At 46.8% G+C, this 125,717-nt stretch overlaps 2 protein-coding genes and 1 long non-coding RNA gene across 6 annotated transcripts; 2 read left to right on the top strand and 1 right to left on the bottom strand.

Moving 5' to 3' along the window:
• Positions 1–12,200: 12,200 nt before the first annotated feature.
• On the bottom strand, positions 12,201–120,783 carry ITPKB (inositol-trisphosphate 3-kinase B). 3 transcript variants are annotated; one of them, XM_077168565.1, is made up of 8 exons: positions 120,491–120,783; positions 116,980–119,134; positions 26,450–26,549; positions 24,923–25,136; positions 19,814–20,018; positions 18,151–18,252; positions 17,309–17,380; positions 12,201–15,348 (listed from the first exon to the last, which is right to left on the bottom strand). In XM_077168565.1, exons 2-8 carry the CDS (start codon positions 118,918–118,920, stop codon positions 15,130–15,132), a joined length of 2,853 nt encoding a protein of 950 aa, XP_077024680.1. In that variant the 5' UTR covers positions 118,921–119,134; positions 120,491–120,783; the 3' UTR covers positions 12,201–15,129. The 3 variants fall into 3 exon arrangements, with proteins under 3 accessions (XP_077024680.1, XP_077024681.1, XP_077024682.1); XM_077168566.1 differs by lacking the exon at positions 120,491–120,783 and adding an exon at positions 119,464–119,870; XM_077168567.1 differs by lacking the exon at positions 120,491–120,783 and adding an exon at positions 119,293–119,444.
• On the top strand, positions 28,743–29,640 carry LOC143690853 (pyridoxal phosphate phosphatase PHOSPHO2-like). Its single transcript, XM_077168568.1, is given in 2 exon segments — positions 28,743–29,368; positions 29,371–29,640. Coding segments are annotated over 2 exon segments (774 nt in total). The 5' UTR covers positions 28,743–28,864.
• Positions 56,691–64,046, top strand: LOC143690854 (uncharacterized). 2 transcript variants are annotated; one of them, XR_013179227.1, is made up of 3 exons: positions 56,691–56,845; positions 56,986–57,061; positions 63,794–64,046. It is a non-coding gene; the product is annotated as an uncharacterized LOC143690854 (long non-coding RNA). The 2 variants fall into 2 exon arrangements; XR_013179228.1 differs by having other exon boundaries at positions 56,836–56,898.
• Positions 120,784–125,717: the final 4,934 nt, after the last annotated feature.

Here is a 125,717-nt window from a genome sequence, read left to right as displayed (position 1 = left end):
AAGGCAGGAGAGAAAGCTGGCAGATGATGCTGTGTTCACCATGTGCCCTTCTAGATGAGAGAGAATCCCTAACCGTGTTTGCCATGTGCCTTTTCACTTGAGAGAGAGATCCTGAACTTCACTGGCCTTCTTGAATCAAGGTATCTTTCCCTGGATGCCTTAGATTGGACATTTCTATAGACTTGTTTTAACTGGGACATTTTCTCAGCCTTAGAACTGTAAACTAGCAACTGATTAAATTTCTCCTTTTAAAAAGCCATTCTGTTTCTAGTATATTGCATTCCGGCAGCTAGCAAACTAGAACAGTGGGTGAGTCACACCCCAGGCAGAGCCTTCCCTGGCCTTCGGGGAGGTATCCTTGGGCAAGAGTGGAGTGTGAGCTGATTCGTGAGGACCAGAGAAGACATAAGACTGAGGCTGGATATCAGTACCTAGCTCTAGCGCTCTTCTACCTGAGCCCTGGTGAAAATTGAACAGATGCTCAGAGGTTATGTTCTGAAGACTTGGCCAATGTTCTACAATCCTGGCCCTTCAGCCAGTGTCCTGGTATCCAGTCCAGCTGAGTTCCCCACTAAAGCAAGGCCAGGGGCCAAGTCGCTTCACAGAGAGAGCCAGGCTTCTCAGATGTGAAACTCCCCCCAAGCAGCGCCAGCTCCTCTGATATTTTTATTTCCCTCATGTGAACCATAGCCCTGTTCCAAGCAGTCAAGTATATGGAAAAGGTGGAATTTATTGGTATGAAGCACACCTCCGTACCAATCCTCTCCCCCCACTTCCCACCTTCTACCAAAAAGGGAAAATATTTTATGTGAAGGATCCTCTCTGTACCTAATATAGAAAACGCTTGTTTCCATTGGCTTCCTGCCTGCCTGAAGTGTGGGCCACTTAGCCATGCAAAGAAGCACAGGCCAATGGGTCCAGAGGCTCCAAGAATTTCACTTGGACCTGAAAGAAGCTGGACAGAAAAAAAGCAAATATTTGGAAGAAAGTGAACAGCCAAGCCTCAGAGTGATGAGCCCAGGTGGCCTGACAAGGATTTCCAAAATGCCTTGAAATTTCAATGAAAGCATCTCACTTGCAGGCTTTGTCCTCTATTGTGAAACCCAACAGGCATGGTTCAATGTGGGCATTTGGCACCCCAGAGTCCTGGGGCTCCAGATCACCCGGGGAGTCTGGAAACACGTAAGTGCGCCCACACTGTGGGCGGGGGCAGTGGTTTAAGGAAGGAAGTTACCGCAGCTCTGTCTGCAGAAGCTTTTCCCAGGATCTGGAGCCTGGGGACTGACTTGGCTGGCTAAGGGGGGTTACCTGCCCTGGGCAGCGGAATCAGAGTCAAGACCAGATCCTCTCCCCACCGGCAGCAGCCTGGTTCCACCTCGTGGAGAGAGCAAAACCATCCAACTCAAAACTCCCCTCTGCAGAGAGGCTTCCAGCGCCCACTGCCCACCCACCTGCCGCCCGTCCATCCGCCTCAGTACCCAGGCAGCCTGTCTGATTTTGCAGATTTCATGCAATAAACTTGAGCCTTTAAATGCATCCTTTTCATATAATAGCAATACATGTTCATCAAGTTTTGGAAAATATTAAGAAGTAGTTAAAATAAAACTTGATTGAAGACATCATGTTTAGTGAAATAAGCCAGACACAAAAGGACAAATATTATATGAACTTACTAATATAAAATCTTTAGAATAAGCAAACTCATAGAATCGGAATCTAGAATATAGGTTACCAGGGACTAAGTGGGGGGGGGGGTGTGTGGAATAGGGAGATAAGGCTCAAAATGTACAGAGTTTCTATTGGGAACAATGAAAAATCTTGGTAATGGAGGGTGGTGATAGTACAACATTGTGGATGTAATTAGCAGCTATGAATTATGTATTTGAGTGTGGTTAAGAGGGGGAAGTTTTAGGTTGTATATATGTTATTAGGATAAAATTTTTTTAAAAATCCGCGGAACTGCACAACACAAACAGAGAACCCTAAGTTAAATCATGGACTATAGTTAATAGTACAATTATAAAAATGTGCTGTCATCAATTGCAATCAATGTTTCACAGCAATGCAAGGTATTAATAGTAATAGGGTGGTGTATGGGAATCCTATAATTCATGCATGATTGTTTTGTAACCCACAACTTCTCTAACAACAACAAAAATGTCAGTCCATGACATATCGGAAAAAAATTAAAATAAAAATAAAAGCTTGATCCTAAATGTCAAGCAGCTCTTCTGTGGAACCACAAAATCTCAGAATCGGAAAAGATCTTGAAAGGTCATTGTGCCCAGCCCGCTCTCTTTTCTGTGAGTCTCCTGTACAGATTCCCAGTCAAATGAACATGAAGTTTCCATGTAAAGGCCTCCAGTTTCAAGGGATTCACTACCGTATTCCTTTGTTGGGACAGAAATCGTTGCTAGAGACATATTGAGTCACAACCACTTCCCTATAACTTCCACAAATCGGTCCTCATCATTCTCTCTAGAACCAAAGAATAGGAAGAGAGGTGGGAATTGCAAGAAGTCTGCTCCCTCTTCCACCAGGCCCCCAGGCTCCCCAATATCCAAAGGTGCCCCTCCTGCCTTACATCCCCTTCTCTTCCTCGGAGTAAACACCCCTGATCCTTTTAGCTGTTACCCATGTGACCTGGCCTCCAGACTCCAGACGGGGCCCTGTTCTGGCCCTCTGGGTCATCCCCGTGTGCGTGTGCGTGTGCGTGTGCGTGTGCACGTGACGCCTCCCACAGCACGCCCACGTGCCCCACCACATGCAGGTCTTCCTGATTCAGAAAGAACCAGGGTCCCCGCATGTCTGCCCTCGCAGTGGTCCCATCACTGCCCAACACGGACCTAGAAACATCCATGAGATAAACAAGTGCTCAGCACATACCTCAGCATGAGTAATTACAACTCAAGTTCAAACGAAACCAGACACAGGCCTGAGAGCCCAGCTCCTCGCCCACCTCCATTCCAACCAACCCCAGAAAGATGGAAGTGGACGGGGGGGCCTGAGCCAACCCACACACTAAAATCCTAGACCTTTCTGTCCCTGCCACTGCCTGCTCTGCCTCTCTGTTCTTCCTTGAATGGGCCAGGGGCGGGGGGGGGGGGTGGGAATAGGCAAAGGGTAGAGATGAGGGGACATGAGAGACTGTCAGTCTGTGGCCTTAAAGCGCATGATAATTCACCCAAGAAAGGCAGGAGAGGACACTTGCCAAGTGCTAGTGAAGGGAACCCAGGGAGTGAGGGGCGAGAAGGAAGATGGGAGAAACAAGTTTAAGATGAGGAAAAGATCCTAGAGAATTCACTGACCATGATTTTTCAGTGAAAATAGGGGGAAAAATGGAATACAGTGGAAGAAAAAGATCCCATCCCTTCCTTCCTAAACTGATTAGCCTGAGAGTCAAATCAAATATTGCTTCCTTCTGTCCCTGAGGGTGTCACTGGCGAGTCATGAAACACAGCGGGAAAGCATAGGATCCACTCTGCTACTGACCACTGGGCAAGCTGGATAAGCTTATGCAAGTTTCTTAACTTCTTTGAGCCTTGGTATATGAGTCAGCGTTCAACCAGAGAAACAGAACCAGTTCGAGATATATGTGAAGAGATTTATTACAAGGAACTGGCTTATAGGAACATTGGCAAGTCGTCTTGAATCGTGGGCAGGTCATCAGGATGGACAGGCTGGAGCCTCCTTGCACAGGCTGAGGCTGCGCTGCACGGGTGAAAGTCCTTCTGTTTCAGGGACACCTCCCTTCTCCACTCAAGGCCTTGCAACTGATTGCATGAGGCCCACCCAGATTCCCTGGGAGAATCCCCGTTAAGGTAGAGTCAGCTGACCAGGGACCTCGAGCACACCTACAAAATGCGTGCTGACCCCGGTCACTCTTCACATGGCCTAGCGTGTGCCTGCTTACTGTCCGCCCTGTCGGTTCTTTGAAAGCTAACTCCAAGTCTTAGATCTGGGTTCACATCCTGGCTCTGGTACGTGCTAGCGGTGTGATCTTGGTCAGATGATGTAAACTTTCTGAACATCAGTTTCCTCGTAGATTAGAAAGGAGGTGGTCATGCTGCCCCTGCTGGCAGCCGCTTGCTGTGAGGCTTAAACGAGGCATGTGCAGGGCTCACCGCCACAGCCGGAAGAGGGGATCAGGCAATCGGGTGATCACCGTGCCTGAGGGTGGGTTCCCTCACCATTACCATGCTCCTGGTGACCGGATCAAGCCAAACATGTAGCCAGGCCAGCCGTGGCCTTGAAATCCAGGGCATTCCCGGAGGAAGGACAGGCGTGGAGGCTGGCTGAGCTCCGGGCTGTGATTCAGCTTTACCCCTGGCCCACTGCCCTCAATGCCTTGTAGTACCCACGACCGTCCAGCAGGGGTCCTCCCGGCCAGGCCCCCCCCCCCCATTCCAGCAGGTTCTGTGGGCGACTGTGCCGATTTCACTCCAGCAGGTGTTTGCAGAAAGCCTGACTAAAATTGGGCATTGTTTCCACTGAAATAAAACAGGGCTGCTGTCGACTGCAGATTGTCTCAGTGAGATACCGTTTGTCCGTAATTTGTAGAAACTGTTTTGTTTTTAAAATAACCCAAACGTGTTGCCGCATCGACAACCACGGAAATTCGCATTGCACTTTTCTCCCCAAAACTGCTTTATTCATTCACAAGTCTGTAAAGCTACACGCGGGAAGGTGGAGTTGGAGAAGAGTCCACCATGTCAGCTAGTGGCTAGTGATGGAGACACCTATTCAGGGAAAAACCTTTGGCTTTCTTTTATTATATCAACTAATGATTTTCTTGATTTAAAAAAAAAAATTAAGTTCAAGCCGTCACAGCTTGCTAAAGTATGTAATCCCTTTTGTCATTCCTCTTTTTTTCCATTCCCTTCCTCACTTCTCTGTTGAGTTTATCATCTCAGCCCTGTGTTTGGTGTAAAAAGCCCCCGGAGCATTGTCACAGCCATCACAGTAAAAAAGCTGAGAAAGATGACAAGCACGTTGTTTTTCGGTGTTTGCCAGAACTAGGAAGCATTTTCTGTTTTTATGGAAGGGGCGTGGCCTGCCCGTGAGCTGGCAAGGAAGGCGGGCTCTGTGGGCCGGGAGCAAAGGCCCACCTGAGCACCTGCGTCATGGAACGCTGGGAGACAGGGGCTGGGGCGTTGCAGGTACGTGGGCGGCACTTCCCAGGGCCATCACACAGAGCCCAGAACAAATGGTCACACTTAGGGGGCTCCTGATCCAGGATCCTCCCTCCCCAACTCCCCCAGGCCCACCAGGGATCAGGGCCTGAGCTCTGCAGCTCCACGGTGCAGCCCCAGGACGGGGCCTGCTGGGGACCCCACTCTCAGGGCCGGGCTAAGCCCCCAGTGTTATACTCTTCCAGCCTTGAAATCCAGGGCATTCCCGGAGGAAGGACAGGCGTGGAGGCTGGCTGAGCTCCGGGCTGTGATTCAGCTTTACCCCTGGCCCACTGCCCTCAATGCCTTGTAGTACCCGCGACCGTCCAGCAGGGGTCCTCCCGGCCAGGCCCCCCCCCCCCCCCATTCCAGCAGGTTCTGTGGGCGACTGTGCCGATTTCACTCCAGCAGGTGGAAGAGTGGAAATACTCTTCCAGCCAAAGTCAGGACTCGTGGCTTACCAACAGGTGGAATATTAGATCACAGGCAGCCCCAGAAATCCTGTCAGGAGGCAACTGCGGGGACAAACCTGCTGTGTGGGAGATTCCCTGGGCTGCTTAGGAATTGGGGAAACAGAGTCATGGAAAAGTCTTGAGCTTTTGTTCAAAGGCTAGGTCTGCTGCCTACCAGCTGTGCGATCTCAGATGAGCTACCCCCTCTGTGCCTCTGTTTTCTTAGCTATAAATGGGGTTAAATTCATCTTACAGAGTTTTTATAAAGATTACATTACTGAGCCTTAAATCCACCTTGTATGGTGCCTGGCACCTCGTAATTAACAAACAGCCATTGCCATTATTCTAAGGCAGGGGTTGGCAAATGCTTACCATAAAGACCAGAAAGTGAGTATTTTAAGTTTTGTGGACCACTATTCAAGTCTGTTGTGACAGCTCAGAACCAACTATAGATAATGTGTAAAGGAATGAGGATGGCAGTTTCCAATAGAACTTTATTTATTTATAAAACAGGTGAGCTGTAGTCTCCAGGTAATGGGGCCCCAGGTGACTCCTATTCAGAAGTCTAGGTGATTAGGGAGTGGAAGAGAGGAGGGCGGAGGCCAAGCAGGTCTCCAGCGTACCTAGAGGTGCCGGTGCACTGAGGGAGGAGAGGAAGGGGGCGCTGGCCCACCACGTCTTGGAAAGGGTTATTCTCAGCCGGGGATTCCAAACACTCCCCTGGACATTTTTTCTGGGGAGAGGGTTCAGAGCTTTTTCTAAACTATCTAAGGGTCTGTGACACCCCCGAAGCCCCCAACCCCCCAAAAAGGTGAAAAACTACTATGTTAAGCCAAGCTGCTCCCCAGACTTCAGTGAAGCTGACACCCCCTCCGGCAATCTCGGGGCCCTCATGGAGGCGGTGAGGAGCGGCCACGAGGCTTAGCAGGCCCGCGGCTGCTCAGAAGCAAGTTTGGGTCTGCCGGGCCCTTTCCCTGAAGGCCCCCACCTAATCGCTGTTTCTCAGATGGTGCTTCCCCGAGTGTATTTCCTAGCCGACAGCATCTTCATGACCAAGACAGCCAAGTCTTCCCAAGCCAACTGTGGAGCTCCTTTTCAGCTTCTCTCCCCTCTCCAGACCCAGCAGTACCGGGGGACCTGCCTCGGTCACGAGTATACGGGGAGGCAGAGCAGAGGCTGGGCTGGAGAGCCAGGGGCTAGATGGGGCGCTGCCCTGCCAGTGGGTACCAGAAAGGTCCTGATCCTCATCAGATCCTGTGCAACCCCCCCTCCCCGCCCCCCGCCAAACTGCTGCTTGGCTGGCTTTGGAGCAGAGCAGCACGAGCTTGTACTGTCGTCATAGCCATGAAGGCAGATGGCCAGGGCTGCCCCCACCGCCCATGAGGAGCTGTGAGCACAGGCACCAGGATACCTGGGTGCCGGCCGAGAGGCTGCCGAGGCCCTCGGGAGGTAACACCTCGTGGTTAGGTTAGAGACAGGGTGTGGAGGGCACTGCCACACCTTCTCCCCTTGCCTTTCCCCAGGAAGACGTCCCAAGGCAGCAGCTCACAGGGCCGCTCCGGCTGCTTTTGCTGCCAAACAGTGTCCAGGTTGGTATTGTCTCCCCTTATGTCAGCTCCTCTCCTCCCTTCTCCACTTCCTTCCATTGTCCCCATCCCTGCTTCCCTGGGATTCCTCTCTCATTGGTGTTAACTCATAAGCTTTTACTCTAGGTTCCATTTTCTAGTGTACCCTTTAGGTGTTGGAACCTTAAGTGCCCTTCTTAGCTGGAAGCAGTCAAACTACTAACCATGCTGGGCTTCCCAGCATGTAGACAGGTGGTCATCCTGGAAAGCAGAACCTCAGTGTTGGATTATGAAGCTGGGTTGTCTACAGGTTTGAAGGCAATAAGGGACTCTTTGCTGGTGGAAGGAAGGTGGTTGTGCCAGTTTGAATCTGTGGTGGACCCCAGAAAAGCCATGTCCTTTAATCCTCATTCAACATTGCTGGGTGGGAGCATTTTGATTGTTCCCATGGAGATGTGACCCACCCAATTGTGGGTGGTAACTTTTGATTAGATGATTCCCATGGAGGTGTGTCTCCACCCACTGAAGGTGGAGTTGCTTACCGGAATCCTTTAAAAGAGAAAACACTTTGGAGAAAGTTCCTTTTTGGTAGAGCCACGAGAAAGCCAGCAGACACTGCCATGTTTGTCATGTGCCCTTCCAGCTGAGAGAGAAATATTGAACGTCGTTGACCTTCTTGAACCAAGGTATCTTTCCCTGGATGGATGCCTTTGATTGTACATTTCTACAGACTTGTTTTAACTGGGACATTTTCTCAGCCTTAGAACTGTAAATTAGCAACTCATTAAATTCCCCTCTTTAAAAGCCATTCCATTTCTGGTATATTGCATTCTAGCAGCTAGCAAACTAGAACAGTGGTCAAGTCACAATTACGGGGCGTCTACCTGTGGTACCCTGTGCAGGTGGGAGGGGAGGCATTGGGACATAAGGTCCAAGGCACCTGGTCTATATGGGGGAAGTGACAATGACAAGGATGGCCACAGGGTGCTTTTGACAGTACTGGAAGCCTTGCAAAAAGCAGGCAGCAGGTTCGGGGCAGCTGACAGGCCAACCTAAGTCATGCTGTGAAAGCCGTATCTGAGGCCCTCAGAAGGTTGGCGTCCTCTTCCCCCAGTGTATAGCTACTCTAGCCAGCAGTTGCAGGCCCTGGGGATTGAGTTCAAGGAATACTTGCCACAGACAGAAGGGTCTGCAATTGGGCCCTGTGACCAGCAGGAGTCTTCTGGTGTCTGCTGACAGTGCAACCAAAGACCTGAAATGGTCCTCTGCTTCAGTCAGGGCTTACAGAGCCCATCTCGCAGCGAGCCCCATGGATCCAAAGAGCCTCCTGTGGTTATTCCCAGGTTCACAGGTAGACAAATGGAATGCTGCAGTTGACAGAGCTCTCATGGCCTTTCCTTGACTGTAGGAGTAAAGACACTCCCGAGGGAACTGTAAGTACATGATCCGTAGCTACAGGGCCAGCCCAGCCCCTAAGGGGTCTGGAGAGCCAGCATCGAGGCAGAGAGGGTCCAGGTCAGGATCTTCTGAGGTTGTGAAGCCACACTGGAGGGACATAGGCCTTGTCGTGGTCTCCCACCACAGCAGGTGGACTGGGCTTGTCAGCAGTGGGGCTTCCTGAGTTCCCTTTGGTTTCCATGCTAACCGAACTTTGTCTTCAACTGGCAGAAAGCTCCAAGATCTGAGACAGCAGGACAACTGCTCCCCACCCAGGGGGCAACATGCCTGGGCAGATATAAGTGGCTGGTGAAGAACTTCAATGTGATTGTAGGAGCTGCACATGAGTCTGAGATGCTCATAGACTCAGGGTGACTGCAGAGGGAAGGACTTCTGTTTGCAAAAGGGAGTGTCATCCGTTCGTTCATTCAGAAAGTATTTAAGCAGCGCCTATACAGACCAGTCACTGGTAATTCTGAATTTAGTGTAAGAGCAGAATGGTGGCTGAACGGGTGCAGACAAGCTCACTGGAGGAGAGAAACTGAGAGGCTAAGGAATCCACCGACATCATGAGCTGTTCTTCTCTGACCCAAAGCAGGGGGGTCTGTGCATCCCAGACACTGTGGTCATGTTGGGCAGAGGCACCCCTACCCACTGCAGCAGCAGCAGACAAGCATTTACTAAACTCCTATTGCATCTCTGGTGCTGCCAGACACTGATGAAACAGCAGTGAGCAGGGGCTACGTGGTAATGGAGGAGACAGACCAGAAACCCCACATATTGGTTCTGAACACCGATAAGCCACCCCTAAAAGATAAAACAGGGCCAGTGACTGAGGTTAGCTTGCTATAGCTGGGGAGTCTTTCCACGGGGGCAACGTTTGAGCCAAGTCACAAAGGATGGCCATCTGTGCTTGGGTTCTCCAGAAAGCAAAGCCTGAGGCAGAAGCTTATGCCCGACACCTTTATTCGTGTGGCCCCAGGGAGCAAGGATGAGGGACAAGATGAGAAAGAGGCAGGGGAGGAGGACGCACCCGCACAAGTGAGCTTAGCAAGGTGGCCACCACGAAATGCTTAATCTCACAGGACCATTCTCCAGGAAGCGGATCAGACTGCAGCCATCAGCAGGGTGTGGTAGAGAAGGAAGAAAAATCTTTCCCCCTGTTCTTGTCTCGCATCAGTGAAAGGTTCATGCTATGTTGGGGGTAGGGGCGGGTATCAAATCCCCTACACTTCACGGTTACACGGACACTGGCCTCCAGGCCAACAGCGAAGCTTCAAAACAGGAAACAACGTGGGTGTCAAGTAGGCCCCGAGTGAGGGGCTGTCTGTGCGTGTGCACAGAGGTTGGGTGGGACCCTTGTGTTACGTGTACCTGGCCGGCAAACGGGCCAGCTGAGCCCTGTTCTAGGTTCCTTAGTTTTGACACTAAAAGAATTTAGAGACAAGAGGATCAGTAGGAATAAGTGGTAAAGTTTATTAGGAAAAAAAAAAGAGTGTAATGGAGAAATCAAGATATAAGGGATGATTTTAATAACTGAACCATTATATAGATATTCCTTTTTGTTTTCTGGTACATTGGAGTAGACGGAGGGAAATACTGAAATCTCTAAATTGTAATCCAGGTGCCTTGATCTCTGATAGTGATTGTATAGCCCTTATCATCTGCCCATGATTGTAAAAACCTTGTGACTAACCTTTATTTGTACCCAGTTATCCAGTTTTTCAACTTTAGAGTCTTGTGATCACTAAAGACAGCCCCTATTTTTATTAATGAAGGGTCCTGGGTCAGCTCAGAACTAGTCCAAAGTTATCTTGAAAATCCAGACTGGTTCTAACCAAAGTGGGCCCACCTGACGTGTGCAGTAGCTTAGACTTGAACCTACGAGTCACCTGTACCCCATTACACTAAGCAGGTCACCAATCTGTGCATCCTCAATTAATCAGATCACCTCTAATCACATCATCTGGGGCCACTGTGCTCATTATCCCAATCCCTGCCCATCTTTTCTCTAACAAAACTATCAGAATTACTGCAGTTTGGGGAGACAGGTTTTGGGCCACTAGGCCATCTGCTTTCCCTACTACATGCCTAGTAATAAATTCTTTCTCTCTTTGAAACCCCAGTGTCTCAAGAATTGGTTATTAAGCATGTCGGGCAAAAGTATCCACAGCCTTTGCCCAGGACCAAGAGTACACCTTAAAGAGGTCAATGCAGACGTGCCCGACGGAGGGACACCCACTGGATGGAATGGGTTAGTTTGTTCTATAGGAAAGTTTTACGGGTGGCAGGTTTCCATAGTAGCCTTTGAATACTAGGTGTCTTCTTTGTTCTTTGTTCTAGGAGGAGATAGCTAGCAGAATTCATGGCTTGCTGTCACATACCTAAAATTTGTCTTTGGGCAGATGGTTTACAATCTTTAAGGAACTCTATGCTTCCTATTATTAACCAGGAATTTGTTTTGGGCCCAGAATTTTACAAGCTTTTGTGGTTTGGGAAGGTTTCAGGGCTTTAGGAAAATTTTTGTCTCAGGAAGTTTGCAGCTGAAGTTTGCAGTTTGCATTAGTTCCTTTGGAGCTAGATAAGAAACAAGGGACTTGCAGTTGTCTGTTAACTCTTTCAGAGCTAAATAGGAAATCAGGGACTTACAGTTGTCCTATTTCTTCCTGCTTCACTCGCAGAGGTCACTCACTGTAGTGCTGACAGAATAAGATACAAAGGCAGAGACGCTCGTTTGCATGTTTATCTCATAACCTGGGGAGAACATTCCAGGCAGAAGAGAAAAGAGGTTGCAAAGGCCCCGTGGCTTTTCATTTCCTGTACTTTTGCCCTGTGTTCAAAAACAGCAAGGATGCATTCCCCCCCCCCCCCCCCCCCCCCCACACACACAAATTCTAAGTTCTGCAAATGAAGCCTCCAGCTCTGCATTGCCTAGAGGGAGGCAGATGGTAGGTAATAGTGAAGACTTGCTGTGTGGCAGAGGCTTCTTTCTGCTTTTCAGGGGTTGCATGCCGGCAGCCCCACCAAAAAGCCATCTATGCATTTAATGCTCTCGGGACAGCTGCTCTGAGCCAAGCACCACACTTAGAAATTGGGGCATAGGGCAAAGAGAAAACCAGCTTTGCCGCCCCGAAGAAACAGAATTTTCCTTGAAACCGGGCAAATTCTGGATTCAAGTCCCTGCCCACTTATTACCCAGGTCAGGCTGCTTGAAATTTCTAAGCCTTGGTGTGCAGATGGAGACTAGGAAGCCTTGTTCAGAGTTGATACAGGGATAAAATGAGAACACAGATGTCAAGCACTAGGGCACAGAGGTGGGCTCACTCTGCAAATGGTTACAAGTGAGGTCTCCCAGCCTCCCTTGTTAGCTGTTCTGCGGCTCTGGGGTTTTTAAAGGTTTTGTGAAGACTGTAGAAAATACTAGATTTAAAGTCTTTATAATTTAACTTGTAGATAATTATAATAAATCTTGTAGATTTAACAATTACCCATCTAATCCCCATTTTCTGGGCTCATCACAGCCCCAAGGCCATCACCCTCACCCCAGCCATCAGATCTCACTGCAGAGGGGGGGCTCCGTGGTTTCCAAAGGCCTTTATTCAGGAGGGTACAGAGCATTTACAGTCTGTCTGGCAGGCACTGTGCATGGGGTTATGTAACAGTTCAGTTTTTCTCTAAGGTCCGCGGGGGAAAAGGGTGCAGAGGGAAAGGAGAGCCTCACGGGGTAGTCCTTTCCTCCAGAAAACGGCACCGATGAGGGATAAACAGCTTGCTCTTCCCCAAAGCCTGGAGCCAGGGGCCTGGATTATATGCCATGAGGACTAGACAAATTCAGAGAAACTCAGAAGCTAAATACAGCTAAAGAAGGAAGCAGTCTGTCTTGGGTGGGTGGGTGGGGGAGCGGAGCAGGTGTTTCTTCCAAGCTCTTTCCACCAGGTAGGGAAAGGAAGTTCAGAAGGAAGGCAAAGCTTTAAAGGAAAAACAAAATCCAGCCTTTCAGTCTTAGTGTTTTGTGCAATTTTTAAAAACCAACAAAATAAATATAACGTTAAAACATCTTACATGACAGTAAGGCGCCTGGGAAAAGCAGTTGAGGAAACCTGCAAACTACGCTAAGCAGTGCAAAGTACTGGGGCCCAGCGAGGGTAGGGCAGGGGGCATGGCCCACGCTGGCCCATGCACAGCTCGTGCCTATCTCCTGGTGCCTGCAGAGCCAGGACCAAGGACCCTGCTGGACCAGAGCTGGGCAGGCACAGTCTTCCAGGTTGCCACTGTAGGGGTTCCGCAAATCCCACTGCAGGGTCCGTCCACCCCACTGTGACGGGGGAGGGGGGGAGGGCAGCTGGCAGGGGAAGGAGGGAAGGGGTCAGAGACAGAGTAGGTGTGAAAGGGGAGGAGAACGAGCATGGGAAATGTGAAAAAAGAAAACACAAAAAACCCTAAATAATAAAATAACCCTAAAATGATGCCATTTTATACCACTTTTTGCATAATATGACCCAAGAAGAAGCCCCCAAGGGCCTCCTTTAATCAACTAATTATTTACATATAGCACATTGCAAACAACTGATGCCTGCTTAAAGTGCTTGGAAAGTTTGTTCTTCTAAGTAAGCTGAGATGGTCCCCTATAATTTTTGTTCATATCCCCTAATGTGCTTTAGCAAACTTTCTCACAGGTGCACTGAAGGTGGCCTCTGGCCAGCCTGTAGGTGGAGAACAATTGCAGGTGGTTGAAGCACAGCCCTCCAGAGTCAGCTCCTTCTAGCCCACGAGTGACCAGAGCTCTGGAGACCCTGAGCTGGCTTGTGAGATCGGGAGCCCTCAGCTCTCCTTCCTTCAGGATCACATGCCCTCACGAGGTCTCTGCCCAGCAGGGGCCGGGTGTGACCTTCAGTGAGGCAGCCCACACAGGACCTCACCACTATTTTGGACAAGAATCAGGAAGTTTAAAAAGTGATTTCCTTTTTTTTGAAGAACTGTACTTCTATATCCTCATGGGGGCCACCCTCCACCCCCACTAACTGTCACTCACCTGATGTGAAAGGGGAAACATATCTGTCACGCACGTGAGCAAGTACAAGTCGATAGCTGCCTCCTGACCCTGGGGTGGCAGGGAGGGCGGTGGCCCTGGGGGTCCTCACCAACCCCCCTCGGCCCCATGACACACCCCGGTGCACGCCAACGCCGTCACATCCCTCCAGCAGCTCCCTAGTGGGCAGTGGCCAGGCCGGCCCCCAGCAGTGCACCTCAGGCCCTGCACCCCTGCATGGCTCACAGCCAAGGGCCCAGGGGCATGCCTTGAGGGGAATATTTTTTCTTCAACAATCATACAAATTTTATATTGTTCTTAATAATAAAGACTTACTTGCTTTGCAATTACAATAAGGTCTAGCATTACCTGGTTTCCCACAAATCTTCAAGCAAAAGAGACTGTAGGAAAAGGTGCTGGGACACCCTGCCGGCACCTACACTACAATCGGTCCACATGGGCCTAAGCCCTTCAGGCCCCAAGACTTACTCCAGGGAAAATGATGCGAGAAAGCCAGAGCCCTGCTTCCTCACAGCCCTGTGCTGGTCTGGCGTCCTCGCTGTAACTCTGGGGATTCAGGACCCAAGAGAGGGTGTGCTGGCAGGGCCAAGAGACAAGCACCAAAAGAAGGGAGGGAGGTTAAGTGAAGGGGTGAGAGAAGAGTGCCCTCCCCTGGCCAGGAAAGCTCGGGTTTGCAGAGGGGTCCTCGGAATCCATGGACAATATTCCAGGTGGAAAAACGGCTCCTGCCGGCCCCCTTCTGGGAAGGCCCCAGCGAGAGAGCACAGCCAAGCCAGCCTCGGTCTCTCCTGGTCCCTAGACCTGCACCTAGCCTGAGGCTGCCAGCCTGGGATGGGGGTGGGGTCCCTGCTTTAGAGCCCAAGAGAGGTCAAGCCATCTTTGGGAGCCCCTGGGCTGCTATGCAGAGGGCACTTGATTCCTCATCCATATGTGGTTCCCCCAGTGTCTTCTGCCCCGACTACCAGGTGACAGGAGGCCGCTGCAGCACTGGGACTCTCGGAGCCTCTGGCCAGGCACAAACAGGGCTGAGCTTCGGCAGGGCGCACTCCCGGCGCCAGCCACCAGGCGGCAGCAGGCGCCCGCTGGTAGATCGCCCAGAGGCCGGGGTCCCCCGTGCTACGTGTCCCCTCCGCAGCCGGTATCCCTGTGGCCACCGAAGCCTACCCCAAGGCTCCTAACTAAACCCAGCTGACCTCTTGTACAGGGAGCCCCGCCTGGACACTGGGCATTTCTCTTCTGGTAGGTGACACTATTCACAAAGAGAAGTGGAAAGCCCATCCCCAAACCCTTAAGTTACAGGAAAATCACCAGGAAATCTCCTTTCTTCTCTTCTACAAAGTGTCTTATAGTGCATTTTGGGAGGGTCAGTTCCGGGGCTTGCACCCAGGTGGAAGTGGAGAAGAAACCGGGAGGGAAAGGAGAGGGTGGGGAGGCGTGGCGGGGGGGGGGTGCTCTCAGGCCAGTGGCCCCCCACCCCGCGACATCTCCGTCAGGATGTCGATGAGGTTGTTGAGCCCTGAGAGGTAGCCGTCCTCCCGGTTCCCCTCCTGCCAGGGGACGTCGTGCCGCAGGGTCTGGCCCTCGGGCAGGGGCGTGGTTTTCCCAAAGTCAATCATCCACACTTTGGCCTGCTCCTTCTTGTCGTGGATGAAGAGAAGTGAGCTGCCGATGACCTGGAAGGGAACATGGGGAGGCAGGGGATAAGCAGGAGCCCGGGGGGAGGAGCCGAGTCTGTGGGCTGGAGGAACCCGGCACCGCTTCTCACGCTTCTCACGCGGGAGCAGAGCAGCGGGAGAGTGACAGTGCGGGGGCGGGGGGTGGGGAGGTGGAGGACACGGGCCCTGAGGCCACCCCGCGTGGACAGCAGACCTCCCCACCTGCCTCCGGCCTGCACACCTGCCGCTATTTCCAGCCCACAGTAAATCCTGAGATCTCCCCTTCCCCTTCCCAGACCTTGACCTCTCCCAAGGTGAAAGGGAAGGTGCCCAGGAGATTCCAAACTCTGTGCCTGGGCAGAGGGGGGTGGGCATAGAAAAGGACCCCACAGAAACGCACACCCAGCACCAAGGGGGGGGGAGGGCCGCGGGCCCCGCCGCCCCAGCCCCAGCAGCATGGTCCCAGGCTGGTCTCTGCCCACAGCTTCCCGCAGACAGTGGGCATCAAAGAGTCTGCCCTTCCGGGCAGGTCAGAGAGCTTGCATGGAAGGCTCAGCTTTCCCCAACTGACCCTATCTGCCATACTGTCCTCCAGGTGACTGTGTGGGGCAGGGTGGTGCCTGGGGCGGGGGGCAGGGACACCCCCTGGAAACCCTGAGCCAGAGAAGGGGCTTCCTCTGCCCAGATGGAAATGAACAGAAAACCCAGGTGATCTGGTCTCTTTCTAGATCTGAAGTTTCCTAGTGATTCGCCAGAAAATGAATAGCAAAAAAAAATTTCAAGAAATAAAACAAAAGGTGCTGAAGAAGGGAGGGAGAGCTTGGGGAAAGCGCAGGTGGATCAGCGGTCATGAGGTTTCAGAGCCAACGTGAGGCACAGAGGTCCTGCTGAGCGTCCAGACTTGGCCCTGTCCTCCACAGAGGAAGGAGAGGGTTGGACTGACAGACGCTGCCCAGGGGCAGAGCAAGGCCCATGGCTGTGACCTGGGCACCTCCCAATCCTTCAGGCAGCACTGCCCAGGCTACCCCCCCAGGGTCAGTACGTGTGGTAGAGTAGGGTACATCCTGGCCCAGCCCACGGACAAGGTCAGCACAGAGTGTATCTCCCGGGGAAGGGTCCCATGGTGCCACCCTGCAGAGTTGCAGTGCAGGTAAGAAGGGCCCAGCCACCTCCCCACAGGGACACTCCCCCTGCCAGGTGCCCCAGATCACCTGCTGAACACACAGCCCTCTTGGTGGGCAGGGCTCAGGCTGAGACTCCCTATGAGACCCTGCAAGCTGACTGGGTAGGGGGCTGCCTCATGGAAGAGGGAGATGTCAGGGGGGAGCAGTAGAAGCTGCTTTACCCAGCCCCCCCCAGTGCAGCTGTGCCTGGGGGCAGGGGGCATGCCCGGGAGTCTCCAGCCGTGTGAGTGGGTACACATAAGCAGGGCAGTGCGGGCGCCTGGTGGTGAGGGGTGTGTGTGTGTTCATGTGTGTGCACTCATGCGTGTGCACATGTGCAGGGCCGGGGGCCCTGGAGTCCCTGGGCTCCCTCTAAGTCCCCTCCTGCTGCCCCTGCGAAGCAGGTGGGGAGTTCCAGACCTGCTCCGAGAGCATGATGGGGACCTGCCCAGCCCTCCTCAGTGTCTCATCTGAAGATCTCGGGGTGGTCACAGGGGTGCTCGGCTACTCCAGCACCTCAGAGAGCGTCTGCCCTCGACCCTTGGGGGGGTGTGGAACTGAAGTCCTGCCGCCACCAGCTGGAACGGACAAGGCTCAGGAGTTGGAAGGAGCAGAGGAGGAGGGAAGATGGGGACTACGGATCTCTTGGGCACGAAACCCCTTGTGGTCAGAGGTCCTGTGTGTGGCAAGGAGGTGATCCTGGATGATGCCCAGGTTGGGGTCATCCTAAAAATGCCCCTCGGCCTCCTGGGCCAAGAGGGTCGGGTGGCACTTCCCCTCCCCGGTGAGCCTGAGAGCAGGAACCCAACACCCACCTCGTGGCACCTGAAGAAGGGTGAAACCTCCAGGGTGGCCCGAATGTCCTTCAGCCGGTCACGGTAGGCAATCTGGGGCAGGGAGACGATCAGGGGTTACACATTTGCAGGAGGAGGGGAAGGGAATTTTAAGCCCCACGTAGCTCATTAGGGTTGGGGAGTGCCAGGAGGGGAGGCACCGGGGTCCCAGACCACGGATTCCTCAGCTGAGGTGCAGCCAGCCCAGGCCCAGGGAGGGCTCAGGCTGTGGGAGATGGGGGCGAGGCTGGGCTTCCAGGGCCAAGGGACACGTCCTGGTGGGGTGCGCACAGCCAGAAAGGAGTGGAGGGCAGAGGCCACGCCAGCCAGTGTCCAGGTCTGCTTGAAGAGAAGGCTGCTGGGGTCCTCCTCTCCCCTCCACAGCCCTGGAGCCCATTCACAAGGAGACTCTTGTCAGCGGGTTCCGGAGCCATGTCCCAGGCACACCCATGTCTCCCTCTGACTGTTGAGGGGTGCTGTGCCCGGGAGGCGGGGGGCACAACGCACACTAACTCAGCTGGGCAAGTAGGTGTTCTAGCCCCAGTGGCCGGAAGGCCTGAGCACCCACCCCAGCCTGCCCACAGCTGCAGCCACAGACAAGAACGTGCCCTTTGCCAGCAGTGCACACTGTCCAAGCCCAGTTCTTGTCGGCAGCATGAGCCGGGGCAGGCCTCGCCCTCACAGGTGGAGGCCAGGCGTGTGCACTGGACCTCCCAGTGTGCCCACCTGCAAAACGGGGACAAGAACCTCTACCCCCGTCTGAGGGACGTCCCCCTGTGAGGCCCCCAGGTCCCGGCCCCTTCCCGAGAGGCACCCTGACTCACCAGGATGTTCAGGTTTCCTCTAGTGAATTCTCTAAAGGCCTCGGTGACCTGCTCCCTTGTTTTGGTCTTCTTAAAATCCCGGTTCACGGAGCCGTCTTCTTTCTGAGCAGGAGAACGACACCCCGCCCCGGGATGGAGTCAGCAGGGAGCCACGGCAAGGATGGCACTCTCCCATCAATGGGCCTGGAGGTGTCCCCGGGCCGCCTGTGCTGGCACCGGGGCTGCACAGCAAGCAGGTCCACCTGAGCCCGTCCTAACCCCCATCCCGTCCTTCTCCCCTCTGACCCCGTCCTGACCCCCTCTGACCCCGTCCTGACCCCCCTCTGACCACGTCCTTCTCCCCTCTGACCCCGTCCTGACCCTCTCTGATCCCGTCCTGACTCCCCTCTGACCCTGTCCTTCTCCCCTCTGACCCCGTCCTGACCCCCTCTGACCCCGTCCTGACCCCCCTCTGACCACGTCCTTCTCCCCTCTGACCCCGTCCTGACCCTCTCTGATCCCGTCCTGACTCCCCTCTGACCCTGTCCTTCTCCCCTCTGACCCCGTCCTGACCCCCCTCTGACCACGTCCTTCTCCCCTGACCCCATCCTTCCTCCCTCTGACCCCATCCTTCTCCCCTCTGACCCCATCCTGACCCCCTCTGACCCCGTCCTGACTCCCCTCTGACCCTGTCCTTCTCCCCTCTGACCCCATCCTGACTCCCCTCTGACCCCATCCTTCTCCCCTCTGACCCCATCCTGACCCCCCTCTGACCACGTCCTTCTCCCCTCTGACCCCGTCCTGACCCCCCTCTGACCACGTCCTTCTCCCCTCTGACCCCATCCTGACCCCCTCTGACCCCATCCTTCTCCCCTCTGACCCCGTCCTTCTCCCCTCTGACCCCGTCCTTCCTCCCTCTGACCCCGTCCTTCTCCCCTCTGACCCCGTCCTTCTCCCCTCTGACCCCATCCTTCCTCCCTCTGACCCCGTCCTTCTCCCCTCTGACCCCGTCCTGACCCCACAAGCACTGCAGAAACGGCCACCTGCTCTCGGAAAGATGGCTGCCCAAGAGGGGCAAGGCCCATTCTCATAGCCCTGATCCTTGGGGTGAAGTGCAGCTCTCAGCCACCTTCTGCAAATTTGACAGGAGGGGCACCCTTAGGCCCTTCACAGGGGACTGAAGCGGAGAGAGAGGAGAACAAGGTTTCCTGGATATTGGGGGTGGCCTCAGATTGGCCGAGGGCCCCTACGTGCAGCCTCATCAGATGCATTTGGTGGCCCCGATAAGAGTCCAGAACCTGCCTGTCCAGGTAGAGCAAAGGACCACAACTCAAGAGGCCAAGGGCAGCCCACGTGTTTCCTGCTGGCTGCACCTCATGGCCGGTGTCCCTGGGAGCACAGTCTGGATGGCTGGGCAAGGCTAGAAGCCCCCTGCTACAGAGACCAGCATCCACCTCCACCTCTGTCTGGCAGACAGGCCAGGAACAAATTTCTCCACCTGCCTGTCCTCACGGCTGGCTGCCCAGACCCTGGGCATGCAGGGGGGAAGGTGACAACCTCTTAAGGGTCCTGTGAGAGACCAGGAGCCCTGGGGTGGATTCAGGTGAAGCCAAGGCCCCCATTTGCCCACTCACCTGGGAGCCGGGCAGCCTGGCAGCCTCAGGCCGTACCTTGCCAGTCTCACCTTGATGCCTTCGATCCTGAACCCGAGGGTGGCCGTGGAGCTGATGGTCTCTCTCCACTGCATGTAGCGTGGCTTGGTCACGGCCCGCTGGGCGTTCTCCTCCTCTGTGGGGGCCTCGGGGTCCACCTCGATCATCTTCTGGTACATGTCCTTCCGGAGGCTGGGCTTCCTGCGGGCCTTGGTGAGCTCCTCCTCCAGGTAGGTCCTGTGAGGGCAGCCAGGTGGGGTGAGGCCAGGCCACGGTCCCCGGCAGCCCCTGGCCCTGCCTGCGGACGGAGGCACCCAGCAGGCGGGAGCTGCACCCAAAGCCTGGGGTCAGCTCAGTGGCAGAGCTGTAGCTCCAAAGGCAAGCCGGGGCTGGTGCCTGGCTCTTGAGGTGAGGACCAGATGGAGGCAACTTCATGCCAAGTCCCCTGGAGAGGGCAGGTAAGGCCTGTGGAGCACCTGGCATCCAGGAAGCCCTCTCAGGGGCCAGCAGAGTAAGGAAGAAGGAGGCAGGGAAGCTTAGTGGCTTGCCTTGCAGAGTGGAAACCACCCTGCCCCTCACTACGGCTGCAGGTGGGGGCCGGGGAGGGGGCCGAGGGCAGGGTCAGCTCGGGTCCAGCTGTACCTCTCCTGCTGACTGGGACCCTTCTATAAAGCAAGGGCTCCTAGGCCAGCTCCTGTGCTGCTCAGAGAACTCACTCTGCCCTCCCCTTCCCACGCATCACCCTGGTTCTCCAGCAGCTCGAAGGACCAGCGGGGCCTGCTCTTAAATTTTCTGGCTCTTTCTAAAGAGGGGGAAGTATGAGCACGAAAGTCAGGCCAGAGTGACCTGTGAAGGGGACCACAGGGCCGGATAATGGGATAAAATGCCTTAGTGACCCCTTGGGGTCTGCTCTCTTCCGAAATGTGCCTGGCACCCCTCACCCCACTGGCCTACTGATAGCCAAGTCCCTTGACCAGAGACCTGAGAAAATATGTGCAAATGAGCTGCCTCACTGCCCGGCCCTCCACAGGGGCAGACTGGGCCTGACAGCTGAGCTGGGTTACAGCAGAGGTAGCAGGAGCAGGGAGCAGGGACCAGTACAGGCCATGAGCAGGAACTGGTGGTCCACTGCAGAACGGGCCCAGGCTGCCGGGCCCAGCCCCTACCCCAGCACACGTGCTCGGGCCACACCAAGCCGCCCACAGGGCTGCCTCCCTTACCACCATCTCAAAACTTGGAGGTGGGGTGCATCTCCCCTACAACAAATAGTATGAACCCCACCACACCCCCAAAGCCTACCTCCCCCTCTTCCCTGCTTGCATTTTAAACCCTGCTTCTCCCCCAACAAATAGGCTCCAACACGACCATGTCTCTTCACCGAACAGAGATCAGTAGTGCCAGCTGCAGTTAGAGGGAAGTTTTCTCCCCACAGCGCCTGCCTGGGTGGGAGCTGCCCACACGCAGCTGCTGCTGGCAAAAGGTCCTTCCTCCTCCATCCTGCCCCCATGCCCTCTCCCCACGTCTGCTCCCCGCACCTTGCTCCACCACATCCCACCACACCTTCTTCAGATTGCTGAAAAACTGCAGAACAGATTGGACAAAAATCCCGTGACACAGAAGAGATAGGTTTTCAAGAGGGTACAAGGGTATTTCAGTGGTACAATTCTCGCCTGCCATGTGGGAGACCTGGGTTTGATTCCCAGTGCATGCCCTTGCCAAAAAAAAGACAAAGAAGCAAAAATTCAACAAATGGTACTGCAATAAAGGGATACTCACATGGAAAAATAATGAAATGTGACCCCGCCACACAACATACAAAAGAAAGAGACAGGTTTTCAGAAACCACTGTATCAATTGATATTTGAACTGAAAGAAATGGGAAGGAAAAAAAACACCTGGGTGTGGACTTGGGCGTAGTCTTTTAGAACCTTCTAAGAGGTAATGAAGACTTCCAGGTGTGAGTCCATCAGCCCGTGGTTTGTGTCTGCACGTACAGACACACACACACACACACACAAACACACACCCCCCACATCCACACAAATACACATGCATGCACACACGTGCACACCCACCACTGATGTGCACAGACACGGAGCTACAGCCAGGAGTGAGGAGAAGTGCGAAGCGGACCGAGGCTGTAAGCAGGCGTCTCTGTGGCTGGCTGTGTGGATGGTGTGTATGCATGTGTGTGGATGGGCAGCAGATGAAGCGGCAGCCAGGAGGGGGAAGGGCGGTAATCCCGAATAGTACTGAGACCTACTGAGTGTTTCCTCAAAGAGGAAGTGGACCTTGACGTCAGGTCCCTTTTTACGTGGGCTTTCTCCAAAAAGGGCCCTGCAGCTCAGAACTGCGCAGAGTTGCACACCCAAGAAAGAAAAGGGGGTGGGAGAGGTGACCACACGAGGAGCCATCAGCAGTTGTGTGGAGCTCGGGGATCCCCCAAGACAGGGAGTGGTGCCGACAGAGAGCCCCTATGCTGCCCTGGCCTGTACCAGAGGGAAGGACAAACCTCCAGTGCCTGCAGAGGGAGCAGAGACCACTCATCCCAACGAGGTAAAATGGAAGAGTGACTCAAGGAAGTGCCCCTTCTAGGGAGGAGCAGAGAGGTGCTGGGAGTCCAGGCCCGCGCCGTTATCCTCCCTCCAGCCATGGCCTGGATGCCAAGAAGACACTTTCTGACTCTTGGTGACCAACAGCAGAACACAGACTTACGGGATCAAATCTAAGAAAGCTCGCCAGAGCAGTCTCCAGTCTCTCCATTTGGAAAAATAAGTATATGGAAAAGGGGTTACAAGAAGCCCTTTGTTTAAGAGGCTACAGGCACCTGCATCACTGCTTGGTTTGCTGACCTGCCTGTGTGCCACTTCTCTGTGCCCTGGGGCCCCGGCATGGTGTTCCTGGCAGCCCTGGCTCCGGCTCCAGCCTCTCTGCTCTGGCAAGGATGGGGCCACACTACAGGGCGTGACCAAGAGTAGCATCACCATGAAATGCTGGTCGTGGGAAAGGCTCTGTGCAAAGCACTGTGGGTCGATGCACTTGAGAGGACACCACAATCCACAGCCCAAATATAACCGACCACAAAACACCTAATAACACACCAGAGAATCAGGGTTCCCCAGAAAACTTGGGAAATGCTGGCTGGTGCCAAGGGCCTGGCTTTGCAGGGGGCAGGCCTGGTGCAAATCTGGAGTGGCCTGTGGACAGGCTATATGGCCAGCATGAAGTGTTTAACCTCTGAGGGTCAGTCCTACTGCTCAAACTGGAGCACCACCCACCTCACAGGGGGCCATGAGGATGAAATGTGGTAAGACACTAGGACCACAGGAGGAGTGGGCTCTTCTTGTTTAGTTGGTATCTTCTGAGCTCCCAAAATAGGATTCAGGAGGCAGGGGAGGTGGGAGTGGGTAGGAGGAGATCCTAGTTCCAGGGAAACCTCTGTCTTCTTCACCAGGCACATCCCTCTCACTCCACAGCCCTCTGCCTGTTCCTTTCCCAGGCTTCTACACACAATGGTTTCAGTCTCACAGGTCACTCCAGGTGCTTTCCTGAGAGCCCTGGGTGCAGTGAGAGAGAAGCTGGTGGGCAGATGGGCTGGGGGCAGCTCCTGGTGGGCAGGTTTACTGCCCATGGCACCTCCTGCAAGGCCCAGCAAATGGGCAAGGACACCAGGCAGTGTGGCCCAGGGCCTGGCCTGCAGTGTGCAGGCTGCTGATTTTCAAGAAATCATTGCTCATGAATTCTTAACACAGAGCTGTACTTCTCTAGTCGTGTCTGAGTGAACACCAACTGGAATATTTTCCGTTTGTTTCTGCTACAACCTGAACTCCCTTCCCCTGCAGGCAGGCTGAGTCCTGTGGTGTTTGGGGTGGAAAGAAGAGCCAGGCTGCCCCTTGCAGGAGCACATCTTTTGTGCTAGAAATGAGGCTCTTGGGAGGAGCTGGGGCTTGATGGATGCTGGAGGGTGTTCTGTCTCCTCCTGGCCCCACCCCAGCTCCCTATGAGCTGAGATCCAAGGGCCTTGGGGGGTGGGAGGAAGGCAGCTAGGGACAGTGCAAGTGCTGAGGCTTGGGCCCTCCATCCCCTCCACCCCTGTGACGGGGGCACCACCAAGGGAACAGCAACTGGTCACCCTGTAGGGTCTGGCTCTAGGGCAGAAATTCCAGGGGGAGCACAGAGGAAAGGCAAACTGGCTAGGCTTTCACCCCTTCTTCCCCAGTCTCTGTGTTCTCATGCTTCAGCTCTGCTTTCCCATGCCTGGCCTCAAAGGGAGCCCTGCAAGGCAGGAGTGGAGAGGCTGAGCACCTGGGCAGTCCAGCGGGGCACGTGTGATCTGGGCCAGGGTCTCTGAGGTGAGAAGAGCACCCTCCATGGCCATAAGGGATAAGAAAATGCTGCAGCCAGAACATGCGCCGTTCCCTCCCAAAGTAGCTCATCCCTCTGCTCTCTGCCCCTGCCTCCTCCCACCCACTCTTCTTTCTCCTCTCCATTCTCAGGTCCCATCCAGGTTTATCAATCTGGGTGTAGTCAGGAACCTGGAGTCAGGAACCTGGAGGAGGGGATGCATTCCTACACACAGACCCAAGGCCCCTGGAGCTCCCTGCTGCTAGGCTGGGTCATGCTCAGGCCCAAATCTGGGAGTGTATGCAGGAAGAGACTCTCAACTCATTCTCAGAGCAGGCACATGCGTTTTCTGGCAAACCAAAATGTTCTCCGAGCCAGCTCTCTCTTCCCACTCACTGGGCATGGGGATCTGCCCAGTCTCCCTTGGCAGCTCACGTAAAGGAGTCACCATCTTGCTTCCTTCCTCCCTGACTCTTCCTTCAAGCCATGCCTCCTGACCACCAATGGGCAGCCTGCTCAGCCCCTCTCCCTGGGGAGGCCCAGCCTCACACCAGGGACCCCCTTTCTGCCCCATCAGCCACTGGCTCTAGCCCCTCCACTCCAGTGCACCTGACAGGGGAAGAGGCCATCGTGGGGTAAAGCCGGGGCCCTGACCCTATGCGCACAGCGTAAGCTGTCTGGGTAGAGGGTCCCTAGTTGGTCCTTGACACAAGAAACCTCAGAAGCAGCCCAGAAAGCCCCAACCTCCCAGCCACAAAGGCCGTCCTGGGTGTCCGGCGCACGGGCAGCCAGCTCACCTGACGCCCATCTTGCAGTCCATCACGCAAGGCGAGTCAAAATCGGCCAGCAAGTCGTCCATCTGGTTGTAGCGCTCTCCATCCTTCACCACGTCTCCATGGTAGGCAGGCACGAAGGGCTTCAGCACATCGGCCATCAGCCGGTCCAGGCAGCGCTGCTCCGACTCACAGTGCTTCTTCAGGATCCTGCCATTGGCGGCGGCCTTGAAGCTCCCTGCAGAGCAAGGAGGGGGGAGGGCCCTGGTGTCCAGGCTGCACCAGCAGAGGTGCCCTCCCTGCTCTGACCCGTTGGCCACTGCACCTCTCTGGGGATGCTGGCGTGCTTGTGAAGCTCAGGGCTCCAGGTGTGCCAAATCCCCGCTGAAAACATGACACTTAGAAAGGAGAGGCAGCTCAACACTAAAGGTGGTGCAACCCTGGGCTAGTCTCCATGCTTCCCCCTCCCAGACTCCTCATCTGAAGACAGGGTAGCACCCCGGCTCCCTGCTGGAGCGTTCTCAGGGTACAATGAGAAAATCTGCATGCTTGCACGTGGAAGATCTATGAACTCTTCTTATTGTATCTATTACACCCCCAACCCCCATCATCGATCCTTCTTCTTGGGCAGTGAAAGCGTCTCTCAGTCCCACTTGAGGAGAAGCTGGGAGAAGACAGGATTCCATGCCAGGATGGGGAGAATGAAAGGGCTGAGGAGTGGGGATCCAAGGCCTTTCTGAGCCACAACCTCAAGTAAGTATTTACCAGGGTCTCCACCCCACTGTGCCCATATGGTTAGTAATACAAAAGAAATGTCAGACTTCATGCTGGAAAGAACCAGCAGGCTAAGGAAGTTACAAAGGCCAAGACCACAGGCGGCCACAGAAATGCTCCCGAAGGACAACACATGCCAGAGACCCCCACAAGTAGACTCAGTGCTGGGGCTTTGGCTCCAGATATCCTTCCTCTTGGGTCACTGACAGAGACCACACCACTCACCCAGCCCACCAGACTCCTCCCATCCCAGCACTTGCACGCTGTCTTGCAGTTGTACAGTGACCTGCCTGCATATCCTACCAGCCACAGGCTACTCTGGGGCAGAGATTACATCTCGACTGATATAACCCCAGGACCATGGCCATGTCCCAGACGCTCACATAGATGAGGTGGCTTTGCCTCCTTGTCCAGAGCGACAAGTGGTGGGCAAGCTATAAAAGCTGTTGGGTTCAACTGTTCTATTGAGTAAAATTGGCAGAAATTGAAAAAGACTGAAAGAGAGAGACAGTGACAGAAGGAGGGTGGGAAGTGTATGTTTTAGGGGGAGGCTGTGGCAAGGACTTTGGAGATGCCAGGTATGTTCCACTCATTTCAAGACAGTGTTTAAGTCCCATCTTGCAAATATGGCTGCAACTTCAGACTACAAAGTACCTCAGGAGACAATCTGTTCGGGATCCTTTTCCCCTCAGGAAAGGCCTACCCCTCTCACATTTACTAGGCTTTGACAGCGAGCTGGGCCCTCCTGCTGAGGAGGTCCAGGAGAGCTGTGTCTACCTGCATGTCCTGCCAGCTGGATCCAGGGGTACTTCTTCTTGAAGGACATGACAAAGGGAGACCAGTGCACCATGTTCTTTATTTTCCTCCATGATTTGCTCTAGAAAAAAGCAAACAAGAAGCCTCACATTAGAAAGAGAACCACTACTTTCTGGTTCAGACAAATCAAAAGTAACGTGACTCATGGCCTGTTGTCACAAATTGAAAGAACCCTGCCCCTGCCCCAGGAGTTCCTGATGGGCAGAAGCAACCTCTTACCCGTCATCTATGTGACACAAAGTCAGGTGGCTTTACCATCACGCAAACAGGCTGAGCAGAATGCCCAGAGGCAAGGAGACCTTCGGGCTGAGGGGAGTAGGAGATGGGGAGGGCCGAGGGCTCACAACCCAGGCTGACACACCCCACACCTCTTCTCCACCAGGGAGACAACTAAACCACACTCCTGCCCTAGTTTCCATGCCCTCTCTGAGCCTCAGTGTCCTCCTCTGTCTAGTGAGCGATGGACAGGTGGCTCATGGCACTCCTTGGACTGACAGACATTCTAGGACTCTGGAAAATGACCCAACAGCAATGGTCCTACAGAGGAAGACTGGAGAGGGCCAGTATCATCCGATGCCATGTAACATTTCTTATTTTATTTGTAGACACAGTGGTACCAGAGGTGCTTCCTGCCTGTGAGAAGTTTGAAGAGAGGCTCTAAAAAGAGTTCCCAGGAACAGCCTCCTTCCCATTATGTCAGTATACAGAGCAGGTGTGCAGGCCCACAGGTTGCTCTTTTTCTCTAGACTTCTCCTTCTCAGCATGTTTCTTAAGTTAAACAGCTAGAACCATTTGTGTATGTGATTACAGTCAACTCTTGTTATTCATGTTTATGTTCTATAAAGCTGTAATGAACACTGCATTACTAAATACTGAACTATTATTACTCCTAGGAGGAAAGCAGGGCTAGGCTCTAAGCCTCTGCTCATATTTTTGACAAATAATCAATACATAACCTCGTTTTATGTGTGTTTCTGTTTTATATATGTTGTTATTTAATATATGTTGTTGATTCACTGAATTCACGGCCAACAGCACTGGAATTCAAGCTTGAGCACAGCTTATTTTGCACATGGATTTTCTCCGTGTGGCACGTCATAGCATTTCTGCACTTAGGAACATCTGACAGCACTTGAGCACCACAGTTGGGATACATCCTCAACAGCGAAATCACAAACAAAAAGCACAAAAATGCACATACACACACACAATGACACGAAATCTATCTCCAAAAGGACAATTGTTTATAGCGTGAGGGCTGAAACAGGAAGGCAGAGTATCAACTTGCTGGACCTTAGCTGGGAATGTGCACTGGACTGGTTTGTTAATGCTACCAGAAATGCAATATACCAGAAATGGGTTGGCTTTATAAGGGGAATTTATTAAGTTACAAGTTTACAGTTCTAAGGCCATAAAAATGTCCACACTAAGGCATCCAGATAAAAATACCTTGAGGTCAAGCAAAGGCCAGTGACGTTTGGGGTTTCTCCATCAGCTTGGAAGGTACATGGCGATGTCTGCTAGCTTTCTCTCCTGGCTTCTTGTTTCATATGGCTTCCCCAAGACTTCTTCCTGCATCTCCAAACATCTCCGTATGCATCAGCTCTGAAGCCTTTTCCAAAATGGTTCCCTCTTAAAGGACTCCATTAAGGGACCCACCTTGAATGGGTGGGTCACATCTCCATGGAAACAACTTAATCAAAAAGATCCCACCCAACAATACTGAATCAGGATTAAAAGAAATGGCTTTGGGGAAGCTGAGACGGTCTTGGGAAGGGCTGGGGGTCACCGGCGGCCGCAGGGTCGAGGCCGGAGGGCTGGTCTGCCATACGGCTTCTGGTGCCCGGCGTAGGTCAGTGAGGCATCCCTGGGACCAGGCCGTCCCGATTTCCCAGCCCCCACCTGGAGCTTGCTTCACGCGGGCCGCCCTCAAGTTGGGGGCGGACCGGCAGGTGCATGAGAAAGCGAGGCCTGGGCTCAGTGTGTGCGCCCTACAGACCTCCTCGCGGGTGCAACGTGAAGGGCAGCGCCCAATCTTAACCATAGAAACCCCCTGATTAACTGACACAAAATCTGTTTTAAAATCCTTTGGATTCGGAAGCATGATCTGGGATATGTGGAGCTAAGTTCTTCAAAATAGGAATGTTAAAACGTAATGTTGTTTCCAGAATATTTGTGTTAGAGTCTTTAAGATATTTTAAATTATTTGGCAAATAAATGATACTTGAAAGCCCGGGGCTAGGCGGTGGTCAGAGACGCGAGACGGAGACAGGATACCGGCAGCGGGGAAAGGAAGACTTACTAGCAGAGGAACAGCAGGGAGAATTGACTCAAGAAATCAACTCTCTCTGGCCTTGATTCTGGTTTTTCTATCAGATGTCCCACCATAATGATGCTGGGCAACCCAAACCCACTTCTGGAACCATGAAAATATTGCTGGTTTTTGACTTCGATAGTACAATCATACATGACAATAGTGACACCTGGATTGTACAATGTGCTCCAGAGAAAAAGCTCCCTATTGAACTACGAGATTCTTATCAAAAAGGCTTTTGGACAGAATTTATGGGCAGAGTCTTTAAATACTTGGGAGAAGAAGATGTAAGAGAAGATGAAATGAAAAGACCAGTGGTAGCAATGCCTTTCACTCCAGGAATGCTGGAACTTTTAAACTTTATTAGAAAGGATAAGGACACATTTAACTGTATCATTATATCAGATTCAAATTCAGTCTTCATAGATTGGGTTTTGCAAGCCGCTAATATTCATGATTTGTTTGATAAAGTGTTTACAAATCCAGCCTCTTTTGATAACAAGGGTCATCTCACTGTGGAAAATTATCATGCTCATTCTTGCACTAGGTGCCCAAAGAATCTTTGCAAAAAAAAGCAGTTTTGGTAGAATTTGTAGATAAACAGTTACAACAAGGAGTAAATTATACACGAATTATTTATATAGGTGATGGTGGAAATGATTTCTGTCCAGTAACCTTTTTAAAGAGCAATGATGCTGTCATGCCACGGAAAGGATATACTTCGCAGAAAACTCTTTCCAGAATGTCTCCAAATCTTGATCCTGTGAAATCCTCTATTGTAGTTTGGGCTTCAGGTATTGAAATAATTTCTTATTTACAATTTCTAATAAAGAAGTAATATGCCAGCAAAAAAAAAAAAAAAAAAAAGAAATGGCTTTTCCGGGGTACACAACAGTTTGCAACCAGCACACGCATGTCATTCTGTGCATGTCTGAGAATGACTGCAAAAGGACTGTTAGTATTGATTTAGGGGTTGCAAATAGGTTTTAGTGACTAGATGAATTCTCAATTACAAATACAGAATATGCAAAATAATGAGGATTGACCATTTGTGTGTGTGTGTTTGGGGAGATGAGCAATTTGGGGAGAAAGGAGACCTAATGTTACTGAGCTCCTTCTCATTTTATTTTCATAAGAGGCATGCAAGCAGTTATTATTATTTCCATTTCATAGAGACTGGGCCTGAGAGGAATAAGGGAGATCGCTGGAATTTAAGCCTTCGTTTACATCACTATATTTTAAAATTCTCTTATTTTCCAGGAATAAACACTTCTCTGGAAAAATATCCCTGTTACCCTTAATAGGAACGGGTTGTAAAGACAAGGGTCCCAAAAGGCATCAGGTCCTACTGAAGGGTGGGACGAGAACCTGAACCAAGAAGTATTTCAAGCTATTGAGAAAGAGGATGGATCCCTGACCAGCAAAAGCACCGTGAGTAAAAACCACAAGCTTCTGAGCAGGGCAGGAGCTAGGAATTCTGCAGAAGAGGGAGATGGGGATGGTCCTGCCTTCAAAGGGGGAGCCCCAGAAGATGAGGCTGCTGGTGGTGACGATGGGGTTACTCGTCCCTTGTCCAAACCTGGGTAGCAATGCAAGAAGCACCGCTGGCAGTGAAGCCGACCCAACGGACGCAGTCCCAGGACTGATTTGGCTGGTAGGTTCCAAGGTTAAAAACACCTCCTGTTTTTTATTCTTTCGTCCCCTACAACTCAGCGTCTTTTTTTTTTTGGCATGGGCAGGCACTGGCATGGCAGGTGAAAACTCTGCCTGCTGAGCTAGTGTGGCCCGCCCTCAGCTGCTTTTTATCATCAAGTTTTCAAGCTGAAATCTGTTTGTTTAAGGTGAGGAATTCTTCCCTGCCTACCCCAGCCATTTTTATCCCTGACGCGCAAACCCCTCACCCTAATGCCAAGCCCAATTCTATCTTTAGGCGAGCACAGCCTCTGCAGGGCCACGTGACAAAAGGGCTGGGCCTTTATTGAAAAGGTTGTTTTTCTTAGATCCTTCTGATGGAGATCACCAGAGAAGGTTGATGAAGGCCGAGGTATTTCTTATCTAAGCACCCAGAAGGCTGCATAAACAATCCGGGCAGACAATGCATGAGGGCAACAATGGAAAAACGTAATTACATGAGATGAGCCAAGCAGTGATTTGTCCAGCTCATGCAGAAGCCATTAAGGCCACAAAAATGTCCAAACATTTGGACAAAGCGAATCACCTTCTACCAATCACGTCCTTGCAGTCAGAGCCCAGAGAGAGCCAATGCTCTCTTCTCTGGCACCAGGTCCTGCCTGGGAGCAGAGCAGATTTGGAGGGAAGACAAATCCCACCAGCACAGCCCTAGGCCCGTCTACACTGGATGCACAAAGAGGGATGCACCTTTAGCCTCATGCTCACATTGCCTTCTCGTAATGGAAATTAACTAACACCAAAGACCAGGATTTAGTTTCCTATTCAGCACTCTGATTTTGTGTGAGCCTCTTTGAACCTCAAGGTTCTCATCTGCAAAATCGCAAAGGCACTTATCTGTGCATACTTGCTTTTGAATTCTGTAACCAAGGACGACCCTTAATGCCTTTAGTGTGGATTTCAAGAACATTTTAAAATTCAGGAGATGCAGGGACATGAAGAAAAACTCCAGAAAGTGAGAATCCAGGGATGTTCTGAGGATCACAGGAAAATGCTGTGTCGACCCACAGCTCTCACATTACGAGGCCCTGAGTGAATGGATGACGCCCTCCTCTCATCTGGCGAGGGCCCAGGCGGTTCACAGAGCGTGCCAGGTTCTCTGGAGGGCCACGAAAGGAATCTCCTCTGTGGGCCCTGCCCAAGGTCTGAAGGGGGGCAAAGAGAAGGATTATAAATGCTTTCCACAGACGGGACCACATGTGGAGCACAAAAAAATGATTGTCACTGGGCTTCATTCAATGACAGACCGTTCATGGCGCATTGCCATGCCCCGTGCGCATGGTGTGCTGGGGATACGATGGATGGGTTTGCCCTCAAGGGGCTCAGAGCCCAGAGGATGGAGTGCTGGTCTAAAGAGTTGGAAAACTGTGGGGTTCGACGAGCTGTGCAACCTTGGACAAGTCACTGAGCTCTCTCTAAGCTGGCTCCATCATTTAGCCCTGAAATGGACCTAGGGAGAGGCCCAGGTGAGGCTCTTGGGAGGCGGGGTCTCTCGCTGGTCAGTGAGGGGTGATGCAAAGGTGGATGACCACTGGGAAGGACACACTTCACGAACGCCAAATGGCTGCACACAACAGAGGCAGTGTGGGGACAGACTGCGGGAGAGGAAGGAAAGACTTCCGCAGGCAGGGGCCAGAGCTCGGAGGCTGGATGTGCAGCAACTGGGAACAGATCTGCTGGGAATAGGACCTGGAAACAGCAGGAGATGAGGGTGAGCAGGCGAGGCTGGCTCCAAATGCCAGGCAGAAGAGCTGGACTTGGGGGACTGGTGTCGGGGAGCCGGCCGACCTGGGCTTAAGCCTGGGCTCAGCACCGTCCTCCTGAATGATCTCAAACAAGTTACTGACCATCCTTGGGGCCCCGGTTTCTATCTGTAAATGGGACTAATCCATAGATTCCCTTTCTTTCAAAGGATAAAGCTATTAGAAGACTGTGGGGCAAATGGGGTGGTCTGAAGTGTCTTTAGCCCTCTGTGCTCAAGGAGGGGGACACAGGTGCCTCTGAAGTTCCCCAGAGATGGGTTAGGCTGCTACTGTGTAGAGCCATGGATATGGTACTAAAGAATAAAGGCCAAGGGGTCATGAGCCAGGCCAGAACCACCCCACTGGGGACTGCAGCTCTTATACACTACAAGGACAGTGTTGGCAGTGGCCCTGGGCCCCAGGAAGTCAGGAGGGAATGATGCAGCTTGGGCCTGACAGAGGCATTTGAAGCTGTGAAATGTCTTATACCAGAACCTCTCTTCAGAAGTTAAAGATCAGAGGTCCCAGCAAGGAGGGGGAGGCTCCAGGGGTGGGGGTCCTCTGACAGTTCAGAGACCAATGAGCCTACTGGGACCCACGCCCCTCTCAGCGTCACTAAGTTCTGAATAACTGGGGCATTTTCTCAGCTTCAGCTTCTCTTTTCTCAGTCCTCCTCCAACAGGAAGCATTTCTTTAACGTGGAAATGGGCTTCCTCCAATGGCCGAAGGCATGGGAGGGCTCCCACCCCAAGGCTGCCTGGCTGCCTTGAACAGCACAAGGCAGTGGAATATTCCACTTGCAGAGAATGCCACGGCTCTGTACCAGGAGACTTTTTTACTCCCTGCTGGCAGCAACACGCAGGGGTTTTCCCCGTGATTTTAAAATAGCAGCACCCAGGCAGTGCCTCATGCCACTGCCAAGCATTAAAAAAAAGCACTTCCAAGTCCCAACCAGGGAAAGGAGGACTGCAGGGTGACAGTCCATGTGGAGGAGAGAAAATAAACTGTAGGGGATGACAAGAAATAAGTCTCTTACTTGGCCTGGGAGATGGACAAAGCCTCCTCTAGGTAGAAACTGCTTTCGAGGCAGTGGGGGACAGCAGGTTTTAGGCATAATGGCCTTCCTTCCAAGTTCCACACTGGAAGAAGTCACAGGCTGGTGAAATGGATTCCAGTCCTCTCCACCCCCAGCTCAGGTGGGGAAAAGAGCCAGAAAGAAAGGCAAGCTGACAGCTTGGAGGGAAACCATCCAGTGGAATTTATCACTTTCGACTCTAGCCTTCCAACTTTTCTCTCCCAGGGAAGACACTCAATCACTTTTCCTTCTGACATCAGACAGTCCCAGGTCTCCAACTTCTCAAGCTGAGCTTTGTAAAACACAAAGCAGCATTCAAATGCCTTGAATGCAGCAAAGGGCACCTGGTCCCTCCCTCCAGAGGCAGGGCTGGCTGCCAGGAGGATGGCAAAGGCAGCCGATTTGACTGAGCCTTCTGCTCCGTCGGCACCTCCCCATCGGGAGGGGCATCTGGACAGCCTCTGCTGACCCTTCCTGGTGGCCCCCCAAAGCTTCAAGAGATGCAGACAAGTCACCTTCCGCCTCTTTGGGCTGTGAACTTCAGGTTGACGAGCTGACTTTGGCAAGCTGACTTTGGCAAGCTCTTACCCTGACTTATTTATTCCCACAAAGAACTGGGGTGCTTTTCCTAGGTTGGCTGAGTATTACAATGCAGGAGGGAAGGCTCTCAGAAACTCCCTGCTGGCTGGCATTCTGCTTTTTTCCATCTCATTGGGAGATGGGAGTGCTCATTTCCCTAGATGTACAAAACATGTACACCAGCCCTCCAGCACAGGTCCTGCGGTACGGCATTTACAACAATTACTGTTTGCAGAGCTCTCCCTAGGGGACAGGCCCTGGACTGGGCACTTTACAGTATCATTTCTGATCTTCACAACAACTTTATGATAGGTAAAAGCATTTTTTCTATTTTCAGAGTTAGAAGCTGAGACTCAAAGAAGTTGTTACTTCCCCAAAGTCGTTCCATTCTATGCCCCTGCCAGTAGGTACCAGTTCACACTAGAAACCTCAAACCAATTCAGCAATTTCTGTGCTTATGATCAAACAACGCCACCCCCTGCCCCCATACTGAGTGCTCCTTCCAACCCTGAGACAGCTAAATGAGGTGATGGGAGTTAGAAGATTGGACAAGACAGACAGAAAAAGAAGATTCATTCAAGGCAGTTACCCTAGGCAGCTGGGCATTTTCTAACTGCTCCTTTAGTAGAGGAGTTCATAGCTTTGGGGGAAATGCTCCTTAGCTGACCACAAAAACCCTGCATATACCCCCCTCCAGCGTTGCTCAGTTGCCACTTTTAGCTTGGCTACATAATGACACAGGCTTTCCCTATATCAGATCAGATTATCTAAAAGCTTCTAGACTTGGTGGTTGGAATTCGCATTTGTGATGTTCTCAGGAGCATTTCAAGGGAAGGGAAAGCACCACAAAGCTAAATGCCTACCCAGCAGGTAAGGGCCATGGCACAGAGCTGGAAGTCATGTGGCTTTTATGTACGTTGTACCTTGATGCAATTTCAAAGCAACTGAAGACTAGGAGCTGTGAGGTCGTTCAGGTAACCCCTTTGGATTTAGGGGCTTGAGCAAGAATCAACTAGACAGATCTCTAAATCACTGCACCCCTGGTTTTTGCTTCACTCCCTTTCCTCCCTGAATGCTGGGCAGTGCCCTCTGCTGTTCCCTCTCCAGAGCACCTTGCTGATCCCACCCACTGCCCATTACAGTCCTGACCTTGAACAGCAAAGACTTTGCTCCGTAACAAGTGGGGATATACGTAAACTCCAGCTGTGCAGCGGAAGGGAGGAGCCCAATAATTCAGAGAAGGTTAGAAGGAAGGAACCAGAAAACAGCCTGGCGGGAAGCCAGGGGAGGGAGCAAAATATGTGGACCCTTAAAATTCAGAGCTGTCACTTGCATTGCTGAAGCTGCTAAGGGGCAGTTTCCTCCCCTTATTTGCTTGCACCTGACTTGACAGGAGCTAAAATATTAAGGGAACTGAAAAGAGATTTGTAGGGAGAGGGGGAAAAAACACATAAGAACAACAAAACCCCAACCATCTTCAGGTTGTCACAGGAAGTCACAGGAAAAGGGAGGTTTAGAACCAAGCACCAGCAGTGCTGTCCAGCCACAGAAAGCAAGCCCAGGTTCCACCTCACCATATAACCTGTGAGTAGAAAATCATCACCTTTGCTAAATTCAAGGTCATAGCATATTTCACTCCAACTTTTTCTCTTTCCCTGTTACCGAATTCAGGGTCTCACGAGCAGATCCAAGTCTTCTTCCAGATGCCAGAGCCCATCTGGGGCAAACTCCTTCTGCTGAATGAGCAGAGTTGCCCGGAGAAACCCTACCAAAGAATGCAGAGACTCTGAAAGCCTCTGTTTCTTCAATCCCAAATGTGGCCTTGTGCTAGGAGTTGCCAGGTGTCCTTGGAGAGCCCAGGGTAGAAACGATCTGCTGGCCAGCAGGCTGCTTGGACACGCGGCTGAGCCCAGCGGTAGTGGCCTCCCCAGGGTCTCTGCTTCTATGTGTTTATCAAGATCAAATCCCCAGCCTCTGGAAGATGCTAATGCCTCCTCGATAAATGCCATGCTCTGGCTGGGTCTCCCAGTCAGAAGTGCTGCAGGGAAATGTTGCCTTAAACAAATAAAATGACTAACTGGGATAAATTCAAAGTCAGCCCTTTGTCTTCGGTAAAGGAGGCAAAAAAGGGCAAGCCTGGGGGGCTGGTGGATGGGGGAGGCTGGGGGAGGGATGCCCAGGCTTCTGTCCACCCTACTTACAAAGAGCTTCGGCTACCATCAGGCTCCGTAAGATGTGCAGGGTCCCCTGTCCAGGAATTATTAAGAACGTGATGGTTGCAACAGCAGAGCACTAAAGCGAGTGTGGAGCTGCTGTACGAACCCCTGCGGCTGCACAGGTCTTGCTCCTAGGGAGCCAGCTGGGCTACTAGGGTGCAAAGCAGGCCTGTGGGGTTTTCTGGTCCAGATCCCCAAAAACTGCTCCAGTGCTGGGGGGTTGGGTGGGTCCCAGGCTGCAGACACCCGCAGCTCTCTCTGAGGGGCTCACAGCAGCAACACCCCACAAACACTTACAAAGGCCTGGCAGGAGGTCCAGGGTGGTCTCAGTTGTCAGCCCTCCTCACATTCACCCTCTGCGTGTTGTTTAGGATCCGGCCTTGCTCCCACGTGCCCTGTGGCCTCCTTCTCTGTGGTGCTGGTCCCTGGCTACATCACCCCCTCTCAGGTGGTCAGCAGGCACTCATCCAGCCCAGCCTCCTACACCAACCCTTTCCCACACATGAAACCATCTGCAGGTTTCTCAGCACGCATTCTCAGGCCTGAGATTTTGCAGGCAAACTTTTGGCTCCACCTTTCCCCACCCCATCCTCAGACCTGCCAAGGATGTAGGTTTCTGCCCTTAGGGATTTTTCCAAAGAATGGATACAGATTCACCAGGTCTTAGCTAAAGGACTCCTGTATGCATTTTAAAACTGATCTCAGTTGTCCCTTTCCTGGGACCTTCCCTCCCAGGAAGGACTGAGCTGCCCCTCGGGGGTGTTCCCAAAGCACCCTGGGCACACCTCCATCCCAGCTCTCATCTGTGTGTGTCGGTTTCTGGGTAGGCCTAGAAGCCTGGGCAGCTGGCTTACCAGGCATGCAGCAACCACCTCCCACCCCCCCATGGATCCCTAAGAGGCCACAAAAGCCAGCCTGTCCATCTGTCCATCTCGGAGGAGGGAGCCTAAACCCAACAGGCACACAGGGACGGCACTTGCCCATAGGGAACCCGGTCAAAGAGCCTCCTGCAGAAAGTTCAAGTTTCCAGGCAGGCACAGGCTCTGCTCCTTTTCTGATCGCCCCCGACATCAGTTTCCTGTCAGCGGCAGCAATGCCTGCACTATTTCAGAGAAGCAGGCCTCCTGAAGACAGCTACTTACAAACGGACGTTTACCCCAAGACAGCCAATCCTTCCTCCAGCTTCCCTCCTCACTGACTCTGCCAGGCGCTCAGGTGACTCAGTGCGCTGCGCGGCATGCTTCTGTCTCTCCCTCCAGATCCTGTCTGAAGCCCTCGCCTTCCAGGCTGGACGGTGTTGGATTTCACGTCCCCAAGGCAGCCCGACAAAGCAGAGTACAATATAGGTTTGGGAGCTGGAATGAAACCTTGCTCTGCCACCTCCCAGCTGTAACCACGGGCAAGCTTTTATATCTTCTAAAACCTAAATTTCCTCATCTGTAAACGGAGTGTGAGAGCTGCACACGTGCCCCACCCACCCCATGGGTGACAGAATCCGATGAGGTGATTGTACAAGGGCTCTGTAAATAATGAAGGGACAGGCCAACCTTAGATGTTCACTTTGTTTTTTACTTGTGTCTTTTTTTTTTTTAATTGGAATAATTTTCTTCTACAAGGCACAGCAGACCAGCAAGGATCCAACTGGGTACCTCCGGAGTATCAGGTCACTGCCTGGTGGCAACAAGAGGAGCAACTGGGTGACTAACTCCCCTCGGATGCCGGATGCCGGAGCAGCTCTGAGAAATTTGCAGGGCAGCCTCTGAGCTCACTCGCAGTCACTCAGTGCGAAGTGGCCTAACAATACCTGCTTTCTGGTTCAGAAGGTCAGTAAAACTGCAAAAAGGAGAAAGAATGCGTTCAGCGAGAGGCAGTCCATCCTCAGTTTTTTCAGAAAAATCCAACCATTTCCAAGTTCGGAAATGTTTCCCAAATAACCCATCCCACAAATCTGGACTTCTACTGGGCACAGCGGAAGAAGAGTATTTTGGGGGTAAATACTGAGATTGCTTGACAAATTTCATTTTGTTAAGGGAGCTTATGGAGTCTTCTTTAACCCTTTCCCACCCGACTTCTTGCCTCAACTTTCACCTTACTCCTCCAGTACTTCTTTTTATTTAAATAGTTTGATCACTTGGCTAACTTTTTTACTTTTAGACAACTATAAAGACAAAGTTTCCTTTTTATTTTTAGGACAAAAGAGACAGGGAGGGAAATCTTTACAAATATCAGAAAAGGGAAATGATCTCTGGACCCAGCGACCCTCCAGAATAACATTGCCAGACTAGCTCTTTGCCACACACGTGTTTGCATATGCATGTGCGTGTTTGGTGAGTAGTGAGGATAAACTGGCTTACCAGGGAAAAAGGTAAAGAAATTACATGTTAAATGCCTCACATATTGCTCATGCTAATATCTCATTTAAACCTCACCCAATACTGATACTGGGAGCCTCTGAAATACAGTTATTTCCATTTTGCAGATGATGAGACAATACAAAATGCTCCCGTGGTTAAGTAACTTGCCCAAGGTCACAGAGCTTCCTGGTTTGTACCATTTCACTCTAAGAATTTTATTTCAGCCAACAGGATTACTGGGTCCCCCTCACCTCTTCCTGTCCCAGGGCTATCTGCCTCTCTCCCTGATAAAAAAAAAAAAAAAATAGCCTCCCTTGAACAGTGGGTGCTTTGTCAGTAGAGTGACCTTTCGGATGGAGAAGGCCCGAATAAAGACCTGCCCTGCCCTCCCTCCGAGTCTGTTCCCAGAACATCCCCACCAACACTCACGCAGGGACGACACATTTAACAAAGCGCTAAAAGCGGACAAAGGACGCCCCTGCCCGGGGAAGGCTTGCTCTGCGTCAGCACTTTTGTTTTGCCATTGCAAAAGTCTCAGTGAATGCCACCGAGTTTTCCATGTTTAGAAAAATGCTTTTTTCCTCCCTCTTCTTCTTTTGGTCCTTCTGAAAAAGCAGTCAGTGTTTCCCTAGTGATCATTATTCCCTTTGCTGGGGAAAAGCCTGGTGCTTCTCCCAGGCTGCAGGCTGCAGGCAGTGGCCAACTTTGTTCATTGTACCCGCCCTGGCAGAGCCCCTCCCGTGACGTGATAGCACTGGGTACAAGCCCGGGCAGGTAGGGGTTCAACAGCTCCCTCCTGCAGCCCGAGTTAGAAACCTGGCTGGGGCCAGAGGTAAAGCCTGCCCTGACCTGGGAGGGGTGGAAGGAAAGCCTTTCAAAACCAAGATACCGAGGATCGGAAAAATTAAGCCCAAGGATTTGGCAGGGCAGGTAGCTCAGGCTAAAAATAAAAAGTTTGAATTTGAAGACTAACCACCTCCCCCCTTTTACAAACAAGAAAATTTCCCTAAAACCAAGTAGAAAAAAAAGAACTTTTTGAAAAAGACCCTGAGAGATTTTTTTTTTTAACTCCTAGCCATCCCCACCCCTCCAAGATGTGGAGAGGGTCAGCACACCTTTCACAGAGTTCACTGCCAGCCGGAGCCTTTTCTTATCTGTACTTTTAAGAACCTCAGTGTAGGGTGGGAACTGGGATGAGAGACCTGGGGTGGGTGAAGACCCTCCCTTGATATCAACAGCTGCTCTGGGGCAGGAAAGCCAGTGGCTGGGATGCTCTTGGCCACTGCAGCCTTGAGAGGCATATACTGGCTTTGCATTCTCGGGACACGGGCTGTGTGTTCCGCTTCCTAATCAGGCAGGCAGGGCTGCTGTGCTGGGATCTGGGAGAGCGCCAGCCTGCTCCGGCGGGGGGCCGTGGCTCCCTGTTTTAAGGTGTGTGCTCCTGATGCGAGTGTCCAAAGCCTTCCCCAGGCATGCCACCTCGGTTAACCTATTCCTCACAGCACATTCAGCAAAGGGCAGGAAAACCCTAAGTGGTTGTCCAACTGTGCCCTCCAGATTAGCTGCCTTCTTCCTGTGGGAATAAGAGATCCGGTTTCTGAGCCAAGGGCAGCCCACAGACTGGACATGGGGTCCTCCACCACGGCCACCCCATTCCACCCTGAGGTACTGCCAGCGGCCCGGCAGCCAACAGCAAGGCTGCAGGGGCAAATCCAGGGGGTTGCCTCCCAACACCCTCAGCCAGGGCCGCTGAGCACTCGTGCCCTCAGGACACAGCGTCACCCTAGATGCCTCTCCACCACGCTTCCCGCGACACACTCACAAACATACACTCTGATCCAGCAGTGCCAGCCATGTCCTTGTCCCATAACTGTCCTCGCCAGGTCTTGGCTATGCAGGTGCTCTGCCTGGAAGGCTCTCCCTCCTCGCTCCTGTTTATCCACATTCTATCTATCCCTCTAGGATCCGTGAGCCTGCCCCACCTCTTCCATAAAGCTTCTTAAACCACTGCAGCCTCATGCCCACCCCCAAATACTCCACAAAGCAGGACAGCTTGAGTGCTTCACGATTCCCGAGCACCACATTATGTCTTCCAGTGGAGTTCCTTGAGGATTGAGAATGTGTCCTACATTCCATTTGCCCCAGGCGCTGGACACACCGTAGGAGTATACCACTACCGGCTGTCTGACTGGTAAGACTTGACATACCCAGGACACAGGAAGTGCTCAGGTTCTGCCACATCACATCTGTTAGAAGATAAAACATGCCTAAACTAAGGCTCATGCTTCTTTATGCTCACCTGCTCCAGACTGGATTTTTCCAGAGAGCAGGAGGGTACACCTGCAGGACTTCCTGTTCAGTTTGCCTGGGTCTGGTCTCTCAAGGTTCCCAAATCCTCTCTGCACCTCACTGGTCCTGACAGCTAGCAGCCTGGCTGGCCCCAGCAGTCTTTTCCCATGGGCACATGAGGGCTTGGAGGACGACCTTTGGCTTGGGTTGGTTAGCCCTATTCACAGACTCTCCCACTCTAACTCCCAGATGTCTCTGCCAGCAGATACTGTGTGCAACCGGGACCCTAGGGGCAGTGGCACGCAATGTTCCTCCATTAGCGACTCTTTCTTTCAGAGCCACCCTCTGTCCGACTCCCCAACTTTGCACGGCCTCGCATCAAAGGGGCCCATTACAGGCCAAGCCAGACTTCTTCCTGGCTTCCCAAGGATCAGGTGTCCTTCACCCCTAAGGGAAATGCTCCTCACACCCCCCACCAGACAGCACTCAGCAAAGCACTACAGTTGTCACTGAGAAGTTAGGGTTTTAAGGATAATTATGATTACTGAATTATCAGAGATATTCCTCTTTAGTTTTAATAGATTGGAGTAGACAGAGGGAAATACCTGAACTCTTCAAACTGTCATCCAGCTGCCTCGATCTCTGATAATGGCTGAATAGCCTTTATCTCGTGCCCTAGTGATTTGTAAAAACTTTGTGACTAACCTTCACTTGTATGCATTTATGCAATTTTTCAACTTTAGAGTCTTGTAATCACTAAAGACAGCCCCTAATGTTTATTAATGAAGGGTCCTGGGTCAGCCCAGAACCAACTCATGCGAAGTTCAAAGTTATTTTGATAACAGAGACTGGACCTAACCAAAATGGGCTGCCTGACACACAAAGAAGCTTAGACTTCAGCCTACAAGTCACCTATACCTCATGATAATACTAAAAATCATGCCCATCATCTTATTAAGGCCGCCATTTTCTTACAATATTCTTTGACTAAGCATGTACTCAATCTGCGCACACCCAATAATCAGATCACCTCTAATCACATCATCTGGGGCCACTGTGCGCCTTATCCTATACCCTGCCCATCTTTTAAGGCTATAAAACTATCAGGAATGCTACAGTTTAGGGAGACAGATTTCATGCCGATAGGCCATCTGATCTCCTGCCTGGCACCTAGCAATCAATTTTTTCTCTCCTTGAAACCCCAGCGTCTCAGGAATTGGCCATTTGAGTGTATCGGGCAAAAGAATCCACTGCCTTTGTCCAGTAACAGTCTGGTCTGGAAGGTCCCCAGCTTGGCTTCTGCCTTCTCTTCCTCCCTTCTGGATTCCATCCTCTTAAGAACTAAAAATAATGGAGGGCTGGAGGAAAGAGATCGGAGAGGGGAAGCAGCAGGAAGCACAGGAAATGCTTTGGTGAAACAGAGAAGCGCCCATACTTCTCACCAGGAGTCTGCCTGGGCCCCGAAGGCCGCTGGAAGGAGCTAGGAGAGGGCCAACAATAGAAGGAAATGAGGCGTGGTCGAGGGCCTGGGGAGGAGCCAGTGGGAGGGCAGTGGGGGGAGACAGAGAGGCTTCAGCCTTCCTTCCCTCTGGGAAAGGGCACCCGGGCTCCACCCCTTTGGGCCAGGACCGTCCCTGTGACACAAATCAGGTCCCCTCCCTCCCTCTGCCACATCTACCTCTCCCCAGAGACTTTCTTTTTATTTTGGTAAAAATGCAAAAAACAGGCAGAGTTACAGAGGGTGGAAATTTACCGAGGGTTCTCACTGGTCATCAGACAATCGGCACTAAAGTTCTAAGACCACCAGGCTCCTCAGTGGCCCTTCCAGGCCAATTCCTCAGGGATGCCGTTGAGGATTTGGGCATCTGCACGTGGCGGGTGGTGGGTGTACAGGCACTCAATCCCTCCTGAGCTCAGGGAGACACACCGCGGGCGGGCAGTGGGGCAGAGCCAACGGCACTGGGGCTTTTCCAGTAATGACGATAAATGCTAATTTTACTGAGTGCTTACTGGTGTCAGACACAGTGCTGGATATCTTACATGTATAAATTTATTTAGTGTATATGAATACCTCAACCTATCGTGCAGGTACTCCAATTATGCCCACTTTACAGATGGGGACACCAAGGTACAAAAAGCTTAAGGAACTTGCCCAACGCTCTGTAGGCGGGAAGTGGCAAAGCCAAATTTTGAACCCCGACAGTCTGGCTCCAGAGTCCAAGCTCTTTATCACTCTGTGAGACTGCCTCATTTCTTGCCATTTGTGAAATATAACTTTATAGCCATATAACTCCTGGTATTTCTAGCTGGTGGTATCAGGCAAGTTATTAAACCTATCTGAACTTCTGTTTTCTCCTTATGTGCAAAATGAAGATACCCCCTAGCCGGCAGGATTGTTTTGAGGATTAAATTAAACCATCTAGGTGCTGTGCCTTCCACTTACCATCTGGGCTGTAAGCCCCCTGTCTAGGGGACGAACACATAGGAAGGGGCTCTGCATTGGCTCCAGGGATGTTAGCAGCAGGTAGGACCACCTCTTCCTCTATACCAACCACTGCTTTTGAATCCATCTTTCCTTTAGGAAAGTTCAGAGAGTGAAGGCCACAGCTGGCAGGAAGTAGGCTCCAATGCACAGTCCTGTTCCCTTCCATACAATTAACTCCAGAGGAGCTTGGGGCTTGCCTTAAACAGAGTCAGGGCAAACTCTGGAAAACTCCAGAATGCCCAGGAATCCCTTTTAAATAAGTCTGATGTGAAGGAATGCATCACCAGGATGCAGCCTCATGGAGAAGCCACAAGCAGCTCCTTTGTTTCTTGCAGAACCAACCCATCTCCCCATCCTGCCGCCAGACCGAGGGTCTGAAATAAGTAACTCTGCTTGTTCCCCGCGAGCCTCAATCAGGCAATAGGACAGACAGCCCTCTCGGGTGACCACATGTAGAAATAGACTTCTTAATCCCTTGCAGGAAGTTGACATTTAAAAACTCAGGAATCTACAAAATGTTGAAGAATCTAAAATGTCATCATCTCACAAGCACAATTCCATTTAAAGCCACAAAGTTCTGTGTTAGCAGCTCCTTAATTCTCCTTTGTATTTCAGAGACTCCCTGAGATTGAAACATCCTCAGGTTATAAATTAAAAACCTAAGGATGTGACTGGACATAGAAGGGACAAGATTTTCTTACTCTTCAGCTTGCTAAAATTTTACCTCTCTAGGCCAAGAACATTAACGGCCAAATGCTACCTTTCAGTATTTCTGAGAATGCAGAACGTGCTTGTAAGAGATTTGGTAAAGGGGTTACCCCAGACTAATTCCAAAGCCAGATTTTTGGAATTTCTAACAAGGAAACTTTTCAGCAAGAACTTGGACACCGCATTACAGCCTACACGCAGTATAAAATGTTTAGCTATATTTAGACAATATTTCCAAGCAAGCTACATTGGTGCAATTCATATTTCTGACAGATTATACTGATTTGCCTGTGGCTAAATGGTGCTCAGCAAATAGAAATGCAGACTCACAGAGCGTAAGAACGCCCTGGGACGCTTCCTGAAGAAGCTTTTGCAGCCCTGCCCCAGGGGGCCCCATGCGCTCCCAATTCTGCTTTGAGTTAAAAAGTCTTCCTCTCCCAGCGGTGCGAGCTGAGCCCCGGCTCTTCGCTGCCTGGCATCTGCTCACGTGCAGACCACCAGCAGCTGTTCTCCGGGCTATCTTGGCGTTGGTGTCGACATGTGTGATTTTCACAAACGGACTGACTCATCCCCCTTCCCCAGGCACCTTCTGCAGTGGGGCATGTGCTTAACACTTTCTCTGTGTGGAGTAAGCCTCCCAGGCCCCCGAGAGGCCAGGCAGCGGGCTCATCTGTACCTCACCGAGAAGCAAACAGGGGCAACGGAGCCAGGGCCCTGGTCTGGAGACAGTCCTGGGGGCCGGCCTGAGCTCCCACCCTGGCAGCCTGCGTGCTCAGCTGCTCTAGGGAAGCAGGGGCACCCCACGACTGTTTCTTTCACTTTTTTGCTTTAGGCTACAATGAATTAACATTTGCCTTAAACTGAGATATTTTATGAGGGCTCTTGGAATAATTATAGACGGGATGGGTTTTCACAAAACGGAGGTGGGGGTCCCTTATGTTAGAGGAAGGGGCAAAGAAAGGTTCCCACCTTATACCCTTCCTTGCCTTCCCCTTTTGAGTTACAGACACGCTAACCAACAAACACGGCATCAACACTTCTGCGAGCCGGCCAGGCTTCTCATAGAAAGCACACAGCCCTCAACCCAAAAAGTTCAGTCCCACACAAAAGCACCCTCTTAGCCAGTGCAGCTTATTGAGGTTTCTGATTCTCTCACACTTGTTTTGTCTCCTTCCTACTAAGTGAGGGGAAATGAAATGTTATGGAGAGATACGGGGTGGGTTTTCTAAAAAAAATGTATTCTGGAAGATAAAGGCTGGGCAATAGGCTAAATGATCTCTGAAAATCCTTTCCCACCAGCAATGCCAAACCAAAAGAAGCACAGAGGCACTTTGAGAAAGGGTCTGCTCAACGCAGAGAGGTGTTACGTCTCACCGAGCTCAGGGTGAGGCTGGAATTGAGTACGCACCACTGTCTGCCCATCTGTCAAAAGAGCAAACCTCACAACGTTTTCCTACCATGTGCCGGGTGCAAGCCAGAGAGCTTCTTCCAAGCTGGGCAGCTGCCTGGGAGAAGAGCCCCAGGGGACTCCGCCCCAGCGAGGATGACTGTGGAGTCTCACAGTGACCATGGCTCTCTCACAGGCCTGGCCCCTCTGAGGTCCCTGGGGACGGCCCACATTTAGGAACTGTAGCATCACTTCTAAGGAACAGAACCAGCTGGCTGATTTATTCCCCTCAACTTTAAATGCTATTAATAGCACACATCTGTCTTAGCAGTGAAGTCACCAAGGAAAAACCCAACTTAGAAAAATATTTTCAAGCAACAGTCATTTCAATCTTTGGAAAAGGAAGCAAGTTGATAAACTGCCAAGGAACCCCAGAATTCAGGGTGACCAAAGACGAAAATGGAAAGTATTTGCACTGGGAATCCAAGCAACTGAGTTATTTAAATAGCACTTGGCTAGCAGGATGCCATGGAACCAGAAGAAGCTTCTAGAACTGTTTCCTCTTCCTGTTCTCCAAACTTGGGTCTCCCCTTTCCCTTAAGAGAAAAGTTGGTCAGCAAAGTTCTCCCTTAAATCTGAACCAGACACAGAAGTCAAACCCAGTTAATGACAAGTGAACAGATTATTTAGGACTGAAGTTCAAGCCAGTGGCCACCAGACATACTTTGTTTGGCTACAAATTTCTACAAATTTCCATTTGTTGGCAGCATTTAAAAATCAGGAGATCTCACATAAAAATCCCTACTTCCAACTTCTCTTTGAAACTTTGGGCCCATATTCCTGGATGAAAAAAAATGGGCTAGAGGTGAACTCCAGGAGATGGTGCCTTTTCTTCCTCTTCTGTCTCTGAGCCTGTGTCTATCTATTGACTGCCTAGTCCCTGACAGCATTTCAGTTTGGGCCCTAGGGTTTAGAGACATGGAGGAAAGAGTGCCAAGTAAAGCCTTATGACCTCAAGTACAGTCTGCCATGTAAACGTGGACAGGTCACTTACTTTGCTGAGCTTCTGTTTCTCCACCTGCAATACAAAGATGAAAACAAGGGAAGTGCTTTGAAAACCTGAATGTACCATATGCAATATAGGACATGGCCATTCAGGTTCAAAGGATAAAACAAAAGAGTTGGCCTCTCAGATTAGATTATCAGCTGGGAAAGGGGGAAAGTGGTCACCTAAGGAGCTGAAATAAAACCACAAATCAAGCTAACTTGGCCCTGACTGCCGCATTGCCTGCTTACGAGGTTAAGTAGCACCTCATTAGGTCACAGCTGGGCAGTACCCGACTCTGGCAAACCTCTGCCTCTAATGAGTTAGAACATAATTTAGAACTGGGGGCCACTAAGACACAGGGCCTGCCAACCAGGGTGCAGCTATAGCCCTGATAGCCCAGCCTAGCTGAGCAGACACGAGGGCTTGTGAGGCAGAGAGGAAGGAGCCTGTGAGAAGAGTTGGATCTGGTAGGTGCCCCTGGGGTAGGCACGAAGGCAACACCCAAGCAGGGCTCCACTTTGCCACGTCCCATGGAGCTAGAGCAGCTGCAAGAGTCAAGCTGGTGAGCTCGCCACACTCCCAAGAGCAAGAGGTCTTGTACCATCCCAGATTCTCAGTAAAACATCACAGATGACAGTATCCTTTGGTCACCCCACAACAGTGCTTACCTGGTAGCTACAGACAGGGATGGCCTGAGGCAAAATAGAGTCCTATCCCAGCACCAGACCTGTGGTCCCCAGTCCAGCAGGCTGACTAAGGTGGATCACAATTTATGTGGGGAGACCCTGGGAGAGCCAAGAAACCCATGAGGCTTCCTCGCACAGCAATTCCAAAACACCAGCAGACCAAGTCCCCTGATTCTGCCACACTAACAGCTCTCTACCCAGTCGCTTTCCCCATCACCCTGTGTCTTCATCTCTTCTGGATGATAATAGCCCCCCACCCAGGGACGCCCTCCGGAAATCCGCTCTTCACGCCTAGACTTTCAGATCTTGCTAAATTGTAAAACTGTAAGGCTCCTCCCCTGCTTTAAACCTTCCCCAAAGCCTTCAGGACAAAGGCCAAAACTTCTTCACAAAGACTCTCTAGGGCTTTTGCCCTGTTGTCACACACCTTCACTCCTTGGTATTTGCCAAGGCACAGTATGCTGCCTGTGATGCGTCTGAGCCTTTTTTTTTTTTTTTAATGTCATTCCCTGTGGCTGCAATACCTCTTCCCTGAGCAGCCTAGAGAATTTTTATTCATTCCTTAAAACCACGCTCAGGTATCACCTCCTCTCTGCAGTTTTCCCAAACCCAGTTTCCCACTGCCCAATATACTGAAAAAGTTCATTACTTCCTCCTATGCGGAATTGTTCCTCCACACTTTGCACTTTTACTTGTGCTCTGCTTCTAGTGCATTCAAATGATCTGCTTGTGCCATGAGTGTCACCCCTACTAGAGTGATGGCGTTTGATTCATTGCTAAATTCCTAGCCCTTAGCACAGGGCCTTCCAGGGCAGGTCATCAATAAATGTGTGTTCAGCTAAGAGCTGGGAGCACCCCCAACATGCCCAGAATCTGCAGCTCCCACGGTGTGGTCAGGCTTAGGGCTGGGGTTCCTGAATCACGAAGGGAAGCCTCATACATACCCAGAGCCCAAGACCCTAAAGCACCAGCCTTTCCACTATTAGAGCCAGAAGTCCTTTTCTACTTTTCAGGCAGAAGTAGACAAGGAGAGCCCAGAACCAGGACCCAGGCAGGCAACTCTAGGTTAGGCCCTGGCCAAGCTGGACTCGCCCAACTCAACATCATCAAGAAAATTCAATCAGGCTACCCTTTCCTTGTGACACGACTGCTGCCCCTGGCTACTTACCACACAGTGGATGTGCTGTCTTTCTCACATCTAGGATAGAACTCGCTAGCAGTTCTCTTGGGCACATGAGGCCCCATCGGCACCTGGCGGGATACTCTGAACCCTTGGTACAGGAAGGGGCTAGAATATGATCACCTGGATAAGTCCATTATTTTAGAGAACGTCCAGAGAGAGGAAGAGATTTACCCAGGATCACAACTCAGCAGAGAAAGAGCTGGGATAGAACCAGGTATCCTGACACTCGGGCCAGTGCTCTTCCCACTAAGCACGCCTGCCACCTGCTTTCGCCCTCCCCTCCAGAAGGGTGCTTACTTCGAGTAAACTGGTGCTGCTATGCTCCACCCATGCCTGGGGAACCCACCGTTCAGTAAGGGGGATAAGCATGGGCCTAAATGCCTAAATAACTATAATAGAGAGTAGAAAATGGTAAGTGATCTTAGAGATCAGATATTGGGCTATGGGAAGCCAAAGGAGGAGGAAGACATTATTTGGGGGAAAAGGGGGAATAAATTAAGGAAGCTTCATGGAAAAGGTGGCATTTAAGTTAAATCCTCAAAGATGGGCAGTGTGTGAGTGTGTGTTTGTGTGTGTGAGTACATGTGTTTAGGAAGTGGGGCGGCAGGATTTCAGGCCTGGGGGGAAGCATGAACAAACGCAGAGAAAAAAGCAGAGCCTGAGCAGCAAACAGCTCAGCAGAAGTTAGTTCAGAGGACTCTCAGGTATTATAAGGTCAGCCCCTGACATACTCGGATTCAGCCATTCTCATTTCAAGAACAATTCACATTATCAATTAATTTTGTCCCTATCCTTTCTCAACATGAAAAAGTCAGAACGGGCATTGCCCAAAGATCCCTATATAGATTGGGAGAAGGATTAAAGGAGAAGGAGGAGGTATGACAGAAAATGGGAATTAACAAACAGTATGGCTGCTGAATCACAAGATTAATATTCCTTCTAGCGTCCAGTGGTTTGGAGCAGCTAGATGGAAAAATCTGAGATGGTGGAGTGGGAGCCCCTGAGTCTGGAACCTATTCTGTAACTACTCGTTGAAGTGTGTTTTGAAAATTACTGCTTTTTTCTTTCTTTGCTTTCATATATGAATATTTTACAATAAAAAAAACATTTTAAAAAAAGGGCAAGTTCACAGGATTTAGACTCATTTCGAGCTCGTTTCAGGGTACATTTTCTGTCCCAAAATTCTGTTGTACTCCAATGTCCCTGAGTTTAAAGAGTAGACTGGAAATAAACTTTGGCTGCTCACTGATGGTAAAGGGAGAGAAACAGAACCTGGGTTATTTCAATTCTGTCACTCTACGGGACCACTTGGAGTTTTTATTTACAATTAAAATGTTTTAATAACAGATAATAAATCCCAAAGAAATAAAGACAAGGACAGTCAGTATTGCAATTTCTGAATTCACTGTGAAATGCTTTTTGTGAATGTTTGCCAAATTTATCTTTAAGCCTAAGATTTTTCCTATGTGTATATCTGCTGCGTTAAGTGAAAGAAACTTTCCAAAATTAAAATTATTAAAAAGTGCTCTGTGACCAAACTATGAATGAAGATAGGCAAATCTCGCTGTACTGGCTACTGAACATGAATATACAAAGCAATTTATGGAAGACTCAAAAACAGAAACTAAATATTATTATTCATTACTGCTACGGACTAATATGTAATTTTTCCCTTTTTTCCAAAAAACACATTAATGTGATTAAAAAATATTAACTCCATTACATTGCCCCCCTTTTTGTACTATATTAATTTTATTTATTTAAAAATGTTTACTTCCATGGTCAAATACACAAAATTCAATAAAATAAAAGTTTCTCTGCAATTCTTTTCTGTTTATTATTATTTATTTCTTGATTAGTGGAAGAAGGGAGTGTTAAAAAAAAAAATCATCCACTCAGGTGTCAGATATGCTAGGTAACACCACTTGTTCAGTGTCCTGGAAGGTTTTGAGAGGAGAACAGAAGACAAGGCTCTAAAAAGGGAAGTTCTAAGCCAAGATCATGGAAGGCCTTGACTGTCAGGCTAATAAATTTGGGCTAGAGTCTCTAAGTAAATGGGTAGAAATTATGAAGAAAATTACCAAGAGCCTTGACTACCCAAAATGTAAAACTTCTAAATGTCAAAGGCAACAAACAAATTTCTAAAGCAAAGTCAAAGTCACATAAATTGGAGAAATACTTTACAAAACATATTATGGTCAAAGGGTGGATAAATTTTGTATACAAAGAACACAAACAAACGGATGAGGGCAAATTCCAAGATGTCAATAGACAACCTAGCAACACACATAATTTTCACCTTACATATAACGAAAATAGCAATAACATAGTGTTTTGCATACTAAATTAGCAAAAAATAGAATTCTCCTCACAAGGAGGAGGATACAGTGGAGCATGCCAATGCATTGCTGGAGATATTCCAAATGCGCACAGCCCTTTGGGAAAGCAGCCCGGAAATACGTTTCAAGGACCATAATACTGTTTGAGCCTTTCATTTAATTATTTTACCTCTGGAAATCTACTTAAGGACATAATCCAAAATACGGAAAAAGGCACAAGCACAAAAATGTTAATTATGCCATTGTTTATAATAACAATAGCATTGAAAATAACATAACATCCAACAATAGAGGAATGATTAAATAAATTGTGGGTACATCCATGGGATTGATTATGCAATCCTTAACAATAAGGGTTAGAAAAGACATGAAAAATTTTGCTTTAATGTTGAGGGGAAAGTAAGCAGGATAGGCCATGAAAAATGTGCATACTTTTAAAAGCAGAAAGGAAATACACTAATTTATAAGAATTTATATCTCTGCACAGTAAGTTTATACCGACATCCATTTACTATTTTGACCCTTTACTCTGATTTTTTAGCAATTTATTACATTCCATTGTACTGCATATAAGTTTGTAAGCACCCTCAAATCCTGTTTGAAATAAGGTAGAATACAAACCAACCAATTAATAATCTACAGAATTGTCATGTTTATTTATGACAGTAGAATTATAAAGATACATGATTTTTCCTTATTTTCAAAATTTCTGTAACGTGATTAGTTTGCGTTCACAATTAAAAAAAAAAGTATGCATCACCAAATAACACGAAGAAACTGTTGTTATAGCTCACCCAGCTTCTTCATGCTTCTTGCGTTTGATCTGGGAACATAGCTCCCTCTAAAATGTCCCTACATCTAAGAAAGAAATAGACCCTCTGAGCAGGTTCCAAGAGGTCAAAACTGAAGCCTGTTCCCTGAATGGGCTGTCAGCTCTGAGAAGACCTGTGGAACCAAGAACATTAACGGGGCCCAGAATCATAGGCAGAGGAGCTTCCCAATACTCAAAAAACACGAGCAATGACGGGAGTGGTGAATACACTTATGAGGAAATACACTTAAGTTCTTCTACACTGAACAAATTAAAAGAGTGAGCTCTACTTAACAGGTAAGGGGTTTTACTTTGGAACGATGGAAATGTTTGGGAACTAGACAGAGGCAATGATTACATAACATTGTGAATGTACTATTAAATACCACTGAATGGTTAATTTTATATTGTATGAATTTCACCTCAATAAATTGCTAAAAAAAAGTGCTCTCCTTTAGAGCAGGAACTGTGATATTCATCATTGCACCTCTTTGGACAAACATGATGCCCCCAAAAGGAGCTGAATAAATGCTGTTGTAAGTGGCTTCGTTCATTCATCCTTGGACAAATATTTGAGTCCCTACTATGCATCACTAGTCAAGGTGCCCTTGAAGGAGCTTACATTCTAGGTGGAGAGAAGCAGACAGTAAACAAGTAAATATAAAGTATATCAGGTGGTAAAGGTATTCTGAAGAAAATTAAAGCAAGGTAAGGGTAAAGAGAGGGCCCAGAGAGTAGGGAAGAAAAGTGTGCTATCTTAGCAAAGGTGCCCAGAAAAGCCTTTTCTGCAGGAAATGAGAGACTGAGCCATATACAAGTCTAGGGGAAAGGTATTCCAGGTAGACAGGACAGCCAAAGGCCTCCGACTTAAGACCAGGGTATGCTAGGCAGGTTCAAAGACCAGCAAGAACAATGTGGCTGGAGCCAAGTAAACAAAGGGCAGAGTAGAATGAAATGATGTCAGTGCAAGCAGAGCACTACAGAAGTCAAGATTTTATGTGAGTGAAATGGGAGGCCACTGCAGAGTTTGGGGTAAGGGTTGTCATAATGTGACTTGTTTTTAAAAGATCATTTGGTGGCTATGTGTAGAATAGACCTGAAGAACAGACAGTCGGGAGAAAGTGGTAAAATCAGGAAATATCAGTTTTGAGGCCATTCGAATAGCATAGGTGAGAGAGAAAAATGGATGTTTTTTAAAACCTCTGCTTTGGATGATGACTTGTCATTCTGCACAAGGGGCATGGCTTCATGTGCATTCCCACTCTAACCTTAAGACAGAGATCCTCCTTGAAAGTGGGAGCCTTCCAAACGAAGGCCTAAGGAGCTTGGCAACAGGGACGTGGGAAAGAATCTTCATGCCAGAGATAAAGAGGCTGTCAGCTGGCATGGGTGGGAAATGCTGTATTAGGTGTTGCCACTTGGGGTGGAGATATCTATCCTCTGTATTGGTAGGAGATGCTTTCTTTAAATGAATTCCAAAGACTCTGATTATGAGGCTTATGGTGTAACCATCACAGTACCTTTAGACTGCAGCTCCTAAGAGAAGTGTGAACTTGGTCAAACAAACAGGAAGAAGCTCCTAAGTACAGAGCCTGTGCTTGGTTTCTGTACCCCAATTCTAGTGATTAAAAAAAAAAGAAAACAACTTGCCACACTTAAATAATGGCCCCTACTGATCAGAATTCTGTTACTGACAAGTGTACAAATGATTTTAAATAGGAGAAATTGTGGAAACAGCTTCTGTTTTGCTGAGGGTTGGGTGTGATTTAGGGAAGGCGAACACAAAGACCATCACGGCAAAGAGGTGCTGGTTCCAGAAACCAGTTCCGCCAATTCTCAACCTACAGCCAAAGAGTTTAAACTCTTGCCTATAAAGGAGTCCTCCCCTAACGTCTCTAGATGTGTGAAAATTCCTATAGGTCTTCTAGAATCTAGACAGATAAATAGAAAAGAGAAAGAGAGAGACAGAGAGACAGACAGACAGACAGATAGATAGATGAGATATAGATATATAGCCATAGATTGATACATATGCATCATATATATTAAATATATTATATTTGCACTTCTTGGATTTCACGTTTTATTATCTAGCTGCATAAAGCAGGAAACACGACAAGCCTGCCTGCAGTTTCTATAACTGGACTGTCTTGCAATGTTGTCCTAAGAGGATTGCAGGAAGCTCCTGCTTATTCTGCTGAGAGATCTCCACCAGATAGACCCAGAGACCTGCTCTTTTATTGATCTATTTAATAATGCATAAAGGTTAAGCACAAACACAAAGAGTAGCTCTACTTTTTTTCTCCTTTTTTGGCTCAGTCATCGCATAGTTAGAGGACGGAGCTGGTAGGTTTTTATAGCCTACATGCCTTTTCCCTCCATCATTTCCCAACTGATCTCAGTTGTCACTCTACAAATTCAGGGGTCATCAGCTCTACCTGACAATCATTTTCTGCCAATAAGAATTCCATGGTCTCAAAGGCTCGGAAAAAAACTGGGGTGGATCCACAAAAGCTTCTTACTATCAAAAGAAGCAATTACAAGTATTTTTTTAAGTTAAAAAAAAGTATCAGTGTTTATAAAAGCATTTAAAATTAACATTTCTCTTTAAGCTTTTTATTTGGACCTGACCTTTTCCTTATACCCCCAAAGCCCTTTCAATGTCCTTGGAATCCCTGTTTGCTTCCTCTTCTTCAATACAGGGCCAATAAAAGCCCTGCTCTGCTGCTCCCTCCCCACTTTCAGAATAACAATTCTAGCATCTATTCCTCATGATTCTCAATGGCCCACCAAATCTATGATCTTCATGTTTATCCACATGCCTTTGGCTGATGCAGTTATGCCCCAATAATTAACAATTCTATATTCGTGCCAAGTTATCGTCAATCCAATTTTCTCCCACATGGAGCAGGATGACAAAGCAATTCAACTAGAACTGTATTTGACCTAGGTGCGGGTTTTCTGTTTCCAAAGCCACTCCAGGGTACTCTGATAACTGTGAACCAGAAGGGAAGCAGAGCTATTCTTTAGTACTCTGTGTGAGTGTTTAAAAGACAAAAAATAGAAAAATAAAAAAAAAAAGGGAACCCAGTAAGGTTCTCAGAAGGGAATACTCTGCTCTTACTGGTGTTTACCATGTTCCACAGTGTGCTGTGGAGGAAGTGGTTGCTATAACCCCAAGGGGAAATGCTCACTTGAAACAGGAAAATGGAACTCTTACTACTTTCCATTAGTAGTGCTCAGGAAGTCGGTCACACTTGGAAACCCTTGCACAAGCACTCCCGAGAGTGCCTGAGATGAGTGGCTAAGACTCAGTCCTAGGACCTCCAAACCCTAAAACACACACCAAAACCTAGATACAGGTTCACTTTGTTCTCAGAAACACCTCAACACTGGAAAAATTCTCATGATTACTTCTTTTACCACTAACTAGTACAATGAACCAGCAGGAGCCACCGGGCAGCTATGCAGAGGAGGAAGGAAGGAAGAGAAAGAAGGCAGGATGGTGTAGTGGAAAGAACACTGAGCTACATAAGGGTCAGAAGACCTGGGCTTTAGTCCCAGCTCTGCCATTTACTAGCTGTGGAACTTCAGGCAAATTACTCAACCTTCCTGCTTCTTGGTTTTTACTTCCTCTATAAAGTGGGGATATTATTAACAGCCCTGCTCACATCCTTGGGTTGTTGTGAGACTCATACAGAAAAAGGCGCACACACGAAGGTACTTGTAATGAACAAAATTAAAGTCTTTATAAAGCTTTCTTGAGCACTAATCTCTCACTACTCAAACTCATCCCCTCAGTCACATTTTCACTTGAGTATACAATGCACCCTTCGGAGCTCTATATATACACTTCTGTCCATATTCCTGCAGAATTTTGGTAGAATGTCCTACAATGTGGGGTCAGAGGACTACAAGCAAGGCCAAATAAGAGAAGTAGGGAAAAAAATAAACAAAACTACTTGAACTTGGGCTCTCTTGTTCACACATTCTCTACATTTCAAACTCAAGACCCTTATCCTCAATGGCTAATTTACCTGCTCGAAGGGTCAGACTGACCGCAGTTCTCAGTCATATTTTCCATGTATCAGAATGCACATTTGGCTGCTGCCTGGTGCCTTTTGTGTACAGTCTTTTAACTGTCGATTACTCTCAAGGTAATCTAGTGTCTGAAGGAAGCAGACTTTAAAGCAATGCAGAGAGAATAATCACGGACCCCCATTCCAATTCACACTGCTATATCATGGTGCAAAAATAGGGCAGGTCCAGCACCAGGCAAGTCAGCCATCTTGGTTTCAATCTTATATGCAAATTTTAACAAAGAAAGATTGGCAGTTCAGAAAGGCCACTGTCAGCAGGTCTACAATTACTCATAAAGATGAACATGTGAACCCTTTCAATCCAAGAGTTCAAAGGGATTTCAGTTTCAGGTAAAAATCTGCCAAGTCCCATGGTGCCATTTCATCTCAGTAGGAGGCAATATAATGAAGGAAAAACTGAGTTCCAGTGCCCTCTCCATTCCTGTGTGACCCTCAGGAGGCCACTCAACCTTCCAAATCCTTGGCTTCCTCATCTGCAAAGTAGAGATAATAACAAGGTATACCCTGCCTGGCTTCCAAGGTAACTCGGAAAACAAGTGAGAAAATAGATGAGAATGCTTTGTAAACCACAACACACCATCCAAGTATGAGGTATTGCTATCTAGCAGAACTGCCTTGAGAAAACAAAACAAGATATCTGGAAGTATTTCACTTTAAATCATTAATAGACTCATACCCTATCTTGATTTTAGAAGAACTTAATACCAGGAGGTATTCTCAAACAACTTCTAAATGAGTTTATCCAAGCAAGTTATGGAAGCAATCCACTGAGTTAGTAGAAGGCTTCTGGATTTTGTTTTTAAGGCGAAAACTGAAGATCTTTACTCTTTTTCTTTCACCCTTTTATTTCTGCGTTAGTGCCTGAAAATAAAAACAGGAGGCGAAAAGGAATAACGTAACTGTATTGTGCCACCATTTAGTTAAGAACAAAACTGCAGTCTCCTCACAATTACCGCTTTCTCTCTGTGCCCAATAGGTTCTTGTTTCCCCTGAGCATGTTGGCAGTTCTTTCTCTAAACCTACAAGCACTCCCTTCCCAGTCCCCAGGCTGGTCTGGAAGTCCAAAGCCATTTGAAACTCTGTTTTCCTAAGATCTTGGGGCCAAAGGCATCCCCACAGTTCTAGGAGGAGGGTGTTACCCTCAGGGATAGCAGGAGTTTCCAGGACATACAAAGGTTTATTCTGCTCACAAGGATATTTACCAAATCAGCCCAGCAAGAGTCTGCCAGGATCACCGTGAAAGAGCAGAGCTGGGACAGCCTTCTGATTCACTGCCCAGGAGATTACCCTTCTCTATTATTAGCAACGCGGGCAAGATGCCACTGAGACTGAGGAGAGACCTCTTTGTGAAGGTAGAGAAGGCAGGAAGATGTGTGCAGGAAAGAAACAGGAGTCGCTGCCTGAGGTTTCGAAGAGAAAGACAGGGGAAGGGTGGGGTTTAAACTATCCTCTCCTCCCTCCTCAGTTCTCTAACCTCCTTCCTACCTCACAGGAGACCAACCCCAGGATCAAACGCCTCTGGAACGCAGACCCACCCTGCTTGTACTTGTATCATTTCACATGTACAGGTATGTCATTTATTGACTGTTTTACTTCACTTGTTCTACTAAGTTTGTACGGGCATTATTGGCACACTCTGAAAAATACCAAATGAAGAAAAAAAAATTTTTTTTAAAGATACACTGCCTGTGTAGGGCAGAGGCCAGATTTGAACAGATTTGCTTAATTCCAGAATAGACTCTCTGGCCAAAAAACCCCCACACTCCCAATAGCCAAGCAGCAGCGAGCACCGGCCCTTTCTCTCTTTGTCTAGCTCCTCTTCTCTACCAAGTATCCACGATAACCACTTTTCCAAACCTCAAATCAGGACATGAGCAATGACAAGAACTTTTTTCACTAACATTTTTTACATGGAAATTCTTAAACAAACAATAACAATTACTAAATGGCGTTTAGTTATTAAACAGGACAAAAATGACCTTATGGAAAAAAAAATAAAATGAAATGACACAAAATCAAGACTGGCTGTCACGTAAACTCAGAAAGGGCATAGGAATCAAGTTATCAATCATTGTCCTGTGACCCCAGACTCTCACCTTCCAAAGGAGCGTGAATGGGTTCAGGAGGGAAGAAAAAAATCCCTATGCAAACGGCCAAAAGACTTTGCATGCTCACACACCACACAAGGGAAAGGGTCGAGTCCTTGGTAAGAAATCATTTAGTCTAGTCTAGTCTGGTGATTAGAAGCATGGTGTCTCGGTATGGGCTAACTAGGTTTGAATTCTGGCTCTGCAATTTATTAGCTGGATGACCTCGGGCAAAGTGTTCAACTTGCCTGTGACCCACCTATTTCCTCATTTGTAAAATGAGGATATTAATAGCAGCTCAGGATTCTGCATGTATCAATATGTGAAATGCCTTGCATTAAGTAAATGCTACAAAAGTGTTCATTATTATTATCATTATCAGTCCCAATCAGAGAGAGAAAGGGGTAATTGTCTTTTCCAAAAGGAGCTACAGTTGGGCTAAGGCTTTGGTTAGGCTGTTACATGGTCTCAGCAAACACAGTCACAGTACACTTATTCTACGCTGTTCTCAAGAAGAAGGTTTCCTGTATGGTGAGTGAGGCCTCCCAGAAAGTGAGGTCAGAAGTGTCAATTAATCCTCCCAGCAAGAGAAATGAGGTACACATAGAGGGGACACCCAAAACAGGGGCATCCCCAAGTGGCGGGCCCTCTCAAAGGTGCTACTGACTAAAGAAGAGAGAATGGTGGCTGCCAGAGAGGCAGGCCAGCAACCCAAGGCACGCAGCTGCCATGGTTTAGGAACCACCAGGCCAACTTCCTGAGGGACTGGTGCTTCCCAAAGACAGAACTCTCTGCTTTCTGATCTATCTCCTTGCTGGCATTCAATTTTCTTCCAATGCAAAATGGACCACATTTATTCAAAATTTTAGTAAGTGTCATTTTGTTTCCATTTGTAAAAAGGAATTATAATGAACCGAAATCCCCAAGAAAACTGTCCCTTTCCTAAAGCGGCTATTTCCCCACTTCCCTGACTCTGAGCTTATCTTATTTTAAATCACCTATGCAAAAATGAATAGAGATACGCAATGTTCCTGGCATTTTGAGAGGAAGCCTAAGTTTGGAGCCTGGGTCCTTTTGGTCCCAGCTGTGCACCTAACTCTTAATTAGGGCTTATTAGCCCTAATTAAGCAAGTGGTTCCGTTTCTCCTAGTCTCAGTCCTTGAAATGGGAGGGCTAATTACATAAACTCAAAAATATTATCCAGCTCTTAAATTGTGCGGTCTTGGACAGTCTCCAAAGGCTGAATCGTGGAGAGTGATCAGCCATCAATAGTGTCCTTTTGAACTTGTGTTCAAGGGAGAAAGAAGGTTATAGAATGGGCATCTTCTTCCCTGTCAAGAGTAACTGCATTTTATAGTATGAAAGCAATTTAGACTACCTATATGCTTTTAAAAATGTCCAACAGAGTATAGATTATTTTCATTTCTTCTTCTTAGTCTTCCGGATTTATCAAATTATCTGCAAAGAGCTTATGACATTTTTAAATAAATTTGAAACTTACAGTTTTTAATTTTACTTAGCTGGGGAGACAATCTTTTTCATCCTAAAGGCAGAGTCTGGCTTCTAAAAGCCCCTTTTCACCAATAGTAACTGTCCTTACTCCCAATCACGGAAAAAAAAACACCCGAGAAGAGTTAAAGCCACGGCGATGGCTTACGGACCCGCCACCGCGAGCCGCAGGTCACTAGTGGCGCCCGGCCGCCTGCACCGAGCTCCCAGCCCGCGGGCCGCAGCGCCCGGCCCCGCCCGCTTTTCCATGACGCGGCGTTGCAGGGCGGGCGGGATGCGCTGGGCGGCCGGGTGGCGGGGTGGCCAAGTATCGGGACACGCGGGGCGGCCGAGTGGTGGGGCGCCCAGGTGGCGGGACACGCGGGGCGGCCGGCGCCGGGGCGGAGCGCAGGGGGCTGCGCTGCGCCGCGCCGCGTGGGCGCGGCCCGTAAAGCACGCCCCCACTTCCTGAAACCCAGCCCGCGTTCCTGGAGATTCCAAAGGCAACAGCGGGTTCTAAATACTTTGGGGAAGAGAAGAGAGGTCGGAAAGCCTGAGGGCAGCTGAGAACAAGCCGGAGAAACAGAAGTGCGTGGGCTCTCCCCAAGAAAGAGTAAATGCTGGAGGTTTTAGGGCCTTTAAGTCGATTTTACCGCAATTGTTTTAAGTTATCCATGGTTCTTATTTAGGAGGAAAGCAAAATTCACAGTACAGGGAAGAGGGGACGTAGTCCTTTCAGCAAGGGCATCTGTAAAGGACTCCTCTGAGACCAGGCGCAACTTGGTTGAGATGTGACTCACGCCAAAGAAAAGTCACATTGAAGGAACTAAGCAAGTACTGTTGTCCAAGAGAAAACTTAAATGCCTCTCTCACCAGAAGGATTCGTTCTGCTCTCCACAGTAAGCGGCCCCAGCAGCCTCTTGGCCTTTCGTTGGAAACCCTCTGGCCGCGAGAGAGCTAGTCTGTCCCTAGGATAAACGAAGGGAGGGAAGAAATGTCCAACCTTATCCTAGATGAATGCAAGACCTTCCTCCACATCTTGTGATACTCCAAGTGGGTGTGCTCTTTCATTCTGCTAGGAAAAAGTCCTCAAATATGAAATGGTCAGCTTCTGGGGTCACAGCTCTCCATCTGTGCACCTGACAGTGTATTTGAAATGCACTGCCCTCTGCAACCCTCACCCCCCCACCTGGAAAATAGTATTCCTACCACTCATGGCCACCAGTGGTCCGGTGAGAAGGCATAACATGGGGCATTTATGAGTCCAGCACACCATGCTGCTGGCTCCCAGAGAGAAGCCAAATGGCTCTTTCTCAGCCCGTGGTTAACACTTCAGCTAGACCCAGCCCTTCTCTCTTGAGGGGTTTTACTTTCTTTTTAACTAGCAAGTTTACTATTGCAGAGCAGCAGGCACTCATATCTTTAAATTGGGGCAGAGAAGGAAGAAAAGGAATGAATATATACTACATTTATACTCTGTGCCGGGCACTATGCAAGCGAGCTTATAGCCATTCTCTAATTCAGTCTTCGTAACCACCCTGACAAGGGCACAAAGCTGGCAAGTGTTGACAAATCCAGAACCCAACTCCAACCCAGGCCTGCCAGATGTCAAATGCCTTCCAAATTGCCTGGGCTGCACAGAGAAACACCTACAGCAAGGAAAAATCTGATTTAAAAATTAAATGTAATCTTTTATCGTAAGACCCATTTTGCATATTTTTGCATTGTGCGGATTTGGATCTGTGGTCTGTCCTTTCCTACCTGCAACAACATTTGAATGCCTAACCCTGGGCACTGAAAGGGGGAACAAACGCAGGTCCCCCCAGCTGGCAGTCTTTTTGGTAACTCTGCCAAACACAATTTCCAACGTTCCTGAGGATAACCCATCTCTCCTTTCAAATTAAATGTATGTATTACAGCTTCTGTCTCTAAGAAGCTCAGCTACGAGTTCAGAGGCTGCTTATAAGTTAAAAGTCAGTCACAGGGCTATGTGGAAATGTCATGGCAGCAATGTACATAGGCCACCTAAAGGCCTGGTTGAAGAACTTCACAGTGTCCTGAAGAATCCCAGGCAGGTGCTGCCATCTCATCATCATTTCTGAAAGGCGCACCATGAGCTGAGGCAGGGTGAGCCAGTGCAGCGGACCTTAATCTTGGCTGCATATTGGCATCACTTGGGGAGCTTTAGAAAACAGTGTTGCCTGGGTCCAACTCCAGAGATTTTGGGGTTTAACTGGTTTGGAGAACAGCCTGGGCTTAGGGTTTTGTTAAAGCTTCCGGATGTTTCTCATGTGCAGCCTAAATGAGAACCCCTGGGCTGGTGTTTGATCCAAGTACATATGACCCAGAAAACAGAAGAAAATGTACATAACATTATGTGAGCTGTTTTCGGGTTTTTGAAAACAAGGAAAGCCCAAGGGGACTTTTATTTACTGGCAATAACAGGCAAGGTGGCAAGGCAGAATAAAGGTTTTGGACCCAAGTAAGCAGAAATTTGAATCCTATCTTCACCACTTTGCCTATTGTGTGACCTATGCCGAGTCACTTAATCGTTCTGAACTTTCATTTCCTCATCTTTAAAATGGAAATGATAATATTTCTCTCATAGGGCTGCTTTAAGAATTAAATACACTTGGACACTGCCTGGCATACAGTAGGTCTATTACTGTTAATAAATTGCTTCTCGGATTAACTTGTGTTTGGTATGAGGAGAAGAGACATTGTAGACGGAAAATACTTTTCGGAGGGGACCCCTTTAGTGAGTGAAATTCATACTTCCTTGGGGAAGAGCTGTTGAAGCTAAAAGGTTAATGGTATGGGAGGGAGGCAGGCAAGCCAATGGCTCCAGCCTCCAGGACCAGTCCAGTCTTTGTTCCCCACCTCCAGGTCCTTTTTCACCAGAAGAAAGTGTACACTTGGAAGGAAAGAGTCCAACTCTATTTGGCCACAGCTCTACCTCCCCAAATGGGGGGCAGACTGGATTGTGTCACCCCAAGCAGTACTGCCCAAGACATGTCTGTCTACTCAAGAACCCACGCCTAGCCTCTCCCTCCTACTTGACACCATGACTCTCAAGGAAACCATGCTCCTGGAGCAACCAGCACTGCAACTTGTCACCTGTTCTGTACACATCTATATTTATTTCCCTCTTCTTCCCAAGGAAGAAGATATAAAACTTGGGAATCTGTGACAGGGATCCCAAGGCAGAGAGCCCCAAAGGATGGGGCAATCCCAACTCTGGAACAATAGGCCCCCATTCAGGCTCTGGCCAGCTCAGCATAAAGGAACCTGCTGTCAATAGGACTATTGCTCTTTTTTCTCTACTTTCCTTTCTCCTCTAACATCTGTACAATTAATGGGGCTCTTTCACATACATTATTTCTTATAATGCTAAAAACAGCCCTGTGAGGCCAATGATGGTGGGAGTAAGATTATCTCAATTCACCAATAAGAAAACAGAAACTCAGGCAGATTCCAAAAGGGACTTAAGGTCACAAAACTCATCAGTGGCAGAACCCATTTCTCTCCACCATGCCATGCTCCCATGCCCTCCAGCACTTCAAAAGCTCTCCTGCTTGCTATGCAGCATGAGCCATCTGTAAAACGAGAGGAGAAGGTATGTGATTACTGAACTAATCTAAACTCTAGAAGAACTCAAAAGTCCCACTATTTTGATTCTCAATTCAAAGACTGAGTTTGGGCAACACATCGTTCCCTCTTTTCTCTGCCCCTCTCCTATCTTCATCCGAGAAAAGGCAAATGGCAAAGCCAGCTGCCCAAGGCCAGGGTGAAGGAGAACTAAAAAAAATCAACCATCAGGCATCTTGGAAAGTCTATGCCCCATAACATACCTTTCGTATTAAAAACTTCCTCTTTAAGAACTAAAGAAATGAAGGTTTCATAAAGCATTCTGCATTTTGTTCATTGCGGGTCTAAAGTGGGAAATGTTAAATTCCAGTCAAAGAAGGTGTGGACATTCTGCTAATTCTCCGAGGCATGGCCTATACTGCCAAACCATCTGGCTTTCTGGGTCTCAGGGAAATTTCCACCCAAATAGTATGTGAGCTTGCACTAGTAGGAAAATACCCCCTCTTTACAGCACCCAGTTCTCACCGACTGAGAATTCATTCTCACCCTTGGCATGAGGTACTGATGTGGAAACCATTAGGACTAAAACCAAGGGGAGCGAAATGGAATCAACACAAGTATTAAAAGAAGGGAATGTGGAAGCAAGTGCTGAACCACCACCAACAAAATTATGGCAGAAGAAACACGCTCTCATATGTTCCCAGGGATTCTCCAGCCTCCGGCCTGGCACAGAGCCTCTGAAAGAAGAGCGTATCAGCCAGGGAGCTGACCAGCCTGTCTTGGAGCCCACACGGATCCACTCTCTCAAAAGCTGCATGGAGTACCTAAATTCAGATATGGCAGAGCAGCTCTTCTTTCAAGGTGCAAGGATGGGGACAAAAGGTGGCACTTTTTTTTTTAATCCAGGGAGAGGCATCCATATGCAATAATTATACTTGTCCCAAAATTATACTAGTCCCAGAATCCTAATGTCTAAATGTCCTTTTCAGACAGAAAGTCCATTCCACAATAGAAGATGTTGATGAACAAGCCCTTGTGAAGGGTGGCTCAATGAACACAAATGAATGCAAGCAAGCAGATCAGGCTTTAAGCCATTAAAATGATATTCTCATATATTGTCTCATTTGCTCTTCACAGAGACTCCAGTGGGTATGCAATCATTTATATCTAACCTACGGATAAGAAAACTGAAGCACAGAGGGCCTAAATGGCTTGCCTGGAGGCAGGCAGATAGGATCAGAATCCAGATCTACCATCTCCATTACTGCACCCTGCCACCTGCCTTCCACCCTTCAAAGCCCAGAGATCAGCATCCCCAGAGAGCTGAATACAGAAGGCAGAATCAAGCTAATTCACAGGTCCTACATGGGGAGAATAAAATGGAGTCAGTAAAAGCTATTTGTATTCTTTTTCTCTTTTAAAGCTTGAGCAGACACTGAAACCAAGGTGGGGAATGAAGGAGATAACCTTCCATATACCACGCGCGGGAAACAGTCCTTCATAGGAACAGCGCAGGAATATATTCATTTTAAAGCCCCTGTCATCAGAGTTCTCTCTCTAAAACTGGATTTGTTGATGCCAGTTTCAAAACTCATGTCCTCCTGTCATCTGTATGATATTCTAATTTCCTCAGAAGGTGGCACTTCAAAATTCAGCTCATACAGAGCTCAATATTCAGCGCCCACGGCCATACACATTCCAGCCCTTCCCCCACCCCGCCCCCACCCCCTTGTCCCCAAGTCCTATTGACACCAGCCCACTCACCATTTCCCACTCCCACCACATCCTCTCAGGTCTCTTGACCAATGTTCCTGCTGATATTTCAACTTGGAATCTTATTTCCCTCCTTGTCCAGCCACCGAGGCCCCAACTCAACAGTTAACACCTGGTTTAACTGTCCCCTCTTCGGGAAGGCTTTGCAGACGAGCTCCCTGCCAGGCGGTGTCCCAGCATGCCCTGGGGCAGAAGCCCTCCCTCCCGGGGCTGTCCCGGCCCTGCAGCCACGTGCCTCCCCCACGCCCCCTGCAGTGACTGCACGGTGCTGCTGCTCTGTGACCAGCCAGCCTCCAGCTCCTCAGGGGTGGACACTGGGTCTCATTCAGCCTTATGTGCCCTGGAGTGTTTAGTATGTAACGGAGATTGAGTTCAATGTTTATAAAATGAACACACAAATTAACTAAAAGCCCTCAAGACAAAAATAAAGAAAGACGTTCCATTTTCTTGGTCCTGAAGTTCTAGATCTGGGGAAGGGAAGTGGCTTGCTTCTGAGTGACCTGGGGAGCTAATGGGCAGCATTAAGGAAGAGACTTTCCTTTGGGCAGATAAATGTGGGGCAATAAAAGGACAATTGTTTTTTCAGAAGAGCTAGTATGGTTGAAGGGAGAGCAAAGCAGTGGGGTAAGGAGTAGGGGAAGATGAAGGTACCAACATACAATGTTACTGCAGAAACTAACCCAAGATTAACTAGGCAAGTTGCTTCAGGAAAGAGGATAGGTCTGTACAGCACCACAGACAAGGCCCACACATTCATAGGAGGACTCACCAGGAAGCTTCCAGAGAACCCATGGGAAAGCCATGCAGGCCAGCTGGCTTCAGAACAGGTTTTGTCGGCTGTATTGAAGTTTTGGAGGTGGGTGGGCGGGGGGCAGGTCACAGAAACTTCTGCCCTTGAATCCACAGCGAGGCTCTGTCTGGCTGATAGATGTCTCTAATACCCTAGCCATTCCGTGGACCTAATTTTCATTTCTGAGCACATATGGTATTGATTGGAAAGCTGGTCATGGTTAGTTACAAAAGGAAATGGAAAAATTCTCTCTGGTTCACAGGGATACCATGACTGGATTCAGGCTCCCTCAAGTATTTCACTTTGGTAAGTTCCAGGTACAGAACTAGAGATCCACCATGGGCTATGGGGAAATGAAGGAAATTCAAAAGGATCAGACCACCCAAGCCCCTTGACGCTCAGAAAAACGCAAAAGCTCCTGTACTACCGCCCTTCCTCTGGAGAGGTCCCAACCTCCCCCCAGTTCTTTGGGTAAAAGGTGCCCTCAACCCTAGCACAGATCCCTAGTATAAAACCAAGACAGCCAGCCAGTGTACTCTCCATGTCTGGTAGGCATTGAAAAGACACTTTCTGGCTGTGTCTCCTGTCAAATTAGCACTCTTTTAAAAAATGTAATATGTAGTAAGGCATGATGTCAGAATAGGATATCCAAGAATGGGTCCATTTTTCCCAAAGACCATCCCAGGGTAGAGAGTATGGATTTGCCACAGTTCCCTGGGGGCTACAGGTGGTTGGCTTAAATGATGATGCGAGGAGAACGGTTCTGCTCAGGGTGCAGAGGGGCATGCAGGGAAATCAAGAGTTGCAACTCAAGAGGATCTGACCATGTTACAAAAGCCCCTGAAGTGATGAGCCCAGGCTAGGACACCACAGTCTGAAATCTCCAGGGAGTGTTGCAGCCTCAAACCAACTCTTCAACTCACTGATGTGGCACAAGTCACTTGCTACCTTGGGTTTCCAGGATATTTATAGTCAGTGAGCAAAAGGGAATACCTAAAAAAGGAATCTTTCTATAGCGTCATTTACACTTGGGCTGAAATAAGTTCAGAGTGGAACAAAGTAAACTCTGGTCAAGAAGAGAAGGCAGAAATAGTGCAGAATGCTGCCAAATATTTAGAGCATGACATACAGAACTGTAAATTACTCATGAAGAGAGATCTCTCAGAGTCGTTAAGTTCCAGCATCGTCATCCTTGGGTGAAAACAAAAGTCTTACCCATGGCCCACAACGAGTCATCAAAAGTGGGCCTAAAAAAGGGAACAACAGGGTCCGGAGCCTTATATACCATCTACCATTGGTGGTTCCATGTCACACCCACATCTTGTCTTTCTGGTCCCAGGCTCAGGGGCCAGCATGGCAAACAGACTCTGCCTTTTGTCCCTGGAACAGCTTTCTCTGCTTAGACCCCAGAGCCACCCACTGTAAAGACACATATGAGCATGCTCTGAAACAAAATCTACTTCTGAGCTTGCCAGCTAAAGCCAAGCAAAATTGAAAGGTTACATGAGATCCTAGTCCCAGGGCTCAGTACTGTATTGGACTTACCCTGGGATGGGGCATCTTTGCGCCTCCTAGCAGCATGGTCTGGCTCAGACTGAGCCCATAGATACCAGCTGGGTGACACCACAGTGGCTCCTCCTTTCGAGAGGTTTCTCTATGTGTGCCCTCTGCTCAAGGCCAGAGACAAAGATAAAAAGACGCCACCCTTGCACCTACTCCAGGGGCTTACCAATTCTCACAGGCATTTGGGGAGGAGGAAAAGGCCGTCCCTACAAACCCCAGGAGTCTCTGCCACAGCTAAGGGAGTCTCTACGACAACTCTATTTTTAACAAGAAAGATGGGAAAGTTCCAATCTCCCCATGTTTTCCTGAGGATAAACACCAAAAGTGGAAGGCAATACCAAGTCTCAGGGCTAAGCCCAAACCAAGAAAAAAAATAGTTCAAAGCCTCTGAGTTAACACTTCTGATAGGTTAAGTAATGATCCTGAGCCCCCTCTGAAATGGAAAATCAGTCGAGTGACATTATTTTTAAAAGATCCCTGCCAGCCCTTGAGGGTCCCAGGAAAGAAGAAAGCTCCTTTTGCAACCGCAGCACCTCTATGTGACAGTTACTGTGCTAGCACTGGAAATGCAAAGATGAATTGCACAAAAGCTGTCGGGGAGCTGCTTTACACAGCTGTTCATGGAGCCCCAAATACAAGCCCCCAGGCTCTGCCACTTGTTTAGGGTCCCATGTAAGAGAAGAGAAGAGTCATCCTCACTCTGCTGTTTGGCATTAGATAATGAGGGCTAAGATGAGAAGAGAGGAAAGAAGGTGTCCATTCTCCATCAACTAAGTAATCTTTGGTGGCAGCAGCGGGAGTGCAGTGCCTCTCGGGAACCACTGTCTAACGCTAAAGAAAACCCATCACAATTAGCAGTCTGCTCAGGGGCAGCCCAGCCCACAAAGCTGCTGCAGTGTTCAGATATGCTGGAAAGCCTGTTGTGTTCCAGGCTGAGGTTTTATGCTAGAATTTTCTTTCTCTTTTTACCTGACTTATAGAACCCCACTAAAAATCCTCAGACCCTCCCCCCTTTCCTCTCTTGAGGTCACAAACTAACTATGAAGGCTAGTATGATTCATATTGGTCAGACCAAAAACTGATGCCCTTTTTTGGGAGGTGGGGGGTGGGAGGGCATCCAGAAAGAATGATTTGAACTCTGTTTGCTTCTATGATCAATCATTCAATTTTACCCCCAACACACAAGTTCTTTATTGAAATCCAGAGTCCTTGTCACCAGCATGGGACTGGCTGAGTCTGTTCTCCAACCTCCTGGGGGTATTCAGCAATTAGTGATCAAAGCAGCTCTCACTGAGGACAGATGTTTAGCTTTATGAAAATTCCTAAAGCCATTGGGATATGTTTTCTTGCCAAGACATCTGACAACTAGCCTATTTTAAAGTTCCAAGAAATCATCTTTTAAAAGCACTGTATACATAGACAAAGAGGCAATGACCACGAAAGTAATGAAGCCAGTATTAGGTTTTAGGTTTTTAAACAAGTCAGAATCTATCCATCTAAATAATATATTCTCTTCAAAGTGATCCTCTTAGGAGGCTCTGCACTTATTCCACTGATGCTGTGCTTGCTCAGAACATTTTCAGAAAGTCCTCTTGTAGAAAAATAGCCTGTTTCCCATAGAATGTCAGAATGTCCAGCATCATGTTAACAAGCAATAAATTGAGGGTCCTGCTGAGTGCCTCACTTTATTAGACCCTGGGGCCAGGTAAGTAAATAAACAGGGTTTCTCACTGCAAGATGGAAAAGGGAAGAGAAAGGAAACAAACATTTTTTTTAATAACATGCCATAAACCAGGTTCTGGATTAACAGCTATTACTACACTCCAGCTATCGATACAGTCCTCTCATATGCAAATTCAGAGACTGAGCGAGGTTAAGTGATGTAGTCTAGGACACACAGCCAAGAAATTACAGAACTGGTTCTAGATCTTGGCTTTCTGGCTCCCATGCAGAACACTCCACCACCAAATTATCCTGCAGTAAACAGATCATCACAGTACAAAAGGCACAAGCCCTGACACAGGCAGGAGGCAGAGCAGTGAAACTCAATCTGGGCCTCACAGGATGAGTAGGAGTTTGCCACGTGCCTTCTCTTACCTGAGTCAAGTACTTGCCTCATGTAGTCCTCATGTTTACTCTTTTATCAAGAATGCTTAACAAGGCTAGTAGGCATGGAGGGTTTCTTCAGATATAAAACAGGAAATTTCATACCCCGGCTATTTACGTAAACTCAGACATACATACTCACATGCTTTCATACCTCACTCCCTCATGCAGAGTACTGTCAGCCCAACTGGTCTATCTCACAAGGAGGCAGGGAAAATCAGGCCCTGATCCCAACATTTCAAAACTAGTTTCTTTTCTTTGGGGGCAAGGATGCTTCTTCTCTCCCTCAAACTAACTTTAGACATGTTAATAAGCTCAGTTTCTTCTATTGTCTTCCCAAGTCAGGTCCTAAGGCTTCAGTTGAGAGAGGGAGGAGACAGGTTGTGGTCAAGCATGGTTGAGGAGAGCTATGCATGTGCAGTAAGCAGGCATTCTAAAACCAGCCCTGGTAAATCCCCAAGATGTATATGAACACCTTAGCCCAAGCCTGAATCAACAACAAAAGGGGAGGAACCAATAGAGAGCAGAACAAAAAATTTTAGTGAAGGGAAAATGTGAAGAGATTGCTAGCCCTAACACTGATGTCTTTTGGAAAACTTTATTCTCTGACTAGATTTCAGCTTTTCTTTATAAATAATAATGCTGTAATGCCAAATGGGCTGTCATGCCAACTCAACAGCTGTGCATTTTGCTTCCAAAGGTTCTGTTTATGTTCCGTCCCATCGTTCCCAGTCACTGTACTTCATGAGCTCAGCTTTAAACTACCCCAAACCAAAAACCAACATATGATAGCTCAGTGAACTCTACTCCTTTGAGGCAGTACTGGTCATGAAGACAGACTTCATGTGGCTACCTGGAGGCTCATATAGGCCCACCAAGGGTCTGCAGCCCTCTTTTTCTCTGGGCTCCCATTTTGGTGAAGCCAAAATAGTTGACCTACCAAGGACCAATAATGAAAAAATAACAGCCCTGAGAAAACAAGGATAAAAGGCCTGGAAGGAAATCAGTAGTATCAAAGGTTTCCCATGTGCCAGGTACTATATGTGTATTTTCACTGAGCCTTTACAGCCATATAATTTTCAAGTTCTATAAATGAGGAAACTCAGGCTGAAGAAATTCAGCAACATGTCCAAGGAACAGCGCTAGGATTCAAATCTAAGTCATCTGACTCCAAAGTTCACACTCTTTCCATTACACTGGGCTGCCTCTCAGAATGATTTTTTAAAAAATAATAATCCTGCTTGCCTGGCTTATAAATTTTTCCAAATTTTCCACAGGCCCCAGTCCAGCTCAACTTTCCAATTGGATAAAAAGAAATCATCCCAGCTGCTATGTCCCAAGTCACATGAAATGGCAGGAGAAGATTTCATAAACACAAGTCCAAAAGTCCCTTTAAATAAATATAGTGGAAATCATTTTAAAGGGGTAAGCTTCTAAAGAAAACCCTCCAGTTCTGCAGCTCTGCACTCTTCTTTACATAAGCCAATCCGAATTCTCAGCCTCACCCTGCCACAGAGTAGGAGGCTGCACTTTGGCTCGGAAGCACACGTCCCACTCTAGAAAGTCTGGTGGTCTGGGCATAAGTGTGCTGGCTATTTCTGAGCAGGCCACCAGACCAGAAAATCACATCCAACCAACACCCAGCTAACTCTCAAGAAGGAGAGCCAAAAGTGGCGTATCATTCAAGAAATACAAGAAATTTATTCTTCAAATATAGAATCATTAATGCCCAATATAAAAATGCCCAAAATAAAAATAGAATACCCTCCCAAAAGAAGGAACATGCCAACTTCTTCAAAAAACAAAAGCAAAAAACTCCCCACATAGTAACACTGCTTTGTGAAAGTATTTTTGTGAATGTGAACAACGTCTCTCCTTTCTCTTTTTCTTGCTTTCTTTTCTTTTAGCTTGCAATGAAATCTCAACATCTGGCTTCTAAGTCTGGCTTTCAGCTTTCTCTGGACCTGGGGGCTCTGGCTTCAGCTGAAATCCCTGATGAGCTGCTTCAGACCCCAGGAGATCAAAAGCTCAGCTTGTCAGAGAGGGAAGCAGGCGTCTTAGTCCTAGTTTTGGTACTACTTTTGTACAGGGACCTGCAGTCCTTTAAGACAGCACCACTGCAACGACCTCTGGTCGACTTCCGGTGGACTTCTGATCTCCAGCACCCGTGGGGCACGTGTGAGCTGATAGTTCAGAGCCAGGCTTTCTCAGAAGCAGACACCTCAAGTTCCTATTGGGAATGAGGAGCCACGAGCCCAAAAGAACACAGAAGACACTGGGCTAAGATTACTTCAGGCTTTTGGAAATAGTCAGGTCCTTCCTCTGTCACCTTCCTCACTTCTTGCCTTTTTCTGGCTGTTCTAAGTCAATCGGTGAGCAATACTGAGAACCTATCTGCCCCCAAGAGGTTAGGAATCTCCTGTCTAGAAGTCTTTGTTTTAGAATTTAATTTCTAGACTTTAGACCCGCTTCTTACGTGGGTCTTCAGAAACCACTTCCTGCCCCCCAAATTTTTAAATGGGGATCCGTGGGAAGAAACATCTTACAGCAGGTCCCAATATATCCCGCGTACACATGGTCACATAAAACTGAAAACAAAAGTTTCACAAACCAGCACTTACCATTTCTTTGTGCAACGCACTCCATTTTCTGCTCTATTCTATTTTATTTCATTTAAAAAAATGTTGGTTGTGGCCATCTAAACTGCCCCTTGTTTGAGGTCATGATCTGTATTTAAAACTACTGTGGCTCACAGGAGCCACTACTACTTTTCTGAACTAAAGTTCTGTGCTGACATCATGGGCCAGACAGAAGATATACATCAAGAAATTTCTTATCTTATTCCCGTTTTCTGGATAACTCAAGCTTACCGATAAAGCCCCATACTAGTGCTTTTAAGAGAATTCAAAGTATCAATGGCCCCAGACACAATGGGTTCTCCCAACACACCTTGCTTGTTATCCTTGTCTTCAAGGACAGTTCTAAAAGAACTCAGAAGTGTGTTCACAGAACCATTCCTAGTAACTTTTAAGATGCCACAGAGAATATAAGAAGGGTCAAGGAACTAAAGATGGGTAAATATTTGCCTTTTATTTTTCCAAATTCAATTCTGGAAACTTCAGACCAGCGAATGTCAGGCTGGCCTATGGCACAAGTGATTGGTGAACATTTACAGGGAAAAGTAGAAACCACTAAAAGTCTACATGGGATCACTAATGTCTGAAGCCAATCTCATTTCTTCTTTTGATGCTGGCTAGCAGATCAGAAAGAATGTCAAAGAGAATTATGTTCAGGTATCATCCAGTTGCATGAAAAGTCAAAGAAATTAAATCTGCATGAAAGTGTAGTTTGGTAGTTTTGAAGCTGTCTGAACAACTACATCCCAAGACGCTACTGATACTGTACAACGTAAGCCCTTCTGTCCCATAGGAATGCTGGTCAGGACCCCAGAGGGTTCTTTCCTGAGTCCAATCCTAGTCAACTTTTCATCAATAACTAATCGAATTTTTGAATAACAACAGGCCTAATTGGTGTTATTGAGTACCCTCAATAATAACTGATCAATGGACACATGGGCAGCTAGATGGCACTTTCCAGTTTCAACAAGTACTTTTACATATCCGATCTCATTTGAGCCTCCCGACAACTTGAGGAGAGCAAGCCAGTATCATTCTACTACTCAGTTTAGGGTAGAAGAAACTCAGGCTCAAACATCACGGTTTCTCAACCTTGGCACTACTGACATTTTCAATGGGATAATTCTGTGTTGTAGGAAACTTAGCACTACCCCTGCCTCTACTTACTAAATGCCAGTAGCACACTCCTACAGCTGTGACACTGCCAAAAATCCTCTGGGGGACAAAAGTACCCCCTGTTGAAAGCCACAGGATTAGGTGACTTGATCAATGTACAAGTTGTTGGAGCAGGATTTGAATTTAGATCTCTTCATTCCTCCTACCCTCTTAACAAGCTGGGAGGTTAATGCCAAATAATTGTCCACTTAAAACGGTTAACATGATTTTTATGCTATGTATATTTTACTATAATTAAAAATAAATAAAGTTTTTAAAAGCTAGGAGGAATATTGAATATGATAAATCACAGAAATGGAGTCAAAATTATCCTGATTGAAATACTAGACCAAAATCAACAATAAAAGAGTATGAACTCCCATATTTTGGCTTGAAAACCAACAATGTACAAAGCAAGGCTAGTTTAGTGGCAGTTAATGTTCAGAGGACTTGGGGATCTGGTTTACACTGGAGCCTACAGTGCTAGTGTGACTCCACAGATGCTAACGCAATCAGGAGCAAATAATCCAGGGTTTCTTACACTCCAGCCAGCTCAGCTGCCCTAGCATTTTCCCATCCTCTGTCCCTTTCTCACCCACTACAGCAGACCCTGAAACTACCACAGCTTCCCACCTCCTCTACAAAACTTGATTCTGCCCCATTCTCACCCTGCCCTCTGAATATGATGAGCAGTAAAATTGGCAAGTATGGCAAGGAGGGAAAGGACAGAAGAAAGGAGGAAGAGGGGAAACAGATGATGGAGATGATGCTGAGGGAAATGGAAAAACGACTGCAGGGTCTACAATACCACTGTGTGTCCCTCAACCCAGGATTTACGGCAGTAGGATGAGGGGGATAGAGTAAGGAGGAAGGGGAGGAGAGGAAAAAAGGGATACAGGACCAGGTACAGGAAGAGAAAAAGTGACAAAGGCAGAACAAAGCAAAAAGTCCGATGACCCCAGGCCTCCCTCCTCAGGCCTCCAGCATTCATTCCTACTTCCATCTTTCTTCTTCTATCCAACTCTTTCATTCTTCTCACCCAGGACACCTCAGCTTAGCCCACCATCCTTGTTGTCCTGGAGTCTGAAATACTTGGTTAAAATCCTGGCTCTATTAGTTACTGTGTGACCTTGGGCCAATTATTTAATCTCTCTAAGCTTTAATTTCCCTATTTGGGAAATGGGGATAATATCATCTACCTTACAGTTTTGCTGTGGGATTAAATGAGAATTAAATTAGATGACATATACAAAACACGTAATACAGTGCCTGTATTGATACATAGAAAGAGCTCATTGGTGGCTTATATTAATTATAATTTACAATCCTAGCAGGTAAAGAACCCTTCTACTATCTCAAAAACTCAGGTTCTACCTCTGACAAGGCCAAGGCTTAGAGAGGAAACAGAGGCAGGCCCAGCCTATGCACTTTCTACTCTATTTCCCGAGGACACCATTTTCTAGTTGGAGCATTAGCTGCTACTATTTCACAGGATCCCTTTGGAGACAGTGACCACTAAGAAGACTTTCTCCAGAGAATTCAACGCTGGCACTAGCAGTGAGAAAATGTAACATTACAATACTTTATATCTGGTTAGGGCTCTGAATATTTTCAAAGTATTTCATCACACTTACTAAGGTCACAGAATCCCAAAGCTGAGAGGCTACAGCTGTGATGTAGTCCAAGGCTCCACCTTAGGCCCGGATCTCTCCTGCAGCACCCCCTAGTAAAGGTGAGGGGATTCGGCACATCCTGACCCCACTCCCAGAATAGTGACCACACTCAGTGAGGCCAGCCTCTTATAAGAAGGACAGATGCAGTGTCTCTATGTAAAAACAACCATGGAGTTTATTAAATCAAGCCTGTTGGGAACATACAGCCACCACCAAACTAATTAGTACACTTTAATTTGGAGGTATTATCATCTGAAAGCAATACAGTATATTTCATGGAACCAGAAACTTGGCAAGTTTCAAATAAAAGTTGGTAGGTTCAGGAGGAAATTCATTGATTCAGGACTAGTGACTACTGTGACTTGTCAATCTTTCTAAATCTATTTCCTTGTCTGAAAGATGAAGGACTGATGTATTATGAGGACTGATGAAGACGATGCATTTAAGGGCAAGGTACAGTGTCTGGCAAATATTCTACAAGTGTTAAGTTTCTTTCCCCTTTCTTCATCAATAAGCAAATCTAAAAATGTCACAAATATACAGTGCAAAACCATGAGACATAAAATTTCCCCCCTTTAAGACAAGAAAACCTCAAAGTTGACACGGCTCTGGCATCAGTAATGAAGGTCCACTTCTCATTTATCATCCCCATTGCCTGGAAGTTGGGGGTGAGGTCTTTTTCCCTTTCTGCCGGATTTTCCAACTTTGCCAACAATGATTGGCCAGTTCATACTGGGATAAGCTGACATCAAACTGTGAAAATCCCTTATACAAAACCTAGGCTTTATGTAGTTCCAAGCACTTTGATAAGCATTTAAGTCACACTTCCTCGCCATGACTGTGGAAGCTACACAGAGGAGGTGGTAATAGGTGAAGACACCAGAGACCTTCTCCAGGTGGTGGCAGTAACAGAGCAAGAATTCTCTGGGTTCTCTGCCTGGAATCCAGAACTCTCCTAATAAGAGCTGCCCCAGAAATGCCACAGTTGTTTGAATATATAGTCTCTGGTCTGGCATTTTGGGTGCCAGCCATGCCCCATGCCACGGGCACATAGGTTAAGACTGGTTGGTGTCTCCAAGGAGACCTCACAGAGGGCCACGCAGCAGTTAGATCCAAGATGGAACAGAGAGGCACAGAGCTCCTTCCTTGGCTACATTCTCAAGTTTACCTTCATGGAGTCAAGTACTCTAACGGGAAAGTAACTGCCAAAATCAAATCCCAAAGGAAGACAGAATTTGGCCATGTAGCCATTCCCTTGCTCTGTATTATCCCCCAAATATACCCATCCCATGTCCATGAAAGATTAAGTATCTCCAGGGAAAGTTCCAGGGAAGGTTTTTCTAGGTCTTTGTCAGAGTGGGAAAGAACAGCCAGCAATAGAAATATGGCCCCTGTGCCTTCATCTCTGGATATTAAGACAACCCAGAAAGAAGCCAAAACCCTCTTGGGGCAGCCCAGGTCACAGCTACAGCTGCTGCCAACATGCATGGAGCCATCATGAAGGGTGTCACTCACCATGATCTCCACACAGATGAAGTGCAACATTGCCCAAGGGACAGAGCAGCACTGTGGGCTGAAAGACAGCTTTCGAATTCTCTAGCAGAATCGTTCTAATCTTTTCTCTCGCCTAAATGTCATGGGTGAAATTGTCAAGGGGCCAAGGGGAACACCCAAATTGTCAGCTTCTTCAGGGCAGAAGTGCTGTTTGATATATTTTTGTTTCCGTAGCACCTAGCTCAGTGCCTGGCATAGGGTGGATGTTCGGGAAATTTCTGTTGATGCAAAAGATGAGAAAGGTCACTGACTCCTCAAGGACCTTAACGTGCCAATTATAGCTCATTTCGGGACTGAACTGACCTCAAGGCCAGAGCGGCAGGGCTAGGGATGCTGAATGTGCAACTGATGAGAAACCTCTCCTAAATGAGAGCTGGACACTCTAAGCCAATTTAAAAAGGATGAACCTTTCAGACTCATAAGGCTGGGAAATATATGCCTCAATAAGTTCTCTTGTCTATTCTCAGACACAGAACGAGACCCAATTAAACAACCCTTCGAAAAGACAGGGAGGTCCTGGCAATAGGAACTGTCCACTTACAGATGAAGGGTCATTACTAAATCACCAGAGGCAATGAGCTTTCTATGGCTGCAGAATGAAAGAGAATGACTAGATCCCCTAATGGAAGGACTGGCTAGATGCTGACTGAGGTCAGAGTGGGAAGAGAAAAGGCACCATCAGCAGGAGGTCATGGACAGCTGCATCCCAGATGGAGCAACACCCTCTCCTCTAGGCAGTTGAACTACAGTTCCTCCTGCCCTGCTGCTGACCAAAGTACTTACAGCTCTGCTGATGGTCTCCAGTAGGAATCCCTCTGTCCAGCCCTATTATGGTCATATCTAAGGCTGGTGCGCTCTCTAACCTGTTGCACTTATCTGCTTAAAATGAAGGGATTTTAGTTCAGCAGCTCAGGATAAGGCTGGAAAACCAGTATCAAACCAGTCTCATCTAGAAACTCTAACAACTGCTATGGGAGTACCCAGGGAAGAGCTGGAGGGCAAGAAACAATGCCTTAAGTTTTCCTCAGGTTGCTTGAACTTTCCATGGCCCTCTGACCTCCTCTCACTCCCACCACCTCCTGTAAAGAAACTGCCTCAGCTTTCCAACTGGTTGTGAATAAGGGCCTATGAGGCCAGGAAGGAGGGAAAGGTCTCAGCCGAAGGGAAAATACTCAGTGCGCCGTTTGTTTGGTGAGAAGGCTAAAGATAGTGGCCTCCTCATCACAGCAGCACTGGGTTAGAGGTGAGGAAAGTGCTAGGACAGGACAGGGACAGCTCAGACTGTGCTCCTGGGGTATGTCCTCCCACCAAGTTCTCAGCACTGCCAGGTACCCAATAGGCTGCTGACAACACTGATTCCCTAATATACTAGGCCGTATATTAGGGATATATATATCCCTAATATACTAAGAGGAAACATAGTATATAACAATCAGGAACCCAGACTCTAGAGTTGACTGCCAGCATTCACAAACTAGAATTTTCTCTGACACTTAAGAAATAACTTAACTTCCCTGTGTCTCAGTTTCCTCATCTGAAAAACTGATATATTAATAGAACTTATCTCACAGGGCCACTGTGAGGTTTTAAATAGCTCAAAATATTAAGGCACTTAGAACAATGCCTAACCATATGAAGCATCCAATAAGTGTTGGCCAGTATCATGTTTACCATCAACATTTTTATTTATTTATTTATTTTTACATGGGCAGGCACCAGGAAGCAAACCTGGATCTTCGGCATGGCAGGTGAGAATTCTGCCATGAGCCACCACCCTACCGTCAAGTTTTTGAAAGCAATCCTTCCTGGGATATTCTTCATAGCATCTAGTATAGCAGAAGCCTCGTTAATTAAAAAAAAAGAATAAACAAAAAAACATACGTACCATTAACCATGTATGCAAGGCACTTTACTTATATCACTTAAGTTCCCACATAAGCCCAATGCAGTAAGTATTTCCACAAAAGATAAGAATCATAATTGGCCAGGCTGGGATTCAAACTCAGCCTCTGATTTCAGAGCCTGTTTCTTCTTTTCATAGATTACACTGCTGACTGCTAAACACTAGTTTCTGAGCCCTTACACCCTGTAAAGAGTGAGAAGGGAGCTGGAGCCCAGATGCAAGCAAGAAAGGAATACAAAAAGAGATGTTGGGAAACTTAGAAGCAATTCAATGTCTGGTAAAGGCCTGTATCTTGTTCTGAATCTTTTAAAATTCTTTCTCTCTAGATTTGTCATCATTTGCAGCTTTCCTTTTGACTCTGGTTTTTAGATTACATAGAATACTACATGGTAGCACACAGTACCTTCAAAGAGCCAGCAAGCAGGCAGCCTGAAACAGTTTTTTGGAACATGGAGGTACACAAGACTTCTCATAACGTCCCACAGTTGCCCAATAACACTGATTCTTCCTGTTAACACACCTCCAAGAACTTCACATGTTTTGGCACTCTGATAAGAAGCCAGCCACACAGGATCTGTGCAAGCAGCAGGCGAGGCTCTCAGTTATTGTAAACCCAGAGCTCCTGTTTTTGGAAGAATCCCAAGAGAAGAATTCCTATAAAGCCCTGAGGGCTGTAACATTCTTACCGACAACAGCCCTACTTCAAAAACGTGACAGTCCCATTTTGCCCAAGAACCTCATCTCTTCAACTGCAGATACTTGGAGACTGCTCAGTAAACTGTCAGCAGGGCAGGCAGGAAGAATGGGGAGCGTAGTGATGAGCAGAGCAACTATTCTCCTAACACAAACACCAACTTGATGGCTCCATTTCCTCATGGTGAGGTAAGGAGAAAGAACTCTCTTCCCCTCCGTAGTCTATCTCTTCTTAGAGCCTCACTGTATTTATCTGTTCAAAAAAAAAAAAAAAGGCAGGAAACAGCACTATGCCCAGAGATAGTCGGAGCTGACCACACAGTAAGGGCATAGGTTTAATTCAATCATTCTCCACTCCAAAAAATCCAAGAAACACATGTCGCAGTAGCATACTACAGGGCAGATGGTAATGCAGAACTATTAACAGGGTGCCCGTCCCCCTTTCAATCTAGAACCCTCTAAGACTAAACTGAAGCATGAACTGGGAAACCTAGGGCAGTGTGCTGAGAAGTTAAGTGTAAGAAAGCCGGCTCGCCTGGAGCCAAGAGATACTGCATTCGAAGACGGGTTTCTTTGGTCCTGGATTCTTTTTTCTACTTATGTATAACTGCTACCGTTCCTTGCCCCAGTTCCTCCAACCTCAAGTGAACTAGGAGTTAGAATCATTGTATTCCTTTTTAATTAAACATTTTTTTCCTTCAGTAAGTCATCTACACTGACCCTATCGAGGAAAAATCTGAGCTGGTGTAACTGCAGGAGGTAGTTTATTTTCATAACAGTAAAATATCTAAACCAAACATGCCCTGTGTTTCAGCAACTTAAACACTGAGGTCTGAGGAGGGCTCGAGATTCCACTTCGCTTGCCAATGGCTAAGTGTGTATGCTTAAGTGAAAATGCTTAGGAGGAAAAATGAGGAATGTCTGAGTGGCTCAAAAAAAAAAAAAAGATATAACTAAAAACTGCGATGGCCCACGTCAGTCCCATCTCCTGAGCACGAGGAAGGCCCCAGGCGTGAGAAGCTGGAGGAGCCGCGGCGCTGCCGAAACCCGCGGAGCTGCACCCGGGCCGAGCCTGCCTGCATTTCTCACTCGACTTGTTTACAGTCAACGGACAGATAAGCGGTCCTTCCGCCCCCGGCTCAGGCCTGGTCCGCACCGCCCGACGCTTGCGGCCGAGGCGGGGGCGGCCTCCAGGGGGAGGAGGGCAGCGGTTCGACTCTCTAAAGAGGCTTCTCCCTCTCGGCGGCGATTCTCCCCGCCCGCCGCCCTGCAGCGGGGGCGACCTCCCGGCATGCTCGGCGCTGGGCGCGTGCGCGTGCCCGTCACGTGACGCGGGAGGCGCCCGCGCCCTGAGAGCATCGGCGGCCGCGGCGCTGGGCGCGCGCGGAGACTCCAAAACACCGGGAAGAGGCTCCTGAGAGATTCTTTTGCTTATGGGCGTTGTGCTCGCAAGTGGGGAAGTCTGTAGGAATACCCCTGCATCATGTTACGGGAAGAATCGATATCCACCTGTGTAAAATGGGTACAATACTTCCGTAGGGATTTTGTGGAAACTGAACGAGACAATAGATGGCAACAGGTTCTCAAATCTTAAAGCTTTCCCCATTCTCCTTCACACAACACTGCCCAAGCCATAGACAGAGCTTGCAAAAGGTACCGGTTCTGGCGCCTCTCTGGTGAGCACGCCTCGGCTCACCCCTCGAGCGCGTGTACTTGATTTTTCTTCCATAAGCTTTTCTCCCTCGAAAGACAAAAAGGCGCCGGTTCTGTATCCAAAGCCGTCAGACATAAGTTTGTATTTTCCTAGACCTCGTACAGAGGAAGGGTGCGAATCTAAATACGCTTTATTTAGACCACGGCGAAATTTTAATAATTCACATCTTCACAGTATGAGAAAAGGGGGCTGCTAAAGTCATGAGTAGGATAAACATTAGTAATACAAACACTTAAGAAAAATTAGTTTACCTAAAATATCAGAAATGTCAGATATCCAAATTATTGTTAACTGATTAAATCAGACCCCCAATGTAAAAAGGGCCTGTCTTTTTAAAATATTATATAATCTAGGCTAGCCACACCACAATACCACAGCAACCATCACAATTGGTCAAAGCTGTGAACATTTACTTTTTAAACTTTCTTGTGTGTGCCGATGGAACATGTACGAGGCTGGAGAAGAACCCAGCTAGTTTTTTTCCTGAAACAATAGGAAAATTTGAATTGAACAGAAAACAATGAAAATTGTTTCCCTGGGAGATTTTCTTTCTCATTCTGGGAAACAAGCAGAAAGACTCTGACAAATACACTGGAGATAAAAGTGTCATGGGGAAAGAGGGTTTACAGCTATTTGAAACAAAGCAGTGCATCATCTTTTCAACTTTATAGCCAGGCTTTTTTCAAAGAGATCACTGGCTACTTAACAAGTGATGGGCCTTCAACAAGTGCTGTGTCCAGTCTAGGGGCTGAGAAAACCTGTGACTTCACACAGCTTCAATTTCAGTTTGCAATCTTGAGCTGGAATGAACTTTCTTAAAGTTGTAGGCCCCTTTGCACTATGATAAAACTCCTCTTAAAACTTAGACTTTGAAAGGATAACTGCTAGCAAAATTGTCTGTGTGCTTTAAAAAAAAAAAACACAACCTTACCTTGCCTGATCAAAAATGTTTACTGTTCACAGATGAATTCCAGAATAGGTAGGAAACAAGAACAGCATTAGTAACTATGGTAGAACCAGAAGAGCATGAGAAAAGTTAATGGTCAGTGATCCACAGGCTCCCCACACTCGGGCCACTCTTCCCTTCCACATAGAAAAATCACCCCAAATTGGGTAAAATATTTAGGAGCTAGTTCCTTTATATCACTTGTGCCACATTTTACAGAAACATTCTAGCAGCTAGAGGGAGGGAACAGATTCCAGAAACAAAATTGGGTTTGAGGATTCTCTTCCTCCTGTCTGAGCCCTGTCAACTTCCTGGGTCAAATCCAAATACGCAAAAGCACTTGGTGCTTGTACACCTGTGCACACATACACACATGCATTCCTTCAACCTCCTGCCAGAGAGGCTTGTACCTGTGACTGCCTCCACCCCATTCCAGGAGGTGAGGCTGGACTGGGCTCGACAATCTGGAAGCTGAGGGAATCCCCTCCTAATAACACCAACTTGTACTGTAAGGCTTTCCCTTGACCCCTGAGAATAGATTTTTGAGGCCGAATCATTCCTTACAATACCTTCTCAGACAGGTCATCTGAGGAATTAGAAACTAAGTCCCTGGCAATCTGCAAAGCCTCTTAATAGAGCAAGTCCAGAGGTATTGAAAGCACCGTAGAGCACGCAGAAAATTTTTTTTCCCTGTCTTCTAACTTCCAAGCACCCACTTGTTCACATAAATGACAGCCTGTCCAGCCCATTCACTCTTGTTCTAAGCTGCTGAAGGGCTTCAAGAGGAGGCCAGGGGTCTGCAGGAAAAGGCTAACAGCCACTGGAAGTTGCCAGAGACACCTGGGTGGATGCTCTATCTCCCTTCCAGTGAAATATGAGGATCAAAGAGCATTCAGAGCCCATACCCATCTCCACCCCACCAACCTGGAAGATTTCCAGAGTTTCAGCCAGAGGGAGAGCAAAATTTTAAAAGGATAGGATGGAGGGAAAGAAGATGGTATCACAAAGTTGAACTCAACCCTGGAAAATAATAAATAATGAAAAAGAAATAATCTGATACTGAAAACTCTTGGGCTGAACAGTGGTTTCCTCCAGTAGACACCCTTTTGCCCATTTCCATCCCTAGATTCCTTGACAGGATACTTCCCAGCACTTGGGTTTTCGGAGCTGAAAGGGACCTCAGAGATCAACAAGTCTTTAGGTTCTAAACCCGTAGACTGTGGACTGGGGCTGTAGATGGGCTTCTTTCTGAGAAGTGTTCTGAAAGGGCATGAAAAATGTTGTGTGAAATACATGTTTCTCCAGGAAGAGAGGCTCTCACCAGCTTTCCAAAATGGCATAGACTCAAAGGGATTAAAAACTACCGATTTGGTCCAGCTCTTGGATTTCACAGATAAGGCCCATAAAACTCAATTGAGTGCCCCAGGTGACAGAGCAAATTATAAGCCACCCTCTAAAATTGCCTGGGGCCCGTGGGAGGAAGAGGAGGACACCAAACAAGCTAGCAGGCTTTTTCCATTTCTAATTATAAGGGTTCCGTGAAGTCTCCAGCCGCCACTCTGTCTGGCTTTCTGGGCCTGGGTGTGTCGGTTGCCACTCTGTTGCTGAGGTGTACAGATGGCCGGGACGACTGGGGGTGGCTGGATATGGCCAGGGGCCAGCCAGTTAGCACCGGTGCTCAGCTGAATTGGTTCTTGGGGCTCAAGAAGGGGGTTTCCAAAAAGCTAAGTCTTCATATGGTGAGGCCCAGATGAATCCTCTAAGGATTTTTTTTTTTTATGAAGCATAGTTTATTTCTTTTTTATTTCCTTTTCTTGAATTTATTTTTTTTGTCAACCTAGCTAAGGGTCCATCGATTTTATTAATTTTCTCAAAGAACAGCTTGTGGTTTTGTTGATTTTCTCAATTGTTTTCATGTTCTCAATTTCATTTATTTCTGCTCTAATCTTGGTTATTTCTTTCCTTTTGTTTGCTTGAAGCATACTTCATTTCTATTTAAAAATTCTCAAGACATGTTAAAAACGTCCAAAGACCCAAAGATATCCAGGTTTAACATAACAACAAAGGTTGGTTATATAAGGAAAATTAGTGAAAAAAATCATTCACTCTCAAATACCAGATGGTCCCTATTTCCAGGCCAGAACAATTAAGAACAATTTCACAAGGGGAGAGAAAAAAAGGATCTATTAGAATAATTCAGAATAAAAACATTTTTTCAAAATAAAATGCAATTTTAAAAGAAAGATCAGAATGGAAAAATACTTGTAAATAACATAACCAATAGCTTACAATATAAAAATTTCTATAAACACGTACTGTCAATACTCCAATTTGATTACATAATTGCTCAGAAGAGATAAACAAGCATTTATTTACCGGTGACTAAATTAAAGGCCATCATTACAAGGATACATGTAGAATCCTACTTGGAAACTAAAGAATTAAAGACAAAAATTTTAATGCCTTATAGATTGGGAGAAGTCCTATATAGATTGGGAGAAAGATCAAAGGAGGAGGAGGTATAACAGAAAAAATCGTATTTAACAAATAAGTATGGCTGCTGGATCATATATCATAATGTTTCAGAGTTATGAGAAGGAGAAATCTCAGATGGTAGAATGGTGGCCCGTGACAACCTCTAGGATCTGTTCTGTAACTACCTGTGGAAGTGTCCTTGCTTTGAAATTTATTGCTTTTTTCTTTCTTTGCTTTGTATATATATTTTGCAATAAAAAATAAGAACAAAATAAAACTTAAGGGACATTAAACAATGCCAAACTACAAATAAAGCCCAAAGGCAGCAGAAAAATGGGTTCACTTGGTCTTTGCTGATGACACTGAAATTGGTTCAGTCTTTCCAGAGAGCATTTTGGGAAAATGATACAAGCTATTATACATTACCACTGAGGGGAACAGTCCCGAGGAAGTAATTAAAGGGAGAGGAAGGAGGGTAATTTTTACAAAAATGCTCATTGCCACACCATTTATAGTAACAACTACAACAAAAATGGAAGCTGCCCCAAAGGTAAAAAGCACGACTATGTAAATGTCTTAGTTCAGGCTCAGAAATCAGACTACAGTAGGTTACTAGATAATCTGCGCTTCAGTTTCCTTACCTCAAAATCAGGATTATAATAGAATGTACTTCATGGAGTTGCTATGAGGGTTAAATTAGATAATCCACATAAATCTACCTAAAACACTTAGAACAGTGCCTGGCACAGAGTAGGTACGTGATCAAAGTTAGCAGCTACTGTGATTACTATATATTCATTTAAAATGTCAAGTAGATGACCTGCGTTACTATACGAAAATAAAAATGTGAAATGATGTTAAAATGATAAAATCATAAAGATAAAACAAATAAGCCGAATTACAATTATGTACAACAAAATCACACAAATTATCAAAGACCGGAAGTACACTAAGAATAAGTTAAATCATTGGTTTGGGTATGGTCATCATTAGATTTTTTTTCTATATAATGATTAAGTTTATAATAAAAACCAAAAAGAACAAAGAAAAAAATTAAAACGGCCTCAAACCCTTTATAGAAAAGGTAGGGAACAAAGTGAGGCACCTGGTTTTGTTTGGGTGTCTATATCTCCCTACGAGGGACTCAGCACAATATGTGTGCACTGGGCAGCTCCAGGAGTAAATACTGATTTGTTATAAGCCACTTCCATGCCAGGGCTGACTTGTGCATGAAGATTTGACATAATCTGGTCATTGAGACATTAGGGGATGTCTGCTGAGAAAGACATCTTAGCCTTAGACACATCTTAGCCTTAGACACAAGAGCCATCCCCTCTTTGTCCCCCACTGGACACCTGGATCTGCAGCAGGCTCTGCGGCCATGAAAAGAGCCGAATCAACATGCTGTCGGGACAGGGCAGAGGGATACAAAGAACATGGGTGCTTCAGTGACTTCACTGTGCTGATTAATTAGCCTATGCCCAGGCTTCTTACTAGGTGAAACAATATGTATTCTTTACTGTTTGAAACAGCTCAGTGGCAGTTTTCTGTTACTTGCAGAAACAATTTGTGCTACTTCACTAATGAGGCATGGAGCCTGAGCACAGCAGCCTTCTGATAGAGACCTGGCAGACTGATCAAATCCTGGGCCTAACTGATTTTGCTGGGACCCCTCACTGTATCCCATCCTGTGAGAGCATAGGGGAGGTAGAAGGAGAAAAGGTACTGGCATTCCCATCCCACTGTACAAAAGAGCTAGACCCAGGACCAAGGCTAACTCCACATGGTACAGCAAGCAGATGGCAGCACTAGATAGCAGAGCCCCAGACACCAGGTACCTTATGAGATCTCCTGGCCACCAGCTCTCTCATTTCTGAATTCACATATTCAACAAGGGCTGTGACAAAACTGCTCTCTGGAGTAGGACTGACAGGAAAAGTACAAGATGCACAGTGGAATATGAATTTCAGATAAACTAATAACTTTTTGGTCAAGTATGCCCCATATTTGATGCTTCCCCACCTATGTTCCAGCTGTATTCTCTCTGCCAGGCTAGAGGTAGAGTGGCAGGCACCAGACTAGTGACAAAGAGCTCAGCCCACCAGCTGGAAACTGAGATGGTCTTCCCTGCCCACTCACTGTCATCTGGGATGTCCTTTGGTGCATCTGACATGGTGGGAGGAGATGGCCAGTGTCTGACCTTACCAGGTCTCCAATGAGTCTAGTAATGTCTGATGTGCATTTTATAGTAACAGACAAGAAGTGGCTGACACTTAAAATGTATGGGTGGGGCAGGCGTCACTGTGGCCCTGAGAGGTTTGGAAACTATTTAGCAGGTTGTGGGAGGAGACTGGTAAGGCAGAGTGGCTCCTTACGTCTGACTTCCCCATACATGAACTTCTTAGATGAAATAGAAGAGATGATGTTTCTCTAACTCCACTCTGTCTAAATATGAAATGTCCATGGCTTTTCCTCTGTCAACAAACAAGGAGAAGCAGCAATGGACAGAGCCTTAGTGCACGTCTGTCCACTGTTAAAGATTTACCTTATCTGTGGTCAGGTTGTCTGCACAGTCTTTTGCCATTAGCCCTGTCCTACAGCATAATCCCCTGAGGCCAAGGACAATGTCTATTTAATTTGCTCATTGCACTGCTATTTACCTACTCGCAAACAATCCCTTAATAAAGCTTGCTGATCAGAGTAGAGCTTCATTTCCTGGAAACTACAGGTCAGCGGTTTATCGTACCTGTCTTATGTCCCTACAGTGTCCTGCTCAGACCTGGCACTAGCCCAGAGCTGGGTACATAGTAAGTACCTGTGAAGAAATAGCTAGTGAGCAAGACAGAATTCACGGCCAGTTACAAAAAATTCTGCCAAGTCCCAGATACAAACCGATTTCCCTTCCCCACCTCTCTCTGTTCTCCCTTGGTTGCCTGCCTCCCCTAGAAGGTGCTGGACTAACAGGTATCACGAGAAATGAAATTTGGAGTGGGACAAGTGGTGACCCAGAACTTAAGAAAAACTGAGGGAGAAAATAAATGGAAGATTTTGTGTTCATGGGGATCCCTTTAATCTGTCTGTTTTCCTTCTGCAAATGGGAGGAAAGAACTAAACAGAAATTGCAGGTATGAAGGAAGTAAGCACGGCTGGCTACATAAGCTGGAAACCCAATGCAAAATGAAAACCCAGCACACCTTATTCAAAAAGCAGGAAAACGTGCCATTAAAGGTACTAAAATGTAATTTGTTTTCCTTCCTTCTGCAGTCTCTTTCTCAACACAATGTTTTGGTTTTTACTTGCTATTTAATATTTCACTCCCTGTAGCAGGGTCCTCACTGGACAAGAACAGATCCTGGCAGGAATCCAGGGTCTTGGGCTGCCCCTCCCGCCAGCCACTCGGCCAACGTCCAGTTGAAGGATGGGTGCTCCCTGCCTCATCCCCCACCCCCCCCAAATCCTTTGACTGGCTTGATATCTTCTTCAAATTTTACCAAAGTAAACGCTTGCAGTGGCTTCCAATCAGTGGCAGCACCTGTCCCAAGATCCATTAGGGGTTTGGAAATGTGTGTGCATGATGGGGGGGGTGGGGGGGGGTGGGGGGGTTGTTCACCGGATGGGGGATTAATACTGGTAAATATGGCCCATAGGCCAGAAATGCTAAATGACCTGCAGTGTGCTGCGCAGTCCCAAACAATGAGAACTGTCCTGCCCAAATGCCAATAATGGCCCATTTGGAAAAACTGCCCAGGGAAAGTATAACAGAAGTAAAATGGAAACACACCTGTCTGGACCTCAGATCATTTGTCATGGAGAAAACAAGTGCCCAAAAGAAATCCCTCAAGTAATATTGTCCTTCTCTAGAGGTTTGAGCTGAACCTGCTAGGGTGTCTGCCATGACTTAGCATGCCTCACACCACCGTTTCCACCCAGATTCAGAGACTCCATGTTAAAAAGCAGGAAGGGGAAGAAATGGGCGTCTCCCTGCAGGCCTGGCACCATATAGGTCCCCAAAATCATTTAATGAGAAGCTCATGAGGACCCCATTAGTTCTCTCCTCCAACAGGCCTCCCGGGGGTGGGGGTGGGGGTGCATAGGAATCTCTTATTTTTCACAGGAAACTCCCTCAGTCTGGCCCCCGGAGGTCTGAGAGTAGGGCTTCAGGAAATCTGCTCCCCAGTTGTGTACAGTAAGCCGCAAGGGTGGAAACTTAGCAAGAATGAGATAATAGTCTTGGTTTTATATATAGCACCTGTGTCTTCCGGAGACCTCAAAGTACAGGGTAAGTGCGTGGTTTTAACCATTCTTCCTCTCACCCTGAGGGGTGAGCTGAATCTCACTTGGAAGGCAATCCTTCTCTGAGTCGTGCTATTTCCCAAGGTCCCAGCACCCCAAATCCTCTTACTGGGAACCATCTGGCCCTTGTGAGGTCCCCAGCAGTCTGGATCCTTTACTTTCCTGGCCCACTGCAGGCACAGTTCCAGTCCACAAGTGTCACTGCTACATGCCTCCTCTATTGAAGCAGATTCCCAGAGACTTCACATTTTGCAAACACTTCCTGGTCTTCTGTAGGCAACACACCACTTTGAAGCTGAGAAAGCAGAGGTGTTGAGGGGACCATGGCCATGGTTAGAGGGAGCACCTGAATGAGAGGAAGGGGAGCTAGTTCCTGTCCTGGCCTTGCACCCACCAGCCTGTAGTCTCGTCCAGGACCATCAGTCTGTAAGAACATGTGCTCTAAGGTTCCTTCACATTTTACATGACCTGGTCCTCCATATCCTACTTAAGGCTCCTCAAGGGCAGAGTCGGCCTTCCTGCCCTCCACGTGAGAAAAGAACAGGGGCTGTGAAAACTGTTAGCAAGCCAGGACACATCATGGAGCACCCTGGAGAGTCAGCCCAAGGAGGGAGGAAACACACGCAACCGAGTTTAGGCAGCTATCAGCAAACCACAGGATGGTCAGTAACGCTCACCAACTGTACACCCAGCCATCACACCCCCTCCCCTGGGGTGCACACAGGCTCTGGCATGACCACAGAAGTGAGGACACTCTCTGGACCTGGCTGTCCCTGGAATGCCCCTACCTCGATGTTCCAAGGTTGTTACTAATTCTGTCTCCTTCTGAATCGGTGCCTGCATCCTCCCCTCTGCCCCCCACTCCCCCTCAATTGTCTGCCTTGCTCACCCAGCCTGGTTGAGAAACAGTTCAGAAATAGAGTAGAAACCTGGTTTGGAGCAAGCACTCTACTGAAGAGGGAAGTAGGAAAAGATTGCTATTTTTATTTCTATTTTTCTAAGCCCTCTGAGCCCCCTCTGTCAAGGGGTGACAAGGACAGCATCCTCCCCACTGGTTTCCGGTTTTATCCCATTTTAGATCCACTGTAGCCAGGCTCCGTCTCTATCTCCTTACCCCAGGGCCTGGGTGAGTTTCTAACAAGGAAAAAGCTCCTTGGTTTATAAGGAATTATTTTAGGCATTCTAAAAATCATCCACAAAGCTCTCACTTGCTACTGTTCGCAGTTGCCCTTTCTTCTTCTATCTCAGATTCGGCCCCACAAAGTTATAGTTTACAAAGGACACTGACCAAGGGTCAGCACTGTTCTGTTTGCTACAGTGACAGCCCAGGGCTTCAGATAACTAACTACCAACGTCCTGAGCAACGACCCCCAGCTCACTGAAGCAATCTGTGCACCAATTCACAGGTACTTGAATAATTTCTCCCACTGCCAATATCCTAACTCTAAAACGAGGGTTAGGGACCTGGTGCTAACTCCCAAGGACCCTCCTTTGACTTATTCATTTTTTTGGAATCTTGAGAGTCTGATCTTTCTCTTTTTGTTCAACAAATCTTAGGTGTGGCAAAAAGCCATACTCTAAAGCCAAGCTAGGAGGCCCTCAGAGAGAAGAAGATGAGCTGCATGTGCCTGCATATTCCAGGAGTGAGCCTTTGACATCTGGGGTAGGCATAGTGCTATCCTTCAATATTTCCAGTTCTTCTCCTGGGAACATAGTAGGAGTCTGCTCTCCTGCCCCCTTAAAGTGAAGTGGGAACTTGTGATTTGCTTGACTAATTAAATGTGAGCAGAAGTGACGCACGTTACTTCTCTGGGCTGACCTTTCACAGGTGCACCATGTGATTCGCCCTGCTCTTGTCCTGTCACCGTGATGACCACCCCAAGTGCTCCTGGAATGAGGAACAACAGATAGCAGAGCCCACAAGTGGCCCAGATCAGTATGTAGCATAAGCAAGAAATGAACCTTCATTGTTGGAAGCCACTGATTGTGGAGCTGTTTGTTACTCCAACATAACCTATCACGTTCTTTGACTTTACATAATAATTATATAGCTGCCATGGACCTGCTCGCAGCTTGGAAGAAGGAAACAAGAAAACTGCAATAGAGAGGGAAATGAATGGTCCATAGAAAGCTACCTGTCAGTCCCTAAACCTCCCTTGTTTTCTCATGCTTTCATGTACGCTTAAGGCCTTTCTTCCTTCTCTGACTAGGTGAATGCCTTCTAAACTCAACCAAAATAGCACCTACTCCGATTTCTTTTTCTATCAACCCCTGGTACAGCTGGTATCTGTTCTCTGTTTCCAGGAGGAATTTGGACGTATCACTAGCAACACACTTATATTATACTACAGCATTAACTCATCCAGAAAGTCAGTATAGAATAGAGTAGTGGTTATAAGGGCAAGCTCTAGAGCAGTGATTTTTGACCCATGGGAGACATCTGACAATGTCTGGAGACATTTTTGGTTGTCATAACTGGGGGGAGGTGCCACTGGCTCCTAGTCGGTAGATGCCAGGAATGCTGGTAAACATCCTAAAGTGCACAGGACAGCCCCCACAACAAAGAATTATTTGGCACAAAATGTCACCCTCTACCCTACATGGGACATGATGTCCAGGGGTATGAGTCTCCTTAGCAACATGGGACACATGACTCCCAGATATGAGCTTGGCCCTGCCACCATGGGATTGACAATGTCTACCTGACCACAAGGGGGAAAATGTAACAAAATAAGGTATCAGTGGCTAAGAGATTTCAAACGGAGTTGAGAGGCTGTTCTGGAGGTAACTCTTATGCAAGCTTCAGCTAGATATTGCTAATTGCCATGGTATACCAAGCCCCACCAACAGTATCCCTGTAAACCTGAAGAGTACCTAGGGCTCTATCTGAGACTCTATAAAAAATTTCACTCACTAAGTTTATTTTTCAGAAATCTAAAACTTCCAGATGGTTCCTAGGCCAGATAAGCCCTGATATCCAGAGATACCAGTCTTTCCAACAGTATCAACCAGTTGTATCTCCCTACCTTATAATATTGACATCCCTTTTCAGCAAGAGGAAGTTAGAATGGTCATTGCCCAAATATCCCTAAAGATTGGGAGAAGGATTAAAGGAGAAGGAGAAGTTGTAACAGAGAAGATAAGATTTAACAAATGAGTATGACTACTGAATCATTATGTTGATATTTCTTTTTAGTTTCCAGTGCCTTAGAGCAGCTAGAAGGAAATACCTGAAATGGTGGAATTGTAACCCATACAGAAATTTGTTCTAATACTACTTGTTAAAATGTACTTTGAAATTTATTGCTTTTTTGTATATATGTTATATTTCACAATTAAAAGTGCTAAAAAAATGTCGAAAGTGTCAAGGTTGAGAAACCCTTCTCTAGAGTAAGAATGAGTGGGTTCATACATATACCCTTCTATTACCATGATTTGGGGCAATGCCCTCAGCCTCTCAGCCTTAGTTTCCCCATGTATCAAAGGGGGATAATAATAGTAACCACGTTATAATTCTTTTTTTTTTTTTTTTTTTTTTTTTTTTTATTAACGGAAAGAAAAAAAAGAAATTAACACAACATTTAGAAATCATACCATTCTACATATGCACTCAGTAATTCTTAACATCATCACATAGATGCATGATCATTGTTTCTTAGTACATTTGCATCAGTTTAGAGGAACTAGCAACACAACAGAAAAAGATATAAAATGTCAATATAAAGAAAAGAAATAAAAGTAGTAGTAATAGTAAAAAACAACAACAACAAACAAACCAACAAGCAAACAAAAACAAAAAAAAACCCTATAGCTCAGATGCAGCTTCATTCAGTATTTTAACATGATTACTTTACAATTAGGTATTATCGTGCTGTCCATTTTTGAGTTTTTGTATCTAGTCCTGTTGCACAATCTGTATCCCTTCAGCTTCAATTACCCATTGTCTTACCCTGTTTCTAACTCCTGCTGAACTCTGTTACCAATGACATATTTCAAGTTTATTCTCGAATGTCCGTTCACAACAGTGGGACCATACAGTATTTGTCCTTTAGTTTTTGGCTGGATTCACTCAGCATAATATTCTCTAGGTCCATCCATGTTATTACATGGTTCACAAGTTTATCTTGTCTTAAAGCTGCATAATATTCCATCGTATGTATATACCACAGTTTGTTTAGCCACTCTTCTGTTGATGGAGATTTTGGCTGTTTCCATCTCTTTGCAATTGTAAATAACGCTGCTATAAACATTGGTGTGCAAATGTCCGTTTGTGTCTTTGCCCTTAAGTCCTTTGAGTAGATACCTAGCAATGGTATTGCTGGGTCGTATGGCAATTCTATATTCAGCTTTTTGAGGAACCGCCAAACTGCCTTCCACAGTGGTTGCACCCTTTGACATTCCCACCAACAGTGAATAAGTGTGCCTCTTTCTCCGCATCCTCTCCAGCACTTGTCATTTTCTGTTTTGTTGATAATGGCCATTCTGGTGGGTGTGAGATGATATCTCATTGTGGTTTTGATTTGCATTTCTCTAATGGCCAGGGACATTGAGCATCTCTTCATGTGCCTCTTGGCCATCCGTATTTCTTCTTCTGGTAGGTGTCTGTTTAAGTCTTTTTCCCATTTTGTAATTGGGTTGGCTGTCTTTTTGTTGTTGAGTTGAATAATCTCTTTATAAATTCTGGATACTAGACCCTTATCTGATATGTCATTTCCAAATATTGTCTCCCATTGTGTAGGCTGTCTTTCTACTTTCTTGATGAAGTTCTCTGATGCACAAAAGTGTTTAATTTTGAGAAGCTCCCATTTATTTATTTCCTTCTTCAGTGTTCTTGCTTTAGGTTTAAGGTCCATAAAACCACCTCCAGTTGTAAGATCCATAAGATATCTCCCAACATTTTCCTCTAACTGTTTTATGGTCTTAGACCTAATGTTTAGATCTTTGATCCATTTTGAGTTAACTTTTGTATAGGGTGTGAGAGATGGGTCTTCTTTCATTCTTTTGCATATGGATATCCAGTTCTCTAGGCACCATTTATTGAAGAGACTGTTCTGTCCCAGGTGAGTTGGCTTGACTGCCTTATCAAAGATCAAATGTCCATAGATGAGAGGGTCTATATCTGAGCACTCTATTCGATTCCATTGGTCGATATATCTATCTTTATGCCAATACCATGCTGTTTTGACCACTGTGGCTTCATAATATGCCTTAAAGTCAGGCATCGCGAGACCTCCAGCTTCGTTTTTTTTCCTCAAGATGTTTTTAGCAATTCGGGGTACCCTGCCCTTCCAGATAAATTTGCTTATTGGTTTTTCTATTTCTGAAAAATATGTTGTTGGGATTTTGATTGGTATTGCATTGAATCTGTAAATCAATTTAGGTAGGATTGACATCTTAACTATATTTAGTCTTCCAATCCATGAACACGGTACGCCCTTCCATCTATTTAGGTCTTCTGTGATTTCTTTTAACAGTTTTTTGTAGTTTTCTTTATATAGGTTTTTTGTCTCTTTGGTTAAATTTATTCCTAGGTATTTTATTCTTTTAGTTGCGATTGTAAATGGGATTCGTTTCTTGATTTCTACCTCAGCTTGTTCATTACTAGTGTATAGAAAAGCTACAGATTTTTGAATGTTGATCTTGTAGCCTGCTACTTTGCTGTACTCATTTATTAGCTCTAGTAATTTTGTTGTGGATTTTTCTGGGTTTTCTACATATAGTATCATATCGTCTGCAAACAGTGATAGTTTTACTTCTTCCTTTCCAATTTTGATGCCTTGTATTTCTTTTTCTTGCCTAATTGCTCTGGCTAGAACTTCCAACACAATGTTGAATAATAGTGGTGATAGTGGACATCCTTGTCTTGTTCCTGATCTTAGGGGGAAAGTTTTCAATTTTTCCCCGTTGAGGATGATATTAGCTGTGGGTTTTTCATATATTCCCTCTATCATTTTAAGGAAGTTCCCTTGTATTCCTATCTTTTGAAGTGTTTTCAGCAGGAAAGGATGTTGAATCTTGTCAAATGCCTTCTCTGCATCAATTGAGATGATCATGTGATTTTTCTGCTTTGATTTGTTGATATGGTGTATTACATTAATTGATTTTCTTATGTTGAACCATCCTTGCATACCTGGGATGAATCCTACTTGGTCATGATGTATAATTCTTTTAATGTGTTGCTGGATACGATTTGCTAGAATTTTATTGAGGATTTTTGCATCTGTATTCATTAGAGAGATTGGTCTGTAGTTTTCTTTTTTTGTAATATCTTTGCCTGGTTTTGGTATGAGGGTGATGTTGGCTTCATAGAATGAATTAGGTAGTTTTCCCTCTGCTTCGATTTTTTTGAAGAGTTTGAGGAGAGTAGGTACTAATTCTTTCTGGAATGTTTGATAGAATTCACATGTGATGCCGTCTGGTCCTGGACTTTTCTTTTTAGGGAGGTTTTGAATAACTAATTCAATCTCTTTACTTGTGATTGGTTTGTTGAGGTCGTCTATTTCTTCTTGAGTCAAAGTTGGTTGTTCATGTCTTTCCAGGAACCTGTCCATTTCTTCTAAATTGTTGTATTTATTAGCGTAAAGTTGTTCATAGTATCCTGTTATTACCTCCTTTATTTCTGTGAGGTCAGTAGTTATGTCTCCTCTTTCATTTCTAATCTTATTTATTTGCATCCTCTCTCTTCTTCTTTTTGTCAATCTTGCTAAGGGCCCATCAATCTTGTTGATTTTCTCATAGAACCAACTTCTGGCCTTATTGATTTTCTCTATTGTTTTCATGTTTTCAATTTCATTTATTTCTGCTCTAATCTTTGTTATTTCTTTCCTTTTGCTTGCTTTGGGATTGGTTTGCTGTTCTTTCTCCAGTTCTTCCAAGTGGACAGTTAATTCCTGCATTTTTGCCTTTTCTTCTTTTCTGATAAAGGCATTTAGGGCAATAAATTTCCCTCTTAGCACTGCCTTTGCTGCATCCCATCAGTTTTGATATGTTGTGTCTTCATTTTCATTTGCCTCTAGGTATTTACTAATTTCTCTTGCAATTTCTTCTTTGACCCACTTGTTGTTTAAGAGTGTGTTGTTGAGCCTCCATGTATTTATGAATTTTCTGGCACTCCGCCTATTATTGATTTCCAACTTCATTCCTTTATGATCCGAGAAAGTGTTGTGTATGATTTCAATCTTTTTAAATTTGTTAAGACTTGCTTTGTGACCCAGCATATGGTCTATCTTTGAGAATGATCCATGAGCACTTGAAAAAAAGGTGTATCCTGCTGTTGTGGGATGTAATGTCCTATAAATGTCTGTTAAGTCAAGTTCATTTATAGTAATATTCAGGTTCTCTATTTCTTTATTGATCCTCTGTGTAGATGTTCTGTCCATTGATGAGAGTGGTGAATTGAAGTCTCCAACTATTATGGTATATGTGTCTATTTCCCTTTTCAGTGTTTGTAGTGTATTCCTCACGTATTTTGGGGCATTCTGGTTCGGTGCGTAAATATTTATGATTGTTATGTCTTCTTGTTTAATTGTTCCTTTTATTAGTATATAGTGTCCTTCTTTGTCTCTTTTAACTGTTTTACATTTGAAGTCTAATTTGTTGGATATTAGTATAGCCACTCCTGCTCTTTTCTGGTTGTTGTTTGCATGAAATATCTTTTCCCAACCTTTCACTTTCAACCTATATTTATCTTTGGGTCTAAGATGTGTTTCCTGTAGACAGCATATAGAAGGATCCTGTTTTTTAATCCATTCTGCCAGTCTATGTCTTTTAATTGGGGAATTCAGTCCATTGACATTTAGAGTTATTACTGTTTGGATAATATTTTCCTCTACCATTTTGCCTTTTGTATTATATATATCATATCTGTCTTTCCTTCTTTCTACACTTTTCTCCATGTCTCTCTCTTCTGTCTTTTTGTATCTGACTCTAGTGCTTCCTTTAGTATTTCTTGCAAAGCTGGTCTCTTGGTCACAAATTCTCTTAGTGACTTTTTGTCTGAGAATGTTTTAAATTCTCCCTCATTTTTGAAGGACAATTTTGCTGGATATAGGAGTCTTGGCTGGCAGTTTTTCTCTTTTAGTAACTTAAATATATCATCCCACTGTCTTCTAGCTTCCATGGTTTCTGCTGAGAAATCTACACATAGTCTTATTGGGTTTCCCTTGTATGTGACGGATTGTTTTTCTCTCGCTGCCTTCAAGATCCTCTCTTTCTCTTTGACCTCTGACATTCTAACTAATAAGTGTCTTGGGGAACGCCTATTTGTGTCTAATCTCTTTGGGGTGCGCTGCACTTCTTGGATCTGTAATTTTAGGTCTTTCATAAGAGTTGGGAAATTTTCAGTGATAATTTCTTCCATTAGTTTTTCTCCTCCTTTTCCCTTCTCTTCTCCTTCTGGGATACCCACTACACGTATATTTGTACGGTTCACATTGTCCTTGAGTTCCCTGATACCTTGTTCAAATTTTTCCATTCTTTTCCGGATAGTTTCTGTTTCTTTTTGGAGTTCAGATGTTTCATCCTCCAAATCACTAATTCTATCTTCTGTTTCTTTAAATCTGTCATTGTAGGTATCCATTGTTTTTTCCATCTTTTCTACTTTATGTTTCACTTCCATAAGTTCTGAGATTTGTTTTTTCAGTTTTTCTATTTCTTCTTTATGTTCAGCCCATGTCTTCTTCATGTCCTCCCTCAATTTATCGATTTCGTTTTTGAAGAGGTTTTCCATTTCTGTTCGTATATTCAGCATTAGTTGTTTCAGCTCCTGTATCTCATTTGAACTATTGGTTTCTTCGTTTGACTGGGCCATATGTTCAATTTTCTGAGCGTGATCCGTTATCTTCTGCTGGCGTCTGGGCATTTAGTCAGATTTCCCCGGGTGTTCGACCCTACAGGTTGAAAGATTTTTCTGCGCAGTCTCTGGGATCTGTTCTTCCTATCCTGCCCAGTAGGTGGCACACGTGGCACACGCCTGTCTGTGGGTTCCACCAGCGAAAGTTGCTGTGGGTCCCTCAACTCTGGAAAACTCTCGCCGTAGGGGAGGCCCGGCAACCGAAGCGTCCCGGAAGAATGCCAGCCGGCCCGGGGTTCCAAACGCGGGGAGGGTCGCCGGCTGTCGCAGCACAGGAGAGCGTCCGGCCAAACTAGCTAGTCGGCCCGGGGCACCAAGCGTGGCGGGAGGGCGCCAGCTGTCGCAGCCCGGGAGAGTGCACTGCTCCCAGCCGACGGGGGAGTCACGTGTTTGGAAGGGATCCCCCGGTCACTGTTCTCTGCAGTCTGGGGATTTCCGACCCAACTATCTCAGTTGTTCCGGGGGGCCTCGTGTGGTGGGGGCACCAGCCGCCGCGGCCTAAGGGGACCGCCTGTCCAATTCTACCAGCTGGCCTGGGAAGGTGGAAGGGAGGGACTCCGGTCGCTTGCTGTCCCACCCAGGAAAGCCCGTGCCCCTTGGTGATCTCACCGGAGCTGGTTCTCCCAGATAGTCAGCCGTTCCAGGATGGGGTACGCTGTCCCTTTGATTTCCCTCGTGGCTCCGGGAGCTGCTCTGTATTATCTCCACTCCCCCAGTAGTTGTTCTGGAGGAGGAAAGGTGAGGGCGGCAAGGCTGTCGAGGCTGGTGGCGGAGGAGCACGGTGAAGGCGGGGGAAGAGGGCACCGTGTTGGTTGGAGAGCAGCCGGAGCAGGAGGGGGAGGAGGGGGGTAGGGAGGTCGGGCGGCTCGGCTGCTGCGGGGCGCGTGCGCCGCGCGGCGGTCCGGCGGAGAGAGAGGGGGGGTAGGGAGGTCGGGCGGCTCGGCTGCTGCGGGGCGCGTGCGCCGCGCGGCGGTCCGGCGGAGAGAGAGGGGGGGTCGGGAGGTCGGGCGGCTCGGCTGCTGCGGGGCGCGTGCGCCGCGCGGCGGTCCGGCGGAGAGAGAGGGGGGGTAGGGAGGTCGGGCGGCTCGGCTGCTGCGGGGCGCGTGCGCCGCGCGGCGGTCCGGCGGAGAGAGAGGGGGGGTAGGGAGGTCGGGCGGCTCGGCTGCTGCGGGGCGCGTGCGCCGCGCGCCACCACGTTATAATTCTTAGGATTAAATGAAAAGATACATATAAAACAGTCAGTGCTTAGCACTTAATAAATGTTAGTTATTGTTGCAATTTGCCTCCTCTATAGAACTGCATATTCATAGATGGTAAGGACTAAGCTTTATTTATACATGTATCCTTATTTGCCAGATAACTTTGACACAGTTGGCAAACAATAAATGTCTTGTGGACTGTGTGAGTGAAGAGCTAGTTCACCCTTTCCTCAAACCTAGCTAGGTGAAAACAGCAGATAAAACTTTCTGTCTGTTCCACAAAAGACCAAGTCTATGCATTTTATTTACCAAAACCTCTGCTGGTTTTAGTGTAAAAGTATTTTATTATAATTCCAGTTTGTTGAAGAGCTAAAGCAAATGGAGTAGCTTTCAGTTAACCGGAATCCTTAAAAGAACAGAAAATCACTCCACATGACCCTCCTGGAAGAAGGCAAGTTCACAGAAAATAAACTGTATAACAATGCTCTCTGGAGAAGCAACTTCAAGCAAAATGAGCTACTTGCCAATAGCCTTAACAAATTATATTTATCCACCTCAAACCAAACACAAATATCAAATTTTAACTTGAATCAGAATGTAACAAGAATTTTTTAAATCGATTGAACAAGCTCAAACCAGATGTAAACTGAGGTTTTCAAAAAGTACTGAACCAGAAAACTATTCTGAACAAAGATGCATTCTCTGCACCAAATCAACATCTGACTCAGTTTGCATCTTTAGTCTTGGACCCAATCAATGAATGGACTGCTGAAATGTGCTGGACAACTCTAACGGGCCACAGAACTGTGTGGAAAACCCGTGGTTATCTACATTTCTCTACCCTCATGAGACTACCTCTACTACGCGGGTTCAATGGATGTATGTAAAATCCTCTACTCATTTTCCAAAACCCTCTAAGCCCACATAGAAAACAATACTTTCTTTGTGATGGACTGCTTATACAAATTCACTGGAGGAGTTTTGCCCAGTATTATTCTTCTTTTGGCCAATGAAGAATCCGTCATGGCTTTCCATTTCTCTGACTCACTGAAATAAAGTGACACACTATGACGTGCACACTTTTAGGTAGAGAAACAAAAAACCAATTCTTAAACTGATGGAGACCAACCCCTCCAGCAGGTACTCAAACTGGTAAACTAATCCCACTCAAGAACACCTCCCTCCCTCCTGAAACAGGAGGAAAAGGCAAAGACCAACACTGCCAAGTGGCCCAGGCAGAGGGGGAAATTCAGTGCCTGTCTTAAAAAGAAAAATTAATCCAGTCTGACCAACAGCTTTAAATTATAGACATAAATTTTCTTTTTTAAAATAAAAAGGGGAAGCATTTCTGGGACCTTCAGCGCCACCATGTTGCAAAACTAAACCCAAAGCCCAGGACGAGGCTGAAGAGACTCAAAGAGAGGTGTCTGGTTGGGAGAGAGCCTCTGGGGAGGGAAGGGCCTGGCAGGAGGGAGAGGCCCGTTTCTCAGCTAGTTTTGCACGGAGGCCCAGGAGACCAAGAAGGATGGCGGAGAGATACTACATTGGTTTCTTTGTTTTTCTTTTTACTTCCAGGCCCAACAACCAATAGAAATTTTCTGTACATACAGCACCTATGAGTCAGTCCCATGGGCTCCTGAGGGGACAGGGCTGGGAAGGTGATGTGTGGTCTGGGGCTGCTGCCCTGGGCTCCCTATACACCCCAGTTCCCACCAAAGGGGAAACTGCCTTGGGTCACTACTCTATTGTGAGTCAGAGAAGGTTTGGACAGAAAGAACCTTAGAGATGACAAGCCCCCTCACCTTAGAGGAAACTAAAGCCCTGAGAGGAGAGACGTGCACGGGGTGGGGGTAGGGGGTTAACACCCAAGGTTTCAGTCGGCCCTGGCCATGTTCCTTCATAGCTCCTCTGTGCGTTGTTGTTTTTTTTAAAGTTGAGCATTTCCCCAAAGAGGATATACAAGTGGCAAACGAGCATCTGAAAATATGTTCAACATGATTAGGATGTTCAACATCATTTGGGAAATACAAATTAAAATCGCGAGTAAGACTGCACACCTATCGGTGTGGTTATAGTGACAACACCACGTGCTGGCAGGGATGTGCCTGAACTGGACCCCCCATGGACTGCTGGTGAGAATGTAAAATGGTACAGCCACTCCGGATGACTTTTGGTAGCTTCTTAGAAAACTAAGCATGCATCTACCATATGACCCAGCGCTTGCACTCCTGGGCATTTATGCCAGAGAAATGAAGACAAATGTTCACCCAAAAACCTGTACCGGAGGGTTCACAGCAGCTTTTATGCTATGTATAATAGCCACAAGCTGGGAGCCGCCCAGAGGTTCCTTCCTAAGAGTGACAATTTAACATAATCTGAAGAGTATAAAGCAGAGGCTGAATTATCCAACTTCGCTCCCCCTGCAAAGAATTCCCTTCCCTCAGGCCTCCCTGAGAGTCTGGCAGTCAGTGGGCCACTTAGTGCCGGCACACTGCAGGTGACTCCGCGGTTGTCTGTTGTACTGAATTCATGTGGCGCCTACGCTGTGCTCCTCTCCTAAGGACAGTCCCAGCTCTGCCCCCTAAAGCTGCACAGAGAAGGCTTCTTCATCCTTGTCAAGGAATCCCAAGACAGCCACCTACTCACAGCCTGGGCCTCCCGCCCACCTGCCCCTTTGAAGTGAAACGTTCTCTTCCCTTAAATCATCAATGTCTTATGATCAACGTATGTAAATGCAACTTGATGTATTAAATTCCAACTCAGGTGCTCATGACAGGCTTTTCCCTGTGTCACTGAGAAGGTTCAGTGGGTGCCTGGGTGTGGGTGATATTACCGTATCCAGCGAATCCCAAGACACTCCCTGCAGGGCCTGAAGAAACCAGACATGATTTGTGTTTTATACCTGCTGAGGTGCAGGCAGAACCGTGGTTTTCTCTGATAGGAAGAGGCACTGCAGAATGAAGGCTGCATGCTCGCCCCTTTCTCCAGGACGAACAGGCTCACCGCCATGCCTTGTCTGCAGCAGTGAGGAGCTCTGCCCTTTTACTCTCCTGTAGGGCAACGTGTACTCCTGAGGGGTGAGTTGAGAGGGTGCCGGGCTACGTTTACATCCACCAAGTTTGTGGTTTTATAAAAAAATCCATTCATTTAGAAGGAAAAGATCTTCTCTTAGCTCCACCTCTGGACTATGCACTACTCTGGATCACTGTGTGAAGACAGCTCTCTTGCTCCCCAGTCTAACATCTCAAGGCAACAAGCAGCCCTAATTCCCTCAGTCATCTTCACGGTGCCACGGGTAGCTCAGACCCTTCATCTCTCCATCCATGTTCCTCTGCTCTCAGTAAAATTAGTCTCTAGCCCTCTGCCAGCACAGGACCCAGAAAACGCAGCACACACTCTGCAAAGAGCCCTCACACTTTCCTGCTCCCAGACAATGCTGGCAGAGAGGCAGAGGCACATGATACAGACACAGTGATTTGAGTTCAAATTCCAGCCCTGCCACTGTCTCTGATTCTCAGTTTCCTCACTGGTAAAAAGAGGAAAATAAAATAAAATATAACTTGCAAAAGTTCAATGAAGTAACTTATGGCATGTGCGTGCCACCTAATAGGTGTTTAAGAAATTGTAGCTGCTTTTATTTTTATTATTGGGTATCCTAAGACCATCCGGCATTTTTAACAGGTGCACCACACAGTTAATTCAAACTGAACTTTCAGTAAAGTTGTAACTCATAGTGAATTTCATCAGAAGTATCAATGAATGATGATCCAGGCCTCCTCCATCCTATCCTTCCGTACAACTGACTTTTTAAACCTATATTCAGGATTCACATTCCCTTATACAGTATCTGGTCACGGGGTCATACCGAAGTTCTTGAAATCTTTCCAAAGTTAGCACTATATGTCCCCAAAGTAGTCAGAGGCCAGCAATATGCCCCAGATTGCTTCCCTCAGGCAAACCTACAATCAACCCTTCAGAAGCCCCACAGAGCCCAAACGTAAACTTTGGCCTATAGTACAGTAATTATAACAAAATTATAACAAATATAACACATTAATGCAAGGTGTTAACAGTAGGAAGGGTATACGGGAACTCTGAATTTTCTGCATGATTTTTCTGTAAACTCACAACTTCTTTAATTTAAAGAAAAGTGTGTTGGGATGGGGGACTCCATGCCACCGAAACTCCTAGATGATACCGTCCTGCTTTTCCCTAGAGATGTGGTATTTGAGGCCAACAGTGACAGACCAGAAAATCTAGGCCAGTCCATAAAACCAAGAAAAGATGTCAGGAAGAATCTCAGGACCCACAGGGCTGTGTTCAGCTCCTCGATGAAACCCGGCTGTCTGCAGCGAGGCAGGAGGCTGCTCTCCAGAGAGAGGAGGCTGATTTTGAATGTATGGTGCAATACCGCAATGTAAACAGCACCCCAGACGCTGGTCCATCTGGCTTTACCATGAGATCAAAATTCATTACCGTCACGTGTGTATTTCCAGGTTGGGGCAATAAGGGAGTTACTGTCACCCCACTTACCATTCAGCCCGCCTCTGAGGTCAACGCTGCCACTTACTAGCATGTTGTTTTGCAATTTAATTCCTCCCAGATGTCAGCCCCTCCGTTCCTGCAAAGGGCAGAGAGGAAATTGGGGGGCTGCGGGGTGGAGGTGGGGATGCATGTTAGTTCTAACCCAGCCTGGGATTTGTCTCTCCTGTAGGGGTCGTGGCCCGAGAAATGTCATATAAAGGAGCCAGTGGTTCAGAGCTTGCAAACTGCCCTGATGCCTAATGGCTAGTCACATCAACCTGGGGTGCAGAGAAAGCTCACGTGGATCATACATGGGTAGGAAAGATGCAAACCCTAAGGATTAACCCAGCAGGTTGCCCACCCCCTAGAATGTTGGGGAAAGAAGGAAAGAAGTTTTCCACCTCACACATCAGGTTGTAACAGAGTAGAAGCTTGTGTTGACAGATGGGGGTGCCTCAGTCTGAGGAAGAATCTGTGCCAATCTGGTGGAACGGGCACCCTGGCAGCCCCAGCTCCTGCCACAGTCTGCACAGGTTCTTGCAGGCCTCCCTGGGATGCTGAAGTGAGCGGTCATGCTCAGGGTTAATAATTCACCTTTGCTCCTGCCACCTGTCTGGCTTTCTCTTCCAAACCACCATTCCATCACCTCAGGTCCCTGGCACAGCACGGGCGTGTGACTAGGGAAGTGCTTGGCAGATTCTCTGTGGCTCACTTCAAAAAGGGCACTGAGCAGTGGAAAGGGGGTGTCAGACACCCAGGAGCGGTCCTGGACATCAATGTCCCTCTGAGTGTACATGTTTTTCCACCTCAGCTGGGTCTGCAATAAAATGACGCCTCTCTTTAATCAATGCTAGATCATGTTTTAATAAGCAGGGTCCCAGCCACCAAATGCAGCACGGGGAACAAGGAAGATCAATTAAATCGCACCCATTCAGAGAGTCATGGACATACAAAACAATGCTGATGTGCACATGTATCCATATAAGGGATGGATGCACATCTCCCCCTGCCCACCTCCCATTTCATTCTCCCTTGTGAGCTACTGTGACCCCAAAAAATCTTCTGAGAAGAGAAACGAAGGGAGAGAAAGGATTGAGCCTTCCACACACTCAAAAGCTGGGGGCTCTGCACCTCAATCACCTGGGCTGTTTCCTCAGTTTCCTCATCACCTGTTTTTCCACCCCCAAAACAGAATCAAAAGGGGCTGGTCCCTGAGGTGTGTAACCTAACACCTTGCACCAGCAGCTGAATACAGCAGATTGTTTTTTAAACTTCAAGCTCTGAGCCCTGGTGACAAAGTGAGCCTCTCTTGAAACTGAGAGACCTCTCTGGAAAAATAAATCCTGCTGCCAATTTTGTCGTCCTCCTCCACCACTAGCTATACTTGCAATGACACAGCCTGCACAGCGTGGTGAAGGCAAGTCCAGGAAGGCAAGTTAGAGGGCCCACACAAAAATGGTCTTCACGAGAGGGCAGGAGGCAGTGGAAGACGGGGCAGCCTCCACCCTATGCCTGTTCTGTGCCTGGTACTTTAGCTACTTTATCTCAATTAATCATCACAACAGCTTGTGAGGGAGAATCAGCCTCCTCAAGTTGGAGAAGTTAAATCTCTATCAAGGTCTGGGGTCGGAGTCAGGGTGTGAACTCATGTCCGGCTGAATCAAGCCCATGCTTTCCAGCAGTCCATCTTGCTCCTTTTCACTTCAGAGCAAGTCTTCTCCCACACAGACCTCAAAGACAGCTTCAGTCTCCCACAAACCTCAAGATCAAAGAGCCCCAGACCCCACTATTTTTTTTTTCAGAAGTGAACAGCAATCAACACACCTTCAGCTATCCCGCTTTACTTTCACCCAAGCAAAGCCAATGGTGGAGGCTGCAGGCCCGACCTAGGAGGCTGAGGACCAATGCCACGCTGCCGCAAAAGCCCAAGCAACCGTTTACTGAGTGTTGAGTATGTCCAGATACTGTACCAGGCACTTCACGGTTTACCCCACTTAAAGTTCACAACTACCCTTTAAAGTGGGTATTATTGGTCCCATTTTATAGATGATGAAACTGAGGTGCAGAAAGGTAAGACATTTCTCTAGGGTCACACACACAGTCAGGAAGAGGCAGAGCTTAGACTCAAACCTAGGATGGTCCTGACCTACCTGGGACTACCCCGTACCACATCACCTCCACCACCTAGGATCTTCCACAGATTCAGGCTCAGTAAACACTCACTGGACAGAAGTCCCTCCCAAGCTTCCCTGGCCATGCCCCTGGCCATGCCCCTCTGGTCAACAGGGGTACAAGGGTGGGGGAGGTGTGGGCATGAAGAATAAGTAGGAAAACACTTGGAGCTGAAGACCCACTTTAGCCTCACTAGAACACATTAACAGTTGCCTCTGTCCAAGCCCCACACCTTTTAGCAGCTGAGCCTCAACTAGCGTGGTGTGCAATGTGCTGTGTTAAGGCTTTCACTGGGGGCTGCCCTTTTTCCAAGAGCCCAGAGCCTTTGGAACTGGAGCAGTCTCTCTACTCGACCACTTGTAACAGAGGGAGCAAACTCAAGCTTTCACCCCATCCTCCTTTCATGGTGGCTGCTGCCCAAATTCAATTCCTATATTCCCTATTTCACAAAATGCCCTGGAGTGTTTTTCGCATTCCACCTGATGATATCAGTCCATTATTTATTAACTCGTATTGAATGAATGTGCTTGTTTAATGACCATACCACTTGTTCTTGAGTGTCACAAATCTCAAATATGTCTGTTGGCATCAGTTCGGTCTTAGAGGGCAGGTCTCCAGGGACATCAGTTAAGCCATTCTCTTCAGCACAGGTATGTGCAGGCATGAATGTCAGATAAATGCCTACTGTTTGGGCGGCCTCTAAAGTGCAACATCTGCTGCTCAACGTGGGTGTCTGTCTGACCAGAGATCCAACTTCTAACCTGACACAGGACAGGAGAAAGGCAGCACAAGTATCCGGAACTAGCACAGGCCCCAGTCCATACATAGGAGGCACCCAGTATAAATTTGCAGAATGTAAAAAGACACAGAAGGCATTGGAAAAATCAATGCTCCCATCAAGCATCCGAAAACACTTGATAGGGTGCAGTCTCCCCTCAATTATGCAGGAGTTGACAACCCTGTTCCAGGAACATCAGACCCCTACTTGGTGGCCCTCTCCTTTCTCCATCCTTCCCTGTGTCTTTCCCACTTGCATCCCCCCTAACAAGTGAGCAAACTACAGTGGGGAGGAAGCTCTGTACACCGTCCCCTCTGATGGAGATGGTCACTAAGGCAGGAGGAGGCTGGGCAGCAACTGCAGTGAAGCAAAGATAATCACTCCTGCCCCTATCTCCACTGCTTCACGCACTTCAGAACTGGCTCTGTGGGAGACATAAAGATTGTTTTTGACATAGTTCTTTGTCTTTAAACAACACAGACTTTGGAATATCCTGCAGGTATGGCACTTGCCATAGTCCATCCTCATTTTGGAAAATTTTAAAAGCAACATCATGATACCCATAATTAAAATCACACAGGAAATACAGTCTCCCAAACAACTTTACATACACTGTCTGTCACATTTGTGACTCAGAAAGACCACATGAAGTAGACTTTTACCAATATACCCATTTTACCCATGAAGATACCGAAGCCCAAAGAGGCCAAGTGCTGACTGTGAGATCACTGACCTTTCCAGCACACTGCACACGCCTATGGCATGGCCGGTAAAGTTTTCAGAGAAGGCAGTGAGTCTCCTAAATTACTTTGAATTAGAAGACAGTGTATACTAATGAGTACTTAATCCTATGTTGACTATGAACATGATGAAGGAGAAAGAAACAGAGGAAAAGGTTACAAAGGCCTCATATAAACTAAAATATAAATCACAGAATATTCAAAATGTCCTCTATATTAGCGCATCTTGTATCTCTAAGGACCTCTGAGTCGTTTCCCAAATCTTAACAGTGTTTTCTTTACCTCCCAGCATTAGCAGGCAGCAACCAATTTTCTTTGCCTTGGCTCTGCAATCTGGGTCTCAGGATTTGCTGTCCCCAACAAAACCTTCTAGCCATTTTAAGCTACCGGCAGTTGGATTTTCCACTCAACATTGTTAAGAGATTAAACTGTTTATCTCATTACCATACACAGGCCTTTCCAGTTTCCTGCTAATAGATTCAGGTTAGAGAAGGATTACAGACGTGATCCTCCTCGAGCTCCTCTTCAGATCCGCCAGCATCCTTTCCTCTACAGTTAGGAAGCATATTTTATTAAATCCACTATTCAAATAGCTGACTTGTAAAAAGAAACCATTACACAGGTATGAATGTCAGAAGATTCGACAAACACCAGCGCCTCTACAACTATGGAAGAAGCACATAACAAGAGATCCTGCTGAATTATACATTTTAAGGCTCAGTCATCAATTGCCATAGAGAAAAACGAAAACAAATTGAGCTGAGCCTGGAAAGAATGTCAGTGAAACTGGAAAAACACTTGCTGGGAACTGCCTGGGGGTGCAGTGACCTCCCCTGCAATTGTCCAGGTCCCAAAAACACTCAGCATACCAAGAGAGATTGCAAGCTGGGCTTTGTGGATGGCGGGCCACCAAAAAACCAAATCTCACTGTCTGCAGGAGCTGAATACTCCCTGTGTGAATTAAATGCTAGGATTAGAAAATGTATTACAGAGTCTTCTTGGAAAAATGGTACAAAATGTTTATCCGTTTTGATTGAATGGTTGGGGGGGGCAGGGATAGGCAGGATGCAGAGATCTCTTTAAGAGGGGTGAAGAGAAAGAAATTGCTGTCAATGCTCAAAAACCTAAAGGCAAAAGTACCTCTTGCAAGCCTCCCCTCGATGCATTAAGGCCAACCTTATAAGTGTGAGCAAATGGACCACTCATCAGAGGGCTCTTCTTGGCCAAGAACGGGACCTGACCCTGTATCACTAATAAATGTTATCATCCCTGGGTTAGGCAAACTCTCATCTTAAGTCACCAGGTCAATCAAAATAACCTCAATGCCTTTGTTTGAGATGCAGTGTCATTTCATTTTCCCTTTCCATCCAGAATCTTACCGCAAAAGTAAAATACTAGAATAACAGGGCAACAGTGAGTTTCACAGGGGAGGGTTCTCTTTAGTTGAAAATTCACAACCACCACCCCAAGTTGAGAAGCTTTTCTATTTAATCAGAAATGGGGAATCAAAATTAAATCATTTTAATTTAAAATGCTCAAATTAAATCATACGTATATATGAATTACAGAAATTCATTCTGCTTGCCTACCGTCTGAAGCTCCTACTTTTTGCTTATTTTTACCATAAAATTTAATAGCAGGTTTGGAGCAAAATAGAAGTAAAAACTTCAAAAAATTAAAAAAATGTAGTATTGACTAGTGGGTTTGAAGGGATACCCTTTGGAAAGGGTTCAATCATTAAAGTGTTATCAAGTCAACAAAATGTCCAATAAAGCTCCACAGAGGGGGTAAGATCAGATTTCTAACGGTGAATTTAATGGAAATGTTGAGAAACAGACCAGACAAATTCGTAAAAAGTCTGCATGTTGGCTTACTAGTAAAATGACTATCACAAGTCATTTCTTATGAGGGAAAGCTTGGGAAGCCCTCCCTGCCGTAAAGTAAGAAACATCAGTGGTCTTCCCTGCACACACTGAAAAACTGGTCATTGTCTACCTCGTTCCTTGAGGCATGTAAACTCCCCACACAGCTTGCACTTTTGTTGATCAAGCTAATCACCAATGTCTCTAAATCTTAAAGTAATCCCCAGATTCCCCATCTGAACAAAAGAAAACTACTAGAAAACAGAGATATAAGGCCAACCTTACTCTAAATGTTCAATGAAATATGTTTGAGGAAATGGCTGTAGTTCCACAATAGCCTATGCAGTCACATGTACAGATCTTTGAAAAATTAATTCCATTCCAACCTTTATGGCTGAGGCAGAATCATTTTCCAGGATTGTACTGGGATTAAAGTAAAATTTAAACAAAATCGCAGGACTGTTACAGAGCACTTCTTTCAAGGAGTCCAACATATTTGCCAGATAGACATTGCCTCAACAGCATTCCCGATCTCTCCCAACCCCACCTCAACTAACATTTGTTGAGCCTCTACTATGTGCCAGGTGCTATACAAGGCACTTTGTTAAACATTACGTCATTGAAAATCTTACCACTCTGTGAGGTCAAAATTACACTCCCCTTGGTGAGGGACAAAAGTTAAGAGGAGGTTTAGATTTTCTATTTGTCAAGGGTGTGTTTATTGGTTTTCTGTCTCTTGGGAACAATGAAATTACCTAAAAGTGAGAATGTTGATGGACTGTGGACTTTGAGCCTTCTACATGATGCCCAATGAATGCAGGTGGCTGAAGGATGCACTGACAGAGAAGTAGATTGGCAAATGATGGTGTATACTTATGAACGAAGGTTGTGCTGCTACAAAAGGTACAATGTCGTGAGACATGCAATGATGTGAATGAGCATGTGGGACATTTGGTAGACAAAATAAGCCAGAAGCAAAAAACAACAATGGTATGGTCACCTTTAGAAAATGCTTATAAGGGGCATAGATTGTAAGCTTTTAGAGCAGACACATTAAGTCTGGAGTGGTGATTATTTCTGGATTTTGAGAGGCTGTTTTATATATATAATCTGATATTTAGAGTTAAGAACGAAGCTGAACAGGTTGGGGTTAAAGTAATTCAGAACATAGGGGTAAGGAAGAGAATATCTATATTTTAGAACCACACATACTCTTTGAGACCAATGAAAGAAAGGTTTATTTGATCTGAAATTTTCTGTAGTGCATAATCTAATTCAATGTATCTGTATAGCTCATTTGAACAACTGAAACACAGGAAGCACAGAATAAGAAAGAGGTCCTTTAATCCTGAATAGATTATTGTAATGCCTGGAAACATCCTCGAGTATATTAACCAGATAATCAAAAAGTATTGGCAAAGTCCCCTGAGGGAGGGGAGAAAGAATATGGAACTATTAAATCTCACCATCAAGGAATCCCCTGATACTGTCCCAAACTTTAGGGATACCCAAATCAATAGGCCCTGCCCTCGATCATAAGGTTTACTCTTGTGAAGCTTATGTAGGTAGCAGAGAAACTTAGACTACCTATAGGCATGCCTAAGAGTTACTTTTGGAGGACCTCTTTTGTTGCTCAGATGTGGTCTCAGTCTCTCTAAGCCCAACTCTGCAAGTGAAATCATTGCCCTCCTCTCTATGTGGGACATGACATCTAGGGGTGAAAGTCTCCCTGGTGACGTGGGAGATGACTCCCAGGGATGAATCCAGACCTGACACCATAGGATCAAAAATTACATCCTGACCAAAATGGGGAAAAGAAGTATAATTAATAAAGTATCAGAGGCAGAGAGAGTTCAAATGGAGTCAAGAAGCTACTCCGGAGGTTGCTCTTACAAAGGCTTTAAGTAGACCCTGCTACCTATCATAACCTGCCAACCCCCAATCAGGACCATTCCAGCCAATCCTAAAGAACACCTAGGGCAATATATAATATTTCACAAAGGTTCCAGGCACTAGAGTAACTTTCCAGAAACCTACAACCTGCAGATGGGTCCCTGGTGCAGGTAGGTCCTGAAACCTAGCCCAGCCTCTCCAGAACATCAGATAGTTCCATCTCCCTACCCCATATTAGTGACAGACCCTTCCAATAGCAAAAATTTAGAATTGCCATAGCCCAAACAACCCCAAAGAGAGGTAAGGAAAGATCAAAGGTGATGGTGGAATTATACACAGAAGAAAGGACTTAGGAAATGAATATGAATGCTGAATCATTAAATTGATATCTCTTTTAGTCACCAGTATTTTACAGTAGTTAGAAGTAAAAACCTAAAATTGTGAAATTGTAACCCATGTCAAAGCCTGAAATATGTTCTACAACTAATTGTGGTGCTATGCATTGAAATGTATAGTTTTTTTGTATTTATGTTATTGTTCATAAAAAAAGAAGGAAAAAGAAGTTAATTGTGATGATAAAAAAGTATTTAAGCATTCTAGCCTTCTAAATTCTGGAGCAGCTAGAAGGAAAAATATGAGCGGATAGTATGGTAGCCCGTGACAAACTCTGGGATCTGTCCTGTAACCACTTGTTGAAGAGTGCTTTGAAAACTATTGCTTTTTTTATTTCTTTTGTTTTGTATATATGTTATACTATACAATAAAAAAAGTTAAAAAAAAATTTACACTCCCCCTTTATTGCAGCATTGCAGGCGTTGTCCAAGGTAGTATATGTAAACCTGAATTGCATCCAGGTCTTCTAAACCCAAGCCCAGCACTCTTAACCCTAAGGCAACAAGAGTGCAGAATAAGCAACAAACTTATTCATTGTTCCTTTTCCCTTGCTTTGTTCTTCATCTTTTAGACAGTTTAATATTTCTTTCATGGGTAGATAATGCAACCGAGATATTTTCTCTCATTCATAAAGTCACTCACTCATTTAACAAACTTTTTAAAAGCACATACTATTTATACCCAAGGTGGATCTCCAAAGGTAAGGTGCTCACCCACTAATAAAGTTCTTCTTTCCTATTTTTCTTTTGTTTAATGAAGAATGTCTGCTTGGTTCCTACAATTGTATTGAACACTCTCTGACCTTGCTCTCTTCATCTGTGAAATGTAGACATTGGAGGTAATGGGCTGTAAAGCCTCTCCCAGATCTAAGATTCATATAATGCTAAATATTATAACTATAGTTATAGTTATACATTAACATGTATATGTTATATATATATATATATAACATATACATGTTAATGTATAACTATAACTATATATATATATAGTTCTTGTTATTGTTTAATAATAAGCACAGAGCCCTAACTTCCTAATGAGGTCACTTACATTCATGGTGTCTTATAGCCACGGAGACCCGAACTGTCTTTAAAATAACAGTTCGCTCCGGGAAAAAAGGACCAGGGCTGCTGTCTCCACCAGGAAGGTGGGAAGAATAGAGAGGAGGCACAGCAGAAGATGATGCGGCCTCTGGGGAGGCCACAGTGAGACTCCAGGTTGGTGGCCGCACTACACCAAGTCCAGCTGGTCTATAAGGCCACAGGTCAGATCAGTAGATTCTTCTGGACCTCCAAACTGCCCTCCACGCTCAGACGGACTAGACCCACAGACCCACTAGACCCACAGACTAGGTCTGAAGGAAAGCCATGGTGCTGGGTGTTTCTCTCATATCATTGAGCTGCTCTGAGTCATTGAGATCTGTGCCGACATCATTACTTGGTTCAGTAAGTCACAGGAGGGGCACACACTTTCGGCAAAGCAGGGCATACGTTCAGAAGAGAACATGGCTGTTGGCGCTCTAAAGAACTTTTCACATTACCAAAGAGTTCACAGTTTAGTTGGCAAAACAGTAAGCTCCCCCAATTCGTGAAAAGTACACCGTTCACAAAATACCAATTCTACTTTGTCAGGAAAAACCATTGCCAGGCATGCAAATCATGGAATTGAGAGTGAAATGTATATAACCCATGGACGCTGCTGGTTTATCACTTATTAACATTGATAGATCCATCACGATGATGGTGTGATCACATCACAATTTAGAGGAATTGCTGTATTAATTCCAAATCAGACTGATTACCTGAGTCTACAAAGCATGTTCTACCAAGATAAAAACTGCTTTCCATCAAATAGTTTAAAGTTTTACTTTTAGAGAACTAAGTTGAAACCTGACAAAATAAAATAAGCCTAAACAATGCTATCAATACTCCAAGGAATTTAAATAAATTACACAGAACTAATCTAATCTGTAACGACATTTAACAGGTGTGTGCCAACAAAATAAAAAAAAGTGACTTGGTAGCAATTTAGGACTTGAAAACAAAAGTTCTGAGTATGATTCAAGTAACCCCTTAAAAACATTTCTCTAAAAACATCAGTTGATTGATGTAGTAAGTTTTTCTTGTGAAACTTAAAGGCTAGGTGAGTCTGGAACTATATTTTTGCAATGACTAAAGATGTGCATGAAAAGTAGCAAGGTCAAGAAGCAACCTCTTTTAAATCATACCCCACCAGGATTTTAAGTTGGCTGAATTACTATTATCTTTGATAAACATGGTCTTTCAAGTGATATGTTGGCTCTGCATAGGTGAAGCTTCAGTTTCCAGAATGCATCTTTTACTTTTTAGGCCAACGTTCTAGTATTCTACCAGCACAGCCTTCTACTATCAGTGTAATGAACATCTCGAGTACAGTACTGATACTTTCTCTTGATGATGCTTTTTCAGTATAAAATTAAAAAGAACCATTCTCCAGGTAAAGAGATAGAAAACAGGCAGATCAATCAATTGGTCTCAAGTAAAAGCACAAAATTAAATGTACCCAGAGTTGTGGGCTCAGTGCCCAAGGTCCATTTGTAGACACTCTGGGTGAATACTTCACCTAACCAGTTTTGAACCAGTTACCTAGAACTGAATAGCCCCAGAGAGTTGGAACCAGATAGGCCCCCTGAGATCACAGTTATACAACTCACACATTTTAGGAGGAGGAAACTGAGCCAGAGAGGCAGAGATGATGAGTATGCCCTTGATTCCCTTTGCTTCTCTGGTTCTGGGTTTCCTTACCCCTAAACAATTAGAATAACACCCAAAACCTCATATAAATTTCTCAGGGTCTTCCAACTCTGGAAGCTGCAGCGGATTTGCCAGAAAGATCTTGAGAGAAGAGTGTCCCATCTTATGAAAACAATATGCAGCCTAAACTTACAACCTCATAAGTCTAGGCTTTCACCATTCTTATCCAGAAAAGATTTTCCTAGTTAAAAGTACTCACCACTAGATTCCCTTTTTTTAGGTGCCCCACTAAGACACTGAAATTTTAATATACTTTACCCAATCAAAATTTTTACATGCTTCGAAAACACATGAAACTACTTAAAACTGTTTGAATTTCCTTCTATGTATAGGAGTCCATCTTCCACAAAGAAATCTTAAAAAAATTAACTAGTTAATACAAACAAACAAAGGAAAACAAAATTCCAACAGTCCTTAAAAATTATTAAGCACCAGGAAGGTAAGGATTTTCTATCACAGTTTTTATATATCCCCCCAGTAATTAAGGCAGTATATTTTGTCCTATCAACTACCAACGTATAGTTCAATTTTGAAATAAACCTATATAATCTATTTTTTTAAGTAAGATGCATCCATATTTTAATACAGTATTTTAAACATGGGGTTTTCATGGCCTAGATACTCTTACATGGAATTAGAGAAATCTAAAGAAAGAACTGATTTTCAGTCTTTTCAAGGAACAAAAGAGAGAACACATTTTGTTCAGTGCATTTCAGTTGTTACTAAGTGTGAATGCTCCCAAACAGTAAGTGTGAGTGCTCCAAACAAAAAGTGTGAATGCTCTGGACAGACAGTTAAGCCATTACAAGCTAGGTATGCAATTCAAGTGTCTGATCCTTTTCATAAACAGATTTGCAGATGCAAAAACGTGGGACGTTGTAATTATACTTTGGGGGGTCAGACATATCAGGCTCCTCCAAAGCTACAGGCAAGGCCCAAAGCACTTTGCATGTTTCTGACGATGTCTTTGTATCTCCTACCCATGGAAGCAAATGAGGAGAGCTTGACTTCTCACCATAGTCCCTTCCAGTAAAGAGGCCTTTGCTGATTTGCATAACCTAAATGGTTAAGTAATTTTCAGAGCGCATCTCCAAACAACTTGCTTTTCACCTTATTTTTAAGTAGAGGGAGGTCTTCTGAATTCCCCATTTTATGACTCTGAAACTTATTAATTACTCCCAACAGTGATGAGTTTCAGGAAAGACCAAATAGCAGGACAGTTAAGAAAGAAGGCAGGTTTTGGGGCATCTTCTGGGCTGTCACCTGCTGCTCACACACAGCATCACACACAATCAATCCTCCCCGGCAGGAATGTGCCACAGGAGGCACAAAAGGTTTTAATCTGTGCGAAGGCGAGGCAACTTAAAAACTACTTTCTCAGAGTGGACCTGAGGGCTAAGGGTTGGTACGTGTGATTGGAAAGCTAAACATGCAATTTCAAAGCTACGGGAGAGTGCATGCCTGAGTGAATGTGGGTAGCGTGAGCATGTGTGACTGGCAGTGTGTCCACGTATAGTGTCAGCGGCACAGTCAGAAGCAGCAAAGCCCAGAGAAGAGCCAGCAGATTTGGTGCTGCAGGACCTCAGACAGCTCTGGCTCAGGTTTTAGCTATAAAATACCAAAAATCCAGTCAATCAAGACATCTGGGCTTCTGCAGACAAAATATTCAGGTAATTAAGTGATTTTTGGACTCAAGGAGCAGATGTTCTGGTGTCACAGAGATAAGGCTCCAGCATAACAATCTATACAAGAAGAAAACTTAGCTCACCATGCAAGCACTCAACCAAAAGCTCAAAAGTCCCTAGGATCCCATAATTTCCAGTTGGTTGCCCACTCCCACCCCCACCCCAAACACACACGCTCCCCATCAGCAGCACGTGATTCAGAGAGTGACGCTGGCAGGGGATTTTTTTTTTTCTTCCCTGGTTCTACTCTGTGGGTGTCTGAAAACCTGTTTAAAAGTGGAAGGTAAACCAGACAACACGCAGGCCTCATTTCAACCTCTGGATCTGTTAGCAAATTTGAGAACACTGCTTAACCCTCTGGTTTCTCAGCTGGCATCTCTCTGGTGAATGAATATATATATATATATATATATATATATATATCACCTGTCATTACTTATCTCCCTGTCAGCTCACTTCCTGTTAAAAACCCTTTTCAAACAACAAGACATACAAACTTTTTTGAAAACTGGCCAGAAGGAGCTTCTAATCCACCTTTAGAAAGGGCAAATGGAAAATTGGAAAAGAAGTTAAAGCAACTTTGGCTGGGACGCTACGTTTCTGGATTTAAAAAGCAAATTTGAGAAGAGGAGCAGAGGACCACCTCGTATTTACTAAACCTCTAATTGCTGGGCAAGAAGGCAGAGAAATCTGAGCCACGCCCTCAGTGAGAAGCATTTTCCAACCACCACCCCATCATCCTTGCCAGGTGGACCCACCCTCCTCTGAGCTGCTATGCCTGTTCCTGACACCAGGTACAAGGTGTCTGGGGCTCTTTCCTGGCCACAAAAGGCCAGGCTGATTGGGGCCAGATCCTGCATACACTTTTGTATCCCGATAATCAGCAACAATGAGAGTTTCAAGATAAGAAATGCCTAGTCTTCAAAAATGCAAACTGATTTCTGAAGAGTCCGAGAATAACATACTTTGGAGTCCAAAATATCTTACAGAAGGATGTAAAGTAAGAATGTAAAGCTCTCAGTCATTGCAGTGCAAGTTGTCAAGGTACAATAAATAGTATTTGATATTCAGGATGAAATTGGAAGGTGATCCACTATAATAAAATGTAGTCTTTCCCCCACGGTAGTAAAATTACCCCTTGCTAAAATGGTCAGAGTGGTATCACACTCAACTAGGAATTTCTCCCATACGCTCTGGAAAAGTGAAGAGAAAGTCCAGCCTTTCTCAGAAGTGTAGCTTCAACTTTTATATTTTCTGGAAGACACTCTGATACTCCTAAAATTAAAAACAGCCTAGAAGTGAGATTAACCATGCAACAAAAATGAAGTCATATCTACTGCCATAGCCACAACAAGATGTCAGTGTAATGAATCAAAACAGATGCACATGAAGACATATCTGAAATGTACCTGTAGAGGCTGACAAATATATCCATTTGGAATTACCCTCTTTAGAGATACCACCCAGGTGCCTATCTCAGGCAATTCAACCTTAACACAACATCTTGTGTTACTAAAGGAAGTGTCTGCTTAGCTCAAAGCATGATTTTCATTTTAATCCCTACATCAAACTGCACCTTAGTTACTCTGGCCCTACAGTGTCCTCACTTAACTTACTGAAGCTTGGTGTTTCTTCACCCAATAGATGGGCCACGACCACAGCTCTGGGTTTCAGGGCTCTGTCATAGAATCAGACCATTCATTTCCTGGCCTATTAGCAAAGATCCTTGTCAGTTCTCCTCCACCCAAGTAAACCATGGAATTCAGTATTTTCACCTAATCAGACAAAAGCTGACACTCAACAGCTCTGTTCACTATCTTGGGAGATTAATGAGTAAGTTTTTGGTGACACTCATAAATATCACCTTCTCAGGAAGTGACTATTGACCTCTAGGAGGGATCTTACAAAATTGTTTTTGAACACCTGCATAGAAAGAGCAGAAGTACAGACTCCCCGTCCTTCTCCAACCCAACTTACAAAGTGTATGGTATATGCCTCACACCTCCCCAGCAAACACACCTACAAAGAATTATAAGTTGCAACTGCTCCAGGGTCCAGAATAGAGTCCTCATAATTCAATAAAAAGTAAGAAAAAGAGAAAACACAAGGCAGCAAAGGGCTATTGAAAAAGCTGTGGAAAGATCTCGAGGCAAGACTTACCACTCTGGGTTTCTGCTGGTCGAGAGTGTGCAGGAAGGCTGAGTTGGGGTCCAGAGAACGCTCAGGGTCACTGGAGATGTCCTCCTCTGAGTCCTCATAGGATGAAGAGAAACCCGTGGAGGAAGCCGAGGAAGAGGACAGTTTCCTTAGGGGCAGGTTGCCCCGAGGGCTACCCTGTGCCTCCTCCAAGCCCCCATCCTCCTGGGTGCCCATGTCTGTAATGACGACAGCAGGTATATTGCTGGGACTACAGGTTTCCCTCAGAACAGATGTGTCCTTCTGATCAGAGGTCAGTAGCTGTGAGCTGGGGTGGGCATCTGTGTCCTGCGGCTGGTTCCCCCAAGTCCTCTCTGACTGTATGCCTATGCCACACGTCCAGGCCAGACCAGTTTCCTCCACGGGGCCCAGCCAAGCCCTGGAGCTACTGGACTGCATAGCCACCCTGTCCCCAGGAAGGCACTGAAGCTTTTTCAGATCTTTTGCCACTTCCCAGCAGGTCAAAGGCTCCAGCGTTTGACCAGAGGGAATTCTTGCCTCCACCTCCCTGGTTGTCTGCTGTGCTGTGTGTCTGCCCCCAAGCAAGCCAAGTGTCTGAGACCCTTCCTCCCCTCTGCTGGAGTCACGCCTTGGCCTCTGGACCATTGGAGTCCCACTCTGAGCCTCCTCCAGGCCTGTGGAGCAAAGGGGTCCTGGTCGCTGGGACCAGCTTGGGACCTCAGAGGGCGGCAAGCTTTGTGCATTCACAGTTGTCTCCTCCGGCCTTTCCTGAGCTTTAGGTGCTCTGGATCCCGTCATAGCACAAGGCAGATTTCTTTTCTCCACCTTCCCAGGGGGTTCCACACTGCCAGGCCTACCCGTCTCTGGGTCTGGGCTTGTTGTATCAGTTCCCAGAGGCCGTCTCTGCCTCTCCTCCGGGGCCTGGCGGGCATGCGCAGCCACCAGCTCACCGGCCCTCTTAGGTGGCTCAGCCAGGGCTGGGATGTGCAGGCGTTGTAACCCTGTGGATGTGGCCGCCACATCTGTGGCCAGTGCTGAGCCAACTCCCACCAGTGAGGGGGCCTGACAACTCCTAGCTCCGGACAGAGGAAGGAACCTCTCGTCAATTTCCACAGCCAGGGGCGAACTCCAGGAGTGAATGGCAAGGATCCCCTTCTCCAGCCCTCCTGAAGCTGCTGGACCCTGAGGCCCCCGGGATGCTGTTGTGGCGGCCGGGCCTGGGAAAAATGCCATTCCTCCCTTCCCCTTCGAAGGGCACAGGCTGGGCGAGCCCGCTCTCCTCTCAACGTCCACCTCTGAAGTCTTTGGACACTGCTCGCCCCAGGACTTTGTCCTCCTCTCCTCGCTGCGGGCACACTGGGCCAGGACTCCTGCAGGGGGCTGACTACTGCTGCGCGAGGGGCGCGGGGAGGGTGAGCGCGCCCTGCCCAGCCGCGGGCTTCGCGGCGCTGGAACCGCCGAGGTCTGCGCCTGGATGTGCGCCTCAAACATCCCCACTTTCTGGTTCACCTGCACGTTCTGCAACTCGCGCTGCAGGATCCGCAGCTTCCTCTTGGCCTCCTCTGGGCCTGGCGGGGAGAGGGTACCTGTGGCCACCACCTGCTGCCCGTCCCCTCTCAGGCGACCCGCCCAGCTCGGGCTGCCCATGTTGCTCCCGCTGCCGCTGAGGCTGCCGCTGCCGCTGCCGCTCCCGCTGCTGCTGTGGATCCTGCGCCGGCCGCTCCGCCAGCCTCCAGGGCTCCCGGGCTCCTCCGGCGACAGGGACTCGGCTGGGGGGAAGAGGAAGGAGGCCCCTCTCCCGGGGCTGAAAACGCTACCCGGGCTCAGCACAGCCCTCCCGGGGGCCGGGGGCGTCTCCCTGCCGCTGGGGCCCGCGCCGCCGCCGCTCGCGCTGGCGCTCTTCATGACCACCAAGCTATTGAGCGCATAGCAGTACACAGCCATAGTAGGCGGCCCGCCGCGCTGCTTGCCGCGGCTCGCGTTCCGGCCCCGCCGCGGGCGCCTCCTCCTCCCGCGACAAACCCGTCAGCCGCGGAGGCCCAGCGGCCACGGCTCTGAGCACCGATGGGGCGGCATGACCTGGGCACCGGAGTAGGGGCCTTTCCGCGGGCTCAGCCCCCTCCCAAAACTCCATAAACAGCTGCACCGACACGATCCGCTGTGGAGACACAAGGAGAAGAGTCAGGACCCTAAGAGGGCGGATGTCGGGGAAGAGGAGGAGCGAGGGCGGCGGGGTCCGCGGTCTAGCTCGCGGCGGGGGTGGGGGGGGGTACTGCGGGAACCCCAACTTGTCCGGGACCAGGTGTAGTCGGGTACCTCACATACGGGGATTACGCGGCTCAGCGTGAGCACATTCCGAGCCGGGCTCGGGCGCCAGCGCGATTGGGGTCGCCCGTTTCCCAGGTGGTCTCCCACCCCGACTCCAGGTCGTGAGGCGCTTTGAAGTCCCTTCAAACTCCAGATTCTAAGACTCGTCTCAGGACCCACCAGGACTGGTGGAGAAACGATGCAGAAGTACTTGATTCTAAGTGAGCTGTGCGCGGGGAGGGCTGATTACAACTGCTCTGCTCGGGGAATGAGGACGCGTCCTGCGCTCTCTGCGGGTCTCCTGGGCCACAAGCAAACACTGGTTATCTCCAGGCGCCCCCACCTCTGGACTTCAGGGACCCCCTCTCCACCCTTTCGGGGTTATCAGGGACTGGGTCCAAGAGAACCTAAGCAGGACCTGCCGCCCGCGTGCCCAAGCTTTGTCTTCCTGACCCTGGCCTTGGGGCTGTGTCCCTCAGCCTACGAATGCCTGGGCGGGCGCTGAGGCCGCGGCCGAGGCATTTTTCAATACTAATCTGGTCACCTGCCCCTAAACAAGCGTGTTTTCTGAGTGAGGGCACCCGGGGCCAAGCAGCTGCTCCTCCCCTCCACCGGATCGCGTAATCGCCGCCCCCCCCCCCCGATGCCCACCCCGGAGGTGTGTGTGTATGTATGTGTGTGTGTGTGTGTGTGTGTGTGTGTATGTATGTGTGTGTGTGTGTGTATGTGTGTGTGTGTGTGTGTGTGTGTGTGTGTGTGTGTGTGTGGCGCGCCTCTGTGGGCTCCCGGACCCCTGTGCACTCGGAAAGTCTCCGGCTGTGCGTGGCTGCAGCCCGGCGGGCCGGGCTTTGCAAAACTCCCCAGGGCGGGTGCCCTGAGCCCCGGGGGGCTGCTCAGCATCCCGGGCGGCGGATCCAACGCCAGCCGCGCCGCGGGCTGCGGGAGCCGGGTAGCCAGGAGCACCCGGGGAGGCGGCGCAGAGCCAGCCGCCCGGAAGGCGGGCGGGAGAAACGCCGACTGTCCTCTCGCTTCTTTCTCTCTACTTCTACTCCACGCCACCCTCCAAAATAAAACCCACTTCCCGGTCTCCTCAACCCACCTTTCTCCGATTCTTCACAACCCGGAACACCCAGATTCCGCTCCAGAGGGGGGAGTGAGAAGAAAGAGGGTTCAGAGGCGAGAGCCACGAAAAAGCCGCCAAACTTACCTGCTATGGATGAGGTTCCCGGGTTCTGTGCAGACTACATTGCCCAGGACGCAGACTTGTAGGGATGAGATGGCTTTAAAAGTAAAAAAGCACCAGAAATGATTTATTCACCAAACTATGACAGACAAAAAGAAAGAGGCATGCGAAAGGGGGCGGGGGGGGGGGGTGGGCGGCTCCTGGGCGCCAGAGGCCGAGCGATCCGGGCGGTGACGAAGCCGGCAGGCCCTGCACCCCCTACCCGACGATGCAGACACTACCCTTGTCAGTGTCTGCTCTGGGTTACTTTGCTGCTTGTCCAATGTGCGACTAAAAAAAAAAAAAAGTTGGGGGGAGGATGGGGGAGGAGGGAGAAAGGCGGGGGTTGGGGGAGGAAAGCAGGAAGGAAGTTGTGAGCCTGTCTGGGGTTGAACTCAGCGGAACAAGTTTTTCTTTTCTTCTTTTTTTTTTTTTTTTTTTTTTTTCTATTGCTTGGCAGAACCGAGGGAGGGAAACACACTTAAAAAAAAGTTTCCATTGTTAGCTAGCAAAAAAAAAAGCCTTTTAACTTCTGCGGGTTAAAGATATTTGATCCGTTTTCCACCCCTCGATCGAGGCTTGCTTATGTCTAGCTTTATAAAACTATTTTTGAAGATGTTTTTAATAAAATTTTGAATTTGCGTTTTAAACAAAATAATCTACGGGGACCTTTCTTAGCATTTAAAATGGGCTAAAATCCTATATTAACCGTTTGTCTTCCTGTACATAAATATGCAAACACAAAGATGGTACATTGTGGGCACCTCGTTGCAAAGTTGCAACTTTAAAAATGCAACACAATCGTAGTTTGAAAGATTGGATGGGCTGTGAGCTGTGGATGGTTTTGCAGTGCAGTTGCTAGATTTACATTGCACGTTTATCTATAAGTGCACACTGCAAATGTGACATTTGCTATTTTAAGAAAAAGCATAGTACTGGAACTAAAAAGGCCTGAGTAATGCCTGAAACTCTTTTGCTCAGTCTCCTGTAGACTGGATCATTTTCAAGAGCTTTCCTCCTGGGTTACCAACACAGAAAAAGGGGTTGGGTGGGAAAGAAAGAACATGATCCTGCATTACTGAGCAGGGGATCCTACCCCATTTAAGCTCCTTCCCTGCAAGTGTGTTTTGCACAATTTCCTAAATGTTAAACTGCATCATTTAGTGGAAAGAGGAAAAAATCAGCTGGGAGGCTGAGAAGATTTAAAATTTGGTCTTTATATCTCCATTAGCTAAAATTCAGATGGAAAGTTTTACTTTGTAGCAAACACATTTCTTGCTTATTTATGTAGCAACCTACTGCTCAATCAAGAAAATACTCATGTTAAATGTGAAACCAAGAGATCCTCTGGCCAAGAATTCATAGGAATCAGACACTCCTGAGCTCCTTTCTAATTTTTTAAACATGCCATGAAAAGATTGTGCCTCATTCCCTAACTTGCTTCCAACTGGGACTAAATAAAATGAGCCTAGAGATTATTTGGGTGTTGACCAAAGATCTAAGCAATTCCTAAGGTAGAAAAGCCAACCCTGTCTTTACCGCTAATTCAGTTCCCTAGTGAGAAGAAACAAGAGCTGCCAGTTCCTAGGAGCCCCACTCCATGAAGTTTATATCTGATATGAGGGGATACTATTCCAGGAGATGCCAACATTCTGTGAGGTATCATGGTAGAAGCAACTGGAAGGCCTACCATTGCATACATTGAGCACAGCAACTTAGCTTTCCAGTCCATGAGAAACCTTATTGTCACCTCACCATCAGACATCATCTGCCTTCCCCAGAACTGAGAAACTCAGGCTTCCTAAATATGCAGGCAGCCTGAAGAATTCCAGAGGTAGCCAATAGCTGGTCAGGTGTGGCATGATGAAGGGATTCCTGGAGGTAGGACCAGATGACAATTCTATCGAGGGCACAACAGAGCAGCAGAGGGTGGGGAAAAGATGGAGTAAAACCTGTGTCTGGAATCCAGCATAGTCTGTTGTGACCATAAGCAGAATCTGGCTCCCTTCCATGGTCTTAAACGAACTTAAGAAAATAAAACGTTAATAGCACCTATTATTTGCCAGACATTGTTCTGAATGGTTATAAATATTAATACATTTTTATCTTCATACAACACTATGAGGTAAATACTATTATTATCCCCATTTAACAGATGAAGAAATTAAAGCACAAAGCAGTGAGTAATTTGCCCCAAATCCCACAGCTGGTAAGTGACAAGGCTAGCACTTGAACCCATGCAGTCTAGGTCCAGAATCCATGCTTGTCACTAGTCCTCTATCATCCATACTAACCACTTAAAGCTATAGGAAAAATTAGGGAAAGTTTGCCTAAATTTGTCAAGGTTTCCATTTTCCCATTTTTGGACTGGAAACAAAGAATAGAAAAAAGCTTCCTCAATTTGATAAAGAGCATGTATGAAAAATCTACATCTAACATCATACTTAATGGTGAAAGACTGAACACATGCCCCCTTAAGATTAGGAGCAAGTTAAGGATGTATACTCTCACAACTTCTATTCAACATTGTACTGGAAGTTCTAGCCACTGCAGTCAGGCAAGAAAAAGAAATAAAGAGCATCCATCATGAAAATAAATAAATAAACTGTTATTTGCAGACAAGATCATCTATGTAGAAAATTCTATGGAGTCTACAAAAAAGCTACTAGAACTAATAAGTGACTTTAATAAGATTGCAGGATAAAGATCAATATACAAAATCAATTGTATCTCTATATACTAGAAATGAACAATCAGGAATCAAATTAAAAAAATAACATCATCAAAAACTGTAAAAATCTTAGGGATAAATATGACAAAAGATGTGGAAGATCTGTGGAGTGAAAACTAAAAACACTGCTGAGAAAAATTAAAGATAGACCTAAATAAATGGAGGTATAACTGTGCTTATGAATTGCACAACTCAGTATTGCTAAGGTGTCAATTGTTACCAAATTGATCTGTAGATATAATGAAATTACAATAAAAATTCCAGCAGATTTTTTAATAGAAATTGGCAAGCTGATCCTAAACTTCATAAAGAAATGCAAATGATCTAGAATAGTCAAAACAACTTTAAAAAGCAAAAAGTGAAAGAACTAACACTACCTGATCTCAAGACATATTATTAAGCTACCATAATCAAGACAGAGAGGTATTGGCATAAAGATAGACAAAGATCAATAGAACAGAATAGAGAGTACAGAAATAGGCCCCTACATTTATCGACAAGTGGAGAAAAGACAGTCTTTTGACAAATTGTGCTGGAACAATTATGAAAAAAACTGTAGTTTTTTAATGCAAGAAAAATATAATTCAATTCAAATCTTTCACCATATAAAAATTAAAACAAATGAACCACAGATCTAAATGTAAAACACAAAACTATGAAACTTTTATAAGAAAAAGATCTTTGAGATCTTAGGTAATATTTACTACATATGACACCAAAAGCATGATTCACAATAGGAAAATATTAACAAATGGGACGTCACCCAAATTTAAAACGTATGCTCTTCAAAAAATACTTGAGGAAATAAAAAGATAAGCCAAAGACTGGAAGAAAATATTTGCAAAGTATATATTTGATAAAGGATGTGCATTCAGAATACATAAAGAAGTCTCAAAAGTCAATAATAAGAAAACAACCCAATAAAAATTGGACAAAAGATAACAGAGACATCATCGAAGAACATATATAGGGGGCAAATATTCATATGAGAAGATGCTCAGCCTCATTAGTCATTAGGGAAATGCAAATTAGGCCATAGTTAAATACCATTACACACCAGTTAGAATGATTAAAATTAAAACACTGACTATTCCCAGTACTGGCAAGGATGTGGACCAACTGAACTCTTGAATAATGCTAACGGGAATGTAAAATGATATGACCATAGCTACTTTAGAAAATAGCTTGACAGTTTCTGAAAATATGATCCAATTATTCTACTCCTAGGTAGTTATCTAAAGAAATGAAATCATGTGTCCATACAAAGATTTATATATGAATGCTCATGGCAGCTTTCTTTGAATTATCCCCAAACTGGAAAAAACAAATGTCTGTCAACAGATAAGTGAATAAACAGACTTGATTTCTCCATACAATGGAATGAATACTACTCATCAGTGAAAAGAAATGACTTATTGATACATGCACAACTGGATGAATTTCAAAATAAGCATGCTAAGTGGAATAAGTCAGACAAGAAGAGTCTGATTCCATTAATAAAAATTTCAAGAAAATGCAAGCTCACCTGTAGTGACAAAAAAGCAGATTGGTAGCTTCCTGGAAATGAGGGTAGGGGTGGTTTGCAAAGAGGGGTGGGAGATAGGGATGACAAAGGGGCATGAGAAAACTTTTGGGGGTGATGGATATGCTCACTGTCTTAATTGTAGGGATATTTTCACAAGTGTATACACATGTCACAACTTACCAAATTGTAAAAAATTAAATATTTGTGGTTTATTGTATATAAGTTATAACTGAAAGATGTTTTTTAAAAAAAACATAGCTATAGACAGATACAGCCTTTGATTTTTTTTTTATTAGAACAGTTGTAGGTTTACAGAAACATCATGCAGGAAGTACAAAATTCCCATATAACCCTGTCACACCCACAGTTTATTCATCTTTTGCATTTGTGTGGTGCCTTTGTTATAATTCACGAAACAATATTATTATAATTATGCTACTAACTTTAGCACATCGTTTACATTGTATTGTACAGTTCTGTGGGTTTTTGTGTGGGTGGGTGAGGTAATTTATATATAACTTAAAATTTCCCTCTTTTCCCCCTTTCTAATACAAATTCAGTAGTGTTAATGAAATGAAGTTATACCTCCATCCCCATTTTACATTTCCCAAAACTTTTCCATCACTCCAAACAGAAACCCCATACCAGTTAAACAATGAATCCCCATTCCCTTCCCGCTCTTGGTCCCTGGTAACCAGTATTCTAGTTTCTTATTTCATGAATATGCTTATTTTGCTTATTTATATAAGTGAGATCATTCAGTATTTGCCCCTTATGTCTGACTTATTTCACTCAACATGATATCTTCACATTCCATCTACAATATAACATGCTTCAAAACTTCATTCACTTTTATGTTTGAATAATATCCCATACAACTTGAGTTGCTTCCACCTTTTGCCAATTGTAAATAATGCTTCTAGGAATATCAGTGTGTAAATAGCTGTTCAAGACCC

Source organism: Tamandua tetradactyla, chromosome 7 (genome assembly GCF_023851605.1).
Source record: "Tamandua tetradactyla isolate mTamTet1 chromosome 7, mTamTet1.pri, whole genome shotgun sequence".
NCBI classification, from domain to species: Eukaryota; Metazoa; Chordata; class Mammalia; order Pilosa; family Myrmecophagidae; genus Tamandua; species Tamandua tetradactyla.
The sequence above is the reverse complement of the archived record's forward strand: the minus strand, read 5'-3'. Positions and strand labels throughout refer to the sequence as shown.

Bases quoted from the DNA above. Each gene is read 5' to 3' on its own strand.
- ITPKB (XM_077168565.1), bottom strand. From the start codon at position 118,920: ATGGCTGTGTACTGCTATGCGCTCAATAGCTTGGTGGTCATGAAGAGC. The intron at 18,253-19,813 runs GTGAGACTGGCA...TCTCCTGCTCAG, and splicing joins TCAGGATCGAAGGCATCAAG to AAAGAAGACGGCTCCGTGAA. The intron at 15,349-17,308 runs GTGGGTGTTGGG...GTTCCCTTCCAG, and splicing joins CCTTCTTCAGGTGCCACGAG to GTCATCGGCAGCTCACTTCT.